Source organism: Onychomys torridus, chromosome X, assembly GCF_903995425.1.
Source record: "Onychomys torridus chromosome X, mOncTor1.1, whole genome shotgun sequence".
In the NCBI taxonomy this organism is placed as follows: domain Eukaryota; kingdom Metazoa; phylum Chordata; class Mammalia; order Rodentia; family Cricetidae; genus Onychomys; species Onychomys torridus.
The window spans coordinates 51532093-51638789 of NC_050466.1; the positions used below are offsets into that span (position 1 = coordinate 51532093).

The 106697-nt window shown below is 45.4% G+C and overlaps 3 protein-coding genes, 1 non-coding gene and 1 pseudogene across 6 annotated transcripts; 4 read left to right on the forward strand and 1 right to left on the reverse strand.

Moving 5' to 3' along the window:
- Window positions 1-10816: 10816 nt before the first annotated feature.
- On the forward strand, window positions 10817-19273 carry Slc6a8 (solute carrier family 6 member 8). Its single transcript, XM_036174493.1, has 13 exons — window positions 10817-11774; window positions 13437-13568; window positions 14451-14700; window positions 15114-15246; window positions 16463-16597; window positions 16687-16790; window positions 16900-17024; window positions 17550-17662; window positions 17781-17918; window positions 17997-18099; window positions 18197-18297; window positions 18374-18544; window positions 18866-19273. Exons 1-13 carry the CDS (start codon window positions 11513-11515, stop codon window positions 19004-19006), a joined length of 1908 nt encoding a protein of 635 aa, XP_036030386.1. The 5' UTR covers window positions 10817-11512; the 3' UTR covers window positions 19007-19273.
- A 4836-nt stretch (window positions 19274-24109) lies between these two features.
- Window positions 24110-59583, reverse strand: Bcap31 (B cell receptor associated protein 31). Of its 2 annotated transcripts, XM_036174254.1 has the most exons (9): window positions 59481-59583; window positions 59025-59114; window positions 57759-57894; window positions 55295-55395; window positions 45683-45830; window positions 28222-28357; window positions 27216-27336; window positions 26342-26442; window positions 24110-24528 (listed from the first exon to the last, which is right to left on the reverse strand). In XM_036174254.1, the coding sequence occupies exons 3-9, from the start codon at window positions 57848-57850 to the stop codon at window positions 24490-24492; spliced, it is 738 nt and encodes a 245-aa protein (XP_036030147.1). In that variant the 5' UTR covers window positions 57851-57894; window positions 59025-59114; window positions 59481-59583; the 3' UTR covers window positions 24110-24489. The 2 variants fall into 2 exon arrangements, with proteins under 2 accessions (XP_036030147.1, XP_036030146.1); XM_036174253.1 differs by lacking the exon at window positions 59025-59114.
- LOC118574853 lies at window positions 42510-42629 on the forward strand. Its single transcript, XR_004943751.1, has one exon. It is a non-coding gene; the product is annotated as a 5S ribosomal RNA (ribosomal RNA).
- A 33-nt stretch (window positions 59584-59616) lies between the features above and the next one.
- Window positions 59617-80812, forward strand: Abcd1 (ATP binding cassette subfamily D member 1). 2 transcript variants are annotated; one of them, XM_036174251.1, is made up of 10 exons: window positions 59618-61251; window positions 64225-64405; window positions 72354-72496; window positions 72579-72747; window positions 73844-73938; window positions 76453-76598; window positions 76964-77109; window positions 79000-79084; window positions 79303-79428; window positions 79514-80721. In XM_036174251.1, the coding sequence occupies exons 1-10, from the start codon at window positions 60352-60354 to the stop codon at window positions 79731-79733; spliced, it is 2211 nt and encodes a 736-aa protein (XP_036030144.1). In that variant the 5' UTR covers window positions 59618-60351; the 3' UTR covers window positions 79734-80721. The 2 variants fall into 2 exon arrangements, with proteins under 2 accessions (XP_036030145.1, XP_036030144.1); XM_036174252.1 differs by lacking the exons at window positions 72579-72747; window positions 73844-73938 and having other exon boundaries at window positions 59617-61251; window positions 79514-80812.
- Window positions 80813-102997: 22185 nt separating this feature from the next.
- On the forward strand, window positions 102998-103124 carry LOC118574894 (annotated as a pseudogene).
- Window positions 103125-106697: the final 3573 nt, after the last annotated feature.

A 106697-nucleotide genomic window follows, 5' to 3' on the forward strand; every position in this document is an offset into this window, starting at 1 on the left:
GTTGGTGGCAGTTAATAAAGAACTTTTCAAAATCCTTTCAAGGGATGCCTTACACAAAAATCAGATGAAGGGGCTGGAGAGACGACTTAGCTATTAATGAGGCTTGCTGCTTCTTCCAGAGAACCTGAACTCAATTCCCAGTATCTACATCAGGTGGCTCACAACCACTTATATATTCAAGTTTTAGAGGATACAATGCACTCTTCTGGCCTCCATAGGTACTCACAGTCATGAGCACAAATCAACACCCCTCCATATACATTATATTTTCATGAATTCTTTGAAAATTTAATACATTCTGAATATATTCACTCTGCCCCCAATTCTCCCCAGACCTATCCAAAGTACACAGAGAATTCAAGTAGAAAAGTGAGCACTCCAATTTTTAAAAACATGCCAAAGCTCTGAAGAGACACCTCAACAAAGAAATGTAACAGGCAAATATGCATGTAAAAAGGCATTTACCACCATACCTCATTAGGGAATTTCAGAACATTCTTAGCTACCTCTTAAAATGGCCAAAACCCAGAACACTGATAACAGCTAAGGTTGGCGAGGACAGTGGGACAGTCATCTACTACTGCCTATGGGAATGAAAACTGGAACACACACTTTAGAAGACAGTTTGGCAGTTTCTGTGAGTGTGGGGGGGGGGGGTTGCCTTGTTTAGTGGGAGGATTGCTTTGTTTTTTTTTTTTTGAGATAGGATGTTTATAGCTCAGTCTGACCTCCACCCCACAGAGATCTTCCTGCCTCAGCCTCCCAGGTGCCACTACACCTGACTAAGCAATTTCTTTATTTGGGGGACAGGAGGTTGAGATAGGGTTTCTCTGTGTAGCCCTGGCTGTCCTAGAACTAGTCATGTAGACCAGGCTGGCCTCAAACTCAAAGATCCCCCTGCCTCTGCCTCCTGAGTGCTGGAATTAAAGGTGTGTGTCACTAGTACCAGATGAGGGCTGGCAATTTCTAATGAACCTAAATTTACAATTACCATATGGTCCTGTGATATTATTCCTTGGTGTTTATGACACTGACTTGAAAGTTTATGTGTTCCAGCTTTATTCATAAAATTAGTGAAGACTGGAAGCAAGCAGGATACCCTCAGTAGCTCAGTGGAGGACTAGTCAGTGAGGAAGAGGAAAAAATTATTCACTCACACAGAGAAACTAATAATTTTTCAAAAGGTTTTGCTGAGCCAGGCATGGTGGCACACACACTGAGAAAATACAGTCAGGAAGATCAGGAGTTCAAGGTAATCCTCAGGTACATAGCAAGTTTGAGGCCAGCCTAGGATACATAGGACCTTGCCCCCACCCATAAAACAAACAACATATTGTTAAATGAAAGAAGCCATGAGGAATGAACCACCTACAATAGACTCCATTTATAGAACATGCCAGGAAGGCAAAACTATAGAGACAAGAAACAAATCAGCAGTCATCAGAGGAGTGAAAGGGGACAGTATTTTACTAGGGGAAATATAGATTTTTGAAAGCAGCAAAACCATTCTGCATGGTGATGTCATGGTAGAAGGTTGACATTCAGCAGAAGTATCTAGGCAGTGGAAGAGGGAACTGCAGTTTATACAAGCCCTGGTGATCTTCTAAGAGGTAAAGGAGTCACAACTTAGAGTGCAGACTGTGACAAAAAGAGATTAACCGTATCACGCACATATATATTCATCTCTGAAGTAAGGGAAATGATTGATTTAAGTCACTCTAGACAAAAGTAGGGTCTAGAAGACTTAAGTGCAGGCTGCACAACAAGCATAGGGCCCCAGATTCCATCTCCAGCAATGAAAATTATAGGAGAGGCTAAAGGGAAGAAAGGGAAGGGGTTGTGATATAATCATATTTTAATTAAAATGTATTCTAAAATACTAAAATAAATACTTGTGTTTAAGTGGTGAATCAGAAAAGTGCTTGCCACCCAAACATGAGGACCCAAGTTGAGGTCCCCAGAACTCACTCAAAAAGCTAGTTGGGGTCTCCAGAACTCATATAAAAAGCCAATGCATATCTGTAATCCCAGTCCTGGAGAGGCAAAGACAGGAAGATCTGTGGGACTTGATGATCAGCTAGCCTATCTGAATCAGTGAGCTCAGGTCCAGTGAGAAACCTTGCCTCCAATAAATAAATAAACAAACAAACAAATAAATAAATAAATAAATAAAGTGGAGGGCCAGCAAGATGGTTTGGCAGGTGCTTGATGCCAGGTCCAGTGACCTGACTTTCATCCCCACATGGTAGAGACAGAAATAATTCTAGAAATTTTTTCTCTGACCTCCATATGTGTGACATGGCACACACACACACACACACACACACACACACACACACACGTGCACAAAGACACTTTTTTTAAAAGGCGGCCATGGTGGAACACACCTTTAATTCAAGAATTCAAAAAACAGAAGCAGGAAAAACTTTATGAGTTCGAAGCTAGCCTGGTCTACATAATGAGTTTCAGGCCAGCCAGAGCAACATAGTGTTAATAAAATACTAAAGACAGATGAGGTGCAGTGGGAGGGTATGAGTTAACAATCCTAAGATCTCTGTAGGGCAGTTAAACAATTACTTACCTGGTGGCCAAAGGTGGAAGCCAGGTTGTTTGCAAAGGGAAGAGGCTAGAATGATCCATATGGTAATGCGTTAGAGTCAGAGACATCAATTTGAATTCTTATTTAGCTTAATGCAGACACCGATGCATGTCTATTTATAGTGTTCAGGGTAATGATTTTTGCAAGATCCTTGCTCTGTCTGCTGAGAGGGCCCAGAAACACTAGTCCACAGCAATGAGCATTCCCAATGAATGAGTCCTTGGAGAAATGGCTCATTCAAAATCCAAAGCAGGAAATACATAAACTGGGCATGCAGCCAGAAAGCAAGAAAGTGCTCAGGCATGTACACTCACACAAGTGATGGAGGAGGTGTCAAGGAAAGTGCGCTGGGAGAAAAGATCAGTGGAAGAGCACATACCTAGCATGTATGAAGCCATGGGTTCCCCATATAGTACAAAAAAAAAAAAAACAGTTTTTTTAAAGGGTCCGTGTTGGCTCACAACTGTCTGTAACTCCAGTCCCAGAGGATCAGACATCCTCCTCTGTCCTCAGGCATGCAAATGGTATGAAGACATACATGGAGGCAAAACACCTATACACATAAAAGTAATAAAATTTAAAAGGGCCCATGATAATTAACACTGATTGTCAACTTGGCAGGATCTAAAACTACTGAAAAAGCAAGCCTCTGGGCATTGTTGTGAGGGATTATCTATATTAGGTTAATTGAAATTGGAAGAACCACCTTAATTATAAGCACCAACATTCCATAAGCTCAGATCCCAGACTAAAAAGACAAAAGAAGAAAAGCAGAGAAAGCAAGGTGAGCACAAGCATTCATCCCTCTCTGAATCCTGATTGTGAATGCAATGTGACCAGCTGCCTCGTGTTCCTACCACCATGATTTTCTACCATGATGGACTATACCCCTCACACTATGAGCCAAAATAAATCCCTCCTTCTTTAAGTTATTTTTGGCAGTTATTTTGTCACAGTACCCACAAAGTTACTAAGACAGGGGGCCACAGGAGTCAACTGAAAGAGCTTCCAAGAGTCACAGACAAAAGAATGTAAGTAACACATTAGAGAACTATTGGGTATTAAAAAATATATAAACTACATCTAGTGTAGTGATACATCACCTGCAGTCCCAGCACTTCGGAACCAGAAGCAGTAGAATCAATGCAAGTTTGAGACCAGCCTGGTCTACATGACAAGTTCTAGTCCAGCTAGAGCTCTAGCCACAACAAGTGAAAGCCAGGTGTGCTGATATTGGTGAAATTATTAAGGCCATTCCATGTAGTTAAAAGGGAGGTTTATTTTGTGGGGTAACTTACAAATGAAGGGGTAGGTTACAGGGTCTGGGAAAGGTATGGCGCAGTCTGGTGGTGTTCTCTGGAGAACTCTGCTCGGTCTACCTCCAGCATCCAGGGTCCTGGAACCAAGAGAAGCCTCTCCTCTCGATTGTGGGTTTTCAGCTTCCTCCCTCAGCCCCGCCTTGTGGGTGTGACCATTACCGAAGCCTCAATGGGGGTTGGCAGAGACAGGCGGATCTATGTCAGTTAGAGGCCAGCCTGGTTTATATAGTGAGTTCCAGGACAGCCAAGGCTACACAGCAAGACCTTCTCTCAAAACAGCAACAAAAAAATCAAAGTAACAAGAGAACAAAAAGTACAAATATTCCTAAGTCCAAACTGTAATAAATCACTTATTAGCAAATAAATATCAGAGAATAAATAAAACTCCTGTGAGGAAGAACGCCACATAATCACCATAGCTACTCTTGTCTGTTACAGTTTGTGTTAACTTGTCCCTCAAAGGCCATGTATTAAAGGCTTGCTCACCAGCCAGTGGTACTATGGAGAGGGGTGGAACCCTTAATAGATAGGGCTTAGTGAGAGGAAGTTATGTCACTGGGGTGTGACTTTGAAAAGGATATTGGGGACCTCTTCTTGTGGCTTTGTGGCCAAAATGGAGTGAGTAGCTTTGCTCTGCCATGTGCTCTTGCCGTGGTGTTCTGCCTCACTACATGACAAAGATCCAAGTGATTTTGGCCAGAAACTCCAAAGGTTGTTAACTAAAACTAACCGAACCTCTGTATGGGAATGGGAAGTAACTAATATAGCCCCAGGGAGGTGAGCATGATGTTTTCCTTGTAAAGACAGTACAGTATGGAAATAGGAGAAAAGGCCCCTTTGATGGGTGGGAATCTGGCACACTTCCATCAGACAACCATTGTGAACACTGGACAATGCTGTTGTAAGGACTGATACCCCAAAAGATGGATGAGCATGGTCTTACAAACACCTAAGGCCCAGCTAGCTATGAGAGAAATGGTGGAAGACCCAAAAAGAGCATTCAACCTCAATCAGCTCTCCTCAGAGTTATCAGTCATCAAAACAAAGCACTCCTCACAGTCACAGTGAACATGATAGCCCAAATGAGTGTTGGATCCTGGATGGGATCTTGCGACAACAAAAGGACTTTAGAGAAATGCTGGAGAAAGCTGAATAAACTAGGCTATACTTGATAGAGGGTCTCTGTTGACTCATTAAATGGGATAAGATAAATGCAAGAATCTGGTATAAATGCAACAATCTAGCATAAGAATTTTGTGGCAGAGGGGTGTGGGAGTGCTCACTACTATTGCACCAATTTTTCTGTAAATCTAAAAGAAGTCTAAGCTGCATATAGTATCCCATATCTGGAATCCCAGTGCTCTGAAGATGAAGACAGGAGGATCAGAAGAGCAAAGTCACCCTCAGCTACATAGTGGGTTCAAGGTGCTTGGACCAAATGACATCTTGTCTCAAAACATTGAAAAAAATATTTCTCTCACACCTGTAATCTCAGCACTCAGGAGGTTCAGGCAAGAGGATCTACTTAAGTTCAAGGTCAGCTACCATCCCACCATACCCCCACAAAGGGAAGAAGAAGTTTATGTCAGAACACAAAACATCAGTCCTTTAAGATTGTCTGCAGGAGTGAGCACAACTGGTAGACAGGTAGACTGTGCTGGGGAGGGGGCTTCTGCTGCTGTACGCCCTGCTCCATGAACCTTGACCCTGGTCCTACCTATTTCCCTTCCCTGTTGGAAGTACAAAGCCCTGCCAAGTGGACCCCAGTTTTCGCTTTGTTCCCAGCTCATTCTAATTCCAAAGCTCTAATTCCAGAAGAGGAGGTGCCCGAACCCTGCCTTCAGCTGCCGAGCTCCTCATAGAATCACTGTAGAGGTGATAACTTCCATCCAGCCTTCTCCCAGTCCATGGCCACCTCAGGAAAGGCACTGGGTCCAACCTTAGCCTTACTTGCCAGCCTCCACCAACAATGGCCCTCTCCCAGCTTACTGCCTCTACCCTAGCTTGTTCTCAGCTTCTACTCCAGCTCCTAGGGTCTTTCAGCACAGTTCAATGCCTTTATGAGTGGAATACCAGGGCGCCAAAGGACAGCACTAGTTAGGAAGAGCCTGTGGCTATCAGCTCAGATCCTAGGGAGTCCACCATACTGTAGCATGAATCTTAAAGAGTCTTATTTAATAAAATCAAACCTGAGGCCAGGTATTGGGCTGAATGCTGGAAGATCAGACAAGCAGAACAAGCTACAGCTTCCTCACCTTGCCAGTTCTTCGGCTGATCCTGTTTTCTCAGACTGGAAGCCTCTGAGTCCTCATGCAGAATTAATCTTAGCTGAACTGGTGCTCAAAAGCCTAAAAGCTTAACCTAAAAGCTTGTAGTTTCTGATCTTCACGCCTTATTTATCTTTCTGCTTTCTGCCATCACTCCCTGGGATTAAAGGCTCACTTCTTAGGATTGAAGGTGTGTGTCACCATGCCTGTCTGTTTCTAATGTAGCCTTGAACTCACAGAGATCCAGATGGATTTCTGCCTCTGGAATGCTAGGATTAAAGGTGTGAGTGCCACCATTTTCTAGCCTCTGTATCTAGTGGCTGTTCTGTTCTCAGACCCCAGATAAGTTTATTAGGGTGCACAATATTTTGGGGAACACAGTACCACCACATTCCCCCTTTTTGTCTAAAATTTAAAAAAGCTTATAACTAATACAAGAAAAACTATCCAATAAGTATATATAATATATACAGTCAAGAATTACATTAACAGATGTCTAGTCCGTTAACATTTGACAGATTCAGACAAAAAACTCTATTATATATATTAACAATGTCCAGAATGTCCAGTCCAGTAACAAAAAATTTCATTACTTATCCAATTTAAAACAAGTAGTTCCTTTTTAAAAGTAGATTCAGTAATTGACCTTTTTATCTTATCATATCCATATTCTCTTTTTCTTTTCATAATAGATTCAATAATCTCACTTTTGTCAGTTTTATATCTTTCCTCTTTTCTTTTTAGAATAGATTCAATGATCTACCCATTTATTCTATTATTTCTTTATTTTTTTTCCTCAGAGCAGATTCAATGATCTACCTCAAATCTATATTCTTTTTTTCTTTTTCTTTCTTTTTTTTTTTAACAACAACTCTGAATCTAATCTCCTTGTTCGGCCTTTTTCCTGACCATTAACAATTAACAACTTGTAGCCAACCATCATAAACAATGACAATTATCCATAAGTCATTGAACCACCAAAAACCTCCCATCTCACCTCTTGGGAATGTGGGTATCTTTTTTTTAATTACTTCCTGCTTTCTAGGGGTGAAGACATCTTTAGGGGATCCTGAAAAGAAAATTTTTGGGTTAATTGTCAAGTCCTGTATCATTTGTTCGGTCACTGCATAATGAGAAAGTGCAGGGCTTGTTTCAAGTCCTTGTTCAAGTAGTCCGTCCGGCTGGATCATCTCATCTATCCATCTCAAATTGTCCTGAGCAGTTTGTAGTCCAAAGTCGATCTTTTGGTGGTGTTAAGCAGCTTAATGGCTTTACCATAGTCCATGTGGAATCATTGTTGTGGGATCCTGTCACCTTTTTGAAGATTTCAAAGTCACTGTTAAAGGCGTGGTCATGGTTCTCTGCAGACTTTTTTTTTTTTTTTTTTTTTTTTTTTTTTTTTTTTGCCTCCTCTGTGGTTTGGAGCAATCACAGTTCTGATAAATGTCTGTCTCTTGGAACCATGAATGTTCTTCCCTAGAAGAGAAAATCTTCACAGCAATTTCTCCCCAGCATTTCTCTTGTCAAACTTTTCCAAACTGACCTTTGTCGATGCTTTCTTGTAACACTATAGTCCTGGCAATTGTTCTCTGAACAAGCAGCGGTAAACCCTTCATCCCAGGTAGCAGCATCACCGCAGTCACCCACGATGAGAAGGAGCCTGCAAATCAGAGCAGCAGTCACTGCCACCATTTGTAGCTTGTGCCTGGCCGGCCTTAGCTTCTCCTTAGCAAGCCTCCCAAGCCAGCCTCAAACTCAGGATCCTCCTGCTCTGCTTTCTTCAGTAAATCCTACTGGCATGTGTCACCACAACCGGCCAAGTGCAGCTCGGGCCTGAGCTGGGGCCCACTACGTTTATTAGGGTGCACAATATTTTGGGGAACACAATACCACCCTCCTAGCAACTGTACACACACCCAGCAGGAGCATGCCCTGAAAAGAGCCTTCCCAGGATTGTAAGGTCCACTGCTTTTGTTCCCCTAGTGCTCCGAACTTCCAAGGAACTGTTACTGGACACATGAACTGTTCCCATCAGTGCACACATTTCCACAGTCTAGTTGGAGCAAACACCACAGACACAAAGGCTGCCAGCACTCTGCCTGCTTGGCTCTGCTTTGTAGCTTCTTGAGAAATGGTTTATGGGTGGCTGACAGGGCAGTTGCCACCAGTGCCTCGTTCTTTAGCCTCCTGACCATCAATGGAAAGTCAGTAAAGAAAGAGAACCAGGGTTCGATCCTCAGCAGAAAGAAAGAAAGAAAGAAAGAAAGAAAGAAAGAAAGAAAGAAAGAAAGAAAGAAAGAAATAGAACCAATGCCACTGCAGAATGCCAATGGGCCAGTGTGGCCCTAGTCCAGAACTAGCCATTGGGGTATGGAGAGGTTCAGGCCCTAAGAAGATTAGGTGGGCAAGAAAACAGCTGCAGGAAAGGTTGGCTGCAGGGAATTTAGGAAGACCGAAAGACTGGAGGGGAGCCAGATGGTGGTGTCACTACCAGGCAAGGAATAAGTGGGACCCCATGGAATCAGGTCTTGAGGCCTGTTGAACTTATCCTACTGAAATGTAGAGGCCCATGAATCCTCAGGCTATTCTCAACGGCATTTCATTTTTGTTTCCCAGTTGTCTGGCCACTTTCTGAGCCAACAAAAAATGGTGGCAGTCCCAGGTGCCTAAACATGGGCAACTGGTACCTTAAAGCACCTCTTTGTGCCTAGGTGAAGATGATATTCCTTCCTTATGTTTCTGTACCTGGGCTTGGCACATGCCTCTTCATTCAGCTGCTCAGCACAGTCCCAGGATGGCCCTCACGCTTGCATCTAGCCTTGACTGTTTCACCTCTAAACTTCCCACACACACAGCAGTGACCATCTCCTCAAAGTGCTATCAGTTCACCCACATGTTTCTCAGGCCACTATGTTCATTCCCTCCCACCCTGACTCCCTGGACAAGCAGGGTCTTAAATTCCTAAGAGCAGCTCCCACTCTGTTCTCACTTCCACAGCCTGATTTTTCTATTATTGACTGGCCTCTGTCCACACCTCATCCAGGTCACTGTTGCAGCAGCCCCTTTCCCTTTGCAGCTCTCAAATCTGCACTTTGTCCTTCTACTGCAATGGAGTCCTGTGTGCTCATTCCTTGGGATCCTCTTCTTTCCTCTCTTAAATACCCCTTTTCTGTGTTCTTTGGGTGGCTCCAGCTCTTCCAGGATGTGTGCTATGGGTAAGTCCTGTATGGCCTTGATTTCTCCAGGGCTTTGGTCCCAGGATGAGCCAGAAGACCCAAGTTAGGGTCCTCTGATGAGCAAGGAGACTGCCATGAAACAGGTACAGCACACAAACACACACACACACACACACACACACACACACACACACACACACACACACACACACACACATGAGAGAGAGAGACAGAGACAGAGATAGAGAGACAGAGAGGGAGAGAGTACGTGCTCCTACTGCTAACCTGGGTGGAGATGCTGGTCCTCCCACCTCCCTCACCTATCAGGCTCAATCTGGCTCTGGCTGGAACTGCTTTTTTTTCTAAAGCTGCCTGATAGCTGCAGGCTTAGCATGATGAGATGAGCCATCTGGGGACTTTGGTGTCTGATCAGATCAGGAAGCTTGGGATTGAAATGGGCCACCCCAGGCTAGTCTTGGCCCTGGAAAATTCCCAAGAAGCCGCTCAGCTGCTGATGGTCGCTGGAGGCCGCTGCGGAGCAGATTAGGTAGTGCGGAGTTTAGGGGGAGAGTCTGTACAGCAACCAGGCACCAGGGGGCAGCCTTATCCTATTCTTATCCCAGTATCCGTAGGTCACACGCCCTACCCACCCCCACACCAGGCAAAGGGTGGACTGACCGGAGTTATCTATGGATTCCCTTCTCTACCTTGGTGACAAATTGTAACATTGATCCTCTACCAAGCAAGCTACCTTTTGCTCACTCTGGAGAAAAACAGAAATTGGTCACACCCAGAGCTGACATCTTGACCCTCAGCCTCCAGTCTATATCTTTGAGGAGGCCTAAAAGTCTTGAGGAGACAGCTCAATGTTTCTGGCAAAGTTCCACAGAACCCCTGGAGGAAGACCTCACTCTACAAGCCATCACAGAGCTAGTGCTTCAGGAGGCAATCACACAGTGCACCTACTTTGGTGCAGGTACCAAGAAACTTTGCACCTGGGTACCCAACTCTCCCTAGGTCCTAACTGGGAGACGTCAGGAAGGCTGGATGGACCATGGTGAAGGATAGTACACTGGGAAAGGAGACTCCAGGCTAGAAAGAATGGAGAGAAGGGAGAGAAGGGAGAAGGAGTTAGGATGTCTGGAAGTCAGCTAGACTCAGTTTTCCTGGTGATTCAGAAAAACCTGAGGGGACTTTGGCCCCACCTGGGCCAGGTGATCTTGGAACGAATGGAGGCTCGGCCCACTGAGGAGGAGGTGCTGACCAGAGCCCCAGGTAGCAGCCATCCTGCTCCAGACTAGAGCTGCCTCTCCGGAGGAGGAGGGGGGAGGGGAGAGGAGGAGGAGGGAGGAGGAGGAGAAGGAGGAGGGGAGAGGAGGAGGAGGAGTGAGGCGGAGTGACGAGGAGGGCGGGATGGAGGGGGAGGGGGAACAGCCGGGTCGTGGGGGTGGGGCGACAGTGACATCACCGGGAGTCGGTTCTTAAGCAGCAGCCGGGCGCACCGGGATAGAGAGGGACAGTTGGAGTGCTTTGGTGAATTTCTGAGTCTGCCGCCGCCCGGAGAGCGGCTGTAGCCGCCGTCGCCGGGAAGGAGGGGGCGAGGCGCGCCTTAGGCCACCGGAGCGGCTACAGCCAGCTGGGCCGCGGGCAAGCAGGACAGCCGCGCGGAGCTGGGCCGGGGCCGGGGCGGGGGCGGGGGGGGGGGGGGGGGGCGGACCGCAGGCCCCTTGCTCCGGCCGCCGCTTGTAGACAGTGGGCTTCCGATGCCACCCGCGGCGCGCTAGGGTGAGCCTCCGGCCAGGCAAGCAGTCACCGCTGCAGCCGCCGCCGCCCGAGCCGCGGGCAGGAGTCTCGGGAGCCGCCGCCGCCTGGTCAGGCTCCACCGCCGCCCGCGCGCTCCCGGGTCCCCGACACACATGAGATTCTTCAGGCTCACTTTCAAGTGCTTCGTGGACTGCTTCTGACTGCGCCACCCTCGCCGTCCCGCACCCCGCCCGCCCGCCGCCCCGTTCCCCGGCCCGGCCGCCCCCGAGGCCCCCGGGCGGGCCCCCGCTTTCGGGGCCCTCTCTCCAGGTGCAGCCAGAGCCCCTTGCCCGCCCGCCACCCTCGAGGCGCCGCGACCCCTGGCCCGGCCTCGCGGCCCCAGGGACCATGGCGAAGAAGAGCGCCGAAAACGGTATCTATAGCGTGTCTGGTGACGAAAAGAAGGGTCCTCTCATCGTGCCCGGGCCCGACGGTGCCCAGGCCAAGGGCGATGGCCCCGTGGGCCTTGGGGCGCCCGGCGGCCGCCTTGCCGTGCCGCCTCGAGAGACCTGGACACGCCAGATGGACTTCATCATGTCGTGCGTGGGCTTCGCTGTGGGTCTGGGTAACGTGTGGCGCTTCCCCTACCTGTGCTACAAGAACGGCGGAGGTGAGCGCCCCCGCCCCTGAGCATCCAGGCTTCTTATCAGGGGTCAGTTCCCACCCCCAGCCTGCCACAGGCCCACCAAAGCAGTAGGGTGAAGTCCAGAGGGTGGGGAGGCCCGCCTAGAGCGCGTGGGGGTCATGGTGCCCCATCACCGACCAAGCACTCAGTGACCCAGGGCGCCAGCCTCCACCACCCCTCCCTCACCGGTCATGTGCCTGGCAGTGTAGGGGGAGGCAATCAAAGAGAGCTTCCTGAAGAACTGAGGGGCTGCCTCCCAGACTAGGAGTGATTGGCCACTGAGGTGGGAAGGGAAGGCCTGCCCCCAGTGGAGGGGACTCTGGGAGGTGAGGAGCCCTGCCTGCCCCCATGGGTCAGGCACACAAGTGACACATTGTGTGCCCCCCCACATGTGCACGCAGGAACACACACACACACACAATAGGCCACTCTGTCACTCCCCCACGCGCTCCCCTCCCCCCCCCCTTTTTTTCTCTTTTCTCTCCTCTCTCCTCCCCTCTGTCCCAGGCTTGGAACACTGGGTGCTTGAGCCAGGCTTGGGAAGTCTGCGGCCTGGCCCGGCCCGCCTGGTGCCACTAGACAGGCTGCATGCACATCCCATACCCAGCTGCCTAGCTTCGCAACAGTAGTGAGCACTTGCCTGTCCTGGGACTGCAAAGCAGAACTGGATTGCTGGAGAGCTAAAGCAGCTGGGTAATGGGTGGGAAACGAAGCGCCAGAGGGAAAGGCCTCTAGTCCAAGGTCACACACAGGAAGGATGCAGGGAGCAGGAGTCCACCCGGCAAACTACAGTTAACTCTGTTACTAAGTAGCAGAGAGAGCTGAGCTGGAGCAGAAGTAGGGGTCCTAGAGAGCAGTCGTGGGGAGTAGGTCAGAGCTGCAGCTGCTCAGTTCTCCCCTCCTTCCTACCACCCTATTTAATTACTGAAATCTTGCGTCAGCCCCTTTCCTTGACTTGTCTACCTTTGTTCTACACTGATACTCCCCATAAGCCACCCACCCGGCTTCCTCCTGTGAATGCAAAGTACAGGGTAGTTGGGCTCACTGCCTTTAGACAAGCCCCCAACCCTGAGCACCCAGCGTGGCGCGAGTGTGTTCTCTCTCTCTCTCTCTCTCTCTCTCTCTCTCTCTCTCTCTCTCTCTCTCTCTCTCTCTCTCTCTCTCTCTCTCACACACACACACACACACACACACACACACATACCCTAGCCATTCTTTCCTGTCTTGCTGCCTGCCAAAAAGAACTGTGGGACAAAAGATGGCCTGCATGCACATAAGCCTGTGTGTTTTTGATGCCTGTTAGGTCACCCTAGATGTCCACAGGCCAAGGGCCTCATGGTACAGGGAATATATACTGGCTAGGCACTGCTGTTGTGCCTCCTCTCAAACCTAGAGCTCATCTCCTAGGATTGTTCACCTTGAGCTTCTGAGTCAGTGGCCACTCCTGCACTGATTCACTCAGTGGGAAGTCATGGGACTGGTGTGCAGCCTGAAGCTGGGGCTCTGCCTGGACCTTCTAGGACTTGTAGAGGCCAGGCTGGTCTACGAGGCCTGGACAGTTTAGCTAAGGGGTTCAGGTTAAGTCCCCTCCTGCTGCAGAGGGTCATTGGAAGGCATCCTGAGTCCACTCCATGCTTCCTCCACTAGGTGTGTTCCTTATTCCCTACGTCCTGATCGCTCTGGTGGGAGGAATCCCCATTTTCTTCCTGGAAATTTCACTGGGCCAATTCATGAAGGCCGGCAGCATCAATGTCTGGAACATCTGTCCCCTATTCAAAGGTGAGCCACCCTGAGCCAGTTCTCAGTTTTCCTCTCTCCAACTACTGAGATGAGGGCAGGGGAACAGAGTATGAGTGTGACCCACTTGAAGAAATCTTATCTTGCACTGAGCAATAGAGTTGGGGGCTAGGAAATACTCTCCCAGGCTTAGGAAAGAATCTACAGGACATAAAGATCACACAGTTAACTTGAAGAGTCAGGAACTAGAGTGGAGTAGCGAGCGCGCTTGCTTTAAAAAAAAAAAAAAAAAAAAAAAAAAGATGGAGCAGAAACATCTAGGCTTAGGGACAGGACCTGTTGGACATACTTGACTTACTACAGAGGTCCTACTGTTATCCTTGAAGAAGCTGGATACACAGGGGTGAAGCAATTTGCCAAGGTTGCCCATTGAAGGGGTGAATATTTCCCACACTTTAGGTTACTAGAAAGCTCTCCCAGCTGATGTGTAATGGTGACTACTGGGTAACATGGGTGGAAGCTTGCCTTCTGTAATTGCAGGGTGACAGTGGGACCTGGAAAAGGGACAACATTTGAAGCTGAACAATCAGCAGAATGTAGTAGCCACATAAGGTAGTACAGGAGGGCTGTCTAGCTCTGGGCTAGATAGAGAAGCTGAAGCACAGAGAGTAGTAGAAGAACAGGGCAAATGGGAAAGGTAGCCTAGTGCTGGAACACACACAGTTGTGCTCAAAAAGCTTGGAGAAACCTCTGGCAGGATAAAGGGAAGTAGAGAATACAGGGAGGGAAGTAGACATACAAGGAGCAAGCTGTCAGGAACTCAGCAGGAATCAGTGCCAGCTCTGGAAGGGGAGATAACAGGGGTGGTAGAAAAATGGCCACAAAGGAGTCCAGAAGGAAAGGAAGCTTCTCACTCATCCTCAGGCCTGGGCTATGCCTCCATGGTGATTGTCTTCTACTGCAACACCTACTACATCATGGTGCTGGCCTGGGGCTTCTATTACCTGGTCAAGTCATTCACCACCACTTTGCCCTGGGCCACATGTGGGCACACCTGGAACACTCCTGACTGTGTGGAGATCTTTCGCCATGAAGACTGTGCCAATGCCAGCCTGGCCAATCTCACATGTGACCAGCTTGCTGACCGTCGGTCCCCTGTCATCGAGTTCTGGGAGTAAGTCTGGTGCCTCTGGGCCAAGCCCATCCTATCTCATCCCTTGGGCTCTCTATGTGGTCAAGCCCTGGAAGCACATGGCCAGGGATGCAAAACAACTACTCCTGGGCTTTGTCTGTCCCTATTCTCCAGGAGTGCCTAGGCCAGTCCTGGGGCTTAAATAGACGTTACTCCTACAGCAACATGACATTTGCCATTGTCCTATCATGTTGACCTGGTTAAGGAGCTAAGATTGAATATTTGCAGAAGGTTGAGGTGAGGATGATGACCTGGGGTAGTCCTCCAGACACCTGATGATGGGTCCTGGACCAGGGCTGTGATGAAGAAGGACCTATCAACTCCAAAACAAATCCTAGTCACTGTACCCTCTGTTGACATGATCCTCAGGTGCCCTCCTTTCTTTTCTACCCTAGGAACAAAGTCTTGAGGCTCTCTGCAGGGCTAGAGGTGCCAGGGGCCCTCAACTGGGAGGTGACCCTATGCCTGCTGGCCTGCTGGGTGCTGGTCTACTTCTGTGTGTGGAAGGGGGTCAAGTCAACAGGAAAGGTATAGCTGGAGGCAGGCAGGGTGGGGGCAGCATTGCCTGGGAGGTGTGCATGTCTTCAAGGGACACAAATACAACAGGAGGTGACTGGACTGAGGCTCAAGCCTACAGAGTAGACAGGTCCTTACACTCATATCTTTTCTTCTCACCCTGTTGATAGGCATTCTTTCTCAATGTCACATCCAGAGATAGTTGCCTTCAGCCCTGAGGGTGAAAGGCCAGGCAGTAGCTACCCTTCCCTGTGTCCACCACTCCACCTTGGCCCTTTCATTTTCCATTTTCTTCCTCTCCCACTGCCTCTCTCTCTGTTTCTCCCTACTCATCCCTAGATGCCTAAATCAATTTTTTCACTCTGGGTAGACCTGATCTTTGGGGCTCTCCTCACCTTTGTGATCCTCAGGTCCCTCAGGAAGACTTTGTATTTTCCTCTTTCAGAGGTTCTCTCTCAGGTTACAGATACAGATGAACCAACATATTAAAACTGCCACGCCATGGGACATGGTCAGGTGCCTAGAGGGGCCAGACTGCAGTGTGTTAAGATTCATTCACAACAGGGTCCTCAAGTATTGTGTCTCCTTTCCTCCCTCTCCCTCCTTCCCTCCCTCTCTTAAGCAATAGCACCAAGCTGTAAAACCAACTCCAACCGCTTACCCAGCTAGAATCCCTAGCTGCCAAGGACTGCTCCAAACTATCAAGGATGACCTGGAGTTTGGGACCACAGGGCTCTCAGGGCTATGTGCTTATTATAATCCCATGTAACATTACCACAGATTCTCCTTGCCCATACTCCCCAAACCTTCCTGCCCTCCTATAGGCATACCCCAACGTGGACATACCCAGAAGCTGCTCCTCAGGAGAGTTCACATTGTCTCAGTCCCCATGGACTGATTTCCCTTTTTATACTTCAGATGTGCCTAGGGACCCTCACCTTGGAATGCCATGGTCCTGTCTCTGACCTCCTACAGCTGACTAGTGCCTGCTATGAGGCTGCCTGGGCCCCAGCCTGGCCCCTAGCTTCCCTGGGGGTAGTTGGTCATTTAGGAATAGAATGAATGCTACTGGCTTTCCTCACCCAAATTCTGAGCATGATTGCAGTTTGGGGAGACTATGGCCCATGTGGTCAGCTCACAGTAGTACTGAGAGCTAGCCACTAAGCTTAGGCAGGAGGCCTCTTAAGGGGGAACAGAAGTTCAGAACCTGAGCACCCTGGCCCCCTAGATCGTGTACTTCACTGCTACATTCCCCTATGTGGTCCTCGTTGTGCTGCTGGTGCGAGGGGTGCTGCTGCCTGGAGCCCTGGATGGGATCATCTACTATCTCAAGCCTGACTGGTCAAAGCTGGGGTCCCCTCAGGTGAGGAAAGGTGGTTTGTGGCAACAGGATTGGGGGCAAAACCTGTTGAGCAGGGTCCCTTATAACTGCTCTTTGTCCATCCCCTCCAGGTATGGATAGATGCTGGGACCCAGATTTTCTTCTCTTACGCCATCGGCCTAGGGGCCCTCACAGCCCTAGGCAGCTATAATCGCTTCAACAACAACTGCTACAAGTAGGCACCCGCCTCTGCCCTGCCTGCCCTGCCTGCCCTGCCTTGGCCTTGCCCTGCCCTGGAGCAGTGGAGCTGCTTAAACCAGAACATTCTGCCCTTCCACCCCCAGGGACGCTATCATCCTGGCACTCATCAACAGTGGGACCAGCTTCTTTGCTGGTTTTGTGGTCTTCTCCATCCTGGGCTTTATGGCCACAGAGCAGGGTGTGCACATCTCCAAGGTGGCAGAATCAGGTGAGCTCACCTCAGCCCACCTCCAGAGCTGCAGAACTACCCTAATGTGGGGCATGCACAAAAACATTCTGAAATGTGACAGACAAGTTCAGGTAGCTGTTTGATGGCTCTAAGCACCTGAAACAAGGCTGTTCTCTAGAGCCAGGGGGGCCCCCTTGCCACCCACCTCTAGGGCTGCAAAGTGTGTCTTCATAGTTGTTGAGTGCTGGAGATAGAAAACGAGATGCTCCTTCAGCCCCTGCTGTGTCACCCCAGGGCAACCAGCAACTGCCAGGGCTCTTGGAGCCCAAGGAGAGTAGTGTGAATCAGGAGCCCTACTAATACAGGGTGAGGCTACCAAGGACCACAGCCTTCCAGACCCCTGGTGTGAGATGTCTGTAGGACCTCAGTGGGCCTAGCCATGCTGAAGCACAAATAGTCCCCAAGTTTTTATTATTTTATTATCAGGGGATGGGCATGACCTTGAGCATCAGGGTACTCAGGATGGTGCTGAGGACCAGTCTCACCCTGCATCTTTGCACTCAGGGCCTGGCCTAGCCTTCATTGCCTACCCACGGGCTGTCACACTGATGCCTGTGGCCCCACTCTGGGCTGCCTTGTTCTTCTTCATGCTGCTGCTGCTCGGTCTGGACAGCCAGGTTTGCAGGAGCTCTAGGGCAAGAATCGGGTAGGGGCTGGTGGTCAGGGGGCTTGGCACATTGGGCAAGAGATGCACGGGGACCTGGGGGACCTGGGCCTGAGCTGCCCTGGTCACAGTTTGTAGGTGTGGAGGGCTTCATCACCGGGCTCCTGGATCTCCTCCCGGCCTCCTACTACTTCCGTTTCCAAAGGGAGATCTCCGTGGCCCTCTGCTGTGTCCTCTGCTTTGTCATCGATCTCTCCATGGTGACCGATGTGAGTGGGAGTAAGGTGGGCTACTATGGGTCTCCAGCCATGGGCTATCATCTTTCCTGACCTGGCTCTGTTCTTCAGGGCGGGATGTACGTCTTCCAGCTGTTTGACTACTACTCAGCTAGTGGCACTACCCTGCTTTGGCAAGCCTTTTGGGAGTGTGTGGTGGTGGCTTGGGTTTACGGTAGGTCAGGGTGAAGGGCTGGGCTAGAAATTATAGGGTGGAATGGAGGTGTTTGGTCTCCAACTTTATCCTTCCCATCCACCTCACCCTGTTCCAGGAGCTGACCGCTTCATGGATGACATTGCCTGTATGATTGGGTACCGACCTTGCCCCTGGATGAAATGGTGCTGGTCCTTCTTCACTCCACTGGTCTGCATGGTAATAAGACTGGGGAAGCTAGGCAAGTGGGGCAGTCTAATGGGGCCCCAGTGACGGAAAACATTTGTGTCCACAGGGCATCTTCATCTTCAACGTTGTATACTACGAGCCGCTGGTCTACAACAACACCTACGTGTACCCATGGTGGGGTGAAGCCATGGGCTGGGCCTTTGCACTCTCTTCCATGCTGTGTGTGCCCCTTCACCTCCTAGGCTGTCTCCTCAGGGCAAAAGGAACCATGGCAGAGGTAAGATCCCTACCCCACTCTTCCCTGGGAGAGGCAAACCATCATCCAGAAACACAGTCACCTCAGACTACAGGTAGATGGAAGGAAAGCTAACCCATCATGGCTTCACATGGCACCAGGGAAGCAAGGCCTACCTCTCATTTTCCACACAAGGACCACTTAACCTTGTTTCCCATTGTAGGGAGCATGGCCTGGAAGGGTGCTGTAAGATAAACAGGCCTGGTCTGGTGGCAGGTAGTAGGAGCTAGAGAGGCAGAAGCTGTTGCCATGGGGTGGAGCAAGTGACTCATGGGAGGTTCAACATGCCCTCCTCTCCCACAGCGCTGGCAGCACCTGACCCAGCCTATCTGGGGCCTCCACCACTTGGAATACAGAGCTCAGGATGCAGATGTCAGGGGCCTGACCACCTTGACTCCAGTGTCTGAGAGCAGCAAGGTCGTCGTGGTGGAGAGTGTCATGTGACAGGCACCCCCAGCTCATATCACCAGCTCATCCTTTGGTAGCCATAGCAGCCCCTGCTTTAGCCTCTACCCACCCCTCCAGGGGGCTTGCCTTTCCTTGACAGTTTGGGGGTCTTCCTGGGGGGGGGGAGGGGAGGAAGCTCCATGAGTGCTAACAAAAATAACTTTCCATTTTTAATAAAATGCCAAAAATATCACAACCCACCAAAAATAGATGCCTCTCCTCCCCAGCCCCCAGCCCCCAGCCCTGCTGGTACTTGCATTGCTTCCAGGCCCCACCTCCTGTCCCTCCTTTCCTCCCAGTCCCCAGGACCCATCTCCTAGCCTTGCCAACCCTACCTGCCTGCCTTCCAAGCTCTGCTCTGTAACACACCTTCACCCTAGAAACAACAGTGGCAGCTTGGGGAACAGGAGAGGAGGGAAAGAGTAAGGTGAGACAGGAGGGTAGGCAAGAGAGGGACAATGGAACCAAGGCAAATGTTTCATTTGGATTAGAGTCCTCTTCCCACCCGTTCTAGAAGCTAGAGAGCCAGTCAGCAATGGAACCTTGTGTTCTTGCGCCAATTGCCACCAATATTAACTGTATGCACTTGGGTCTGAATATGTGCGTGCGCGCGTGTGTGTGTCTGTGTGCATGAGTGTGAGTGTATAGAAGATGTGTACATCTCTAATCTCTTAGTGAAGGTGAATACCAGAAGTAAAAAGAGCCTCTGGGTAGAGGAGGCTTGTATTTTGCACATTTTATATGAAAAAAACTGAGAGTGAGACTTCTGCTTGTATATTTCTAAAAAGCCCCAACCATCCCCACCATACCACTCCTTTTCTTCACATCCCCACCTTTCTTCTCTGACCCTAGCCAAGGAGTGTGAATTTATAGACTTAATTTTCATAGGCAAAACAAAAGCTTCAGGCTGTTGAGTATGTGAGTCTGTTGTGTGGATGTTTCATATGGTCTCCAGCCTGAGACTGGAGTAGAAAAGTGGGGGCCTCAAGGGCATCCCCGCACTATCCCTTTGCCCCTAAGTCTATGGGGTAGAAGGCTACAGCATTGTCCCAGGGATCTGGGTCTGCTTACCTGGCATGCTCAGGCTTGCCCACACCCTGTTCCCTGGGCTGGGCATGATTGCAGGGATCACCCATGGACACAGCCCAGGGAAAGGATCCTGGGCACAGTTCCCACCTCTAAGCTAAAGGCTGATGTACTTCTGACATCTCAAGTCTTCCGTGTAGCAGCTTAAACTCACATCTGTGTCCCGTCAAGCCTGAAATAGCCAAGTAGCCCCTAAAAAGGCTTCCTTCACACAGGGCTAGACTAAGCCAGGGAGGTGGGGCTGGGTAAGGGTGCAGGCCTTTGGGGACGTTCTTACTGTGCTAAAAAAGCCACTGCAAACATAGCAATAAAAACACTTCATTTTCCAAAACTGGCTCTTGCTTCTGCTTCTCTGGAACAGAGATGAGGTAGGGATACAGGTGTGAGGACCTTCCTCCAGCTCCAGCTCTGTATTAGGTAAGGCTCATTCTGGGGGATTCTACACCTAGCACTATGTCAGAAACTGGAAATAGAACAGGGAAGGAATGCAGGCATAAAGCCTCAGTCCCCCTAGTGTGAAGAACATGGGGTGACAGTAAGTTCAATAGGAACAAATGTAGCAGAGAAGGTAGGCTGCAGCCATGAGTTATTCTTAAGAATTTTACTCAACCGGGCATGGTAGCTCATGGCTATAAGCCCTGCACTTAAGATATTGAGGTGGGTGGATCAATAGAAGTGTGTTCCTGAGCAAGTAACCTTCCAAGATTGAAAAGTAGAGGGCACATGGAGATCACAGACAATAAAAGGTAAGCTGAGGCAATGATCCATGGACTAGGCACCACCATCTAGACCTGGTTTGTGACACTGGAGTGGGGTAGGAGAGGTTCTTTGGACTGGGGTCTACTTTGCTGGCAGGGCCAGAGGGGGCTATGGATGACAACATGATATAGGATTGAGGAGTCAAGACAAACATCAGATATTTGGCTTGAGCCACAGGAAGAATGGTGCTGCCAGGTCCTCTAATGAGGACAATTGGGAGTTGGCTTTGGGCATGTCATCCGGGAAATGTCATCCAAGTGGAGATCTCTGGTTGGCAAATGGACACAAGAGTTTGTAGTTCTAGAAAATCTGGCCTGGAGCTAAAACTTCTGAAGTTCTCACCACATACAGAAGAGTCGTGAGTCTGGAAGGGCTGTGGGTAGAGCATAAGTGGGTACAAAGGGAGACTCAGCTAAGTACACTATCCTGGGCCCTGGCTGGCCTTTAAGGGTCAAAGATGGTGCTATAGTTCACTGTGTAGCAGAGATCATGGAGACCTAGACAAGAGTAGTCTTGGGCTACATGGAAAAACCCCATTAAAAAAATGGGAATAAAAAGTCAACTGGGCCAGATAGTATACCTGTCAAACCAGCTACTCAGGAGGCTGAAGCAGGAGGACCAAAAGTTCAAGGTTGCTTTGCTGCAGTGAGTTCAAGGCCAACTTAGTAGCTGAGGATGTGATCAATGACAGAGCACCTACCTAGCATATACAAGAGCCTGGATTTAATTCCCAGGTTCCCAAAAGAGATGGGTTGGGATAGGGTGTGGTAGAGTTAGATGAGCCTGGCAATCCAAGCTATTTGGGGGGCTAAGATAGGGGAATCATAAATTCAAAGTCTCCCTGGCCTACAGGGTAAGTTTAAAGTCATCCTGGGCAACCTATCAAGATTGTCTCAAAACATAAAGAGCAGGAGATACAGCTCAGAAGTAGAACACTTGTCTAGCATGTGCAAGACCCTAAGCTCATTGCCCAATGGAGGGAGGCACCCAAATGTACATGAATGAATTAAAGTATGGCTTGTCCACAGAATACAGTATTTAGCTTGAAAAAGGAAACTGAGATATATGCTGCGTGGATAGTCCTAAAGGACACAATCAGTGAAATGAACCACTTCCAAAAGAACATTGTATGATTCTACTCACAGGAAATTCCTAGAGCAGTCAAATCCATAGAGATGGAGTAGAATGATGAATACCAGAGGCTGGGATTATGGGAACATGGTTTAATCGGGACAGCTGCAATATGGGGAGATGAGCACTTCATTGTGCAGACGGGTGATGCCAAGTTCTACATGTGCAAGTGCTTAATGCCATCAAACTATGCACTTGAAAATGGTGAAGATGTTTTATGTGTTACAAGTATATAAATTTATGTTTTACTATAGTATAAAAAAGTGACAGAACACAGGTCTTGGAAGGGTGGGACACAGTGCACACAGAGGTCAGCCTCTGATGAATTGGAGGGATGGTAACCAGACAGCCCTAGTTCTGTTCTGTACAAAGTGGTTCTATTCCATGCAGAGCAGGAAGCAGTCATTACCTGGGGCCGTCTATAGCTTCCCTGCCCTCTTCTCAGCACTCTTCTTCAGTTTCTGTCTTCATTCCTTTATAGACCCCTGCTCTTGCCCAGAGTGCTAAACCCAATCTCCTTCTTGCTTTCATCCCTAAGTCTCAGCCTGTTATCTTCAGCTGCAAAAGATCTTCCTAAAGTCCACTAGAATTCTCCCCAAGCCCTCATACCATTCTTTCTCTCAACTCCACCCATGAGGAGCTCACAGCTTCAGGCTCTCTCCACCAGGTATTCTGGATTAGAACTCTGGTCTACATTCAACTCCTTCATGCTAAAGGTGTTCCCAGCAAACTGTCTTAACACCAGATACAGAAAATAGTGACATCACAGAAAGGCAACTTCACAGAATTCACTGGGTGCTATAATAGATGGGGCCTATTTACTCGGAAATCTGCTTGTATAAAGGGCTTAGGAAACTGAGACCAAAAGGTCCAAGTAGAGTGAGAAAATGGAGTGGTGAACCATCAGACAGGATGCCTTAGAAGCTGGGCCAGAGAGGGTAATGGCCAGGGTCAGAGTGGAACATCAGGAGAGGTGATCTGGACTTTAGCTTTCCAAAGCACAGACAAGCAAGCTCAGGGAGGCCCAAAGTAGTCCGGAACACTTCCTGGAAAAGCAGACTAGTCCTATGCCTTGGAATAGCAACCAGAGGGTGTTACCTGAATGTCACTGCCCCCATGGGCACCACCTCTAGACTGTTGGGAAAGGGGTGAACTCCTCACAGGGCAGCCATGCTTTGAGGGTGGGAAAGAGTAACAGTATGCTTCGCCTAATCCCAGACAGGTCAGACAGGAGTAGGAACATAGTTATCTGTCAACCATCTAGCCAATATCAACATCTTCAGGAATAACTCCAATTCCAAGAGACACTTCTACCCTGCTTCCACAATCCTTCACAGACAGTAGGCATAGTAACAGTTAACAGTATAGTAATAGTGAACAGTAAGGCTGATGGAAGGGTGGGACAGGCACCTGATCAGGGACAGGCCCTTTCTTGCACCCTGCTGAATGGCAGCTTAGCTGCAGGCTGATCTTGCTCTAACCAAGTAAGCAGTAAGGGCATGGACATCTCAGCAAAGCAATCCAGTGCAGAGAGGCAGGATCCCACTCCATCAAGTCTTCATAGCTTAAGGTAGACCCAAGAGAGACCCAAGCACTGTGCAGTCCCTTCTTGATTGCCTTGCAGCCCCTCTCCACTGCCTTGTTCTGCCCTAGCTCTAGGTCACTTCCAAGGACAGTCTCCTCTCCCAGTCAGCATTAGTCAGAGGTCATGCTGTAAACCATCAGGAGGGGGTTGGGCAGGGAGTGACTAGTGGCACTCTGCCACATTCTATCTGTCCTGAATGTGATGAATAGGAACCCAGAGAAGGCACCAGGAAGTCTTGCTGGTTTAGCAGGCTTCCCAGACATTTGCCAACTCCCAGGGAGACTGACAAGACAGACACTCCCCAAGAGTCATAAAGTAGAGTTGTCCTGGCTAAAGGGGAGAAAGAGGGGGGGAGAGGGGGAAGGGCAGGGGCAGAGAAAACAAGAGCTTTGAGGGCAAGTGTGAGCCTGCTATTCAGGGGCTAAGAACAAGTTCAAGGAAAGGAGGAGTACCACACTGAGCCTCTGCAACCTTCCTGGACACTCTTCAGCTTTGAAAGGGGAGAAGCAGAACCATCCCCAAAGCCTCAGACACAAACACCTTGTAACATAACAACCTTTATTGCCCCCGGGATAACACAAGTGACTTGCCTCACAGCCTTCTTTAGGACACACAGCAAAATAAATGGGGCTCAACTGCAGGCCAGGTCACAAGTGCCCTTCTACATTTCCAGGAGTAAAAAGTGCCCTGGCCAGGCAGGACCATGGCAAAATTACTCCAAATGAGCAACAATCAGGTCCCTTTTGGTATGGTAGCAGTATGTCTAAAGGGGTCAAAATAATGATCTATAAGCTTTGGAAGAAAACTGGGGAAGTAGAAGGGAATAAACCCAAGTACCAGGGGGAGAGGCTAAGCTCCCAGGAATCAGTGAGCATGGGGCAGGTGGAAGCCAGCTGCAGGCAGTGGGAGAAACAAGCCTTTACTCCTCCTTCTTGTCAGAGGGACCACGTACTGAGGCCTGGAAAAGGAAAGAAACCTCAAAAAAGTAAGTTAGCAGGGCCCACCCCCACCCCTTGGGCCTTTAGTATTATGGCCCCAAGCATTTGGTTCTTCTCTCCTGTTAATAACAAGTACCCAGACAAGCAAGGTGCCCTACCCTCAACAGTACCCAAAAGCTTGCCAGGGTGGGTGTGTCAGCCTATCCATTCACTAGGGAAGACCCTGGACCTAATGCCAGGAGAGGACTGGCAGGACCTCAGTGAGCTGAGGGGTACAGTGGCAGCTGGAGGTGGTAACTATAGTTCTCTTTTACTACAGTGCAGTGAGAACAGAACCAAGACCTCCTCTAGAGCACACAGCAGACCACCAGCCTTTAAGTCCCAATTTAGGGTCTTTCCATCATTGTGTACTTTCCATTGGTGTTCTTAAAACCCAAATCCTTAGGGGTCTGGAGTGCCATAAAATCATGAAGACCTGGGTTCAATCCCCACAACACATAAAAAGACAGGTATAGTAGAGCATACTTATTATCCCAGAGCTGGAGAGACAGATCAAGCAGATCTCTATAGCTAGTCAGCTTAGTCTGAGATCTTGTCCCATAAAAGTAAGATGGATAGCTCTTGAGGAGTGATACCAAGGTTGTCCTCTAGTGTCCATACACATGTGTCGACATGTACATGGACATATGGACCCAACCCCCCCAGTCCTGTCCAGACAGCCTGGTACATTCATTCTGAGGGCCCAGGTAATCCCTGTGGGGCTAGGCCCTTCCTCTGACCCACTACCTGACGTAAACCAAACAAATCTAGGGATATTTACTTGGCTCCTTCCACTCGCCTTCCTGTCTACCTGAGCTTCCAGCTATACCTAGAATTGTGAGGCTAGCCTGAAAACTCAGATCAACAACTAGCACCCACCAGATGATATGGTGATATACTGTGTACCCTAATCAATTTGCCTGAGGATCGGAGGACAGAGCCAGCCACTAGATTAGACATAGAGGTCAGGCAGTGGTGGCACACACCCTTAATCCTATCACTCTGGATCTCTGTGAGCTCAAGGCCACACTGGGAACAGAGCTAAGCAGTGGTGGCACACACCTTTAATCCCAGTACTGGGAAGCACACACACCTTTAATCCCAGGAAGTGATGTCTAGGCAGAGAAAGGCATATAAGGCATGAGGAAACAGGAACTCACTCTCTTTAGGCTGAGGATTTCATAGAGGTAAGAACTAGTGGCTGGCTGTTGTGCTTCTCTGATCTTTCAGCTTTCACCCTGATATCTGGCTTGGGATTTTTTATTAAAAGACCATCTAAGATTTGAACAACAAGGTAAAGTGTCTTTTCAGACTCTGCCAAACAATACCCTCCTCCTATCCCACAGGAAAGGTAGACAGAAGAAGATCCCTACTTATTGAGGGGTTTTGCTTTTTGAGGCAGGGTTTCAGTATATAGTCTAGGCTGACCTGGAATTTTCTCAATTCTCAGCCTCAGCTTCCTAAAGTACTAGCATTTTGGGTGTGGCCACTGCACCCAGCTTTCCTGTGTATGTTAAGTAACCCCTCTTTAGGAGTTTGACACTGGATTTAAGGTACTAAGGGCTCAAAGCAGAGAGCCAACCTATTGACATGGGCTGCCCTTAGCAGGTTCCAGCCCAGCATCTAGTACCATGCCCTATCTCCTGCATGAAGGGTTCTAAGCAGCTAAATCTGCTCCAAGTCCACACTTAGCAATAAAGGAGGCATCAGGCTCGCCAGCACCCCTAGGAACTATGCTGCAGGACCCCGACCACCCTAACTCTAACCTGCACCTATAGGTAGAAAAATACTGACCTGCAGCTTGGCATGCTCTTCCAGTAGGCGGTCATATTCCTTGGTAAGGCCCTCGGACTGCTTCTGCATGGCCAGAGCCTCATTTTCAGCTTTCTCTAGTTCTGGCAACAATACAAATGAAGACAGGAAGAAATTAGAAGACTGGGATTATATAAGAAAAAAAACCTACCTACTTAAAACATGGGAAACTGCTCTGAATCTATCTCAAAAGAGGTTGTACAGACAGGTTCCAATGTTTGTCAATGTCTCTGTCTTTATGTCTCTGCCACTAGAGAGGTGAAAGGAAGGGATGACCCAATAGCTAGATGGCACAAAAAGTCACAGCACTGCCCCTATTATTCCCTTCAATGGAGGGACTTTAGTGGTTCTCAGAAGGGGTGACCTTTTGAATGGCTGGCAATGAGAAGCAATGAGCAAAATCCCAGCATTAAGACTCCTAGTGACAGTGATACCTTACAGAGTATTAGTGGCCAATGCCTACAGTGCTCAATGAGTCTGGGGTTAATCTAGGAGATGGAAAAGAGATGGGAGAAAGGGAGAATAGACCACACAAATTCTTCTTCCTGACATTTCTTTTGTTTTCAGCTACTAGCATCTTGAGGCTCCCCCTGCCTGCCTGTCTTGACAAGAAAGCCCTAGTAGGCACTACTAAAGCATGCACAGCAACTACTAGGGCTTCTCCAAAGCCTAGTCAAACCAATGACATGTTCTAGCAGTGAACTAACTCAGTCACATTTGGGTATGATGTTGCAGAACGCTATGTTTGTTTCCACCCAACTTTGAGTTTGCACACAGAGTGTGCTATTAATACTTGATACAAGGGGACAGCAGTATGCAGTAGAGCCTCTGAATATAACAGGGGGGCAATCCTCACTTTTCTTGGTGTTGGCCAGCTCATCCTTTAGCTTCTTCAGGTCATTCTTCAGGCTCTTGTTCTCCTCTAACTTCACCTCAGCACTCCCAATATCCAACTTGCCTCCGTCCTCAGCAGCTCCCTAGGGAAAGTGAAGGTAAACATCTCCAGACCAATGCACTCCATGGAACTGTGATTTCTCAAGCTACCTAAAGCAATTACTCGCCCTTTTGGAAATGTCAAGACAGAAGTGGCCACTACAAGATCCCAGGCATAGATCAGGACATGACTAGCTGCTGAGGAAAGGAGGATGGCCAGCAGGGGTGTCTGCTACAAGCTCACAGGCCACACACTCTGCCCACCCGGGCCTCTAGACCTACCTTCCCACCATTAAAGTTCAATGGTTCTGTGGAGTTTATTCATCTAACCAGAGACTCAATTTGCTGTCACCTGGAACTCTCTGCCCAGATAACCTAGCCATTTCTATTCCTTCTCTTCCCTGGCTCTTGCAAGCAATGACCCCAAAATTTGTTCCTATCCAGCTGCACCCCACCAATCGCCAAACCATCACTCTCCTTCCTATCTTGGCTTACACTTCACCTCTTCTGACAGGCCAACAAACTAGTCTCTGCTTCTTTCCTAGTACCAAGGGGTCCATCAGCCCCATGTTCCTGAAGGGTTGCAGCTGACAGCTAACTTTTGAAGAATAAGAGGCTGAGAGTCCCAGCATAGGTCCCTGCTCCCAGATTTCTCATCAGAAAAGACTGTAACTGGAACCAGCATATGAATACAATAATGGCAATACCCTTTTCCACAACTGTGTCCCTACAAGATAACAGAAGGCAACAGACTCACCCCAGATCCTTCCAACAGGCATATCATCCCCATTAAAACCTTCCTTTGTCAGGCAACAGCATTCTCACACAGGTCCCAGACTAATAGTGACCACTGCGGACCCTCAGAAATGTGGCTCTAGCACTGTGTTTCTGGGCATCCCACTCAGGTTATAAAGACCGACTTAACTCACCTTCTTTAGCTGGTCATTCTCCTCCATGTATTTCTTGGCCGCCTCACTGGCACTTTCTGCCTGCTTTTTAAAGGCTTCATTGGAGGCCAGAAGTGTGGCCTGCTGGGAGATGAGAGTTACCAGGCGTCTAAGCAGGCTGCAATTGTTTACAAAAAGAAGGGAGAAATGAGAAGCTCAATAGCAAAGGGCCTGGCAGGAACTCTTCCTGGCTGCTACCTGCCCAGCCTGCCTCCAGCCCTGGCAACATAAAGTGGGACCCAGGAACTGTCCTCTGCTACCTCCCCCAAACAGCTACACTGTGCTCTGGGAAGTATCTCAGGGAGGGATTGGAAACAGAAGCACACCCAGGCATGGCCTAGCTATATAGCAAAAGGTCTTGAAACACCAGTATTTTCCAGGTAAGGAACTAGATGTGCTAGACAAGCCTCAGCACTGTTTTCCTCCCTGCAAGGCCAGGCCTGCCTCCCTAAAAGAACAATGTCAGAAAAACAAATTTGGGTGCTTCCAACTTGCCAAGTAAATTCCTCATAGCTACTTTATGAGGTAGTTAGTACTGCTACCCTCATTTGACAGAAAACCGAGCAGGGTGAAGCAATGTATCTAAGATAAAGAGCCAGAAATTCACATAGCTATAATTCCAACTCCCATTTACTTGACTCCAAAACCTACTCTCTCAGCTTCTAGGTCCCAACGTGAATAGAAAAAACTTCTCCTCCAAATCCCCTTCCCAAACACATCTTACAACCAGCTGACAAAATGTTATCTGTTATATGATAGCATTCAAACTGAGGTTGTCTTTCACCACTTGGGACAGAGAAAGAAGAATCAGAACACAGGTGTCTGTTGCCTGTCTCAAGCAGCTGGAAAGGTAAACAGGTAGCAGGTGGGGATAAGCACTGGTCCCTGAACAGTAAGACTAGATAGAGAACAGAAGGAATTGCTACATCCTTGAGAAAGGCACTGCTCAGGCAGCCAAGAAAGGGGAATACTTTCCCACATGTCTCAGAAAGTCTAACCACAGCACTTGTAGTCAGGCAAAATACATGCAGAGGCCTGGGGGAAAGGAAGAAAACATGCCTGATGCCTGTTCCAGGACACTTCAACAAAAGTGCTTGCTCAGAGGAGTAGCAGCAGCCTTAGTGGCCTGCTCCAGAGCTGACCTCTCTGGTCCGTAATGCGCTGGCATTCTGTCATCCCTACCTACAGCCTGGGCAGGCAACAGAACCAGAAGCACAGAGCAGGTAAACTCTATTCTCAGCTTCAGCCTAGGCTCTGCAGGGTTCTAACAGAACCCTTTTTGGGAATGCACATGTGGAATAGAGGGGCTCCATAGGTCTTGCTTTGGGGAGAAGCTCCCAGGGGTCTCTGATGGCATAGAAAAAACCAGGCTGTTGATTCCTGGCAGGAGAGGAGAGTTTCCAGTGACATGTGCTATCTAAAATTAGCGGCCCAGACCTCGTGGCCTAGAGCTCAGGTTTCCTGCCTCAGCCCCAAGCTGCCCACCAGCCTGCTCCCCAACTGGGCTGAAGCCCTGAAAGTAGAAGAAGCTACCAAGCACCCCAGCAGCCAGCAAGAAGTCATGGGTCTGACTCACAGTGGTCAAAAGTCACAGAGAAGCCAGAAAGAAAGGCAAGTGTGACTAGCCCCAACCCCTAGCACAGAAGCTTCCTGGTTCCCAAACAAGACCCTTTAAAGTTTAAAAGAACCCTTCCCATAGCTATAAATGGGGACAAGGGGGCAATGCATGTCACTTGGTGGTAGAGATGGAGCCCATGGACACTGCTGGGTCCTAGCAAAAATCAGTGAATAACCAAAGGTTGCTAACTCCCACCTGGCCAGGCAAATGACTGTTAGGGAGTGTCCACAGCTGTCACCCCAGTGGTAGATGACTGCCACAACCAGAAAGGTGGTGCTGTCAGGAACAACAGTCACAATGCAACAGCTATTGTCTGTGCTATCCTAGGCCTTCCTCAGATATTGCGAACCAAGGTTTCCTAGATAGTCCAGGATACCCACAGAATCCAGCTTCCATAAAACCCAAGCATAAGACCTTGGACAGTGTCTGCTCATAATTCTGGCCTTTGGTTTTCAGCCATTAAGAGAACCACACTGCCAACCAGGTCCTGATTTTCCTTCCTCTGGCCAACTGTCATGGACATTTCCCACCTCCCTTCCAGGGCACTCTAGTTGGCTTCCAAGGGCAAACAATTTAATTGCACCAATACACACTGACAGTTCTTTCACACCACCTGTGTTGAAACTATGCCTCTAATCCATCCAAGGCTGACTGTGGGTAATTTTCCCTGGTATACTGCATCTCATGCCCTTGCCTACAACTCTCTGTCAACTTTCTTGCCATTTCCACTTAAGCCCTGGCCTTGCCCCCTAACTGCCTCAACCTTCACTCTTGAGTTTTCAAAGGATAGGCACTCTGTAACATATGCTGCTACTAACAAATCACTTTTAAGATGTCTGCCACCTAGTACTTTCTTCCTCAGGTACTCTGTACTCTAGATTTTCTTCCAGCTAACTTTATCCCCTAAAGGGTTTATCTACTACCAGACTCATAATTCAACTACCTACTAAACATCAGCTTCTGATGTTATCACAAACACTCCCAACAGTCTGCCAGGATAGGTCTTCCCTTACTCCATCAGCTGGAGCTACCAAGTGTGTCCCTGATGTAGTGCCAAGCATGTAAGTGGTCTTGGACTCTGTCCTCTTTGCTCCTCACCCCAAGTCACTATCCAATGCTTTCCATTTCAACTCTGGAGAGGATACCCTCTAGTCACCCCACTGCTAGTGCCTGGTGCTTCCTCCTACTGGCATCTGTACAGAGTTCCCATCCACCTCAGAGCTGACAAATTTGACTAGTTTCTCTCTAGTTGAGCCACTGTGTGAGAGTAATGCCAAGCCATCACCATCCCTGAAACATGCCTAGTTTTGCCCATCAGTCATCATATCCTTTCCTAGACAGTTCAACCATCACCTCCCTTGGGTAAGACTTTCTTGTTGGGGAGGCACCCTCTGATGCTCCCAAAGCAGCTCCTACTTGTATCCACTTGCTCGGGATATTCAGTTATCTGGTTGCCCTATCAGGCTACAAACACCTCTAGGCTGGCCCTATAACATGCCATCTCTACTCTCCCAAACCAGGTACAACGAAATGAAGCTTTCCAGGTGACCTAATTTCACTCCTGGGACAGGGGAAGGGGTGTGTTTGAGGCTGATAGTCAGGTCCAAGCCTGCTCGTTTTTTCTTGCTAAACCTATGTCTACCTGGCAGCCTGGCACTGGGGGAGGAGGGAGAAGACAAGCCAATATAGCACTCACCACCCTATCTAACAACAGAGAACATAAAAGCAGCGGGGAAGGTACTAGCTCAGACTCTGTGTCAGCGAGCAAGCTAGGCTTATAGATGAAGTGGCGGCCAAGAAGCGACATGGGAAACTCAATTCACAACCTTAAGCTAGGGACAGACCCAAGCTCTGTCCTCCACCCCAAACCTTAGGACCCTAGTAAGACAGATTAGGCCCTTTCCAGCATTTGCCAGCCTAGGAACCAGCCCTCTGGAACATTTTACTGCTCTTCCTCACACTGAGCTAGATCCCACTTGCTAGTCACCTCTCAGGCACTGTCTACACTGTTCTCTATGGCATTTTTCAGGTCCCTAGAACTGAGTGCGGCATATGGTGAACAGGGAAAAGCTTCAGAATTGCCATACTCTGATCCCAAAACACATCAGCCTACAGAAATCAGAAATGACTACTTCATGGCCTCTACTCCTGTTGTATTATCTATCATGCTCTGTTTTATCTTCTAAAGACTTACTCAGATTAACTAACTGTTCACACCTATTCACTTTAAAAAGCATAGGTGAAAACCAAAGAACCAAAGAAAGTTCCTAAAGGTCTAGGGTAGTCATTGATAACAGTTCAGATTAACTGAATCCAAGCACAGACATCAAGCCCAGAGAACAAAACTTAACAAAATACAGATGTGTCCTCAGCAGACAAATTCCTGAATTCAACTTGGTGCTCCTGGTAAAATATTCTTGGAGGCTAAGCAGGGCTATCATGCTTTTATAAAAGGCTGAGTAAATAAGAGAAAGCAGAAGAAATTGAATCTCTCTCTAACCTCTAGAGAAACAGGCCAAATACATTAAGTAGAGAGACATGGCTTACAGGCACTTTTCACCTATCTGTCCCAGCAAACAGAAGAAAAACATGAACAGGAAGTAGGGGAAGGAGCAAGTCCCAATTGAAAGGTCCCATGATGTGGCCCAGAACAGCCTCAGCTGAGAAGCCACCCCTGCAGACATAAGTTGTATACATAAGTTCTTCTACACTTCTGCCCCATACCAAGTAGGGCCTTGGTATCACAGTGCCACCTGCTGACTTCATGTTGTTATAGTCTAACAAAGTCCTACAGTGTGGCATGGCCTTGGGACACTCTGTGAATACACGCCTTAACTATTAGAAGACAAGGTGGCTACCCTGACAAGGAACCACAATCAGGAGATGCCCAGGCAAGACTCCAGGTGAAGCAAGGTAGTACCAAAGCTCCCACTGCCCCAGGCCTCTCAACCTTAAGTACCAGCAGTCATGAAAATAAGGAAGAGATAGAGGGTCAAGCCAGTCATGCTCAAAAAAAGGGGTTATAACACTCAAGGCTCTCCAAGTAGATCCACATGGTTGAGTTATGACAGAGGGTAAAGCAGAGAGACTCCTGGGATCACAGTAACAAGGATCTATGTCAAGTTTCTATGCCCAGTATCCCTTGACCACAGCACAGTAGACAAACTAGAGTGAGCAAGACTAGCAGTAGAACACTTTATAGGAAAGGCTCCTGCCAGTGGATATAAAGGATAATGGTGTCTCTGCTGTGGTAGTGGTCCTAAGGGTAGAGGAAGAGAGGCTTAGAGAAGGGACCCACAGGCTGTGTCATGAGTAGTTTCAGATTTGAAGAGAAGAGTTCTAGAGGCTACTACAGAAGAATATAAAAGTTTGTTAACAATACTGAGTGCTTTTTATGCTTAAGATGGTGACTAGTAAGTATGTGATTATGTGTTTTCCATTAAAATTGCACAAGACACATGGGATGAGACAGGACAGCATACCCTCAGTTCCTGGGTTCAGAGACAGGGTTAAAGTAGTGCTTTTCAGGCATAGCACATATTACAAGAAAATAAACCCAAGAGGTAGGAAAGTGGCTCAAGTATTATGTAAATAGGTGGCAGAAGCAAGCTAATTCCCGTATGTTCTGACTTTGGCCTAGCAGAAACCATGCCATCCTCCATGGGTGAGTGTACTTGGCTCTCTCTCACCACTAACACTCCATCTTTCTAGATTCCCTCTCCTTTGCAGCTCCCAAGCCTCTTCCTCTAGAATACACTCAGTCCAGACTGTGCTCAGTCCAGCTTGCTTGTCTTGTCCTCCCAGGCATACCCTCAGTGTGCTCTGTTGCCCCTACCCATGAGCCGCTCCCTCAGAAGCCTCCTTATGAAGCAGTTCACAGAGTTCCATTTCTTTCTTTATTGGGGGGGGCAGGGGAGTGTTGTTTTTGAGACAGGGTTTCTCTATGTAGCTCTGGCTGTCCTGGAACTAGCTCTGTAGACCAGGCTGGCCTTGAACTCACAGAGAACCATCTGCCTCTGCCTCCTGCCTCCCGAGTGCTGGGATTAAAAGCATGCGGTGTGCCACTGCACCCACCCAGAGCTCCCTTTCTAGCCAGCATCTAGGTCCTCACATTTAATGAGCTCAGAGTAGAATATCCCAGCTGCCAGTGCCTCCCACACCATCCCTCCTGCTATTACTACCTTGGTTCAGACACCAGCACTTCTCACAACGACTTTTCATGCCTAGATTCTCCTGCTTTCCTCCATCCCATATACTCTTACAAAAAATCCTAATCCATGATGCTGACATAGTAGTACTTAAATAACTTAACTGTCCGCCACTGAGAGACCTTGCCCTTTGTCTATCCTGACCCTTCTACCTTACTCTATCAGCTAGGACCTGTTCAGCTCCTCCCGGTGAAACAAGAACACAGAAGGCAAAGAGAAAGCAAGGGCAACACAGGGATCCCAAAAAGGACCAGGAGACTCAAACAAGGTCAGATTAGCTAAGGCATAGGAAAAAAATGACAACTGAGAGACATTTTCCACTGATTTTTTGTTTTTGTTTTTGTTTTGAGACAGGGTTTCTCTATGTAGTTTTGGAGCCTGTCCTGGATCTCGCGCTGTACACCAACCTGACCTCAAACTCACAGAGATCCGCCTGCCTCTGCCTCCTGAGTGCTGGGATTAAAGGCATTCGCCGCCACCACCCGGCCACTGATTATATTGGTAGATACACAATGCTGCAAAGATAGAGGAGCTATCTTGGAAAAGCTTTCACAATGAACTAGTTTAAAAATTCAAGTTAGCAACTGGGAGGTGGTGGTGCACACCTTTAATCCCAGCACTCAGGAGGCAAAGGCAGGGATCTCTGTGAGTTCAAAGCCAGCCTGGTCTACAGAGTGAGTTCCAACACAGCTAGAGATACACAGAGAAACCCTGTCTTGAAAAAAAAAAAGATTTAAGAACTTTTTTTTGTGGTTTTGCTCATGAAACCTGGAATATTTGTGCAGAACAGGCAATCCCTCTACCACTAAGCCAAACCCTCTGTCCCTGAGAAATAACTATTAATGTGAAAGTAAAATGTTATAGAAGTATACATCTTCCTGAAATGTAGAGGTAGAAATGTACACTGCATTGTAGGGGCAACTTCTAACTCTATACAGTCTTGGTTGACATTGAACATGCTATGATCTTCCTGCCTTTGCCACCCTTGTGTTGGGATTATAGGAATAAGCAGGTAAAACTTGATCCTGTTTTTTTTAAATGAGGTAGATTCTCTAGAATAAAAAAATTGCATGTTTGTGGTCAAAGCGTTCAAAATTTGAAACTTCAACACAGGCAGTGATAAGCTCTGGGAATCAGAGAGGTTTCTGAACTACTCTGTATGTCAATTTCTTCCTTGCAAAAGTGCAAAACTGCATTATGTGCCTTGTCTTAAAATGCTTAATGAGTAATAAGATTGATATTATTTATAGAAGGATCTGGAAAGGCATATGTCAAGACTGGCTATTACTAGGTATGGTGGTGCATTCTTTTAATCCCAGCACTTGAGAGGCAGGGGTAAGTGAATCTTTGTGAGTTTGAGGCCAGTCTGGGCTTCATAGTGAGATCATCTCAAAGGAAAAAAGTGCAGCTATAAACAGGGTTAGAGTTGGTGGTTCAGTGGACAAGAGTGCTTGTTGTTTAAGCATGAGGACTTGAATTCAGACACTAGCCCCCAAATAAAAAGCAGGCCATGGCTACACGTACCTACAATCCTAGTACTATGGGGAACAGAGACAGGAGGATTTCAGGGGCTTGCTTGCCACTAACTCTGAATGCTAGCCTCTTTTCAGGCTTAGTGAGAGACTATCTCTGTGGTGATATATTGGGTACCCTAATAAACTTATCTGGAGTCAGAGGACAGAGCTAGCCACTAGACTTGACATAGAGGCCAGACAGAGGTGGCACATACCCTTAATCCTATCACTGGGGAGGCTGAGATCCATCTGGATCTCTGTGGAGTTCAAGGCCACAGTGGAAATAGAGCCAGGCAGTGGTGGCACACACCTTTAATCCCAGTAAGTGCCAGCAGGGCGGAAATATAGGAGTGGGGAAACAGGAACTAAAGCAGTTCAGCTGAGACCCTCAGGGGTAAGGGCTGAGGATTTGTGGAAACAGGATTGGCTGAAGAGTTGGTGAGGTAAGGTGGTTGTGGCTTGCTCTGCTTCTCTGATCTTTCAGCTTTCACCTTGATATCTGGCTTCGGGTTTTTTATTAAAAGACTAAGATTCAAACAACATATCTCAAGGGAAAATAATGTGGAAAGTGACAGAGCCAGACACCTGATGTCCTCCTCTGCCCTCCACATCCCCACAAATACATGCAAATACACCAAGTGATCATACATTTTAGAGAGCTTATTTTCCTATTTTGCTCATTTAAAGTCTCATTTGGGTGAGACGAAGGTTAAAGGCAGTTGAGAAGAACTTAACTTAATATGCAAAAGAATATGGGTTCAATTTCTAGCACTACAAAAAAAAGTCTTATATTCCTCTAATAAATATGTGCTACCATTTCAGATATATGAAAGGTAGTAAGACATTATAGATACTAACCTCTTACAACAAGACTAACACAAACAGGGAAGTGGAATTTGGCTCACAAACTGTGCCAAACCTGCCTAGCAAAAGCCAGGAAAAAGAGCATTCTACTATGTGATCTGCAGCTGGATATGACGTAAACTCACTCATCCAGTACTAACACGTTTTATCACTGCAAGGAATGTGTTATCTGGACCAGGTCTAGAATCAGGCATGGACTCTGGGTATGGGACCCTCTCCCGAGTGTCCTCTATTTTTACAAAGGCCTATCTAATATAAAGGACTGTTACAGTCTCTCCTGGTTTCTGCCAGAATCTGAACAAAATACACTAGACTCAGACACATACCCCCCCCCCAAAAACCTCACATGGGACATCTTGCAGCTGGCCAGTGTCATAGATACGCCCTTGTTTGACAAATGTGAAGACTAGGGATAAGAGAGGAAGGCTGGTTATTTAAAGCCACACAGCTGCTGGAAGAAAAGCATAGGTATGGATGGGAACACAAGCCCACTGACCTCTAATATCATTCTACTGCCCACACAAGCACAGATAACCCAACAATGTAAAGGTGTCTGTTGTCCACCTATGCTCCACATACATGGGCATCCTTCTGTGTAGACAAATATCTAAATAGTCTTATTAAATGCTTGAGCAATCTGAGGAAGAAGTTAAATCAGCCATTTGTCTTGCCTTACATGCTTGTCAAAGGGAAAAGGGAAAATAGCAGTTGTCAATTTCACAGATAGAGGATTAGGACTGCATGAGGAAACTCAGTGGTGCACCCAAACTGAAGTTTTCCATCCCAAGTATCACTATGAGATTATATAGAGAGAGACCTACTTTTTATATGAAGCTACCCATTTAGATTAGAAAAAAATTGCAAAACACTTTTGTATACTTATTATGGTATTGCCTGATGGTCTGCATTTCCCAGTGTTAGATCACTTATGTAGAATGTGTAAGTCCTTAGGTTTCATCCTCAGCACAAGGAAAAAACAGAACTATGTGCCCAAAAGTGAGAATTTTACTATACATTCATGCACTAACAGTTTGTTCAACAATGCACCACACATGACAGGGCTCTGATTAGATTATAATGTAGCGTTTGCCTATAGGAAATACACGGTTGAAACAGAAAAGGAAACTACATTCGAACTGCAAAATTCAGTGAAGGGTTTAGCAGAAGTACTTTATAGAGCGCAATAATCTACTTAAAAAAATGTAAGGCTGAACGTTATAGATCAGAAGCAGACTGTATGTATCCAGTGTGCAAGAGGCTCTGGGTTCAATCTCCAACATTGGGAAAAAAAAGTTTGAAACACTGACCATTACCCACAAAAGCTTTCTACTAAGAGGGAGGAATATTCTGTGTATAATTTGCTTTATAAGCAAATATATGATGAAACACACAAACCAAGTCACAATGGACATATTTCTGATGTCCCATGCTTTAGTTAGTCTCAGCATTTGGAAGGCAGAGGCAGGCAGATCTCTGTGAGTTTGAGGCCAGCCTGGTCTACAGAGTGAGTTCCAGGACAAGCTCAAAAACTACAGCGAAACCCTGTATCGGGGAAAAAAAAAAGAGAGAGACTTAAGTAGATCCTTGAGAATATACTGTCCTCACAAGAGACAACAGCTCCACGTGTGTTACTGCCCCTACAGACCTTATAGTGGGACAAGATACAGAGGTGGAAAGTGGCAATTCTGATGATTCTGACCTTACATAGCCCTGGGCTGATTTTGTTTGTCTTGGTTTAACAAAAAGTTCAAAATGTAAACAAACAAAAAAAAAACCCTTACTGAATAATTACAATGTTTGTGCAACCATCCAATGAGTTTATACTTATACTGTGTTATTTAAAAAATCAAGTTAGCTGGGAGGTGGTGGTGTTCTCCTTTAATCCCAGGACTCAGGAGGCAGAGGCAGGTAGCTCTCTGAGTTCAAGTCCAGCTTGGTCTATAGAGTGAGTTCAAGGATAGCCAGGGCTGTTACACAGAACCTGTAAGGCAAATCTTAAAAGGTCTTATTAATAAAAAACCTGGAGCCAGACAGATATTTGGGTGAAAACTGAGAGATCAGAGGAATAGAACAAGCCAAGCCACAAGTTCTTACCACTAGGAAATCCTCAGCCCAATAGAGAACTACTTCCTGTATACTCATGCCTATATACCTTTCTCTGCCCTGCCATCTTACTTCCTCTCTCCACCCAGCTACATCACTTCCTCTTTACACGAAGCTCTATCACTCACTTCCTGTCTGTCTGTATTGACCTCTAGACCTCTATGGTTAACTAGTACTGGGATTAAAGGTGTGTGCCACCATGCCTGGCTCTATTCCCAGTGTAGCCTTGAACTCACAGAGATCCAGACAGATCTCTGCCTCTTGAGTGATAGGATTAAAGGTGTGTGCCACCACATCTGATCTCTATATCTAATTTGGTGACTGTCTCTGTTCTCTGATCCCCAGAAGAGTTTTACTCGAGTGTACAAATATCACATTTCCCCTTTTTTGTCTAAAATAAAAAAAGTTCATAGCTAATATAAGAAAACTATATATAAAGTACAATAACTATATACAATATATATAGTCAAGAATTACATTAACAATGTCCAGTCCATTTGACAAATCAGACAAAAACTCTATTATTCACCCTATTTTGCTGAGTCCAAAATGTTGTACCTAATTCATGTTCTACCCTAACTTGTATTACCAACTGTGAAATAAATATCTTTTGATGTCTTTCAAACTTATACATTTTACACCTCTGTAGTTTCTTTTCTGAATTAGTTAACAAGGAAAACTATAACTATCTAGTCTTCAACTCCCTCAGAGACCCAAGAAGGAAATAATATTACCTAGTAAAACAGGAAGTGCACACAAACAACTTCTAAGAAATGTGAGAAATGACAGAAACAGCTGGCTGCCTGGACAGTCACTTGAGGTTTCTCTGCAATGTTGGTGCCTTTACCTTCGACCTACAGGCCTAGCATATCTGACAGACTCATCTTTGAAGCAGGATTTTCTAAAGAGCCTTCCTACCTTGTCTTGGCAAAGATCGGCAGTCCTTTGTGTTGTGTCCTGCTTGTCCATTTTGGACAGCATACTGTCAGCAGTTGATGCGAGGGCATTTTCTTGCCCGGTGGCTAACTTTTGCCACAGTGAAAGTAAACTCCATATGGAGTTTCTTCAATGCCCATTATCTTCTCTAAAGTAGATTGGTGCTGACAGAAGACATGTCTCATTGTCATAATAAAAAAATAAAAATAAAAAAAACCTATGTTCTTTTTTTTTTTTGTTTTGTTTTGTTTTTCGAGACAGGGTTTCTCTGTAGCTTTGGAGCCTGTCCTGGACTAGCTTTATAGACCAGGCTGGCCTTGAACTCACAGAGATCAGCCTGCCTCTGCCTCCTGAGTACAGGGATTACAGGCATGCGCCACCACCGCCTGGCAAAATCTATGTTCTTAAAACATCTGAAAAGCCATATTCTGTAGATCTCTGAAGTGTCTGAGGATGTCTATATAAATAAATGTTTGACCTTGAAAACATACCTAATCTGACTACAAACTCAATTGTAATAACTACTAACTTTCATTTCTTTATATCCTAATTAGTTGGTAATAATAACTTTCAGGCTGGGCAGTGGTGGCACATGCCTTAATCCCAGCACTTGGGAGGCAGAGGCAGGCAGATCTCTGTGAGTTCAAGGCCAGCTGGTCTACAAAGCGAGTTCCAGGAAAGGATCCCAAAACTACAGAGAAACCCTGTCTCGGAAAAAAAAAAGAAAGAAAGAAAGTAAAATAACTTTCAAGGACTAGCAATTTGTATTACATTGTTAAATGAACTGTATAGGTACAACAATACCTTGAACAAGATAAGACATCTATGTACAGTATTTTCTAACAAAATCAATCTCAAATTTGTATCAATATACATAATTTATATAAATATCCAATCCAATGTAAAGTATTTAAAACTAGTAGTTGCTTTCTAAAAGTAGATTCAATAATTTACCCTTTTATCTTAACATCCAATTCAATGTAAAATATTTAAAAACTAGTTGTCTTTTAAAAGTAGATTTAATAATCTTTTTTATCTTAACAAAACTGTCTCGAAAAACCAAAAAAAAAATATCAAAAGTTAAATTTAAAACAAAAGCAGCCAACATGTGCAGTATTTATAAAGTTTATACTATTACATTAAATTCTCAGCTCCCCCCAATAGCTCACCCAGAGCAATGGCCTATACTGCAAGCTATATTCATGCCCCATAAAGATACACTGTTTTTTACTTTTGTGTATCTTTCCCTTTCATCATTTAAAGTTTATTTTATTTATATATGAGTGTTTTGCTTGCTTATATGTATGTGTACCATGTGCATGACTGGTGACCACAGAGGTCAAAAGAGGGCATCAGGCTGGAGGGATGGCTCAGTGGTTGGCCCAGTGGTTAAGAGTACTGCCTGTTCTTCTAGAGGCCCAGGGCTCAATTATCAGCACCCACACGGTATCTTACAATTGTCTGTAACCAGGTGTGCACATAGTGCAGAAACACACATGCAGATAAGACACCCATATACATATAAATACATAAACAAACAAACAAGTAGATGAGCAAGTAAATAAATAGAGTCAGGCGTGGTGGTGCATAACTTTAATCCCAGCATTTGGGATGCAGAGGCAGGCCTGATCCCTATGAGTATGAAGCCAGTCTGGTCTATATATGAGTTCCAGGATAGCCAGAGCTACACATTGAGACCCTGTCTTGGTAGAGAAGGAGGGGGAGGGTGGGGTGTCAGATTCCCTGGAATTGGTTATAAATGGATGTGAAGCCACCATGTGGGTGGTGGGAACCAAACCTCCTAGATCCTCTGTAAAAACAGGTACACTTAACTGCTGATCATTTTTTGTTTTATTTTATTTTAGTTTTTTTAGAATAGGGTTTCTCTATGTAACTGTCATGGCTGTCCTAGAATTTGCTCTGTAAACCAGGCTGGCCTGGAATGCAGAGATATGCCTGCCTCTGCCTCCTTAGTGCTGGGATTTAAGGCCTGTATCACCACCGCCCAGCCCCTGCTGGTTTGTTTTGTTTTGTTTTAAATGCTGAGTACTAAACTAAACTACAGGCTCCTTCCTTGCCTATGAGCTTTTGCTGCTAATTCAACTAAGCTGCAACAAGGCCTATTCCCAAGTCTTTGTGTTCCTGTTTATCTCACTCTTCCTTGTCCTTGATGAACCTTATATGCCCATTTATAAATGTCTTCCCATTACAAATTCAATTCTCACATTCCGGCCAACCCAATTAGTGAGGCAATCTAGACAGCTGGGATTCTGTAAGGTCATTCATCTACTTACTATTTCTGTTAGTGTCTACTTCTGACCATATCTGCTCACCACAGTCTCATCTGCATGGAACAGGCCAAGGGTGAGCAGAAAGCTTCATGTGGCCTCTATCTGAATGGCATTGATCTGCATAGTAGCAACTCATGTGAATTAGAACTACACCTAAGTACACTGGTTAGGCCATCACCCTGCCCACACTTTAGCATTGGGTCCCTGAGAACTTTCCATATTGGGATATTTTATCATTTATTGGAAAATAAAACTTGGGGATAAATATTAAGGAATAAACCTGAGTCTACTTCCTTCATCTAAGTGAGTGCAACCCCTTGGCCCCACTTCTTCCTTTTCTGTGTGCTTCTCTTTCTCCTTAGTCTGCCAGAGAACTCATGGCCCATTCCAGTCAGCTGAATGTGTACTTTACCCTCCAAACAAAAGTCGGCTCCATTGGTGGTGGTCTCAGAGCAATCAACATGAGCAAATCTCCCCTAACATTTCAGCCTGGCAAATATTGAGACTCTTATGTTTGATCTATAGAAAGGAGGGATACTTACAGTACTCTCCAGTAATTCAGATCCCCTTTCTCAAAGGCATACCACCTCTCTAGAATATGACTTCAGATCTAAATAAAATCTTCCCATTCTAGTCATTTCCCCATTCACCTTCTCTATTTGGTAACTGGGAAGCAAGTATGTTTGTTGCCTTTCAACATTTATCCCTCTCTGGAGTTCTTTAAGGATCAGTAGCAGTCTACGGCCATACCACCCTGAACAGCACCCGATCTCACCTGATCTCGGAAGCTATGCAGGGCTGGGCCTGGTTAGTACTTGGATGGGAGACCACCTGGGAATACTGGGTGCAGTAGGCTTTAAAATTTTTAAATAAAAAAAAATTTTAATTTTAAATTTTTAAAAAGGAACAGTAGCAATTCCATTTCTAGCTGATCTTATAGTTTTTGAATAAAATTTCATCATGTCTAAGCAAAGTTAATTGTTTGGAGAAGCTTAGCATCCTGGTAGAGCCTTATATACTGGGGGTTTCAATCTGTCCTCCATCTCCTTACTTAACAAAGCCATGTAAAGCCTGCTTTTCCTACAGTTCTTATTTCCCCGTGCAGAACAGCAGGTTTTCACTCTCCTTACTCTGTGCATGTGTGTGTGTGTATGTGTGTGTGCACATTAGGGATGTCACCTAGGGTCTTGAACACACTAGGCACTCTACCACTGAGCTACAAGCCCTAGTCCCATCCCCATCATATTTTTTAAAAAACTCTATATATCTAGGGTATGTGCCAATGCCTCTCAGCATTCTCATTTCCTGACTTTCCTAAAGTTGAAGATGATAAGCTTGAAGATGATCAAACATATTATGTCAAGCCAAGCAGGCTCACATATATTTAATAATACCAGCAACTCAGGAGGATAAAAAGAAATGGTAAATTTGAAAAACAGCCCAGGCAACTTGATGATACCCCATTTCAAATCTTAAAGCAAAGGGGTCTGGAGAGATGGCTCAGTGGTTAGGAGTACTTGTTACTCTTGCAGAGGACATGAATACAATTCCAAGCACCTATATAGTGTCTCACAACTACCCATAACCCCAATACCAGAGGATCTAACAGGCACATATGTAGTGCACATACATACATGCAGGAAAAACATTTATACACATAAAATAAAACTAAATCTAATGAGAAAAAATTTAAGTAAAGCAAAGGATATAGTTTAGTATTAGAATATGTGCCTAGTATGCAAGAGACCCTGGGTTCAAGGCCTGGTACCACAAAAATATTTAATGCTCACATACACATAAACATAAATACACACACACACACACACACACACACACACACACACACACACACACACACACACACACACACACACCCTCACTTGCCTCCATATTTCACTCTCCTTAACTTGGATCCAAAAAATCCAAGATCATAACTGGCTGTTTTCTGGAAAGCTAAAATCCGGACAGGTAGAATACTAATGCCTACTAAAGCACAACATGCCAAGTGATTAAGAGAGTAAAAATACCTTAAACACCAAATCTTGAGTCTTTGGGCCTAAAGCCAGGTGAGAATGACTATCTTCAAACCTAGCATGAAAATCCACACACTCACATGGTAGCACTGTCTGAATGGCCCCCCAAATTCATGTGTTTAGCTTAATCTCCATTGTGATAATACTAAGAGGTAGAGTAGGGCCTACTGGGAAATCATTAACCTTTGAAGGCTCTGCCCTCATAAATGAATTAGTGTCTTATAAAGGTCCACAGGAAACTAACTTGGGCTTTTATGTTGTTAGCATGTGAGAACAGTGTTCCTCCCCTTCAGAGAATACAAATGCAGCATCAAGGTATCATTTCAGAAGCAGAATGCAGCCCTCACTAGACACCAAGCCTCTCCATGCATTGATTCCAGATGCCCCAGCCTCAAGAACAGTGAGAAATGCACTTACTACCACAGAACAAATGGACTAAGACACTTGGCCCTCAACAACAGAGCAACCAACATTTTAGGTATGATTTTACTGTTTGAACAATGCTGGGGATCAAACCCAGGGTCTTGCACATACCAGGCACATCCTTTACTACTGAGCTATATTCCCAGCCTATTATTGATATCCTTTAAATACTTTTCCACCTGCCCTAACCTGAGCATGTCTGTCTACTTCTCTGCTAGGCCCTTAGATTAAAGACCATGGGTGAAACCAGAGGCAGAAAACAGGGCTCCAGACACTAATACGCATTATCACCTCATCTAATCTTTGTGGTGGGTATTGTGTTCCCTGAAATATTGTGTGTTCCCAAAAAAAACCTATCTGGGGTCAGAGAACAGACAGCCACTAGAACAAAGCCAGAAATGGTGGCTAGAAAATGGGAAGAGTAAGCCATAACAGAAGTTGGGCAGTGGTGGTACACACCTTTAATCCCAGCACTTGAGAGGCAGAGCTTGCCAGATCTCTGAGTTCAAGGCCACTTTAGAAACAGCTAAGCATGGTGACCCAGAAATCCAACCTTTAATCCCAGGGAGTGGGGGCAGAAAGAGAAAGGTATATAAGGCGTGAGGACCAGGAACTAGAGGAGTAAAGCATGTAGTTAGTTAAGCATTTGGTTGGTTAAGCGTTCAGGCTTTGGAGCAACACAGTTCAGCTGAGATTCATATGGAGGAGGACTCAGAAGCTTCCAGCCTGAGGAAACAGGATCACCTGAGGAACTGGCAAGGTGAGATAGCTGTGGCTTGTTCTGCTTGTCTGATCTTCCAGCATTCACCCCAATAACCTGCCTCGGGTTTGTTTTTATTAATAAGAACCTTTAAGATTCCTGCTACAAATCTTACCCCATCAGCCACCCTTGCAGCCTTAGATTACAACATGATCTGGATACAAATTTACACTAGGGAAGGCCCTGAGGACAGGGTCAGTCTCAACACATTCATGTTACTTCTGCCCACTCTACACAACTCAGTACCTTATATACAAAAGGCCCCAAACTAGTTAGTCCCTTATGAGATGGGCTCCAAAGATCCTTTCCCAGAGGTAAAGCTTTGCCACTTACTTCAATCGACAAGCAAACAAAGCATAAGATGGTAATACATCTGACCTACTACAAAATATAGTAAGACAGAGCTTAATAAGTTCAAGGCCAGCCTTGCTTACACAGTGAGTTCCAGGATAGCCAGTAATATTCAGTAACAGTGTCTCAAAAAAAAAAAAAAAGGTTTTCTGGAATTTGTTCAACCCCCTCCCAATCTCCATGCTGCCTCTGGAGGTCAGGAGGCAATTATGTGGTTTATCAAACACAAACCAGGACACACAATGAGGAATTAAAGCCACAGGAGAAGGCCAAACTACACAGCTCTATACTCTTGGTTAGCCCACAACTTCTTCCACAAGTCTCTGACCCCTCCCTACTCACAAGGACAGCAGCAAGGAAAAGCCAGCAATATAGAGATTCCTCTGAGCACGGAAAAGCTTCATGTGGAAGTGCTCCATGGCACCTGGATTGTTCTGGAGGTTCACCTTTTCTGTCACATCGTCATATTTTCGGATCTCACGTACAGCATCTATGGTAGAACAGAGATGGCCATTTGACAAGGAAAACAGTTAACAAGACTCCTTTCCTTCAAATCCAAGTACTAATTCTTATACAACCTTTGTGGGAGGTTTTATCAAAAGTTCTCAACCTTAGACCTCCATTTAACCTTTTAAAAACCAAGCCTACCCTACTCTAGTTAGATCATGAGCTTGTATTACACTTCAAGATGCTGCTATTCAGGGTTGAAGCATTGCTGGCAATGGAGATAGATTCCCTTTCCCATGATACTCCCAACCTCAGTTTGTCAATTTCTCTCAAGTTGGACTGCCAGCCACTTAACTGATCAGTCAGGGGTCCTGTTGGTAGAAAGCTCACAAAACCTGTCCAGGAGGCATTGGCAACAGTGAGCATTATTATGTTTTACTTAATTAAGAAGAACTTCATGGGCTGACAAAATGGCTCTGTGGGTAAGGGTACTTGCCATTAAGCCTGACCACTTGAGTTCAAACCCCAAGACACACATGGACAGAAGGAGAGAACTGACTCTTGCTAGTTGTCCTCTGACCTCCACATACACACTGTGGCATGCATGTGTCCCCTACCATCAATAAACTGTAATTAAAGGCTTTTTTAAAAGAGGAATTCATGTCCATCAAAAATTCAAACAGAAAAATTATAAAAAGAAGAAATCTCTTAATACAATCACCTATAGCAGGATATCTATATGTATAAATACACAGCTATCAGATTTAAAGTCATTTGGTCATATCACTCTATGTTATCTTTATAACATACATTTGTCACTGAAATTATCTTCAATCTGTGTTTCCTGTCCATCTTCCTCACAGCAGACTACAAACTGACAGCAAAAGCCTTCTCCTCTATATACCCTAGTGCTTAACACAGGGCACATAGCAAAAACTATGAGTGAGTGAACAGCCTCTGCTCCCACAAGAGCCACTGTCAGATGCACAGTGCTCTGGCTTAATAATATATGTCCTCAGAATCTTTGGTCTGTAATACAGATATGGAACCTTAGTGTGTCTACTAATCTCTCCCACCACTTACCTCAAAAAGGAATTTAGCAGGGCTTGGTGGCATACACCTTTAATCCCAGCACTAGGGAGGCAGAGGCAGGAAGATCTGTGAGTTTGAGGCCAGCCTGGTCTACAGAGTGACTTCTAGGTCAGCCAAGGCTACATACAATGACACACTCTCTCCCACCACCACCACCAAAAAATAGGGGAAAATTTTTTTGAAGTCAGCACATAAAAATCTACCTGAAGAGCTGAACATGGTGATGTATATACCTATAAACCTGGCATTTGAAAGACTGAGACATGAGAGTCACAAGTCATAGCTAGCCAGGGCTACAGGATGAGACCCTGTCTCAAACAAATGACTAAAAACAAAACAAAACAAAATCTATCTGAAGGAGGCTCTTAACACACCTCTATGTGAGACAGGCAAGATATCATTGTCTGTTCAGTTTGCAGTTTCTAGTTTGAGACTACTTGGTTTTCAAGCTCATCTTGCATTACAAAATGTGCCTGCCCTCCTAGCATCTTTGCATTAAATCTGTGCCATGAAGCAAGCACTCAAGTGCTGACAGTAGGATATAACACACCTGATAGAAAATAAAAAAACATTAGCCAGGCAGTGGTGGCGCACGCCTATAATCCCAGCACTCGGGAAGCAGAGGCAGGTGGATCTCTGTGAGTTTGAGGCCAGCCTGGTCTACAAAGCAAGGTCCAGGACAGGCTCCAAAGCTACAGAGAAACCCTGTCTCGAAAAAACAAAAAATTCATACCCTCAGGTTCAGCAATTCTACCTCTATGAATTTATCCCACAGATTCTTTTGTATACAAATGTGTTGTGGGGATGTTCAAGTATGTCAAATATGTTGTTCTGATTGGTTAAAATAAATAAAGCGCTGACTGGCCAGTAGCCAGGCAGGAAGGATAGGGTAGGCGGGACAAGTAGGAGGAGAACTGTGGGAGATGGAAGGCTGGGTGGGAGAGAGCTGCCAGCCGCCACCATTAAAAGTGAGATGTAAGGTACTAGGGTAAGCCATGAGCCACGTGGCAACTTACAGGCTAACAAAAATGGGTTAATTTAAGATGTAAGAATCTCCTACTATACAAATGCAAGGATGCCTATTATAAAGTGGGAATTAGCCAGGCAGTGGTGGCGCACGCCTGTAATCCCAGCACTCAGGAGGCAGAGGCAGGTGGATCTCTATGAGTTCGAGGACAGTCTGGACTACAGAGCTAGTCCAGGACAGGCTCCAAAGCTACAGAGAAACCCTGTCTCGAAAAACCAATAAAATAAAATAAAGTGGGAATTAAACTGGTATCATTATGGGAGAAAATGATGCATTCTTTAAAAAGAATGCAATTGCTATCAAAAGATGTCTTAAAGTACAGCATATAAATGGAAAAAGCACAAAGAAAATGTATATGATTCCCGGTTGGTTGTAAATATTTCAACACAAAGTATTCATGATGATTAACTATGTAATATATGTTACAAGGGGTTGTTAAGTGTTTAAAGTTTGCATTTAAAAATATCCATTATTTTTATAATTAGAAAATATAATTAGAGAGGGAGGGGGAGAGAGAGGGGGAAGGGAGGGAAGGAGAAAGAGGGAGGGAAGAAAGAGAGGGAGGGAAGAAGAAAGAGGGAGGGAGGGAGGGGAGGGGGGAGGGGAGGGGAGGAGAGGAGAGGAGAGGAGAGGAGAGGAAAGAAGAAGAAAAAAAAGAAAAGAAAAGAAAAGAAAAGAAAAGAAAAGAAAAGAAAAGAAAAGAAAAAAGAAAAGTTCTGGACAAAGAGCTAGACATAGTTTCCTAGTCCCACAGTCTCTCAGGTGGGCCTGTGCTCAGCATACAAAGGCAAGCACTAGCTGCTGCCTGCGAGCTTGAGCCAGGCACCAGTGCAGAACCATGCAGGGGATGGACTAGCCCTTTAAGATTTGACAGAGAGATGGCTCCGCAGTTAAGAGCTGCTCTTCCAGCAGTCCTGAGTTCAATTCCCAGCAACCACATGGTGGCTCACAACCATCTGTAATGAGATCTGGTGCCCTCTTCTGGCCTGCAAGAACACATACAAATAGAGCACTGTATACATAATAAAATAAAATAAATCTTAAAAAAAAAAAACGATTTGACTTTTGAGGCCTGAAAACTCTGCAGATGCACAAAACATCAGTTCCAAACCAAGAAAATCTCTAAACAGATATAGTATGCTTTAAAATGTGCTTAGATACTGAAGAAAATAAATAGGTATAGAATAAATAGTTCGAAAATATTAAGTCTTTAAAAAGTAAAGAAATATAAAAAGAATAAACCACGTAAGGATAGGAAAAACACAGGGTATCTGGACCCTGTATAGTGTTTTATTGACTTTGAATTTTTTAAATGCTAATGAACAAAAATGACAGCTGCTGAAAGATGTTGGATTGTGGAAAAAACTGTTGAATTGAACCAGCCTATACATTTTAAAGATGCCTTAACTTCAGAACAGAAGTCAGGAAATACGTTGTATTGGAGGAGAAGTTATACCTTTATTTCCACACAAAAAGCTATGGGTCTCTTCAAAATTAATGAAGATCAGATTTGATTGGGGGAGACCTCCTGAGAATCTTGGCTACAAACATAAAGAAAAAAATAAAAGACTATAGGACATATATATACTGATTTCTTTACATGAGAACAGCTCTGAGACTGGATGAAACAAGGTAAATCTTGTTGGCTAGAGAATCTTCATGACTTAGTATTACATGCCATCCTTTCATATGGCATGGATAGAGGTTTGGTTATGCAGTCCAAACAGACTTACAAAGTTTATGTATGTCTTTTACCTGCTCAAACATAGAACAAAAAATCATCTTTAGCTGACTTGGTATGCACTGTACATTCCACACTTGTGGTTTTTTTATTGATTTATTTTCTAATTTTATGTGCATTAGTATTTTGCCTACATGTATGTCTGTGTGAGGGTGTCAGATCCCCTGGGGGTAGAGTTATAGGCAGTAGTAAAATGCCATGTGGGTGCTGGGAATTGAACCCAAGTCCTCTGGAAAAACAGCCAGTGTTCTTAACCACTGAGCCATCTCTTCAGCCACCCCCCATACTTGTGTTAATGCAGATATATATGTTATCTTTAAAAGTTTATGTTTTCAGAAAAAAAAAACAGATACAAATAAAAATAAATAGCCCAGGTGATCCAGCCTCTCAGAATGCCTCTGCTGCACTTTCCTCAAAATTCTACATCTAAAACAACTTCAAAACTGCTACCTGAGATGGTCTAGCCTCACAGATTGCTCCAACCAGGACTTCAGATAAGCTCTACACTTTCCCATCACACAAAAACTAAACAAAAATAATACAGCTAGCTCTCCCAGGACTTGACCATTATCCCAATTTTCTCAAGGTCCCCTAAAGATGCTGTTGCCCTCAGACAACAGGAAGCAGTCTAAAGAACATGATGCCCACATTCCCAAAAGGTAGGGTAGGTGGTTTCTGGTACTTCAGTGGATGTTTCTCATTGTTTGGGGCGGGGGTGGGTGGGTGGTGGTGTTAGTTGCAAGTTGTTATGGTCATAGTCAGAAAAACACTAAACAAAAGAGACTGGATTCAAGGATCTCTTTCTGAAAAGAAAAAAAGGGAGATATAGGAAAAGGTAGACTATTGAATCTACTTTAATCCAAAAAAACAACTATTACTCTCAAAATATTTTGTACTGGTATGGATTTTGGTTTATTGATACAAATTTAAAGTTAATTTTGTTATACTGTATGTATATTTCTACTCTTGTTTAGGGTATTGTGCTTATGCAGCTCATTTAAAAATGTAATCTATAATTAAGAAATACAGATTAATAGTCATCTATAATAGTCAAACTTAGTCATGTTATGTTTTCAAGGTCATACACAGATATATTTTTTTTAATAATTTCTAAGTTTTATTTATTTATTATGTATACAGAAGAGGGCACCAGATCTCATTACAGATGGTTGTGAGCCACCATGTGGGTGCTGGAAATTGAACTCAGGACCTCTGGAAGAGCTGTCGGTGCTCTTAACCTCTGAGCCATATCTCCAGCCCAAAGCTGCTGCTGCTGCTGCTTCTTTTTTTTTTTGAGACAGGGTTTCTCTGTGTAGTTTTGGTGCCTTTCCTGGATCTCGCTCTGTAGACCAGCAGGCTGGCCTTGAACTCACAGAGATCTGCCTGGCTCTGCCTCCCGAGTGCTGGGATTAAAGGCATGTGCCACCACCACTGCCCAGCTACAGATTTTTATTTAGATAAAAATATTTAGATTATTTATTATATATTTATATAATACTTAGATATTATATTTAGATAGATGGTCTTCAAAAACTTCAAAGACCTATGGGATATGGCATTTAATATGTTTCATAACCTAAGGCTTCTCGTAACAGTGAGACAATCTGCTCCTGGCAACATCAATTTACTTCAGAGAAGATGAAAGGCATTAAAGAAACTCTGTATGGAGTTTGTTTTCTTTATGGAAAAAGCTAGCCATATAGACAAAAAGAACTTCCCTTGCCTCAGTTGCTGACAGTATACTTTCCAAATGCCAAGACCAGGTAAGACAGTCCTTCAAAATCCCCTGCTTCACAGGAAAGTCTGTCACATATGCTAGGCCTGTAGCCCAGAGTTGGATGCCCCAATGTTGCAGAGGAACTTCGGGTGACTTTCTAGACAGCCTGATATCCCTGTCATTAGGTAACATTTCACCCTTCTGTGGTCTTTGATGGAGTTAAAGACTAAATAGTTAAACTTACAGTTTTCCTTAGTTATGACAGAAAGCAAATTTTGTATAAAACTTAAGACACCAAGATAAAATAAATAATAGGTTATGTTCTCTAATTTTGCCAAATACAAACAAACTGAATATTGTAACTGTAATTCTCACCTGATAACTGTTTTTGTTGTATATAATTTTACTATGTTAAAGTTAAAACCTTCCTTTTTTAGACAAAAGGGGGAAATATGGAATAATCCTTCTGTATACTATGTGAATATATGTCATTGTGATTGGTTTAATAAACAAGCTGACTGGCCAATAGCTGAACTTGATAAAGTTAGGCAGGAAAGCCAAACTGGAGAATGATGGGATAAGAAAATGTGGAGTCAGAAGAGTAGCCAGACAAACAGTGAACAAAGGAGTTGGACACACAAAATGGGATAGAGGTAAAAGCCATGAGCCTTGGGGAAGCATATAGATTAATAGAAATGGATTAAGTTGTAAGAGCTAGTTAGTAACAAGCCTGAGATATTGGCTGAGCAGTTACAAATAATTATAAGCCTCAGTGTGGTAATTTGGAAGCAGCTGCTGGGATGGAAAAACTTTGCCTACAGTTTTCCTTGTTGCCAAATTCAGAAAAGAAACTTACATAAAAGATGTAAAGTTTATAAGGTTGAAAGACACTAAAGCTTGTTTATCCAAGAAAATGTTTGAAGATCTAAAAAGATATTTTTAGGATGGTAATACAAGTTATGATAGAAAGTGGTTTAGGTATAAAACTTTGGACTCACAAAGAAAGGATAAATAATAGAGTATTTTCTCTGAATATGCCAAATAGAAATAAACTGGACATTATGAATCTAATTCTTACCTGATAATTGTTCTTACTGTAAATAGTTTTACTATGTTAGCGTTAAAAGCTTTCCTTTTTATTTAGACCAAAAGGGGGAAATCTGGGGTATTTGTATACTGTGTGAAGATGTATTGCTGTGATTGATGATATAAAACATTGAACAGCCAATAGCTAGGAGGAGAGTATAGAAGGGACTTCTGGGCAGAGAGAGAACTCTGGAAAGAAGAAAGGAGTAACCAGCCAGACATGAAGGAAGCAGGATGGGTGGTACAGAGATGGGGTAATGTAGATGGAGAGTTTCTCTCCAGGTCCCGCCAAGTGCTATGGGATGTTCTGTATGTTAAATGTGTTGCTCTGATTGGTTAATAAATAGAACACTGATTGGCCACTAGCCAAGCAGGAAGTATAGGAGGGACAAGGAGAGAGGAGAATTCTGGGAAGTGGAAGGCTGAGTTAAGGAGACGCTGCCAGCCACTGCCATGACAAGCAACATGTAAAGATACCGGTAAGCCACAAGCCATGTGGCAACTTATAGATGAATAGAAATGGGTTAATTTAAGATAGAAGAACTAGATAGCAAGAAGCCTGCCACGGCCATACAGTTTGTAAGCAATATAAGTCTCTGTGTGTTTACTTGGTTGGGACTGAGAGGCTGTGGGACTAGTGGGTGAGAGAGATTTGTCCTGACCCCTAACTGTGGGCCAAGCAGGACTGGAGAAAACTCCAGCTACAGGGTAACAAGCCACATAAAAGAATACAGATTATGGTTGGGGATTAGCTCAGTGGTAGAGTGCTTGCCTAGCAAGCGCAAAACCCTGGGTTCAATCCTCAGCTCAAAAAAAAAAAAAAAAAAAAAAAGAATACAGATTAATATATAAGAACTCATTAGGTACAAGCCTAAGCTAAGGCTGAGCTTTCATAATTAATAAGTCTCATTATTTGTAGGCTGATGGTCCCAATGAAAAAGTACTACTACACTAACTATTATAGCTTGGCATTTCATGAAGTTCAACTTAAGCAAGACCTATATACACCCTATTGGCTCCTACGCTAGAAGCTACTCAGACCATAAGTGGAAAAAGCTGCCTCATGGAGTCTTGCTAAAAACATTTCAAAAGGTATGAGAGTAGCTGGCACCCAACAGCTGTGCCTGTAATCTATAGGCACATTTGACCTATTCAGAGGAAGTCTTGCCTAAACAAATCCCATCAAGCACTGAACATTAAGGGAAAATGCCCAATGCTGCAGGGAGTAGGTGAAGCTATGCGGAATACTAACTCACACTCTACCCTGCAGTGTTTCTGCTAGGAACTTGAGGAAAGGAGTACTCTATGACTATGTGGGTTATCACATCTCTGAAACAGGACTTGATGTTTACAACAGAGTTAAAAAAAAAAAAAAAAAAGAGTCCAAGCAAGGGAACAGACTGATAGCTCACTACAGCAAAACAACAAACATTCAACAGCCAGACAAGAGCTTTATTGGTTCCCTGTCTCTATATGGGCTCACTACCACCTCACAGAAAAATGTTCCCCTTCCATCTTTTTTGTTTTTTGAGACAAGGTCTATGTAACCCAGGCTATCCTGGAACTTTCTATGTAGACCAGACTGGCTTCAAACAGAGATCCACCTGCACCTACTTCTTGAGTGCTGGGATTAAAGGCAAGCACCAACTTGCTTGTCTCCCCTTCCATCTTAATACCACCTATCAAGGCCACAGACCTGAGCCTGCCTTCTAACCCATTTATCTTTCAAAATCTTGTGGATAATGCATGTTAATGCTGAAGTTTACAATACTATACAACTGAACAACCTGGAAAGACTCTACTTCTATGCATATGCAAAGAGATCTCAGTTCTGTCTCTAAGACATGCAGTCAAACACCTAGTTTTCTACCTACACTATAGGATAAGGCAGAACCCCATTTCCAGCTAGGCCATTTAATTAGTCTGTCTTGTACTTGGAAGCCCTGTTTCACCAGGCATGCTGGTACATATATGTAACCCCAGCACTTAAGCGACTGAGCCAGGTGTTTAATGCCAGCCTAGACTACAGGGTAAGACCCTATCTCAAATAAAAGAAAAAAAACTCATATTTTTTTCTTTTATTAATGATTTTATGTGTATCAGTGTTTTGCCTGCGTGTATGTCTGTGTGAAGGTATCAGAAGCTCTGGAACTAGAGTTACAAACAGTGTTGAGCTGCCATGTGGGTGCTGGAAATTGAACTCAGGTCCTCTGGAAGAGCAGCCATTGTTCTTAACTCCTGAGCTATCTCTCCAACTCTGTCATGTCTCTTAAGGCACACATTTCTTTAATCTCAGCACTTTGAAGGCAGAGGCAGAGGCAGACAGATCTCTGAATTTGGGGCCAGCCTGGTCTACAGAGCAAGTTACAGGACAGCCCAGGCCACATAGAGAGACCCTGTCTCAAACAACAAAAAATAATAATAACAATGACAAATAAACAAAAAGTAAAAGACAAAATAAATTTTAAAAGATGATGTCAGGCTTCAAGTGAGAAGACCACACTGTTGCCTACATGACTAAAAAGCAGCACTATCTGGACCAATGTCACAGGCCATTTAGTTCTCTCAGCACCAGTTTTAAAATAACTAGAGTACCCTAGAAACACAGGTGGTCATAAGAGTATATAAAAGCCACTGAGTGTAAGCCCACATAGACTGCTATAGTAACCTCTTGAAATGAAAGTCTTGCTAATAGCACTTCCTTCACAGATGAACGAAAGGGCATTTAATTAGTTTGTCTCTGAGAAGGTAAAACTTGTTTTCTATCCACCCAATGTGATACAGGGCTTTAGAAGCCATGACACAGGATCTTGTCGGCAGCAACCTCTACTGCAGCTCACTCACCAATGACCAACAGCACAAGGATGATGATGAGAACCACAAAGAAGGTGTTGCCATAGGTCACTACCAACTCGACCAGCCGGGATTTGAAAATCTTCTGCCATCTGTTAAGGAGATGAAGAGAGACACTAAAGAAGCCGCACTTTTGTAATCCAAACCCTGAACAAAATGGAAAGATAGCTTGGTGCTCTTCTCCAATGGCCCAGAGGCTTGTATAAAATCAGTCTCAGTTGCTTATATATTTCTCCTATTTATAAAGTTCAAGAGTATTTAGTGAAAAGATGTTTTTCAGGACTAGAGAGATAGTTCAGCAGTAAAGAGCACTGGCTGCTCTTCAGAGAATCCAGGTTAAATTCCCAGCACCCATGTGGCAACTCACAACTGTCTGTAACTCCAATTCTAGGGGGGGTCCAACATACTCACACAGACATACATGCAAGAAAAACACCAATGCACATGAAATATATATATATATATACATATATATATATATGTATATATATATATATAAACAAACAAACAAATAAATAAATAAAGGATGTTTGTCCACCTGCAGAAAAACCTAGAAAATTAGTCTTAAAACAATGGCAGTCTCTAATAAAGGAAATACTTTTCATTGTACTTTTCTTTGTAGTAGTTCAAGTGCCTGCCACAAACACAGTTTATTCCTTTTGTCTTTCTCCCCTCCCCCCTTTTTTGGAGCTGAGGATCGAACCCAGGGCCTTGTGCTTGCTAGACAAGCGATCTACCACTGAGCTAAACCCCAACACGCTTTCTTTTTATCTTTTTTTTTTTTCCTGACACAGGGTCTCATTATGTAGCCCTGACTGTCCTGGAACGCACTATGTAGACCAGGCTGGCCTTGAACTCAGAGATCTACCTGCCTCTGCCTCCCTGTGCTGGAATTAAAGAAGTGTGCCACTATGCCTGGCTTCCTTTTGTCTTTCTAATATGTAACAATCTTTTTTTTGTCTAGACTCTTACCACCCTAGGTTATAAAAACTCCATTTTCATGAACAAATATTCAAGATATGGCTCTAAAAAGCCTTCAGAAGGCGTTCCATGCTGTTAAAAATCAGCAAGCCAGGATGATCATGGTGGTGCACACCTTTAATCCCAGCACTTGGGAGGCAGAGGCAGGCGGATCTTTATGAGTTCGAGGCAAGACTGGTCTACATTGCAAGTCCCAAGCCTACATACTGAGGCCCTGTCATCAAACCACCTTCATCATCAGATGCAGAGTTAAAAATCAACAGTTGGTTTGCTAGAAACATTACATGGCGTGGTTCTGAATTTGCATTTTGTACATGACATGGCATGGTTCTGAATTTGCATTTAGTGTTTTAAGTTTGTCTTAGTCCCTGCTTCCTTCTCCTTTTTCACTTTTTTCTATGTGTTTGTATCTATATGTGGATACACATGTGTTCTAGTCTATGCACAGGAGTGTGAGGGCCTTAGGTGGGTGTCTTCTCTAATCATTCTCCACTTTATTTTTTTTCAAAGGTCTCACTAAACCCAGAGCTTACTGATTCTGCTAGACTGACTAGGATCCTCCTAGTCTTTGCCTCTAAAGCACTATATTACAGGAGTGTGTCACCCTGTCCAGCTTTCACATGGGTGGTAGTGATCAAGCTCAGATCCTCATATTTGTACAGTAAGCACTGTACTAACAAGCCATCTCCCTAGCCCTTATCATTTTCAGACAGGGAGGGTCTCATGGCTAGCTTCAAATTTGTTATGTAGCCAAAATAGGCCTTGAAGTGATCCCACCTTCACCTCCTGAGTGGTGGAACAAAGTTGTCCTAGAAAGTATCCAAGACTATAGCCTCACCAGTGTTTTGGTCTCTGTATTTCCTGTAAATTAAATGCCAATGTGGGTTTTGGCAAGAATATTCCTTAGATATTATTAACTGTGGTGACTTTATGACATCTTAATTTAAATAAAGATAGTATGTTGTTGTACTATGTATAATTTAACAATTAGTACCCAATTAACTTTTAGCAAATCCTGTTTGTTAAAAGGAAATAAATATGGCTTCATCCTTCATAGGCTGAGTAATGCTCATGAGCCTGCTAAGCAATGCCAGTAAAAGCTAGTTAGGAGGACAAAAGTCAGCAAATCAACAATGTAAGCTAGTGGTGCAAGTATTCTGAATTCCACACAACCATCCCCCATAGCCCTGAGGCCTAAGAGTAGGCAAGAGACTATTATTCACAAAACTAAAGCTAGATCTTCCTTTGCAAAGACCAAATGCACAGGAAAGGAACTGAAGGTGACAAAGCAAAGCAGTGAGCAGGATTAAAAAAAAAAAAAACCACTGCTGCCACCCTCATCTAAGACAGGTTTTACTTGTTTCCATTTAGCCCCAATCTCAGGGTCCACCAACTCTGCACACAGAAACTATAAGGTTCAGAGTTAGATAGGCACCCTCCCCATATGCTTGTCTTATTGCTCTACTAGCCATACCTTTTGGGAGAAATGAAGGGAATGCAGAGAAGCAACACAGCAAAGACCTCTGCATAGAGGAAGGTGGCAACAGCAGTCCACTGCAGACTCATCCTGTGACTGAAAGGCTTCCAACAGAGAGATGGGAGCTTGTTTCCTGGTAGGTCAGAGGGAAAGAAGGAACCATGTGAGCTGGGCAGCCAATGACATCTAGTTCAAGGACCCTGGAGAAGCTGGGGCTGCTACTCTTCACAACAGATTCCAGCACTCTGCTTCAGAGCTTTTGAAGACCTAGCTGAAACAGGTCTTAACCCAATAGGGATACTTGGTCAATGATGCTTGAAAGGGACTGTAAAGTCAGCCTAAGACACCCCAAGACCAGGTTCTCAGCACAAAGGAGATTTATTTGCCCCAGAGGGACAAAGACAAGAGACAGAGATCTAGGGAGAAGGGAAAAGGAACAAGGGGGAGGGAGAAGGAGTATTTCTCCCCCTGGGACAAAGGACTGCCTCTGGATAGAGAGGAGACAAGACATGCCCCATAGGCAAATGGCAGTTTATAAAGGGAAAAGGAGAAATCCTGTGTTAGAATGAGTTGGTTAATTTTGAATGGATATGTTAATGAGGTTAACTAAAAGGGGGCTTTTGATTACTTCAATACTTTGATAGCTGGACCTTGGTAGTCAGCCTCAGGAAGAGGTAATGGCCAGATAAGGGAATAGACCTTGGTGGCTGGCTTTGAGAATGTAATCTAGCCGTTTTTAGTAAGGAAGAGGGAATGGGAAAGGGCAAGACCTGCCATGCTGGGGCCTGATAGAGCCCCTCCAATGTTAACCAGTCAACGAGCTTCCCTAGACTGGGATAGTTACTTATGACCCTCAAGCATGTGTGTTACCACGACAAGGTACCTTTGTTGATGATTCCTTTCGGGGGGAAAGGGGAGGTTCCAAGGGATTCCCTAGACCTGTTTAACTAAGAAAATGTTTCTCATAAAAACAGTGCATGAACAGAAGCACCCCCTTGGGCTCCCTTCCCAGACCAGAAGCCTCTGCAGGAGCTACATGTTTTCAGTCGCTGCTACAATGCGCCTGGGACTACAAATGTTCATAATGTGCACCTTCTGCAAACGCCACTGCCTCGGCCACTGCACAAGCAAGAGGCACATTCCTCCCCCAATACCTGGGAGGGACGGATAACCCATCAATCTCCCGCTGAAGCTGCTTTTTGGGAACTAAACAGGCCTTCTGACGGCTCCTGCGGATACATGAAGTGTGAAGAATTAACATACCCTCAAAAGGCCCACAAGAGCGACTCCTAGAGGGCAGGAAATCAGGCCAAAAGCAAATGCAGGTCTCCACAGAACACCTCGAAGCCTTACCTGGAGAAAGTTCCAGAACCAGAAAGTCTCGCCCAAGCCAAAAGGACCAACCTCCTAACAGCCTTAGTACGCCACAATGCCACCCAGGTCCATCGTGCCAGGTGGCCTTCGAGGAGCTGGGCCTACCTGGGCAGCTCTCTCGGGTGGGACCTCATCACTGGCCCCCGCCCTCGTGCCCCTGGAGCACCGCTCCACATGCCACTCCAATTTCGCTCTACCGGACTGCCCTAGACTCCCAAGTCGGCCCGAATCCCGACATTTCCCAGAATCCCCAGTCTTTCTAGGATGCTCAGTTTCTGCCCTCATGAAGGGGCTGGGGGAACCTCTGTGGTCCGGGAGTCAGCCATGCCAGCGAACCCAGCTTACCGAGTTTCAGACAACGCACACGCCCAACCGCAACTACCAAACTCTCACCACCGCTCCAGCCCGCCCCTTAGCCCGCGGCCGGAAACCGGAAACGCGCGTTGGGCCCCACCTACAAGCCCTGTGAGGCCCCCAACGGCTCCGCCCACTGCCGTTTCCCGCCCCGCCCCCAGGCCGCAGGCTTTTGCCTAGGTCTTCAGAGGAAGTGGCTGCAGTGCCGCGCCTCTTTCACTTCGGACACAGGGGTGGAGGTAGGAGGAGCCTTGGCGGGAAGGCTAGGGCCGCTTCTCTAGCCTGCGCGGTCATTCCTCGTCTCTGTGGTCAGAGAGGGGGTGGAACCCAGCCATAGGGCGAGAACCGGGTGGGGCACCCCTTACCCGGACTCCGCCTTCCGCCCCAACTCCGCCTTCCATCCCCCCTGGGGAGGGGTGGGGGTGTGGGGATCCTGGGCTGTGGCGAAGTCACTGAAGCTTCAGCCCCGGTGCAAAGCGGACGGACACGCCTGGTGCCCCGGGGAGGGGCGTCACAAGGCGGAGGAGAAGCAGTAAGAGGAGGTGGAAGGGAAGAGACAGCCTCTTAAGACCTCTCCAGGCTCTGACCTCAGGGGCTAAGGGACTATCTGGAGGGGGAAGCCAGTTTCCTCCACCTGGGCTGCCTGAAGAGGCCACGACCCTGGACAATCCTAAGCCAACTGATCCAAGGGCCCCAGCACCACTCCAGGGACCTAAAGCAACAGTCTCAGGGACCACTTCAAGGTTTCCAGTTGCCTAGACAACGAGCCCTGGGTCGAAGCAACAGCCCTTCCAGCATCTGCCCGCAACTGCAGCCTTGGGCAATAGTCCCAGCCCTCAGCCTGCCCACCAGTCCAAGTGACATGCCGGTGCTTTCTACTCCACGATCCTCGAGGGTAACCACGCTGAAGCGCACAGCTGTGGTCCTGGCCCTCACAGCCTATGGAGTCCACAAAATCTACCCTCTAGTACGTCAGTGTCTGACTCCTGCCAGAGGCCCTCAGGTACCAACTGGGGAGCCCATGCAAGAAGCCTCTGGGGCCACAGCAGCCAGGGCTGGCATGAACCGGGTATTCCTGCAGCGGCTCCTGGTGCTCCTGAGGCTGCTGTTCCCCCGAGTCTTGTGCCGGGAAACAGGGCTGCTGGCCCTGCATTCTGCTGCTCTGGTAAGCCGAACTTTCCTGTCTGTGTATGTGGCCCGCTTGGACGGCAGACTGGCCCGCTGCATTGTACGCAAGGACCCACGGGCCTTTAGCTGGCAACTGCTGCAGTGGCTCCTCATCGCCCTTCCTGCCACTTTCATCAACAGTGCCATCCGCTACCTAGAGGGCCAGCTGGCTCTGTCTTTCCGAAGCCGTCTAGTTGCTCATGCCTACAGCCTCTACTTCTCCCAGCAGACTTACTACCGAGTAAGCAACATGGATGGACGTCTTCGAAACCCTGACCAATCTCTGACGGAGGATGTGGTAGCCTTTGCTGCCTCTGTAGCCCACCTGTATTCCAACCTGACCAAGCCGCTCCTGGACGTGGCTGTGACATCCTACACTCTCCTTCGAGCTGCCCGCTCCAGAGGAGCTGGCACAGCCTGGCCCTCAGCCATCGCTGGCCTGGTGGTGTTCCTAACAGCCAACGTGCTTCGAGCCTTCTCTCCCAAGTTTGGGGAGCTGGTGGCAGAGGAGGCCCGGCGGAAGGGAGAACTGCGCTACATGCACTCCCGAGTGGTGGCCAACTCAGAGGAAATTGCCTTCTACGGGGGCCATGAGGTGGGGCAGGTTGAAATGCTACTTATATGGGAGAGGGGGTGGCTGGAAGACCCATGGCAGCCAGCTCTAAGCAGTAGGGAAAGCCTAAGGCCTGCTCAGGCTGATGTTAAAGTTGTGATTAGGCACTGGAACAAGCTCAGGGGTAGGCCTTTGATGGCTATAGTCTTAAGGTGCTGAAATGGAGAAATGGCACCACTGGGTGGGAACTTCCCTGTGCTGGCTGCCTGCAACCTCCAGGCCACTTCTGGTTCCTTGGTGAAATTGTCTCAGACTTGCAGCTTTGGATTCTAGTGCTTTGAGATGCTACTGGTTCAGCTCACTCCAGTCTTGCAGTCAACCATTCCTGCAACCAACTGGGAGGAATTAGACTCCTACCATCTGGGAGCAGGGAAGGTAGGACACAGCCTGCTACCTAACTAACCTCTCTTGCACCTCTGGGCCCTTTGAAGGCCAGCGTCCAGCAGAGCTGGCTGCCTGGGCTGACTGGTCTTATGGGCATGACTCAGCCCAAGCAGAGGTTAACAAGCAGAGCTCAGCACAGCAGCTAGTGCTCAGGGTCAAGGCTATCAAAGCTCCAGGCATGCCTGGCTAGTGACTGACAGGCTTGGCAAGCAACCTTCCTAGCTGCCTCCCTCCCTCCCAGGAATAGGGGATGCCTGGCCCCAGCCTCTGTCAGTCTTAGGCATGAGGCCTGACAAGCTTCCCCCTCCCCATGCCCTTCTGCCCAGATCCCAGCCACTCTATGAGGTAGGGAGAGCTGTCAGACACTGGGAAAGACTACTTCAGGCCAGTACAGGCTTTATTCTGTGGCAGCCCCTCCCCTTCCTTAGGCTTGTGGTTGCAGCTGCCTCAGGCCTTATTCTGGCAACTAGTTTCGGTTCCCCAGTGCTTGGGGCGAGGGAGGGACACAAAAGCACCCATTTCTTGAAAGTCTGTGTGTGCTTCCTGGGTCAGGTAGCCACTTGCCCCAGGACCTTGGCTCCTTGGCTCCATACCATATAGAGAATCAGGCTTGTCTTTGACTTTCAGAAAGGATTTGTCTCTACATTCTGTAAAGAGAGTATCTCTGGTCCAGGTCAGGTTTCAGATTAGGAGAAAATGTGCCTCACCCTCACTATAACCCCTCTCCCATTCTCTTCTCCTGCATACCAGGCTGCAGGGCCTTGGCAAGCAGCCAGAGCCTTGGGTGAGGCACTTGGCACAATATCCATAGCTACACCATCAGCCTTAGCTGGCACTGCTACCATCTCAATGCACAAACCTAGATTACCAGGGTTCTGCAAGGTGGTTTACTCATTTTAGGAATAAGAGGCTGGGTTTGAAAGCTGGGCTATATGAGCAGGCCTAGGCAGAGCGTGCAAAAGAAAGGACATGGTATTTAGAAAGACTTCCTCTGGGCTAGCTTTAGGAAATAGCACATTCAACAATAGAGTTCTCTTGCTGGACCCAGAGACCTTGTGTACACCCTTGGTCTGCTTGTCTAAGCTGTATGAAATGATGGGCTACCATGGTGAGTTGACTGCCCTTGATTGGCACATGTCCCACTCTAGTCCCAGTTAACAGTTTATGACAGAAGGGAACTAACTGGCTGGCTGGATGGTAGGCAAACAGCAGGGTATTATATTCTTGCTAGAATTTCAGACAGTGCGCATGCATGTGTACACATACATATGTATACAACCTCCTGTTGAAAGAACTAAGTAAGTCCTAAATCAGCTTTATTTGTAAGAATCTGGTTATCAGACTGAGGCAGGAGGATGACTGTGAGTTCATTCATGGTCTACATAATGAGTTTCTCAGCACAGAGTGAGGCTGTCTCAAAAATAACAAAAAGGCCAGGCATGGTGGTGCACACCTGTAATCCCAGCATTTGGGAAGCAGAGACAGGGAAATTGCCACAAATTTGAGGTTGGCTCTGGTCTACATAAAGCATCCCAGACCAGCCAGGGCTATATAATGAGACCCTGTCACAAATATATAAAAAAACAGAAGTCTGGTTCTCTAGGGCTGGAAATAAGCTCAGTGGTAGAGTGTTTACCTAACATGCTCAAGGCCTACAATGTCCAAGGACCTAAATTCTAGCCACCATACCTCAAACCAAAATGAAAATCTGGTTCTCTTAACAGCCGAGCCCATTCAGTCCACATTCCTACACTGCTTGCTACCTCCAGGCAGTATGAACTTGGGCAGGTCACTTTGTCTCTCTCTCTCTCTCTTTCCATGTCCTGCAATAGACATGAGAATATACACAATGAGTGTATGGCAGCAAAATGGAGAAAGAAGTGAAAACACTTGACAACCAGTGTCATGCTGGGCATGGGGGTAGGGGCAGAGCAATTTGAAACACCACAGTCACCTTGTCATGAATACTTCCCAATACTTCTAGACTCCTCCGAGGCCTGTCTGACTGCAGCTGCCACCAGACTTGAGAGTATATTTACTTGTTTTGGTGGGAAAATTCAGTGTAATTTTCTCACAGAAAAGAGTCCTGGAAAAGTAGCAGGAAATGGAGCCTAAGCAGATGAGACTACTGAGTTTTACAAAACCAAGAGCTTAATCATTTGCTCTCCCATGCTGCACTTTGCTTAGTTCAAGGTAGAAAAACTATTGCTCATGATTTCTGGAGTGGAGAGGCATTAGGAGGGAGCCCAAAGAAATGGGGTCAGCAGAAGATGAAAGGCAACTGCCCTCGGGGGCCTGGATCCAGAAACTGCCCAGGCAGGATACAGAGAGGAAAGCAGTGAATGTCCCAACCACAGCAGTAATTGAGAGGATAGGAGCTGCCCCATAACATCAGGCAGTCCCTTACCATCACCCCTATTTGAGACTTGGCCCCACCACAAATATACTCTTGAATCCCCTGGCCTTGTGGCCATCAAATAGCTTAGCATGTTTGTGGGCCATACTTGGGGACTCTCACCATTACCTTCCAGGAGTTGTCACAAGACTGTTGGATGTCTATTGCCCTTGCAGGTGGAACTGGCACTACTACAACACTCTTATCAAGACCTGGCTTCACAGATCAACCTTATCCTGCTGGAACGCCTATGGTATGTCATGCTGGAACAGTTCCTCATGAAATATGTGTGGAGTGCATCTGGCCTGCTCATGGTAGCTGTCCCCATCATTACAGCAACCGGCTATGCAGAGTCAGGTAAGAACCAAGGATCCAGGGACCAGAGCTCAGCCATCCCATTTTTCCCTTCTATGTGGGTACACTGAGATCCTATTGGCCTTAAGATTATTAGAAGCCAGATATTCCTCAGAGCTCTTAGCTGCCATGCATGCATCTCAGGGTCCTTGGTGCCAAGAAGACACCATAGACTTGGGAACTCCACATACCACTTTTCCACATGTGTGTACCCTTTACCCACCTGTCCTCAGCCTAATTTTAACTGGAGATAAGCATAGAAAATGGCTTGGGTAAATCCCTTCATGACTCAGCCTTGGTTTCTTCCAATACATGGTTCTTACAAATTGCAAGGCCTTTGTAGGGAGTAGGAAGCCTGCCCTACCTGTCACTTTGGTGGTGGTCAGGTTGTCTTTATTTCTGTTTGTTCCTCTATTGGTTTGCAAATTATTCATTCAACTTTTAGTGATTGCCCTTGAAAAGGTGAACACGCATTTCTTGAAAGTCTCCTTATGTTAATCAATAGCTCACCTCCTCCTAAGCCTTAGAATGGTTTACCTGGAGAAGCAACCCCTATGACACCTGTCCTTACAACCCAGCCTGAAGTTTTGTGAGGGATTTTTCTTTTTGTTTGTTTTGTTTGTGTGTTTTGATTTTTGAGAGAAGGCCTCTTATAGCCTAGGCTAACCGTGAACTCAGTATGTAACTGAGTGTGACTGTGAATTGTTGATTCTCCTACCCATTTCCTGAGTGCTGGAGATTACTAGTGAGTGCCAGCACACCTGATTATCATGTGCTTTCAATCTCTATTATGGCTTTGTGTGATGTGTGTAAACTCACCCATATGGATACTGATATCTCTGCTCAGCATTCCCTTCCTTCAGTCATCCTTCCTGATAGACATTTTTAGAAGTTAACTCTTGCTTTTTGTGGTTTGTTTTGATTTGAAATGGAGTCTCTCTTTGTACCCCAGACTACCCTTGAACATCCTCCTGCCTCAGCCTCTGAAGTGCTAGGATTACACTGTGCCTGGTTAAAAAGTTCTTTTGGTAAGGGTATCATAAGGTCTTTTGATTTTTTTTGGGGGGGAGGTTTTGTTTTTTTGTTGTTTTTTTTTTGTTGTTTTTTTTTTGTTGTTGTTGTTGGGTTTTTTGTTTGTTTGTTTGTTTGTTTGTTTTTGTTTTTCAAGACAGGGTTCTCTGTGTAACAGTCCTGGCTGTTCTGGAACTTACTTTGTAGACCAGGCTGGCCTCGAACTCAGAGAGATCTGCCTGCCTCTGCCTCCTGAGTACTGGATTAAAGGCATACACCACCACTACCTGGCTTCATGGGGTCTTTTTCAATTAACTTGCCTGAAAATATCTTTCACTCTTTTTTGAAATCTTTTACTCTTATTCCTGAACTAGTTAGGTTAAGCATAAAAATTTAGTGGACAGTTAATTTATTCCAGTCATTTCACAAAATTTCATTGTCTTCTCCCTTCTTGCATAGCTGTTAATTTTTTTTGTTAGTTTAATTATTAGTACCATGCATTTTCTCTCTAGATACCTTTATCATTTTCTTTCTTTTTGTATTCTTCAGCTTTAGTGAAATGTGTTTAGGTGTGAGTTTCTGCTTCTCCTGCATCAGACTTGTATTTCCTTCAAATATGCCTGCTTTTCTCTTTTTTTTAATATTATGTATATAGATAGGTGTTTTGCCACCATGTATGTTTGTGTACCTAATGCATGCCTGGTGCCTGCAGAAGCCAGAAGAGGGCATCAGATCCCCTGGAACTGGAGTTACAGACAATTGTAAGCTCCAAACCTAGGTCCTCTGTAAGAACAATGTCTTGGTCACTGTTCTATTGCTGTGAAGAAACATCATGACCAAGGCAACTTATAAGAGAAAGCATTTAATTGGGGGCTTGCTTATAGTTTCAGAGGGTGAGTCCATGACCATCATGATGGAGAACATGGTAACAGACAAGCAAGCATAACACTGGAGCAGTAGCTGAGAACTTACATCTTATCCACAAATTGGAGGCAGAGAGCCAGAGAGACTGGGCCTGTCATGGGCTTTTGAAACCTCAAAGCCCACTCCCACCCTCCCTAACACACCTCCTCCAAAAGGCCCATACTTCCTATTCCTTCCCAAAACAGTTCCAACTGAGGACCAAGCATTCAGAAATATGAGCTTATGGGCGCCATGTTCATTCAAACAACCACAAGCAACAATAGCAGCTCTTAACCAATGAGCCATATTTAGGCTTTTCAGCTTCTCTGTCTTTCTTTTTGCATAATAACTCTCCAGGTCACCTGTTGTTTTTCTTTCAGTCATGTCCAACTTGAATTTTTTAAAGCATTTAACTATTTCTTCCTACCTTTATGTGCTATGCCTTATTCCTCTCCAAAGTACTACCTCTCTGTGTATGCCACTTCTTTGTGTGATTTTTTTTCTCCCTCACCTTTTATGGTGAGATGAATGAGGGTATAGATATGGCAAGTGATGTTCCAAGTACTTCAAAGAAAGCCTTAGAGGGAAGGAAGCCACCTTACCACTGGGGATGATTTTAGATAAGCTTTGTTTTGCTGTCCTGCAGTGGTAGCCCCAGGGCTGGAAAGGGTGTGAGATTGCAGTATCTTGTCTGCCAAGCCTAACGCCAAAGATCCTAGGATGTTCTGCCTCTAGAAAGTGCTAGCTGCTGCCAGAATGTCATGGCCACAAAGACTTGTCCCTTCCTTTGTCTCACTGACAAAGGAAAAGCTTTGGAAAGAAGGGCTAATGTCTCTGCTGCCTACTGTAGCAATGTCTTTAAAGACACAGTAGAAAGGAGGATATTTAAAGAATTTTTTTAGATTTATTTATTTATTATGTATACAGACGAGGGCACCAGATCTCATTACAGATGCTGGGAATTGAACTCAGGACCTCTGGAAGAGCAGCCAGTGCTCTTAACCTCTGAGCCATCTCTCCAGCCCAAAAGGGGGATATTTAGATTTAGCTCACCACAACTTTAGTGCATTAATTTTCCTTTCCCCATTTCCTGGGCCAGGCCCCAAAGGCATCCATCCTGTTCCCTTTCAAACTTGAACTTTTCTGAGCTGACTCTTTGTACCTTTTCCTCCCTGACCAACTCCAGCCATTAATCCACTTGAGGGTCATATATCCTGGTTACCTCTTCCCACAGCTTCACCTACCAGAGCCCTGGTCCTTTGATGACTCCTCAGTGGGCACTCATTATTTATCCATCTGCACCCCCTCTTGGAGCTGGCTTCTTCCGTGTTTCCCACCACATTTCCTGGTTCCATGTGTAAAAACCTTGCTCTGGGGCTGGCAAGATGGATCAGCAGATAAAGGTGCTTTCCCTGAAAACCTGGTGATCTGTTTGATTTCTGGAGCCCACATAAAAGAGGAAAGAGAAGGGAGATGGCTTAGAGGTTAAGAGCACTGGGTGCTCTTCCAGAGGACCCAGGTTCAATACCTAGTACCCACATGGCAGCTCACAACTGTCTGTAACTCCAGTTCTAGGGAATCTGACACCCTCACACAGACATACATACAGGAAAAACACCAATGCACATGAAATAAAAAGAGATAAATTATTTTTTTTAAGTGGAGAGAACCCACGCCACAAAGTTGTCCTCTGACCCCTACATGTATGCTGTTGTACATGTGTGCCCACATATTACATGTACATATACATGCATACACATATCACTAATAATAATAATAATAATAATAATAATAATAATAATTTATTAAAGCCTTGCTCCTCTGTGGGTCATAAGGTCATGAAAGTCAAAACTGTCAACTATGGAGACTTTAAGGGCATGGTCATGGGATGTAAACAGTGGCCAAAAAAGCAGGTTTAGACAGGGGTGATTCTTGTAAGAAATCATCAGAGATATCCATTGACAGGAGGTTAGAAACCAAAGAGTAGAATGTAAGGGAGAATGTGGGGGACTGCAAAGTCAAGAGGAGAAAAGTCACACTTAAGAAACAAAGCTCAGGGTTGGGGATTTAGCTCAGTCATAGAGCACTTGCCTAGCAAGTGCAAGGCCCTGGGTTCGATCCTCATCTCCAAAAACACAGAAAGAAAGAAAGAAAGAAAGAAAGAAAGAGAGAGAGAGAGAGAGAGAGAGAGAGAGAGAGAGAGAGAAAGAAAGAAAGAAAGAAAGAAAGAAAGAAAGAAAGCTCAGTGGGAGCTGAATGGAGAAATCTAGATGTTCAGCAAGAAGGACTGATAAGGTACCCAACAGAAAGTAGAGGCATTCTAGGTGATAGGAGCTTTATTAAGAAATGAAACTGGATGCCTGGTGGCTCATTTTTTTTTCATTTTGTGTATGTGGAGGGCAAGTATGTGCATGTGAATACAGATGCCTTAAGAGGCCAGAAGCATTGAATCCCTTAGAGCAGGAGTGACAGGCAGTTGGAAGCTACCCAACATGGGTTTTGGGACTCAAACTCAGATCCTCTGCTTTTAACCACTGAGCCATCTCTCCACCTCCTTAATAGATGTTATTTAGATATGATTAGCAGACCATTCAATTCAGGCTTTTTAAAAATATACCTCAAGCCAGCACACCTTTTATCCCAACATTGAAGACAGAGACAGATGGATCTCTGTGAGTTTGAGGCCAACCTGGCCTACAGAGCAAGTTCCAGGACAGCCAAAGCTCCACAGAGAAACCATGTCTCAAAAAACTAAAATAAAATATATCAGGTTTTTTTTTTTTTTAACAATTGTGTAATCATGACCATTATCTAAGTCCAGAGCATTTTGATTACCTCTAAAGGAAACTCCAGATCCATTATCAGTCACTCCTAATCTTCTGTCACTCAGCCCCTGGCATCCTCTAATCTGCCTTCTACCTCTATGGATTTGTTTATTCCAGACATTGCATAGAAATGGAATCATATGGTATGTGACCTTTGCTGTCTGGCTTCTTTCAGTGAACATAATTGTTTCAAGGTTCATCTATGTTGGAAGTGAACCAGTCCTTCATTCCCTCTTATGGCTGACTAATATTTCATTGTATGCATATACCACAATTTCTCTTTCTGTTCTTTTGAGACAGGCATGTGTCATCATATCTGACTTATTATAAATGCTTTTTAACTATATATTCATTGTATGTAATGGTAGGTTTCATAAAGATGTGTTTGTTTGATTGTTTGTTTGTTTGTTTGTTTTGTTTGTTTGTTTCTGAGCCAGGGTCTCACTATGTAGCTCTGGCTGTCCTGGAACTCACTATATAAACCAGGCTGGCCTCTGCCTCCCAAGTGCTAGGATAAAAGGCATGCATTACTATGCTCAGCTTTCATAAAGACATTTTCATTCAACTATATCATGCACTCTAACCAGATTCACCTCTGTTACATTCTCCTGTCTTTCTCCCTGCCCCTGTTAGCCTCCCTTTTCATAAATTTTAGAGAACATGATATTTGTCTGAGTCCAGTGTGTTTTGCTTAGTATGTTGATTTCCAGTTATATCCATTTTCTAGCAAATGACATAATCTCAATTTCTTTATGGTTGAATAAAACTCCATTTTATATATGTACCACATTTTCATTATCTATTCATCTATTGATGGACATCTAGGCTGATTGCATTTCTTGGCTGTTGTGAATAGTGCATCAATAAACATGGATGTGCAAGTATCTCTATGGTATGCTGACTTAGAGTTCTTTAGGTGTTTGTCCAGGAGTGGTACAGATACGTCATATGGAAGTTCTATTTTCAGTTTTTAAGGATCCTCCACACTGATTGACATAGCAGCTGCACCCATTTATATTCCTGCACAAAAAAGGGAAAGAGATTCACCTTTCCCTACATCCTCCCAGCATTTGCTGTCATTCCTTTTTCTGTAAGTTTATGTTTGGTTTTTGAACTCACTCTGTAGTCCAGGCTGGCCTCAAACTCACAGAGATCCGCCTGCCTCTGCCTTCCAAGTGCTGGGATTAAAGGCATGCACCACCACCACCTGGCAGACTTTTTGTTTTTAAGACAGGGTTCTCACTTTGTATCTCTGGTGGGCCTGGAACTTGATGGTAGCCATCCTGTATAGGATGATGGAATTTGGTATACCTTTTACTTCCATTTCCCTGGTAGCTAGGGTGTTCAACATTTTTCTTTATTTTTTATATATTATTTATTGTGTGTACATGTATATGATGTGGTAGACACATGCCATACAGAATGTATGTGTGTGTGTGTGTGTGTGTGTGTGTGTGTGTGTAACTGAATTGCTTGTTGTTTTGTTTTGTTTGGTATATAATTTTGCTGTATTTAGACAGGGTCTTACTATGTAGCTTTGGCTGGTCTGGCGCTCACTTTGTAGACCAGGATGGCCTTAAAATCATAGAAATCCACCTGCCTCTAGCTCCCAAATGCTGAAATTAAAGGTGTGTGCCACTATGCCCAGCATGCGTTTTTTTTTTTTTTTTTTGAGTCAGGATCTCATGTAGCTAAGGCTGGCCTGGAATTCACTATGTAGCCAAGGAGGGCATTCAACTTCTGATCCTCATCTTCATCTTCCCAAGTGCTGGGGTTTCAAGAGTGTATCCTCATACCAAGGTACAAAAGGTATTTGATTCATTTAGAATTGTTCTGTATAGGACAAGAGATAGGGATCTAGTTTTGTTCTTCTACAATATACACGTCAATGTCTTCATCCATTACCAAACAGGCTAATTGTTTCCACCTTTTGGCTATTATGAATATCACTACTTTGAACATTCCATACAAGATTCTGTGTGAACTCATGTTTTTGTTTCTCCTGGCTATATAGCTAGGAGAGGAATTCCTAGGTCATTTGGAAATTCACTGTTTAACTTTGTAAGGAACGGCCAAGTGCTGTTCCATTTTCATCTCCTCCAGCCATGGGTGGGGTCCTACTTCTCACCTGGCCAATGTCTGCTCTTATCTTCCATTGCTCCAGCTTCCCTAGTCAGGATGACATATTTACTTATTTATTATAGTAGTAGGATGGGGAAGTACTCTTATTGCTACACACATGTAGAAGTCAGAAGACAACTTTTAGGAGTTAGTTCTCAACTTCCACTATATAGATCCTGGGGGTCAAACTTGGGTCATCAGGCTTGGTGGCAAGCACCTTTACCAGCTGAGCCACCTCACCAGCCCACCTTATTGCTCTTTATATATCTTTAATTTTTTTGAGAAAATGTTCAACACTATTGGCCCTGAACTTGAGGCAATCCTCCTTCCTCAGCCTTCAGAGTACTGAGATTATAGGTGTGTGCTACCACACCTGGGGTGTGTGTGTGTGTGTGTGTGTGTGTGTGTGTGTGTGTGTATGTGTGTGTGTGTGTATACTTTAAATCTTTTTTATAATATTTATTTATTTATTATGTATACAGTGTTCTGCCTGAATATATGCCTGCAGACCAGAAGAGGGCACCAGATCTTACTATAGATGGTTGTGAGCCACCATGTGGTTGCTGGGAATTGAACTGAGGACCTCTGGAAGAGCAGCCAGTGCCCTTAACCGCTGAGTCATCTCTCCAGCCCAGCATAATATATATATATATAAAAACTTGCCAGCTTTGTGAACTCAAGATCCTCCTGCCTCCACAACCAAATGCTGGATTGCTCTGGGCTAAGAAAAATTTTAGAGGACTATACCTTTACTAGCCATGTGGTTTACAAGTATTCTTTCCCAGTCTATATTGTTGCCTTTACACTTTGCTGATGATGTCCCTCAGTGCTCAAAGTATTTATTTTGAAGTTCAGGTTGATCTGTTTTTCTTTAACTACTTGTGTTTCTAGCTCACAGTTAAGAAATCAAATCTAAGAAAAAGTTTTACCCATTTTCTCCTGTGAGTCAGTCAGTTTTTATTTACGCTGTGAGGTGGAGAACACATGTGTTTCTGTACATCTATCATAAAATGGTATGCACAATGCTCATCTTTTCCATGGTGGCTCTGTGACTTTCCACTGTCTCTCCTACCCCCAACTTTGGTTTGTAGACTCAGAAGCCATGAAGAAGGCAGCCTTGGAAATGAAGGAGGAGGAGCTGGTTAGTGAGCGCACAGAAGCCTTCACCATTGCCCGAAACCTCCTCACAGCTGCTGCAGATGCCACCGAGAGGATCATGTCATCCTACAAGGAGGTAACTCCAGGGCAGCTCCTACCCTGCCTGCTCTCCCACTCCCAAACTAGTTGAAGTTGAGACCATGTCACCCTCCTTATAGGTGACAGAGCTGGCTGGCTACACAGCCAGAGTGTATGAGATGTTCCAGGTATTCGAAGATGTTCAACACTGTCGTTTTAAGAGGACTGGGGATCTAGAGGAGGCTCAGGCTAGGCCTGGGGCCATGGTACAGTCTGGTGTCCATGTAGAAAGGCCCCTGAAGATCCAAGGTAAGGTACCCTCGGTGTAGAGTGCTTCCTCTGCCTTCCTACCCACTGCTTTGTCTCTTCACATTACCACCTCAACACTCAAGGACCCCTGTATATCCTGTCTCATCCACTCAGCACTCATTGCCAGAAAGGTCATTGAAAACTAGATCACTTGGGAGGGGGCTGCTGGCTCAGCAGCCTGCATTCTCCAAGCACTGGCTACCAGTTTGGCTGCTGACACACCCTCCCAAGTATGTTGGTCTGGGTTACCAGTTAAGACAGACAGGGTTATGGACTCTCAGTGCTGGGTATCGTATACCCACACAGATATATCAAGGCAGTGAGGTATGTGGATATATGTATGTAGTTCAGTAGTAGAGTGCTTGCCTAACAAAAATAAGACCTTGGGTTCATTTCCCAACACTGCAATAAAAACAAAGGGTTGCATGGCTAGGGATATAGCTCAGTTAGTGTTTGCCTAGCATACACAAGGCCCTTGGTTCAATCCATACTACCACATAAAACTGGCATGATGGTGTCAAGTTTAGCATTCTGTCTAAAATTAAATAAATGAATAAGTAAATAAAATATTTACATTCATAGTGATGGCTAATGCCTGTAATCCCAGCACTTTGGAGGCTGAGGCAGGATTGCTGCATATTCAAGGCCAGTGGGAGCTTTAGTATAAGCCCCTGTTTCAAAAAGAAACAGAAAAAAAAAAAGAAGTAAAGGCAGAGTGCAAGCACAAAAGAAATCCCAGCCAGATGCCAGTTCATAGGAGTCAGGGTACTGCAGCAGTGGAGCTCAGGCATTGTAGCTGATCTTACAATGTTGCCAAGAGGGGTTGTCACAGAGTACCCACTCAGTGCCTCAGATTCTAGAGGACCAAAAGGTGGCAACTTAGGGCATGCTACTTGACTCTGGGGTTATCAACTTGTTGGAAGACCTTGTTTTTCCATGGGGCCCTGGACCACACCATACCACCATACTATTTGAGAACCTAGGGCCTACTATTGAGGTAGGTTAAGCCTGTGCCAAGGGAGCAGGGGTGAGCATCAGGGTACAGGAAAGCAAAAAAAATGCTGTGCTCCTATCCTTCCATGCCTTCTCTCTACAGGCCAGGTGGTAGATGTGGAGCAGGGGATCATCTGTGAGAACATCCCCATCATCACACCCACAGGAGAGGTGGTGGTGGCCAGCCTCAACATCAGGGTAGGTCAAGTGGAGGAGCATGCCCAACCTGAAGTGCTAACCAGTCTGGGCCAAGTAGCTGGGGACAGGGTACACTTCCCAGTTTATCTGGCCACCTGCATCTGTGAACCCTAACCCTTGGCATCTCACTTAGCTGTGCTAGCAGTGACATTGTCCCCAGGTCTACGTGGCAGATAGGCCAAGGTCAAGCTGAGAGACTAACGTGTCTCTGACCAGAAGTTCTAAAGCAATAATGTGAGTGCTGATAAAAGAGACTAACAATTACCAGAGTTATCCAAGGGTTACCAAAGGACTCCTGGTTTTATCATTTGTTCATCCCTTCAGCTTCCCTGAACTCTGGGCTATTAGAAACCAAAGATAAATCAGAGACTGGGATGCCCTTAAAAATTACCCACCGCTTGGTGTGGTGGTGCACACCTTTAATCCCAGCGCTCAAAAGGCAGAGGCAGGCAGATCTCTGTGAGTTCAAGGCCAGCCTGGTCTACAGAGTGAGATCCAGGACAGCCAGAGCTATGTAGTGAGACCCTGTCTCAAAAAAAAAAAAAAAGCAACTAACTAAATAAATAAATTTAAAGAGTCTCTAGTTAGACTCTGATGCAGAGTACAATAAACACCACCAAAGGTTGATCATCATTTGATAAGAGGAAGCCCAGTGAAGCTTTTCCTCAAAGCATAGGAGGTAGATAGGTGGACACAACTTGAGTTAGAAGCTAAGGGACAAAGGGACCTGGGCCTGCAATGTCCCAGCAAGGGAGGAAGCTAGAAAAATGAAAGAGGAAGTAGAATATCAGGCCCCTGCCTTCACTGAGGGGTTGGCTGAGCCTGGAGAGGAAGAAGAAGGGCAAGATCCTAGAAAGCCAGTTGAGGCAGTGTACATACAGCACATGTCCCTTCCCTAAACAGCATAACATAATGGTATGGTCCCTGATGGACCCAAGGTAGGTAGTTTCCTGCCTTGCCCAAGGAAGCAAAGATACTGCAGCCTGGGTGAACAGATTGAATCTGAATGGAGAGCAAGGAATCAGGTGGAAGAGTAGGGCTGGGACCCTAAGGGACCCTGAAACCCTCTTGCCACTCCTATCCTCCAGAACCAACTGTCCTATGCTAGTGAGTGTCCTAGGGCTGCCCTAAACAAGCCCCCTGGACTGGGCAGCATTATCACCAGAAATGGACTTCTTCCATATTCTGGAGGCCAGAAGTCTAGCTTCAAGGACTAAGGTGGATTCCTTCTTGAAGAGAATATGCACCCCAGGCCTTTCCTGACTTCTAGTTCACTCACAGTCCTTAATGTTCCTGGTTTTCTGGGGTGTCACCCTACTCTCTGCCTCTATCCTCACACACATACACACCCCTCTGTGTGTGTCTATTTGAATCTTACTTCTTTGTAAGGACCCCAGCCATGTTGGATTTAACCCACTCTCCTCCAGTATGCCTTAGTGTTCATTTAGCTAATTTCATGTGTAATGGCAGGTCCCACTCTGAGACAATAGGACATAGTACTTCAGATAAATTCTGGGTACACAGGTCAACCTATCACATTGCTTAAGGTAAATCAAAGGCCAGAACCTGGATCTTCCAGGGAGCCCCATGCAGCAACACCCTTATCACTTGCAGATAAGGAAACACCTACACTGAAAAGGAAGGGACTGAGGATAGTAGTGCTGGGGATGGTCATGCCATGTCTACTGCAGGGTGCTGTGCCTCCTCTGTGACCCATTCTCTCTGACTAGCTAACAGTGACACTAAATGGACTAACCCCTCCTTCCTGCTAATGCTGCCAGAACTCCAGTGCTCAGCTCCTCTGGGGTCTAAAGGTCAATGAGGCCCCTGTGTTTGGCTTGTGCTATCAAGGCATGTTAGGGCCTTAGGGGACAGGATCAAGTCTTGTCCATTCCCTTATATCCTAGACCTGGCATTCAACTGAGGCTCTGCATACTGGACCCCATCCTTGTGGCCTTGTAGTCACTTGCCAAGAAATCAAGAGTGGACTTGGTATGGTAGCACACACTTAAAATCTCAGCCCTTGGGATTCTAAGGCAGGAAGATTGAGTTCCAGACCAGCCTGAGCAACAGAGCAAGACCCTTCCCACATGCCAGCCTTATATATAGGAAGCTAGCTTGCTTGCTTTTCTTCCTTCCTTCCTATCTTTCTTTCTTTCTTTCTTTCTTTCTTTCTTTCTTTCTTTCTTTCTTTCTTTTTTGAGACAGGATCTCATGTAATTCAAGTTGGTCTTGAACTTACTGTGTAGCCAAGGATTTAAGTTGAATTGAACTTGAACTTATGATCTTGCTGTTTATACCTCTCAAGTGCTAGCATTACATGCATACATGGTTTATGTGGTACTAAGGATTGAACCCGTGGTCTGTGTGTGCTCAGTAAGCACCCTACCAACTGAGCTGCATCCCCATCCCAGATATAGAAAGCTTTATTGAGACTGGGAAGGAGGCCACAGTGATTCAGGGTATGGGGAAAGAGACTGAAGCTCTGGATGCCATGCCCTGATTCTTCCACAGGTGGAAGAAGGCATGCACCTGCTCATCACAGGCCCCAATGGCTGTGGCAAGAGCTCACTGTTCCGAATCCTGGGTGGACTCTGGCCCACATACAGTGGTGTGCTCTATAAGCCCCCACCCCAGCGCATGTTCTATATCCCTCAGAGGTGAGTAAACCCATTCCCTGTCTTCTCCACCTTTTCACATCTCTGCAGCCGGAGAGTCTGCCTCTTGGGAGAAGATGCCAAGATATTATACCAGATCCCAATAGTCAGGAGCACAAACTAGTCCCATCCATTTCAGATCAGGATGGTGGTTCTTACACTCATGCCCACAAATGGGGGTGGTACACATCCTTGTGTCCATGCATATAGGTGAGTATATGGACATGTTAGCTGGGGGAGTACCTGGGTATGGTATGTCAACAGTTGGAAACCTTTGTGGCCACAGCCACTCTGGAGCCTACTAAGGCACAGAGCACTGCTGGGAAACAGAGCTACCTTGCCCCAGTGGACACGTAGCTTTCCCATAGGCCCTACATGTCCGTGGGCTCCTTGCGTGACCAAGTGATCTATCCTGATTCTGCGGAGGATATGCGGAGGAAGGGCTGTTCGGAGCAGCAGCTGGAAGCCATCCTGGGCATCGTGCATCTCCGCCACATCCTGCAACGGGAGGGAGGTAGGGACAGGGCATGGGGTCACACACCAGTCACCCTTTGTCCCAAGACTTTAATGGGGAACCTGTTGCCAACCTACCTCTGGCCTCTTCCCCTAATCACAGGGACATGAGTTACCTCAGCATCCAGGAGTTCAAAGTGCCTGCCAGAGAGAAAGGGTAAACAGGTTGCTTGGGTGCCAGGAAAAGGGACTTGTACCAGAGCACTTGCCTCATTGGCTACCTAGGAAACCCTCTGTCAAAAAAAAAAAAAAAAAGAACAACAAGAGCATAGGACAATCACCGTGTTAGGGAGCCAGATGATGGCAGGATAGGTTACAAGGTTACAACTGGGGCTTGGGGTACAAAGATATTGGCTGCCTCTGTGAGATACTGGAAGCTCTGAGGCTTTAGGTAACCAATTGATAAGATCAGTTTTGCATTTGAGCAAGCTGACCCTTCTGTAGGTAGGGTAAGATGGACAGGTATATGTTTCTGTTTGCACAGAGGCTTGGAATGTGAGTGAAGGGCAGAGTCATGGATGACTCTGAGGAAAGCCCCCAAGAGGGAGGGACAAGTGGCTAAAGAAAGTGTTTTTGAGAATAGAAAGCTTATTGAGGGACATCTCCTGCAGTGCCCTGTGGTTGCTCTGAATGACTAGTACCTGTAGCCAACAAGTGCAACCTCTTAGGACTGAATTCAACTCTGAATAACAGTACCATGCTAGTCCCCATAATGGCTCAAGTCATTTACAGGTTTATTCCACTGTGCTGTAAATCCCAAAAGAAAAAAGCCACAGTTTGGGGGGCAGAAAAGTTCACTATAGGCTGTAGGGATACAAACTCTTATACCAAGTTATGATGCTGTGCGTGACTTCCATTCCTGAAGTCACCGTATTACCAATATAACTGCTGTAGCCATCACATCCAGTCCCAGGCTGTAGGAAGGAGGAAGTGGTGAAGGACAAAGACAAAGGATACTTGCCTTCTGTCTTCCCAGGAAGGTTCCGTGGGTACTATATGTATGACAGTGGCTAGAATTAGCACCATGGTTACCATTCACAAGAGGACAAGCTAAAATGTTCCACATGCCCTAAAGAAACTTCTAGTCATATAGAAACATAGGGTAGATGATAGGAGAGGAAATGCCACTTCTACCACACAGTCCTGACAAGTCACCCTCCTCACATGCTCACTCAGTCCTCTATGCCAGCATAGTAGCAACAGGCCATGAGATATGACCCAATTCCTCTGGTGAGGAGCCTCTGTTCTGGGGAGAACACTCTAACCATCTCTGGTGCTCTTTGTCCTCAACATCTGCTGCCTGCTGAGGGCAATGTTAACAGGTTCTTCATTGTCAACCCATTAGGTATCCTGGGGCTGCCATGACTAAGTGCTACAGACTCACAGGCTTCAACAGAGAACTTTGTTTTCTGGCGTTCTGGAGACAAATTTGGGTATGGCAAAGTTAGCTCCTTCAGAGACTATGAGGAAGAACACATCAAGGGACTCTACTCAGCTGGTAGCCAGCCAACTTTTCACTGTGTGTCTTCACATGTTTTCTCTATACATGTCTCTGTGTTTAAATGTCCATTCTCTATAAAGGCAGCAGTCACACTTGATTAGGGTCCACCCTCTTGACCTCAACCTGAGCACATCTGGAAAGACCCTCTCTCTAAATCCTTCTGGAGGTAGGACTGCAGCATATTTTATGTGGGAAAGACAGTTCTTGTTCCAAGTCTTTTAGTTATTAGTGTTATAGGCAGATGAGGACACAGAGCAGAAGTCTGCAGCTGGACAAGTTCAGCCAGGGTCAAAGTGCTCTGGCTTTCCATCAGCCTCACTTAACCCTGGTCCTACCTGACTCTCACTGGGTATCTGTTGAATTGAGCTGAGACCCTCACCTCCTGCCCAGGTTGGGAGGCTGTATGTGACTGGAAGGACATCCTATCTGGAGGTGAGAAGCAGAGGATTGGCATGGCCCGCATGTTCTACCACAGGTGAGCACTGCAGTGTCTTTCAAGGACATTTAGTGATTTGGATCCAACAAGGGAGGGAAAATGGGTGCTCCCAGTAGGAGGAAGACAACTACATGGAGGAGCCTCACCTCTCATCCCAGTACAACAGGGCCATGGTTCACAAATGGCTGGCCATGGGCTGGAAGTTGGACAGTGGTGGGAAATCCACAGCTTTTCTCTTCCCCCATTCCTACCCTAAGGCCAAAGTATGCCCTCCTGGATGAGTGCACTAGTGCTGTGAGCATTGATGTGGAAGGCAAGATCTTCCAAGCAGCCAAAGATGCTGGTATCGCACTACTGTCCATCACCCATCGGCCCTCCCTATGGTAGGTGCTCTTGGGAGTTGTGAGTAGGGCTGTCACCTGAGGTAGGAAAGCAGCTGTGACAGCCTTCCATTTCTCTCCTGCTCAGGAAGTACCACACACACTTGCTGCAGTTTGATGGGGAGGGAGGCTGGAAGTTTGAGAAGCTGGATTCTGCAGCCCGCCTGAGCCTGACTGAGGAGAAGCAGCGCCTGGAGCAACAGCTGGCAGGCATCCCCAAGATGCAGGGGCGCCTTCAGGAGCTCTGCCAGATCCTTGGCGAGGTTGCAGCCCCAGTTCAGCCCTTAGTCCCAGGTGTCCCCACTTGACTGGGGACCTTGTCCCCAGCCCCTACCCTTCTCCAGGCTCTCGGATCATATGAAGGAAGCTGCAGCTCTCACCCTCCCTTCACTGCCCTGCATGCCTTCCTCCTTCCTAGCCAATTGCCTGCCTTCTCTAAAGATCCCACTCTTGAGCAAGTGGATATGAATGAGGACACTCTGCTTCTTCCTGCTCCCATCCCACCTTCACCCTGAGATCTGCTCCATGTACTGTGCCCTGTTAGGGTAATGTGTCCTTTACTTTTCTCTGAGGAGTAGTGGAGGGTTTGGAAGACCCTAGTACTGACCCTATACCAGTATGGCTGAGCCATAGGAAGTAAACAGGAGCTGCCACCTTACTGCCAGCAACCAGAATGTTTGGCAAGCCTCGTGGTTGTGAAACCCAAGTCCTCATTGTTCCTTTGATCCATCCCTTTGTTGCCATTTCTTTGGGTGGCCAGCCAATGCCCCTGTCCCATAGGACACCCCCTCATAGAAACAGCCAAATGGGTCATAGGATCAGACAAGGCCCAAAGTGTGCCCTTCCCCATGTTAACCCCCAGAACAGTACAGTGTTCCTCCTGAACCATGAGAAAAGTGTAGCCCTGGCCTTCCCACTCCTCCAGCTTCTACAACCTAATTTATTGGACTCCCAGTTTATAGCTGTCTGAATTGCCAACGTGAGCACCCTGCCAGCACAGGAGGTGACTGGGTGGTCCCTTTGGTCTGCCCAGCCTCTGGTGCCAAACCTGGCCCCTCACCAGCCTACACTGCCAGTTGCCACTGGGGGTGCCCTCTGCCGGCTAGGCAGGAGTGAGGGCACAATGTTCCCAGCTCAGTGCCAAAGAGGGGTCAGAGGAGGTGCTGTGTCTGCTAAGCCAGCCCTCACCAAGAGGGGGACCCCACACACACTGCCGCTGTGTGCCTTTCCTGGGCTCTCAGCCCTCTGGCTGGGTGTTTCCCTCAGCCCCCTCAGTAAAAACCTCTGGAAAGTACACTCCTGCCTCCTGGACTTGGTGTCTGGTAGAAGTTCTGGGGAGTAAGCTAGGCATGGTGGCATACGTCTTTAACCTCAGCACTGGGGGCAGGGGGCAGAGGCAGGTGGGTCTCTATGAGTTCAAGGCCAGCCTGGTCCACATAGTGAGTTCCAGGACAGACAGGACTACATAGTGAGACCCTGTCTCAACAAACAAACAAACCCCAGGACTCAGGAGACAGAGGCAGACAGGATAGGGAGGGGTTGCCATGGGCAGCTTTAGTAAAGCTAAGCTGAGTTCCCATACTGCCCAGCATTCCCACCCTTGTGTTATACCAAGAGAACCAAGAACAGCCATTCAGACAGAAACCCATGATATAGATTCTACACAATATTCACAGAAGCCTGAGTGCCCACAGATGGACAAATGTGGCATATCCATACAGTAGAATATTATTTGGCCATAAATGGTAGTGAAGCAGTGACACATGCTACAACATGCACAGACCTTAAAGACATGATACTGACAAAGAAACCAGACACTAATGTCCAAGAATTATATGATTTCATTTAAATGAAATTATCCAGAACAGACAAATCCATAGCAACACAAAGCAAATGGACAGGTGCAAGGGCTGGGGAGTTGGAAGAATGGATATGGGAAGAGATTGTTTAATTAGTACAAGGTTCTTTGGGGGGAAAGTGATGAAAATGTTCTGGAAAAACAAAGGTAATGGTTGTATAATATTGCAAATTTACAAAACACAGCTGAACCGTGTACTTCAAAGAGACTTCTGTGAATTTCTCCACAAAACAAGTGGATAATAGATGGGTATAAATAGACAGATACATAGATTGCTATTAAGATAGATAAATAAGGGATGGATTAATAGAACAATAAGTTACCCAGGCATGGTAGCTCAGGCCTATAATCTCAGCACTTAAGCTATTAAAGAGGATTGATGCAAATTTGAGGCCAGCTTGGGCTACATAGTGTATTCCAGGTAAGCTAGATCTAAGAGTTACACCCTTTCCCAGAAAGCCAAAAAGAAAAAACTATGATAGTAGATTCATAGATGATACAGGAAACATGACTTATAGTTAGATAATAGATGGTAGATAGAATGATAGAGAGAAAGAGATAGTGTTCTTTGCTTTTCTGTTAAACATTATGACCCACCAGGCAGTGGTGACACATGCCTTTAACCCTAGCACTTGGGAGGCAGAGACAGGCGGATCTCTGAGTTCAAGGCCAGCCTGTTCTACAGAGCAAGTTCCAGGGTACAACAGCCAGGGTTACACAGAGAAATCTTATCTTGATAAACTTAAAAAAAGTATTCTGAGCAAAGCAACTTTGAGGGAAGGGTTTATTTGGCTTATACTTCCAACAGTCCATCATTAAGGGAAGTCAGGACGAGAGATCAAACAGGAATGGGAGCAGAAACCATGAGGGGAAAGCTGCTTACTGGCTCACTCCCTCTGGCCTATGCTCAGCCAGCTGTCTTTCTTTCTTTCTTTTCTTTTTTTTTTTTTTTTAAGATTTATTTATTATGTATACAGTACTCTGCCTGCATGTATGCCTGCATGCCTGAAGAGGGCACCAGATCTCATTACAGGTGGTTGTGAGCCACCATGTGGTTGCTGGGAATTGAACTCAGGACCTCTGGAAGAGTGGTCAGTGCTCTTAACCACTGAGCCATCTGTCCAGCCCCCCCCCTTTTCAGCTTTCTTATAGAACCTAGCCCTACCTGCCTAGAGATGGTACTGCCCACAGTGGACTGGGCCCTCCTACATCAATTAACAATCAAGAAAGTGCCCATAGGCATGCTCACAGGCCAATCTGGCTGAGGTAATTAATTCCCCAAGAGACTCCCTCAAATAACTCTGGGCTGTGTTAAGTTGACCCATGAAGCTAACTAATAAAGATAGATACGATAAATTATAATAGATAGTAGATAGATAATAGATAGTGTTGTAGTCAGTGTTCTATAGCTGTGAAGAAACACCATGACCAAGGCAACTCATAAAGCATTTAATTGTGGTTGCTTACAGTTTCAGAGGTTTAGTCCATTATCATGGAGGGGAGTATGATGTCATGTAGACAGACATGGTGCTGCAGAAGTAGCTGAGAATTCCACATCTTGGTCCACAGGCAGCTGACAGAGACAGAGAGGCTGGACCTGAAATGGACTTTTGAAACTTCAAAGCCCACCTCCAGTGACACACTTTCCTTCAACAAGGCCATACCTCCTAACCCTTCTAGTCCTTTCAAAGACTGCCGCTCCCTGGTGACTAAGCATTCAAATATATGAGCCTATGGGGGTCATTCTCATTCAAACAACCACAGATAATAGATAGACAGACAGATAGATAGAAAGATAGATAGATAGATAGATAGATAGATAGATAGTAGGTAGACAGATAGAGGCTGAGAAAGTAAAAGAGAAACAAACGGGCCTTGCCTCTACAGAAGCCTGAAATCTCAAGGGGCAATCTAACAATTGGGAGAGGCAAGGTGGCCCCTGGATTTGATCTGTCTGGGTGTGTGAGGCGGGGGGAGTAGCATCCTTTCAGGGAGAGGCAGATTAGAAGAAGGGGCTGGTGTGGGGATAGGGTGTAGTTCCCACAGGATAGGGGAGAAGCCATGAGTAATGGCAAGTGCAGCCCATGGTGTTCAGAGAGGCAGGAGGTAGAGGAAGTTGAGTTAAGGTGACTTCAGAAGTCTTAAGCACCTTGAGTGACACATGTGAAATGGAACACATGCTTAGCCCTTGATTCTCCTCAAAGCTGCCAAAATGGCAAACAAATAATTCAACTATCTAAAGAAATATAGTCACAACAGAAAATAAGAGAAGTACCTAATAAGACAATGTGTAGAAGCTCGGAAATGGGAAGGAGCACCAGCTGATTTAGGAGCAAAGCAAACTGAGTAAGTGATGGGAGGCACCAAGGCCTGTGCACTCAGAGGAAAGGCCACAAGTCAAGGCCTTAGGAGAAACCAACCCTGCCAACACCATGATCTTGGCCTTCCAGCCTGAAGACCTGACCACATGGTACTAAAAGAAACAATGGTGTAGACATTCTTGTATCCTTATTTTCAGAAGGGGAAAGGCAGCTGCTATGGTGTAAAGACACCCAAGAAATCTATGGACCAAAGCCTTCTAAGGGCAACAGAATCACCCATGAGTAGATTGAGGAGAATGTGAGGTTGAACTGAGATAGAAAGGGAAATTATGCAGATAAGAAAGAGCCTCTCTCTTGGAAGTCTTATGGGGCCTCTCCCCTGAGGATAATGAAAAGTTCCAGCATAATTAACATTTCCCATCTGTAGCCCTACAATTTTCTAAGAATCTCACCAGAAACCTCCTTTCTGGTAAAAGGGCCTAATGGTTTCTGGGGCAGGGTTTGTTGTTGTTGTTGTTCCTTTTTTATTTGTTTGTTTAGTAAGGGAGGCACACATACCATAGTGTGCACATGGAAGTTAAAATACAGTTTACAGGAGTCAGTTCTCTCCTCCTCCCTGTGGGTCTTGGGGATCGAACTTAGGTCATCAGGCTCAGCATCAAGCACCTTGACCCACTGATGTGTCTCGCTGACCCAAGTGGCTCCCAGTTTTACCTACCAGATTATAATCCTATCCAGGGTACCTCAAGAGACACCATATCATCTCAGTTGTCAAAGAGAGAAAGGGCTGCAGAGATGGCCCAGCTGTTAAATTCAGTTCTTAGCAACTAAATGTGGCCCATAACCATTCTTATCTGATGTCCTCTTTTGACCTCCTCTGGTACCAGGCACATATGTGGCACACAGACATACATGCAGGCAACATTCATACACATAAAAAATACATCTATGAAAATTTTTTAAAGAGAGAGAAATGTGAAAGAAAAACATTTCTTAGCAACCCTTTGAGATGTAGCTTAACAGTCACCAAAATAGTATAGATAATTAATGCTAAGACACTTAACCCCCATTTGAGTATGCCTTGTTCTTTCCCTAAGCACCTCTTTAACCCCCCTACTAAAAATCTATGTCAAAATGCATTTTAGCATGGTGTAGTGGCACATACTTTTAATCCCAGAACTTGGGAGGCAGAGGCCTTGTGAGTTCAAAGCCAGCCTAATCTATATAGTGAGTTATAGGCCAGCCAGAGCTGTTACACAGAGACCCTTGTCTCAAGAAAAATTATTTTTAATAAACTGCAACTTTTCTATCAGAAGCCTGCATGTTCTCAGGTATGATTTATTCTTTTTTAAGTACCTTTTTATTTTAATTATGTGTATGGGGCATGTCTGTGTGTGGGTATGTGCACATGAATGCAGGTGCCCTCAGAGGCCAAAGGTATGGGATCCCCTGAAGATGGAGTTACTGGCAAATGTGAGCTTCCTAATGTGGATACTTGTGGTGGTATTGTGTTCCCCAAAATATTGTGTACCCTAATAAATTTATCTGGGGTCAGAGAACAGACAGCCACTGGATACAGAGCCAAAAATGGTGTCTAGAAAATGGGTCAGAGCAAGCCATAGCAGAAGCTGGGCGGTGGTGGTGCACGCCTTTAATCCCAGCACTTGGGAGGCAGAGCTAGCCGGATCTCTGTGTGTTCAAGGATACAGCCAGCATGGCAACACACGCCTTTAATCCCAGGGAGTTGGGGCAGAAAGAGAAAGATTATATAAGCCGTGAAGACCAGAAACTAGAAGCATTTGGCTGGTTAAGCATTCAGGCTTTGGAGCAGCACAGTTCAGCTGAGTTTCATTCTGGATGAGGACTCAGAAGCTTGCAGCCTGAGGAAACAAGACCAGCTGAGGAACTGGCAAGGTGAGGAAACTGTGGCTTGTTCTGTGTCTCTGATCTTCCAGGATTCACCCCAATACCTGGCCTCTGAGTTTGATCTTATTAATAGACTCCTTAAGATTCATGCTACAGATACTGGCAACTAAACATGGATTGCCTATAAGAGCCATAAGGCCTCTTAACCACTAAGCCATTTCCCTAGCCCCTTTTCTTTCTGTTTTTAATAAATCCCAACTCTGCTTCATATTGGCATCTCCTGCAATTCTTTCTGTATAAAAGCCAAGAACCCTGGGTTTTACCTGAGTCAAGATCCCTATGGTGGTTTGAGTGAGATGTCCCCCCATGAGTCTCGGATATCTGAATACTCAAGTCTCCAGTCGGCATCTTTTTAGTGTGAGGGTGTTAGGAGGTGTGACCTTGCTGAAGAAAGTATGTCACTTGAGCCTGGCTTTGAAGTTTCAAAGGACTGGAACCATTTAATTAGGATCAACTTAGCTCTGTCTTTGTATGGTAATATTTTATTTGTGCTGGAATGTGATTTTATTTGTATGTTAATAAATAAAGTTGCCTGGGAGTCAGAGCTAATAGCAAGCCATTTAGCAGAAGTCTGGCAGTGGTAGCACACAGCCTTAATCTGATCACATGGCAGGCAAAGTCTCTGTGTGTTCAAGGACACAGCCAGCATGGAGACACACACCTTTAATCCCAGTACCAACCACAGAGACCAGGAGGTCTGTATAGACAGGCAGTGATGAGGAAGTCATGTGGTTGGGTTTAGAACCAATGAGAAGGCAGAACAGAAAGTCAATAAAAAGACGGGTTACACAGGAGGTCTCTCTCTCAGGGGAAGGACGGCAGCGACTGGTAAGCTAAAGGCTATTTGCTAGTGCTCTGACCTCTTGGGCTTTTAACTATTTATTTGGCTCTGTGTTTCTTATTTAATAAGACTGTTTAGAATTGCATCTACATCTTTGCTTCCTATTTGTGGATTGAAATGTAAGCTTTCAGCTACTGCTCCACAGCCATGCCTACCTGCCTACTGCCAGGCTCCCTGATTGGTGATGGACTCATTCCTGTGGAACTATAAGCCCCAAATAAACTCTTCCTTCTATAAGTTGCCTTGATCATAGTGTTTTATCACAGTAATAGAAAAGTAAGACAGTCCCTAAAAGACTAAGCAAACTGGCTAAGGCTTTACCATGCCTTTAATCCCAACACTCAGGAAGCAGAGGCAGATGGATCTCTGTAAATTGAAGGCCATCATGCCTGGGGGGAAGAAATCTTAAAATAAAATTAAGTAAAGTACTCACCTCTGACAAGTGACTCCACAATGCTTCTTCAGAAAACAGCCTAGATGCCACCTACATTGGTGATGAGATCACCTGAGATAAATGTTCCAGCTCCACCAGTTCTCTTACTCCATGCAGTTCAACTGATATGGACCAGGATCACCCTCATTTCCAGGTATGGATAAATCATAAGAGCCAATCCCCACTCTCTCTTTTGTGCTCTCTCTCCCTTCCTCCTCCCTTTTTCTCTCTCTCTCTTCCTCCCTCCCTCCCTTCCTTTACTTCCTCACTTCCTCTCTCAATTTTTGTTGGTAGTCTTTTTGCTTTGTGACCCAGGCTGGCCTAGAACTTGAGATTCTCATTGCACCACCACACCTGACTTACTCCCTTTTCTTATATACTTGCCTCCTCTACTAACCTGTGAGGCTCAGGACAACAGAAATATTGTGCTGAAATGTGATTTTATTTGTATGTTAATAAATAAAGTTGCTTGGAGATCAGAGGTCATAGCCATTAAGCAGAAGTCTGGCAGTGGTAGCACATGCCCTTTGTAGCTAGAGTTTTTCTTTGTAGTTGGAGTTTTTCTGCCTAGCCCACAGTCAGGACAAATCTCTCTTACCCACCAGTCCCACAGCCATTCAGACCCAACCAAGTAAATATACAGAGACTTATATTGCTTACAAACTGTATGGCCATGGCAGGCTTCTCTAGTTCTTCTATCTTAAATTAACTCATTTCTATTAGTCTATAGGTTGCCATGTGGTTTGTGGCTTACTGGTACCTTACATGTCGCTTGTCATGGCAGAGGCTGTCAGCGTCTCCCTGACTCAGCCTTCCACTTCCCAGAATTCTCCTCTCTGTCCCGCCTACACTTCCTGTCTGGCTACTGGCCAATCAGTGTTTTATTTATTAACCAATCAGAGCAATACATTTAACATACAGAACACCCCACAGCAGCCCTTAATCTGGTCACATGGCAGGCAGAGTCTCTGTGCGTTCAAGGCCATACTAGGGAACAGAGCCAAGCATGGTGACACCTGCCTTTAATCCCAATACCAACCATAGAGATCTGGAGGTCTGTGTAGACAGGCAATTACAACAAATTCATGTGGTTGGGTTTAGAGCCAATGAGAAGGCAGAGCAAAAAGGCAATAAAACACAAGACATACAGAAAGAAGGTCTCTCTCAGGGGAAGTGATGGCAGCGAGTGGTAAGCTAAAGGGAGTAGTGGCTCTTGCTCTGATCTCTTAGGCTTTAACTCTGTATTTGGCTCTGTGTTTCTTATTTACTAAGACTGTTTAGAATTTCATCTACAGTTTTATTTGCCTAAGAAGTTCCAGGCAGGGTGGGTGCACCACAACTGTCAGGCAGATGTAAAAAAATAAAATAAAATAAAAAGTATCATCATCTAGGGAGTCTGTGGACCATTGCTGCTAACCATCTTCAGTAAGGCATTGGAATGTTGTGCATTTCAAGTGCCCTGATTCTGCAACTAAAGAGTAAAGAGAGAGAGCACTGTGTGACTGTGCACATCTCTTGTTGACTGCATTTTCTATAATAATATTTTTACAGCAAGGTTCATGCTCCTTCTGAGGTATATGAAGACTAACCAGAAGAAACTTAGTATAGTCACTTGCCAGGAGCTAATTACCTACCCTCATTTTGCACTGCACTGGCCTAAAGGTACACAGAGCCATTTTCCAGTTTCTCTTTCATAAGAGCCCCAGCCATGCACCAGGTTTTAGAGCACTTGCTTACCACACAGGCTGCCCAGAGTTCCATCTCCAGCACTGCATAAACCAAGTATGGTGACACATGCCTATAGTCCTAGCACTCAGGAGGTGGAAGCAGGAGAAACAGAAGTTCAAAGTTTAAGAATATTCTCAACTACATAGGGAATTTGTGGGGGGCGGAGGCAGCCTAGGCTATATGAGACCTAGTTTCAAAAAGAAAAAACAAAACAAAACAAAAAACACGAGAACTCTTACCCCTGTTGATAAGAGACGGGTACTGCATTTTCTTTCTTTTTTTGCGGGGGGTGGGGGGGGGGGGGGGGGGGGGTAGGTACTGCATTTTCATGCACTTCTCCAGGGGCTTTCAGTTTTGTCAGCATCAGAAAAAGAAATCAATTAAAATATTGCCTCCTTTGAATAGGAGGATCAGGAGTTCAGGATCATCCTCAGCTACATAGGTCAGCCTGGGCTACACGAGACTATATCCATCAACAGCAACAAAAGTCTGGCATTAGTGGCTCATTCCTATAATCCCAACACAAGGGTGGCAAAGGCAGAAAGATCATAGCATGTTCAATGTCAACCAAGACTGTATAGAGTTAGAAGTTGCCCCTACAATGCAGTGTACATTTCTACCTCTACATTTCAGGAAGATGTATACTTCTACAACATTTTACTTTCACATTAATAGTTATTTCTCAGGGGCAGAGGGCTTGGCTTAGTGGTAGAGGGATTGCCTGTTCTGCACAAATATTCCAGGTTTCATGAGCAAAACCACAAAAAAAGTTCTTAAAATCTTTTTTTTTCAAGACAGGGTTTCTCTGTGTAGCTCTAGCTGTGTTGGAACTCACTCTGTAGACCAGGCTGGCCTTGAACTCACAGAGATCCCTGCCTTTGCCTCCTGAGTGCTGGGATTAAAGGTGTGCACCACCACCTCCCCGTTGCTAACTTGAATTTTTAAACTAGTTCATTGTGAAGGCTTTTCCAGGATAGCTCATCTATCTTTGCAGCATTGTGTATCTACCAATTTCCATTTGATGGACACAAAGCCTTTGGCCCTATTTTTTAATATAAACAATGGAAAATGTCTCTCAGTTGTCATTTTTTCCTATATCACTGCCTGGCCTGTTCTCATCTCTAAATATTGTACTTTTTTGCTCAGTTATATACTGACAAAAATTATATTGTTTTTCAAAATGAAAAAAATGAACACTTAGGGGAAAAAATGAAGTAAGGATGGGTAGACACACAATGCATGTAGGAGTATGCAGAACAAAAGAATGGCTAGAGAGTCCCTGTAAAAAAAAGCTGCTAGAAATCATGCATGGTTGACATACACGTGTAACCCCAGAACTTTTTGGAGTTAGGAGGATATGTTCAAGGTCAACCTCTGCTATATTTCAAGTATCAGGCCTGAGACCTAATTGATGTGAGAGGTGAGGAGGAGGGAGGGAGGAGAGGAAGGGAGGGAGAAAGAAACTGCCAGAAGCTGGATGTGGTAGTGCATGCCTACAATTCTAGCACTTAGAAGGTGGAGAGCCAGTCATGGTTATACAGCAAGTACCTGTCTCAACATTCCCTAACACACATATGTGCACATAGTACAGGCACACAGACACACTGCAGAGATGCATGTATATCTCCCTCACCTTGTGCATAGGAAGAGGGGCAGAGCAGGTCTGTGGAAATGCAAATTAAATCACAATGAATCACCTTTGTGTGAACAGTGATTGGCAGTTGTTGACAGTGATGTGGAGCAGTGAAACTCCCCCAGCTGATGGGACAAGCCCTTTGTAAAGCAATAGGTATTTTCTGTTGTGATAAGCAAGTTTATAGCCCAAAGAGCTCACTCCCCCAGCTACATGACCACACACATGCACTGTACAGTAGCCAAGCAAGAGGCTTAGTCATCCCAGGGCCTTACATCCTATGTAATCCATGCACTGCAAGATCACATAATTTGTGAGCAGCATGATCACGTAATCTATGCACATGCATGGTGTAGTTATGTAAGCCCATATACACAATCTTCCATAGGCCTAAGTACATTCCCCTCTGTTCCTTTCCTTAATAAACTCTTATAGTAGGTTTTGTTGTGCCTTGTGGCTTTTCTCAAATGGTAAACAGTGTCTCTTAGTGAATAACACTGCGCCACATAATAATAACTAACAATAGTAATTAAAACTTAAAATGAGGTAATGTTTTTATTATTTCTTCAGTATCTTGTGGCTGGGGATATACTCCTTTTAGAATGTTGTGAAATTATAGAAGAGTGATAGTTTAGCCCAGCAGATTTCAAAGCTTCTGAAGCTGCACAACCCTGCTGTCAGATGCCACCTTGCTGCCCATAATGACCCCCAAGAAGAGGCCCAGAATACACTATTTTGTTTGTTTGTGTGTTTTTTGAGACAGGGTTTCTCTGTGTAACTTTGGAGCCTGTCTTGGATCTCACTCTGTAGACCAGGCTGGCCTCAAACTCACAGACATCCGACTGTCTCTGCCTCCTGAGTGCTGGGATTAAAGAAGTGTGCCACCACTGCCCAGCCCCAGAATACACATTCTTAAGCCAGGCCCGTAATCTTGACACTCAGGAATCTGAGGCAGGAGGACTGCTGTGAGTTTGAGGCCAGCCTATGCTACATAGTGAATTCCAAGACAGCCTGAGCTACATAGTAAGATCTTACACAAATAGAACATTCTTCAGGATGGGCTACAAAGCAAGCCCTCTGACCTCTACACAGGCACTGTGGTCTATATGTGTTCCCATATACATCATTCACATTAATAATAATAATAATAATAATAATGTACTTAATTAAAAAAGAAAACTTTCAGGCCAGGCAGTGGTGGCACACACCTTTAATCCCAGCACTCAGGAGGCAGAGCCAGGCAGATCTCTGTGAGTTTGAGGCCAGCCTGGGCTACAGAGGAGATCCAGGACAGGCACCAAAACTACACAGAGAAACCCTGTCTCGAAAAAAAATAAAAGAAAAGAAAAAGAAAAAAAGGAAGGAAGGAAGGAAGACAGAAAGAAAGAAAGGAAGGAAGGAAGGAAGGAAGACAGAAAGAAAGAAAGAAAGAGGAGGGAGGGAGGGAGGAAGGAAAGAAGGGAGGGAGGGAGGGAGGGAGGGAGGGAGGGAGGAAAGAAAGAAAGAAAGAAAGAAAGAAAGAAAGAAAGAAAGAAAGAAAAGAAAAGTTAAGTTCAGCCAGGCAGTGGTGGCACACGCCTTTAATCCCAGCACTCGGGAAGCAGAGACAGGCAGATCTTTCTGAGTTCAAGGCCAGTCTGGTCTACAGAGTGAGTTCCAGGAAACCAAGGGCTATAGAGAGGATCCCTGTCTTGAAGAAAAAAAAAGAAAAGAAAAGAAAAAAAAATTACCAAAGGAGGAGTCCCTTAATTGGTTATCCAATTCTAAGCAGTTAGCCTAGCAGTGGTGGTACATACAGGCCTTTAATCCCAGCACTCTGGAGTCAGAGCCAGATGGATCTCTGTGAGTTCGAGGCCAGCCTGGTCTACAGAGTGAGTTCCAGGAAAGGCACAAAGCTACACAGAGAAACACTGTCTCGAAAAACAAAAATAAAACAAAACAAAAACAAAAAAAACAATTCCAAGTGGTCAACTCTGAAACCATATACATAGAAGTAACACTAAATGAACTGAGCAGGTTGTATTTATATATCTAAGCATTAAAGAAAAAGAGGTCATGAATTTGAGAGGGAGCAGGGGGGCACATGGGAGGGACTGAAGGAAGAAAAGGATGAAAATTATATAATTATATTTTAATTTTTAAAATGATGCTTAGCAACCACAAAAATATTTTATTCAAAAAATAAATTTCAATGATAAATAAAATAAAAGAGAAAACATTTAGTCCTGGCACTTAGGAGGCAGAGATAGGTGGATCTCTATGAGTTCAAGGCCAGTCTAGTCTACATAGTGAGACCCTGTCTAAAATACACAAATAAGAGAAGAAATAGAAAGAAGGTGAGTGTAGTGTAATGGAATGTTCAAGCAAATTCCTATCATGTGTTCTGATATGTAAGAACCCAGAGGACATTAAATGAAATAATCCAGGCACAGAAAGACAAGCCCCAAATGCTTTCACCCATGTGTGGAGAAGGGGACTGTAGGTGTCAATGTAGGCAGTTATCCAAGAAGAGTTGAGAATGAAAACTCAGTTCAGATTGACTTCATCAGCCTGGATCAGATTTCGGGGAGTCTGATGCCAGGTGGTTCTTTGTCAGCATATTTAAAACACAGTACAATTTGGGGGAAAGTTTCCAGTCAACAATCATTCCTATTACAGGTTTCCAGGCAACAATCATTCTAATTCCAGGTGCACAATGAAGCCTAAGATGTGACTACATGGAAACTCCTTTACAAAGTACATGTGACCACAAGGGTGGGTTCTATAGCTAAAGAATCTAGTGGTCTCTGGCTGTGAAAGCATAGAAGTCAGCAGGCCATAAAGCACATGTGACATCACCCCTAAGGATAGGTTCTGTTAATTGAGAGCTACGGAGGGAGAGTGTGGAATAAACGTTCCAGGGGATCTGGGTGAGCTCTGCCTCTATAGTAAAAGGTGGGTGAGGTCTGCTGCCACAGATAGCAAAATGGTCACCAGGTCATTAACAATATCCACTCCTAGCCTTTGGGGCAGGAAAACCGGTATTTTATCTCCTCCATTGAGGAGAAGCCTTCTGTGTTTAACATTCCTAGTTCCCTAGTGCTCTGCATGTGCAAGGACCTTTGTGCTCCCAACAGTGTGGAATGTAAAAATGTTGAACTTGTTGGATGTGGTGGCTCATGCCTGTAATCCCTGAATTTAGAAAGCAGAGACAAGAGGATCAGGAATTCAGGGTCATCCTAGGCTTTAAAAGTTGAACTTTTAGACTAGGGGTGTAATCTTGTGGTAGAGCATGGGCAAGGCCCTGGGTTCCATTTCCAGCAAACAAACAGAAAATTGGAAAGTACCAGAAGCACAGAGTTGGATGATGGTTGACAAGGGCTTGTAGTGGTGGAAAGGGGAAGGGGGAAATGTCAGCTAAAGGATGCAATTTAAGTTATAAGATGAACAAGTTCTTGAGATCCATTGTATTGTGACTCTAGTTTGATAACAACAACAACAAACCAGGGCCTAGAGAGATGGCTGGATGGTTAAGAGCACTTGGTACTATTCCCAAGGATCTGAGTTAAATGCCCAGCACCACATCAGGTGGCTCAGTTCTAACTCCAGATCCAGTGTAACCATTGCTTTTGGCCCTCCCTGGAGCACCTGTGTAAGGAGTATGTCCTTAATTACATCACCAGCCTGCAACTGCGTCCCAGCCTAAAAAGCTCCCTGTGTTCTCGTTCTCTCTCTCTCTCTCTCTTGGTTTTTTGAGACAGGGTTTCTCTGTGTAGCTTTGTGCCTTTCCTGGAACTCACCTGGTAGCCCAGGCTGGCCTCGAACTCACAGAGATCTGCCTGGCTCTGCCTCCCAAGTGCTGGGATTAAAGGCATGTGCCACCACTGCCCGGATGTGTTCTCTCTCTTTCCGCACTCTCTCCTTCCATATTCTCCCACCTCTGTTCAGTGTCTCTCTCTCTCTCTCTTTCTCTCTCTCTCTCTCCCTTCTTTCTTTCCCAATAAAGCTTTAGAAAGTTAACCATGGCTTGTAATTCTTCAACCAGCACTCTCCTCTGTTGGCATGGCCACCGAGGGTGGCAGCCAGCCATGAGCACCTCCACTTAACCAACATTGGTGTCATGACTTGGATACACCACTAAGGACCTGCTGTGACCACTGTCGCTTGCTGCCTCCTCCCCCATCCAGCGAGACTGTGAGCACAGATGCATCCCTCGCCACCTCGGCTGGACCCTCACACAGCTACCACTACTGCTGTTGCCATGATTCTTCACTACAGTGAGTGAGTGAGTGAGTCCGCCGTAGTAGTCTGAGCTATATTCTTTGTGATGGACACCCTGGGGGTTGTCCTTGGGCTGCCTGACAATAGCAGGCACATTTTTGCTCCTGATGAGGGCGTCAATGCTGTCTCGGGTCCTCTGTGGACTAACTGCAGTGTGGCTGCAGCCCTTCTCATCCCTTGATGAAGAGGATCAGTAACTTGAGCTGATTCTTAGATCTCTCTGCACTCTCAGGGATGCCTGAGATTGGAGTCTGATCCCGGTTTATTATTTTAATTTTTTATTTTTCTCTCGGCTAGAGCCATGGGACAAAGGGGCAGATACATTTACCACTTAAATTGGTGGATAGGGGCCGGTACCGATAAATCTGGCTACATAACAGTGTCATGGGAACTTCTGCCAGCAAATAGGCAAAAAGAAGGGTTATTTTATCCCCAAGCTTTCTGCAAAAGCGCTAAACCCTTCTCCCTCCCCACTTCTGCATCTACCATGTGCAACCTTTTCTGTCTGACTCCCTCTGGCAGTGCACAGGCTCAAATGGGCAGGCTTGGGCGGCTTCTATGACTCTCGTCCTAACTCACCTTAACTCCACCCACTCATTTTCAACTGCCTTAGGAGACACAGACAGATCTGGAAGTGGCTAAGATCCATACAAATAAGTTTACATAGTCAGGATGGCTCTTAAGCCAAAAATCAGCTTATAGCCTCAGACAAGTCTTCCAACTGGCAGATCTTCCAAAAGCTGTCCTTAAGCCAACAATCATCAGGGGGAAAAAAATCCAGGACACATAGTAAACTCTGTCTCTTGTTCCCCAGACCTCCCCGACTAAAACTTAAGCATCTGGAGAGCAAGACTCCTAACCCCACAGGCAAAAGAGTCATCTGTGGCATTTAAGGTGTGCCAGGGAAGAGATAAAAGCCCAAAAACAAAATTGCCAGGTGCTGGCACTTGCTGACTCCCAAAAGCTGTTGGGTCCTTGTTTTAAGTGAGAAAAAAGGCCATGGGCTAGCGAATGACCTGCCAGGCCATCAGCAGCCTTGTTAAAGATGCTTCCTAGAAAGACAACCAGTCAGATAACTGCCCCCAGGCGCCAAGACACATGGGTACATCAAGCTAAGGCCTCCAGCAGACCTAGGCTTGGCTACAGACATGGCAGGGAACCCAGAACGCAGCAGAGAAGCAATCTGTTTCTTTCCTTCTGGACACCAAAACCACTGACTTGGTCCTGGGACTTTTGGGATGTCACCTCTCCTTTCTCTATTGTCGGGTACAGGGGGCAGCCTTACCCACTTCACCAGATTTAATTGCACTTTCAGAGTTACTTAATGAAAAAAGATTTCCAACTAAGAGCTCGTTGTCTCATTCCAGACCTACTGCCTGTGTTTCTCACATACACACAGACAGGGCCCTGATCTTTGCCTTGTCCCTAATTCAAAAAATAAATTCTCATGCACCACAAGCTTTTCTCTTCCCAGTTCCCTGTTCTAACTCACGGTTCAGCTAATGGTACAGGACCACCACAGAACTGGAAGCCAGAGATCATCAAGTAAGAACTGTAACAGCTAAAAGGTATTGACACCCCCAGATCCAAAACTGTCTGGGTGCTACAAAAAAAGACTTTAATGTAAACATCTATTACTGTGAGATGCTTTTAACAATTGATCACCTGTCTCCTGGATGCTGAACTAGTAAAGGAAACAGGTGCTTTAAAATAATCTGTCTCTGATAAAGCTTAACATGTTTCAAAATCCATCTGGACTTGCCAAATCTACCTCAGATAAATGTCAACATAAAATAATAATGATTCTTTTCTCTCTAAGCTTTTTTTTTTCTACATCACTAGCATCTTGTCAGACAGAAGGTTCCTAGCCACAGCCAAGAGGGATACATGTCCCCAGAGTAAACAGATGGCAGACAGTATCTCACAATGCCTGTCTACCTTGGAAGACTCTCCTTCCCCATTCCTCGAAGAGTCCAAGCACAGGGGGTATACAGAAGGAGAGAGTGTGGAAAGAGAGAGAACACAGAGAGAGCATGGCCGCTTTTTAGGCTGGTGATGTAATTTAGGACATAAATCCTTACATCCCAGACTTTCGCTTATTATCACTCTTCATATGACTCCTGGAAAGAGTTTCTGTTCTCCCTCTCTCTTTTTGTTTTTGTTTTTTTTAAGACAGGGTTTCTCTAGCTTTGGAGCCTGTCCTGGAACTCCCTCTGTAGACCAGGCTGGCCTCGAACTCACAGAGATCCGCCTGCCTCTGCCTCCCAAGTGCTGGGTTAAAGGTATGTGCCACCGCCGCCTGGCCTGGTTTCTGTTCTCTTAAGTGTATCAACTTCAACAAGATGAAAGAGCCATGTTTCCAGTTGAAAGCAGATGATCAGAGCTGGGTGTGGCTCCATGCTAGAGTGCTTGACTTGGGAGGTGTGGGACCCTGTGTTGGGGTGATGGGACTAACTGAACAGTAAGCCTGCACCTGTTTTTGATGAGCTAACTTTAATAATACTAAATAAATAATAAAACAAAACATGCCAGTTGTGGTAGTTCATGCAGATAGGATATGTTGAAGAGGGGTAGACAAGAGGATCACAAATTGGAGGCCAGCCTGGGCTATACCTTGGGCTTCAAGACGCAGCTCAAGTGAGTAAAGAAAAGTGCTTGCTATCAAGCCTAAGGCTAATGAACTGAGTTTGGTTTCCAAGACCTACATGGTAGAAGAAAAGAATTTTGTGCCAGGCATAGTGGTGCACACCTTTAATCCCAGCACTAAGGAGGCAGAAGCAGGCAGATCTCTGTGAATTTGAGTCCATCTTGGTCTACAGAGCAAGTTCCAGGACAGCCAGCACTACACCCTGTCTCCAAAAACAAAGAAAAGCAAAGCAAAAAAAAAAAAAAAGAAAGAAAGAAAGCTTTGTACTAATGCCTCCTTCACACCCAGCAGTCTGGAGATGAGAAAGCAATGATCTAGTTCCAAGAGGCTGCAGGAAGTGGAAGTGTGTTCCTCTGTCCATGGGTAACTCCCCTCTATTCTGGGATTTCCTTTAATAATGGCTGAGTAACTAGGGTCCTGGGACAACCTAGAAAAAAAAAAAAGGAATTTTATTATCTGGTTTTCATATTTCTGTCTGTCTGTCTGTCTGTCTGTCTCTCTCTCTCTCTCTCTCTCTCTCTCTCTCTCTCTCTCTCTCTCACACACACACACACACACACACACATACACACACACACAAATGCAAACATGATAAAATAAAAAAAATTAAGGAGAAAACAAAAAATAATTTAAGGGAGTATGACTCTGAGGTTAAGAGTACTTATGATCCAGACTTAGTTCCCAGAACACACATGGCAGCTCACAACCATCTGTAACACCATTTTCACAGGCTCTAATGCTCTCTTCTGGCTTCCTTGGGCCCTGCATGCACATGTCCTTCTTACATACACGAAGGTAAACTACTAGTAAAAAATAAAAATGAATAGCAATAATATTAAATAAGAAGAAGAAAATTTTAAATGGAAACAGGAGGGTCAGGAATTGGAGGTCAGCATGGGCTGGCTATACAATGAGCTCTAGGCCAGTGCGGTAACTCAGTAAGAACATGTCATAAGTGAAAACAATAGTGGAAGAGCACTTGCCTGCCATAAGTTTGGCAAGAAGGAAAGACAGACAAGGGAAGGAGCAATTCAGCTATAGTCCAGGCTTTATTCAGGAAAAGACCTGAAGAAGGTGGATCAGCCATCCCATCACCAGAGCAGGTCAGCTCGGGCTTTCTCTCGACCATTGCCAGCAGTCTACAGAGGATGTATCATTGTGGATTTCTGGGGACCTCTCCAGCACTCTGCCTATTCCTGGTCTTATGTGGTCTTCATTTATCATGGTCTGTTATTCCTCATTCTCCCTTTCTGTTCTTGATCCAGCTGGGATCTCCTGCTCCCCTAAGCTTTCTTTCCCTCAAATCGTGCCCTTCATTTCTCCCACTGTCATCCAGGTTGTTCATGTAGGTCTCATCCATTTCTCTGTCATTGGGTGTCTTTCTTAGGGTCCTCTTTACTAGGTAGCCTCCCTGGAGTTGTGAGTTACAGTCTGGTTACCCTTTGCTTTAATCTAGTATCCACTTATGACTGGCTGTCATGATAGAACTCTCATCCAATGACTGATGGAAGCAGATGCAGAGATTCATGGCCAAGCCCCAGGTGGAGCTTCGAGAGTCCATTCGGCGAGAGAGAGGAGGGATTGTATGAGCAAGAGATACTGAGACCATGATTAGAAAAAGCACAGGGACAAATAGCCAAACTAGTGGAAACACATGAACTGTGAACCAATAGCTAAGGAGCCCCCATGGAACTGGAGCAGGCCCTCTGGATAAGTGAGACAGTTGATTAGCTTGAACTGTTTGGGAGGCCCCCAGGCAGTGGGACCAGGGCCTGTCCTTAGTGCATGAGCTGGCTTTTTGGAACCTGGGGCCCATGCTGAGACACTTTGCTCAGCCTTGGTGTAGGGAGGAGGAGACTGGACCTGCCTCAGCTGAATCTACCAGGCTGGGCTGATTCCCCAGGGAAGACCTTGCCTTGGAGGAGGTAGGAATGGGGGCTGGATTGGGGGGAAGAGCTGGAGGGTGGGAGGAGGGAGGACAGGGGAATCTGTGGCTGATATGTGAAATTAAGTTAATTATAAAAAAAAGAAGGTGGATCACTACTGTAAGATCCAGAGAGCCTGCAGATCTTTTATAGGACAGGTAAGTTGTAGGGCAGAAAAGGAGAAGGGAAAGAGGACTGAAAATTTCCCTGTTTTTGCCTCATAGATTGCTGTTGCTAGGAATACCTGGAGAGCTAAAGTGAGTGGTGAGTTAAAGAATGTCAGGTGACCGATAAACATCTCTCATGGCTTTTGCTGGAGATGGTCAGTGGGACAGGGAGGGCAAGAATCTAGAAAAACGAGTTACTTTAGTTTTGGAAACCAAATTACTTAGTTTTGGGAATTGTCATTGTTAAATCAAAATGGAGGAGCTTTAAAAATGATGTGGCCTTGGTTAACAGCCACCATGCAAGATGCCCTGGGTTCAATCTCCAGTACTATTTTTTTTTAAGTTGAAGAGGTGTACTGACATTCTATAATCAGCCCTTGTGAGGATGAGGCAAGGAAGATCACAGGTTTAAGGTTACCCTGGGAAGCTACCAGGTCAATCTGAGTTACAGAGAAAGAGACCTTGTCTCCCTCCCAAAAATTTGCCTCAAGGCACCAAAGATTGCAGTGCAATGTGTGTAAAGCCCTGGTTCAATGCCAGCATGCCCCCCACCTAAAAAAAGACAAAACCACAACTAAAAATAGACTTACACAGCGTTGGTGGCACACGCCTTTAACCCCAGCACTCGGGAGGCAGAGCCAGGCGGATCTTTGTGAGTTCGAGGCCAGCCTGTTCTACAGAGTGACTTCTAGGACAGGCACCAAAACTACACAGAGAAACCCTGTCTTGAAAAACAAAACAAAACAAATCAAATTAACTTAAAACAATTGATACTAATTTCATATGGAATCTCAAGAGACACTTCCAAATAATTAAAACAATTCTGGAAAAGCAGTACAGAGTCAGAAAACACTTCTCAATTTCAAAATACTGCTTAGTAACATTTATTACAGTGAAGCACTAGATGACAGAGAAACTGATGAAACACAGTAGCAAGTCCAGAAAAAACATCTCTCCAGCACATGGTAGCATGACTTTTGACAGGGATACCAAAGCTACAAACTAGAAAAGGACATTTCTTTCTTTCTTTCTTTCTTTCTTTCTTTCTTTCTTTCTTTCTTTCTTTCTTTCTTTCTCTCTCTCTCTCTCTCTCTCTCTCTCTCTCTCTCTCTCTCTCTTTCTTTCTTTCTTTTTTTTCAAGACAGGGTTTCTCTGTGTAGCTTTGTGCCTTTCCTGGAACTCACTTTGGAGACCAGGCTGGCCTCGAAGTCACAGAGATCCACCTGCCTCTGCCTCCAGAGTGCTGGGATTAAAGGCGTGCACCACCACCACACAGCTGAAAAGGACATTTCTCTTAAAAATAGTTTCAGGGAGCTTAAAACAAAATAGTTTCAGGGAAACCAGATATCTACATGCAAAAGAAAGAAGCTTAAGACTGGAGAGCAGGTTCATCAGTTAAGAGTACAAAATGCTCTTATGGAAGACAGTTCAGCTCACAACTTGAAAGGAACGGATGCCCTCTTCTGGCCTCCTCAGCCACCTGCACTTCCCTCAGCATACATATAATTAAGAAGAAAATATTTCCAGGTTCAGGCTATTACAAACAATGCTGATATGAGCATAGCTGAGCAAATGCCCTTGTGGTATGATTGAGCATTCCTTGGGTATATGCCCAAGAGTGCTATAGCTGGGTCTTGGGGGAGATGGATTCCCAATTTTCTAAGGAAGCGCCATATTGATTTCCAAAGTAGCTGTACAAGCTTGCATTCCCACCAGCAGTGGAGGAGAGTTCTCCTTGCTCCACATCCTCTCCAGCATAAGCTGTCTTCTGTGTTTTTGATCTTAGCCATTCAGACAGGTGTAAGGTGGCATCTCAGAGTCATTTTGATTTGCATTTCCCAGATAATTAGGGATGTTGAGCAATTCCTTAAATGTCTTTCAGCCATTTGAACTTCCTCTGTTGAGAATTCTCTGTTTAGTTCTATAACCCATTTCTTGGAAACAACCTAGATGTCCTTCAACTGAAGAATGGATAAATAAAATGTGGTACATATACACAATGGAGTACTACTCAGCAGAGAAAAACAATGACATCATGAGGTTTGCAGGTAAATGGATGAATCTAGAAAAAATCATCCTGAGTGAGGTTACCCAGACTCAGAAAGACAAACATGGTATGTACTCACTCATAGGAGGATACTAGATGTAAAACAAAGATGACTAGACTGCTACACAACTCCAGGGAGGCTACCTAGAAAACGGGACCCTAGGAAAGACCCAGGGACCACCCAATGACAAAGAAATGGATGAGATCTACATGAACAACCTGGACGACAGTGGGAGTGATGAAGGGCAAGGTTCGGGGGAAAGAGAGCTTAAGGGAGCAGGAGATCCCAGCTGGATCAAGAACAGAAAGGGGGAACAAGGAATAACAGACCATGATAAATGAAGACCATATGAGAACAGGAAGAAGCAGAGTGCTAGAGAGGTCCCCAGAAATCCACTGTAGTCTACTGGCAATGGTCGAGAGAAAGCCTGATCTGACCTAGTCTGGTGATCAGATGGCCAAACACCCTAACATTTGTGCTGGAACTCTCATCCAATAACTGATGGAAGTGGATGCAGAGATCCTCAGCCAGGCCCCAGGTAGAGCTCCAGGAGTCCAATTGTCAAGAAAGAGGGACTCTAAGAGTGTGAAGTGTTGAGACCAAGATTGGAAAAGCACAGAGACAAATAGCCAAACTAATGGAAACACACGAATTATGAACCAAAAGCTGTGGGCCCCCAGCTGGAGCAGGCCTTCCAGATAAGTGAGACAATTGAATAGCTTAAACTGTTTGGGAGGCACCCAGGCAGTGGGACCCAGATCTGTCCTTAGTGCATGATCTGGCTGTTTGGAACCTTGGGCTTACACAGGGACACTTTGCTCAGCCTGGAAGGAGGGGACTGGACCTGCCTGTGCTGAATCCACCAGGTTTAAATGAATCCCCAGAGGAGTCTTGGCCCTGGAGAAGATGGGAATGGAGGGGAGGGGCTGGGGGGAAGGTGGGGGCAGAGGAAAAAAAAAAGAAGAAAATATTTTTAAATTAAGTTAAATTCTTCATACTATACATAAATATGTGTTGTCATTGTTTTAATTTTAATTTTATTATCTTTATGTGTATGGGTGTTTTGTCTGCATGTATTTCTGCATACCATGTACATACCTGGTGCTCATGAAGGCCATAAGAGGGCATTGGATCCCCAGGAACTATAGTTCCAGTCATGTGTTGTCCTGTGGGTTTCTAGGAATCTAATCCATGCCCTCTTGAAGAGCATGTAGTGCTTTTAACTGATGAGCCATCTTCCCAGCCCTGACAGCTTACTTTTTTATTTGTACTACTGCTTCACTTTTAAATAGTCTCCTGGCAACTTTGCACCCTTGGTAATATATTAGACATTGCTATGGGCCCATGGGGAAGCAGAGCATCTTAGTGACAAGATCATGTGGCAGAGGAGGCTGCTCACATCAGGTGTGATGGTAGTCTCAGCACTCTGGAGGCTAAGACATTAGATATTCAAGACCAGTCTAGAGTTTGTATTAGAATACAAAGTGAGACTGTCTCAAACAAAACAAAACAAAAATGCCAAAGCACACATACAGCAAGAGAGCATTTGCCTAGCCTCCATGAGGGCCTGGGATCACACACAAAAATATACATAGAAGCCAGGCAGTGGCAGTACACGCCTTTAAATCCCAGCACTCAGGAGGCAGAGGCAGGAAGTTCTCTGAGTTTGAGGCCAGCCTGGTCTACAGAGCGAGTTCCAGGACAGCCAAACTGTTACACAGAGAAACCTGTCCCAAAAAACTAACACACACACACACACACACACACACACACACACACACACACACACACACAATTAAGCTGACCAGATCTCTTTCCCCCATGGGAGCCTGGTGTACAAACAACACACTCTTTTGGAGTGAATTCACCCTTTTGCTTATATAAGCTACCCTAAGGGACCAGGGAGACAATTTTCTGATGGCTTTTCAAGTCTCTGATATCAATGTTGTCCTCAGTCTAGGCTCCAGACAGGTATTTGTGGTGCCTCAGGTTACCATGGCCAGGGTTCTTCTCATTGTCCAGGCCATCATGTCCACTTGGGTCATGCTTCAGAATAAGGAACATCTGATGGAGGCCCTATGTTGAAAGTTGAAAGCCAACTTCAATCTCTCTGACTGCCAGAAGGCAAGTGGTGTTATTAAGCCCCTTCCTCCCACTGTCTTGCCCTGGTCTTCCTCACTGAGGTTTTTTTTTTTTTTCTTTTCAGATGTCTCTCTCTAGACAAACATCTCAAAGAGGTGAGTCTTTGCTAAGTTGAATGCAGATTGATCTGAAGACATGGTCACTGAGAAGCGACTCATCCCTGATGGCAGTGGGGTTAAATACTGATATCACCAATCATGGTCCCCATTGGTGGGCCTTGTACTCCTGAGGTTGTCTACTGTGGTGCTCTCCTCTACCCTACTAAATCATGTTCAGCAATAAATATCATATCCTGTCTGGACAAAAAGATGAAGAAACTAGAAGCTAGCAGTCAAGTCAGGCCCAGTGACACTCACCTGTAATTCCAGCATTTAAGAGGTAGGCATGAGAATTAAAGATCATAAGTTTTGAGACTAGCTTGAGCCACACAGTTGGATCCTGTCTCAAGAAAAGCACAAAAATAGTGGATTCAGCTCACTTGATAGAGTGCCTGCCAACATTCGTATAGCTCTTGGCTGGGTTCTCATATACCATATAAACAGGACATGACACACACCTGTCATCTCGGTACTCAGGAGGTGGAAGCATTTAAGATGAGAAGTTCAGAGTCATCCTTGACTACACAGTGAGTTTCAGGCCATCTTGATCTATGTGAGATTCTGTGCCAAAAAAGGGAAAGAAAGAAACTAGCAGTCCAAGAAAGACAACATAAATCCCAACAAGAAGCTGGGCAGTGGTGGCGCACGTAAGAGGCAGAGGCAGGCAGATCTCTGAGTTCGAGGCCAAGTCTGGTCTACAAAATGAGTTCCAGGACAGCTAGGGCTGTTACACAGAGAAATGCTGCCTCGAAAAACCAAACCAAACAACAACAACAAAAAAAAAAAAAAAAGGAAGGAAGGAAGCAAGCCCAAGATAATGTTTTACAATCTCTGGTGTGGATTACTTTCTTCTGTGTGCCTTTCTTTCTCTTAACTCTAGTGCTTAAAATCCATATTTTGAGATCTTATCACAAGGGCTGAAGAGATGGCTCAGAGGTTAAGAACACCGACTGTTCTTCCAGAGGTCCTGAGTTCAATTCCCAGCAACCACATGGTGGCTCACAACCACCTGTAATGAGATCTGGTGCCCTCTTCTGGCCCGCAGGAATACATGCAGGCAGAATACTGTACACATAATAAATAATTTTTTTTTTAAAGTTTAAAAAAGAAAAAAAAGATCTCATCACGAACTCCAACTCTGCCAGGTATAGTAGCATGTACCTTTAATCACAGCACTCCAGAAGCTTATGCAGGAGGGTTTCTGTGAATTAGAGGCCAGCCTGATCTACAGATTGTGTTCCAGACCAACCAAGGCTATGCAGTGAGACCCTGCTTCAAAAAAAAATGGTAAATATTGGGCCTGGAGAGATGTCTCAGTAGTTAAGAGCACTGGCTGCCCTTGCAGAGGACCCAGATTCTATTCCCAGCACCCATATGGCTGCTCACAATTGTCTGTAACTGTACTTCCAGGGTATCTGATGCCCTCTTCTGGCCTCTCTAGGCACCAGGCACAAATGTAGAGCACAGCCATACATGCAGGCAAAACACTCATATGTATAAAATAAAATATTTTTTTTTAAATTTTAAGTGCACTGGAGGTATTGAAGACACCACATGTACAGTGGAAGTGGGAGAGGCAGGAAGTCTGTATCTCTTCTGACCAGTGAGTCCCTTGCCAGCATCTAGAGACCCAGGCACACAGCCAGGAGATGGCACCAGACTAGTAGAGGCTGCTTCCCTAGCTATAAATAAAAGTTTCATACAGCTGGTCTGTGGAGGACTCATGTAGAGCAGGGTGATACATCTACAAAGGGTGCTAGAAAGAGGAACAAGCCATATGCAGGATTGTAGCAGAATAGTTCTGTTTGTGTAAGATATTCACTTCTGGAGTCTACATAGGTCACTGATGTTAGCAGCTGCAGCTGCTCCTGACTGCTCAGTGGGCATGAAAGAAGCCTGTGCAGCCAATTCATATGTGCAGTTACAGAGAATGAGGCTGCTTGTCCATAGATGTGCTTTCTTTTGTGACAAAAGGTAGGAAACATTCCCAAAATTAAACTGAAGATATTTGTGCTTTCTTCTTTTTCTTTTTTCCTACTGCTCAGGATAGGCTCTCACTGTATAGCTCTGGTTGGCTAGAAGTGTTCTTTCTTCCCTACCTTTCTTCCTTCCTCCCTCCCTCCCTCCCTCCCTCCCTCCCTCCCTCCCTCCCTCCTTTCTTTCTTTCTTTCTTTCTTTCTTTCTTTCTTTCTTTCTTTTTTGTTTGTTTTTTTCAAGACAGAGTTTCTCTGTGTAACAGCCCTGGCTGTGAACTTTCTATATAAACCACCATCAGCACTCAGGTCACCCTAAGCCAAGCTGTCATCCCATATCCAGAAGGCCTCATTAGCCATATCCCCTGCCGCATGTGGGCTCTCCCATCTTTCTTCCTCATCTCCATGCACTCTTTCTATGATGACCAGCTTGTAGAGAAAGGACACCCCAGGGTAGAGCTCCTGAATTCTACCATCTTTGCCACCTGCACCTTTATGGTACCGGGCTTTCAAGATCTTATGTCTATACCACCAAACACATCTGCAATGCATTTGTTTCTTTCCATGGCTATAGCATTCCTGATCCAGGCTTCCCCACATTCTCCATGCTAGGGCCATAGGTTTGCACTTGACCAAATGTAAAGCTGTCAAGGAAGCCTGGGAAGGCAAGCTCAAGTTCTGGAACCTAGCAGCTGTGACCACGATTTGCTGACCTTTGCACCCTTGCAATTCACCCTTCACCAATCTTATACTCCAGTCAGGGGGCAAATACTACTTGCTTCTTCAAAAGAACAGGGGTATGTCATCCATTTCCCTCCTGCTCTATGCCTGCCAAGGTTTACAGTTCAAGACCACATGGCCAGGTAGATGGACATAGGTTGGAACCCTGTAGGTAACTCTTAGCCTTGCCACTTACTAGCTGTGAAACTTCCCTTGCCTTGTTTTCCCCATCTATTGCCTGGAGGAAATGACCAAAGCTCTTTCTGGAGTCATTGAGAGGATAAAATGCGTTAATATCACTGGATATTAACATTTTCTTTTTCTTTAGATGTTCAATGGGCACTTTGTGGGAGGCTAGGAAATGCTCACCTTGGGCAGTGGCCTGTTCTTAGCAGCTCCAGTCAGTTACCCATAGCCAGTCCTCTACTACATTTGCTGAAGTCAACAAAGGGAAGCAAAAGCCTGCCTTCTGCTGTTAGATAAAGGGGCGGGCCAGAATGGGTTGGGCTCTCAACCTGGGATCACTGGGATGTGTTGGGCTGGGCACAATTG

What these genes read in the sequence shown, in the direction of transcription:
- Bcap31 (XM_036174253.1), bottom strand. Translation starts at nt 57,850, where the DNA reads ATGAGTCTGCAGTGGACTGCTGTTGCCACCTTCCTCTATGCAGAGGTC. An exon ending in CCTTGTGCTGTTGGTCATTG is followed by an intron (nt 45,831 to 55,294) that starts GTGAGTGAGCTG and finishes GTTCTACCATAG; the next exon opens with ATGCTGTACGTGAGATCCGA. An exon ending in AGAATGACCAGCTAAAGAAG is followed by an intron (nt 27,337 to 28,221) that starts GTGAGTTAAGTC and finishes CACTTTCCCTAG; the next exon opens with GGAGCTGCTGAGGACGGAGG.
- Abcd1 (XM_036174251.1), top strand. Translation starts at nt 60,352, where the DNA reads ATGCCGGTGCTTTCTACTCCACGATCCTCGAGGGTAACCACGCTGAAG. An exon ending in GCCCGCATGTTCTACCACAG is followed by an intron (nt 79,085 to 79,302) that starts GTGAGCACTGCA and finishes TCCTACCCTAAG; the next exon opens with GCCAAAGTATGCCCTCCTGG. An exon ending in ACCCATCGGCCCTCCCTATG is followed by an intron (nt 79,429 to 79,513) that starts GTAGGTGCTCTT and finishes TCTCCTGCTCAG; the next exon opens with GAAGTACCACACACACTTGC.
- Slc6a8 (XM_036174493.1), top strand. Translation starts at nt 11,513, where the DNA reads ATGGCGAAGAAGAGCGCCGAAAACGGTATCTATAGCGTGTCTGGTGAC. An exon ending in CCTGTCATCGAGTTCTGGGA is followed by an intron (nt 14,701 to 15,113) that starts GTAAGTCTGGTG and finishes TTTCTACCCTAG; the next exon opens with GAACAAAGTCTTGAGGCTCT. An exon ending in ATCTCTCCATGGTGACCGAT is followed by an intron (nt 17,919 to 17,996) that starts GTGAGTGGGAGT and finishes TCTGTTCTTCAG; the next exon opens with GGCGGGATGTACGTCTTCCA.